Source organism: Rhinoderma darwinii, chromosome 11, assembly GCF_050947455.1.
Source record: "Rhinoderma darwinii isolate aRhiDar2 chromosome 11, aRhiDar2.hap1, whole genome shotgun sequence".
NCBI classification, from domain to species: domain Eukaryota; kingdom Metazoa; phylum Chordata; class Amphibia; order Anura; family Rhinodermatidae; genus Rhinoderma; species Rhinoderma darwinii.
In genome coordinates, this window is record NC_134697.1 from 19,114,662 (window position 1) to 19,252,931 (window position 138,270).

Consider the following 138,270-nt stretch of genomic DNA (forward strand, 5'->3'; position numbering starts at 1 on the left):
ATTCTTACACTTTCTGGATTATCACAATAAAGTGCAACGATGTAGGCACAATAAAAAACATTCCAAAATTACACAAACACAAGTCATTAAGATATCTGAGGTTTATTGGTTCCATTATAGCATTGCACAATAGGATCAAACTTTTCCTCATTGAACCACAGCCTCTAGAAATGAGCAGGAACCCCCCCCCCCCCCCCCCGTTCTTTATCGTTCTCTCGCTTCCATGAAAAAAAAAATACTAAACAGTATAAAAATACACAAAACGTATCATACATTTGTTCTAAACAGAAAACTGTATCAATAAAAAGAACTTGTATCTTCTAAAAAGGTGCCTATGTGAAAATGTGCAATGGCTACGTCTGTAAAAACACATATACAATGAGAAAAAAAATACATAATACAGCCCGGATATTACACTCCCTTCAGTAGTCAGATCTGAATGTTTATCTTATTACTTGCTACAAGTGTCTGGTCTGTGTGATACACATAGTATATAATGCTTCATTTCATAGGAAATTGTATATTCTACAAAGTCTCTTGCCTGATCCCTTCCAGAGTGAACGCGGAAAAGGACCAGTCAATCCATAAAAAAAACAAATGGAAGAGTCCGGAGCTTAGCGGAGCGCTGTGATCGAGATCCACATTGATCAGGTCTTGGTAGGCGAGGCCGTCCCTATAACCTCTAAGGCTGGGGCAAGACGATTACAATAACCGCAGGACTCTAGTTGGTAACCATCGTATAGCAACACAGGCCGTAGATTTAAATGTTGCTTAAAGGAATTGTTCAGGATTAGAAGAAAAAAAAAAAAAAAAGGTCCGCTTTTTTTTTGTCTGGAAACAGCACCACTCTTGTTTATGGCTATGTCTGGTATTGCAGCTCTGCCTCATTCACTTGAGTTGCAATACTGGACACAGCCATTGACAAGAGAGGCACTGTTTCTGGAAAAATCCCTCTTTTTATTTAAATCTCTTACAATCCCTTTATTGAAATCAACAAGAACCACCTTTGATGTCTCTTTAGTGTCAAGTTCTAGTTGACTACAGCATCCAAGTTGCAATCTACCTCAATTTTGGACCGTTTATTCCTATCGGCCATGTCTTTGCATAAAAATATTGCATAGGCAGCATCCATGCAGCACCCCCGGCTACATGCGACTGAAGTTATTGTCTATTTCCTGCCCATTAGGGCGTTCAGAAACATCATGGAGGTGTTAAGGGTGGTTCTCTATAGGAACTAGTGTTAAAAAATATAACCTCTCAAAAATCAAAAATTTCAAAAAATAGTAATACTGCTTTGCAAACTGCAATCAGCACCACAAGCTGGGAAGAATTCCACGAATATCTAGTAGATGTTCCCTGAAAAGTCATTTCTCTATGGAAAAAAATAAAGCAGAGATTTGCTTCCCTAAGAGAAAATGCATTCTTAAATATTTCCTTTTAAATAAAATTAAATCTTATTTTTATCAAGTGCCACAAAAGGAGAAACCTCGTTGATCTCCGACACCAGAGCGGGTGTGTCCTCACCACTCCGATCTACCAGCCAATCAGAGCACAGCAAACTTTCTTACTAGAAAAATAACGCAATCCCTTATCACAACAGTGCGTCTTGCTTTACTGCTTCCTTATGATATTCACTCTTCTAAACTAAGGAGTCCATTCACAGTGCCACGGCAAAAACGTGTGGCCTCCTGCAATGCAGTGGCCAATAAGAGATTTTAGTAACTTTAATTGGCACCCAAAAGTCTAGTTCTGAGGGCGTGATTTTTGGCTATCAATGTTTATTATGTACGGAAGTTCACAATTTGGGGGACCCCAGAGGCGTAACTTGGGCCCCAATACAAAACCTATAACCGAACCCCTACCTATCATGTGCCATCTATAATACTGGTGACTTCTTATGTGGCAGTGGGGTTATTGGGCCCTCTTAGGCACCAAGGCCCGGAAGCTACTGCTACCTCAACACCCCTTATTGTTACGCCCCTACAGATCCTAGCATGACCCTAACTTACGCCAGTATTTGTGCTAGTTCATATGGTGGATTGTCAATGGTTGCCCATGTTCTCTCCGTTAAACCGGGCAACTACCAATTAAGCGGTCCATAATTGATAATTCTACTCACTGTGTTGGTACAATGCACCAGCCAAGTGCCCAAACTATTGCCTTCAAACCACTTCCTCTTAGCATGGACGTACTAGTTGATTCCAAGTCCTATTATATAAAACCACATTCTCTGTAAAATAGTGTTCAAGTGATTTCAGCAGCCCAAAAATGTTTTAAGTAATTTCAGAAAAAGGCACAGAAACCGTCCTAATGGTTGGAGAAGAATTCCTGGTACTGGCCGCTGAGGAGATTCGATCTCACGTGTACTCTGTTTTACGGATGTAGTTGGATGGCACGTAGCCCTGCCTTCCTTCCACTTCAGCCAACCACCATTCACCGTTTCCATTTAGATCTCGGAATTCCAGGATCTTGAGTCTCTGATTTACTGTGACTGAGAGTTCATTTGGAGAGCGCGCCTTAAATGAGTAAACGGCATAATACACCTAGAACGTCAGAATATATAATAAGTGTCACAATACAAACATAAGTGAAACAGCAGTAAAAAGTTAATTTCCAGAAACTGCACCATTCTTGTCAACAGGCTGTGTCAGGTACTGCAGCTCAGCCCCACGTCAGAAAAGCCTTAGGTATGTTCACACGGAAAATCTAAAACCGCTGAAAATTACGGAGCTGTTTTCAAGGGAAAACCGCCTCGGATTTTCAGCTATATTTGTAGCCGAAAAGGATTATTATTTTTAGTCTTTTTTTGTAGCCGTTTTCCCATTGACAATGAAAAACAGCTCCAAAAAAGTCTCAAGAAGTGGCATGCTCCTTTTTACGTGTCGTATTTTAAAACGGCGGCATAAAATAATGCCCCGTATGAACTAAACCTAGCCTTTAGCTAGAGTTTCTCAAGGCGTATTTCGAGGAGTTTACGCCCCAAAATACGCCTGAAAACTCTATGTGAACATACCCTTAGTGATTTGGCCAATTACAAGTCAGAACAAATAAAGCAGGAAGTTAGTGTGTGATAAATGCAATCGGACAGCGTTTTTGTGTTGGTGCAGTCCAGTTCTACATGACGGACTCCACTACCAAGTGTCTGTAATAAGTGTGATGTCAAATGCCAGTGATATGGTAATGATCCTGATGTCAAGTGCCAGCGATATGATTATTAGAATGGTGTCAAGCGCCAGTGATATGGAAATGACCCTGGTGTCAACTGCCAGTGATAGGATTATCAGCATGGTGTAAGTGCCACCTAAAGGATAGTGATCTTGGTGTCAAGTGCCAGTGATGTGGTAATGACGCTGGTGTCGAGGTTCATTATTGCTGTGACATCCCTGGTGTTACTTATGCAGAATGGAATTTGAAGCTGTTAAAAGTTAGGGAGCTGCTAGCAGGGGGCCAGAGAGCGACGTTCTCCTGAGCCCCCGGTGGGGAAGCACAGCTCTATTAGTCATTGTTCACATCTACGTCAGAGGCTCCGCTAAGAGTCCCAGTTGCAGAGTTCGTCAACACTATTTTGTCTGGGACAACGATGGAAGCCATTAAAGTCAACGGGTTCTGCCGGCTGCCATGCGATAGATGCAGCACTGCCTGGTTTTTTTTTTTTCTTCTGTTTTTAGGAAATAACAGTAAAATGGAAAAACAAATGCAGATGTGAACAGCGTCTTAGATAGAAAAATTTGCCTATTTATCAAAACTATCTAACAGAAAAACTGGTCTTTTTCACAATGCAAAACTACATACATATGTATCATAGATATATATAAAATATAGTATCGTATAATATAATATAATACAAGTCAGTGGAAATTTTGGTCAGTGGAACCTATTATAGAGAGATGAGCGGCACTACATAGGCACAGCTTATCTCTTCCTGTAGTAGCAATCCGTCACAAATCACTTTGTAGGAAGTATCCTCTCCTGTGCCAACCACTAATAAACAAAATTATTTATTATAATGGACTGTATCTGGTAAATAGAAGATAATGCTATATAGGTCTCCGGGGTATAATTCTAAGAAATAGAACTAATCTCACCTGGTTCCCTTCTAAGTCACATCCTTCTGGCTCCAAGTCACTTCCCATAGGTGAAGGAGTTTTTCTTCTATACAGTTTGCGATTAGCAGCATTTAGCCCTTTGTCTTCATTGTTCTGTAAGGTTGAGATACTTCCATTCTCGGTTTGGCTCCCCCTTCGGTTAGGGTCGCACTGTTCGGCACAGTCTGTAGTGACCATATTCTCCTTTTCCATAATTCGTGGTAATGGAGCGGAGTCAGTTTCACTAGACTTTTTCAAGGACATCTCAGCAGCAAAACTAGCTGTGGAAGGAACGTTGGTGTTCAGGTGACCACTGCTTGGCACAGAGGACTCAGTTGTAGACTTTGTGGTGGAAGCCGTGGTGAAACTGACGGAGCCAATAGTTGGGTTGATGGTTAACGTGCTGTTGCTGCTCTGCCTCGAGAAATTGGGAGAGGAGCCACCATAGCCAGACTCATTGGAGGAATGACTGCCGATAGACGCGTCTGAATGGCTATGTCGGGTGTTGTACGGCTTCAAGAATGAGCTGTAAACAAAACCCTTTGTCACTGTGGAAAAAAAAACAGACAACACAATATGGAATTAGTAGGAATCTTCTGAAAACAAAGACATCATTATAGTCATAATCGAAGATTAATTTCATGAACTTTGATGTAAAATAGTTGGCCAACATGAAAGGATAGAATGGGGTCTTCAAAGGGACCAAGATGTAGAAAAATTGTCAAGGATATAGCTAGAGCGAAGTCACCAAACCAATGGTGAAGAGCTAGATCCAATTTTTGCTTAGTCAGGAAATGAAAATGACTGGTGACCACCAGTTCTACAGCGTGAGGAGTCTGAGGACCCTGCCAAAATAAGTTTACACTCTGCAGATTTCTAAACTGTTTGGAGGATTTTGATGGAATATTTAAGTTTAGTGCAACCTGAAGTGGTACAATGCTAATGAAGTTCCTTAAAGGGGTTGTCCATTTTCATATAACTTATTCGGGAATTCTGAGCTAATAGAGGGGGGTCCTCTGTTCAGGAACCTCATCACTTGGTCAGAGTGGAGAGCGGTTACAAAGAGTATCCCTTGCTCTAGAGGACCTGTGCTGTCCTGCATTACATAAACAATGTATTGATTTGAATGAACACGGTGTAATACTTAATTTCCCCTGTGGTGGTGCTGCAGAGAAATTGATCACTTACTTCCAGGTTTCCCCAGCTGATCAGCTTATTATCTAGGGATCCTTCTTACAAGCAGGGATCGTTCAAAGTGGATAACCCATTAAAGAATATGTCCAACTATATTTCACCTTGGGCATGTCATTCAGAAATATTAGAAGATCGTATCACTGGTATTCCCAAAAAATATCACTAGAACAGTGGCCCTGCTCTTCTTTCTCATGCAGTATTAGACATAAGTAACCATGCACAACTTACCTCCATTGTCTACCAGCCACCGATTCGGACTACCCATCGGATCCTGTTGTTTAATTACGCCAACCAGGTCCCCCTCCTGTACACAAACATCCAGATCCTGGGCAGCATTAAAGTTGCGATCAGCCTGGTAAAGTTTTTCAGGCGGGTACCTAGCAAGTAAGAGCGTCCGATGTTCATCCAGCTGTGGTATGTATTTGGCCTGTGAAGGTAATGCACTTAATTTAGGAAATGGGAATCCCTCAAATACATGAAGACACCACCACAAATTAATATTTTACTCCTGCCGCGGTCACACTTCACTCACTGGGCTTGGAACGGTCTTTCTAGCAGACTGGCGTTCAATCGTTTTTCTCTCAAAAGGCTTCTTGGCCGGGGGAGGGTTCTCGGGGAAGAAAGTGAAGACTTGGAGCTGTTCTAGAACCTTGCTGTGCTCTTCCTGGAATAATGCAATGAGGTTCCCCTCTCGCCCTCCAATCCCCAACAACTAGGAAGAAGCAAATATCAGTCAGACAAGAAATGTACATTTTACAATACATTAGCATAATACTATGTGAAATATTAGAGATGATGCATGAGATTAGACTAAAGGTCTGCCATCTTTCTAAAAAACAGCCCCACTTTTGTAAATGGGCTGTATCTGGTACTGCAGTTCAGCCCTATTCAAAATTATTTATGCATGACAAACAACAAGCGCTTATTCATACAGTATATATGAGCAACACTTTGATACGGTACTTCAAGAGAAAACCATCAAAGGTTGCAATCCAATACAAATGCAATCCAATAATCCTGTTCATTTGCTTAGTACTTTAACAAGAAACTGTATACTATCTGGTTGTATGCCATATGACACACGTCTGGCCTCAATTCACTCTACAATATCAGGGACGTGTCAGCACCTGGCAAAGTTGAGCAGATGCCAGAGCGGACCTGCCCTGACTACCGCCGGCTTGGTATGGGTGGAGGGTCTAGCACATAAAAAATACTGAGCGGAGAGTTACAGCACTAAACGTCAGCATCAGAGAGGCGTATAGATATAGGCAGTGCAGAGGTAGCAGTAAAATCTGGGCTCTGGTGCCGGAAGGGTTCAAAGGCCCCTCTGCCACATAAGAATACACCAGTATTAAGACTGGCACATGGTTGGTAAGGGCCTGGTGCAGATTTTGAATTGAGGCCCAGAAACCTATTTTGCTATTCCTCCCACGAGTTCTGAAAAATGGCGACAGCAACTGAAGGGGCACAGTGATTGGCAAAGTGCTTCTGCCTCTTTATTCTAGTGATCGACGGTGGTCTCAGAACTTTATAATGGTTTATATCAGCCGTGCACTGACATCTCTATAACATGTCAGAACTTTATTGAAATGGCAGTCAGCCTTTAAAACTGATCCAGTGGGGGAGGTGCAGTCATTATTTACCCTGCCCCCCCCCCCTTCCCAGGGGCTCAGCTTGAAACTATGCACAATATACCACCAGAAATTCTGAGTTTCATTTTGCAATATATCTTTACAGAGCTCCAAATCCCCTGCTTCCTTTCATACAGCAATGGATTAAAATGATAAAACTCTGGCTTCCTAAAGTCACCACTAGGGGGAGCCCACTGCACAATGGCTGTTTTCGTATCTACAGGGATAGCAGCCGTGTCAATGTATCATGAATTGGTAGCTATAGTCAAAAACTAGAACCAGATTTGTAATATTCACGGTGTTAAACTGGGCCAATGCCCCTTTTTTGCTTAATCTATTCTAGACCATTATTGTGCAAGTGATTTTAAGATTAAATTTTAGAAAATTTGGTGTGATTATATTATATATAATATAAGGCAACAGTTACTACTATTACCACTATCATAACATAGGGGAATTAATTGACCACATTCTATGGATAAGACACAGTCAAAGATCTTACACAGGTGATCAGACTTACTGATAAAAGGGGTTTAAGTTCCTCCAAGGCGAGCTTTACAAAGTCACAGTGGGCATTAGCGTAGCCACGTATGCAGCTCGCAAATAACTCCTTGGCGTAATTGTGAAACTTGGGCAACTCATCAAGGAGCTGAGCGTTCAGAGCTTCGTAGTTGTTTCTAGCCGACTGCAGCTCATCCAGAGTCTTCTTGTCCTTCAGTTTCTCGGCCCGCTCGGTGCAATTGTGATAGTCCAAGAGCTTGTCGAACCGTTTCTGCACCAGCTTGTGAGGTCCCGCAAACATTGTAAGAAGCTGATTCAAGGGGGAGATCACCAACTTCTCGGTTCTCTCTTTCTGCGAGGTGAAAAAAAGAAACAGATCAACATAACCCCTCACATACCAACTCAACTATCGTTTCTTAAAGGGGTTGTCTAGTTCTGGACCCTCATCTGCTACAGAGGGCGCCAGTCTCTCCGGAGGGTCCGTCACGTCTGTGTTTTACATGTACAGCTCATTTATTTCAATAGTCACTGTGTAATGCCTCATTTCTCCTGTGGTGGTGCTGCATGGAAATAGAATACTTCCTGCTGGGTTCCCTCAGATTACAGCTAATCTCTGGGAGTCCCAGTAAATTATCATCTCATTTTTGGCGGGACCCATTTTACAATCCCTTTTTGTTACAAGTGGAGAAACTCTTTAAAGGATTTCTCCATTTCTGTCTTAAAAAAAATAAAAAATAAATAAAAGCGCTAAATTATTGTAATATGCCTCTAAGAGGAGGAGCTTGCAGTTACTTTACCGGGGACCACCCACAACAGGTGACAACTTCCCATTCCACAGTATATTATATCATAAGTATTACTGTTTATAGTGACGCTGTTCTTATATAAGCCATTTTCTAGACCAGTAGTCCCCAACCTTATCGCTCTTCAGCTGTTGCAAAACTACAACTCTCAGCATGTCCTGCCATTCAAAGCTAAACTCAGACTTTTGCTGGTTTCCTATAAAAAGAGAGCAGTGCATTCTGGGCGTTCAGACGACAGTTGCAGCTAAGCCGTACGTCTAATGTGCCGGTAAACTGCTGTCTGTTTCCAAGGGCAACCAGTAGAATTTTGACAGCAGCTCTATATTTGCTTTAATGTTCTTTTCAGTACAGTAGGGTTTCGTCTCATTTTCATCTATACCCAGTACAGGATAATACCATAAGATAACGTGTCCATGATTGACAACTAATTGTATACATTTTACATCCATTTAATCACTACCTTGAGCACACCCAGATCATTCGTACAGGCTGGGACGTAAACAGGTATAATTACCAAACTGAAATCATCCACATTGACATCTCTATGTGCAGTATAAAGGTCAAAAGTTTTCTCAACGCACCGAATATATTAAAGTGGTTTTCTGGGAGTTTAATAATGATGCCCTTTTTTTTTTGGATAGGCCATAAATATTTGTCCGGTAGTGGTCCCACTCCAGCCACCTCGGCCAATCAGCTGCAATACCAGGCACAACCACAACCATATGTTTGGCACTGTGCCCTGAGTAAATACTGATGGGCCCCCTGATTTAGCTAATCACCAGGGATCGCCTAAGGATATGCTTATCAATATTACAGTCCCAGAAGCCCCTTTCCAAATAACAATTCTATGGATATGAAATAATAAACTTTTTACTATACTCCTCTTACAGATTCTCTGAGTCACCAGTTCCTCGTTGACAATGCTATATGATAATCCTCATGTATAATGACCACGTCACCTGACCGTGCAGGCCAATGGCTGTCCGCTGTAGTCAGGTGACATTTTGTCACTATGGACGACACGTCATCCCGTAGCATTGTTAACAAGGAGCTGATGGCACAGTAATGGTGGAGAATTGATAAGGGGCCTATAATAAAAAGTGAATTATTTTTGTATTATGCCCATAGAACTTTCTTTGTAAAAGTTGGAAAACCCCTTTAAATATATTTGTGACTCAGGTGTTCGGCTGTAACGAACCATACATAGGCAAAATTCTTAGGAAGGGAACTTCTATATAGCGGTGCGCTATGTTGGTGCTATATAAGTAACAGAAGTAAATAAATAATAAATACCGCAATATTGCCAGCTATATACAGTAAAATTCCTTTAAATGGGCATCCGATAAAGCAGATTCTGATAACCTGGCACTGGTAGGCAGCTAAGAATTACAGCATAATGTAGAATTTGACAAGACCAGAAGCAGAGGATGAAGAAGAGAGAACCAAAAGTCAAATTCCATTTATTAAAAAAAATTTTATTAGCACCCCCCTTGGCACCGTCCTGCCAGCACCCCCAACTGGCCCGGTTAGGAATCAAACATATACGTTTCTGAATACTGGGTCGGTCCATTACATGTACTATAACCAATAATTATTCAGACGGTTTCCATCAAGAGAGATTTCCATGAAAACCACTCACAAAGTCTGTGAACAGCTTCTCGCTGATGTGACGATGAGCCTTCTGAAACTTCTCCAGGTCACTGGTTCCTTTGTCCGCGTATAAATCCCACATACTCATGGCAGCCAGAACTTTCACACAGGCAGATTCCTAAAACACACAAGTAAAACCCGGCTTGGGAATGTCCCTTACAATAAAGAACAGGATACATGGGGAGATTTACGAAGCAAATTGCACCAGGAATCTGTTGCAAATTGTGCCAAATTTATTATTACTTTTAGGCACATTTTGCGCCCACTGGTCAGAAAATGGGAGAAGCCATGATATGCACCAAATGTATTAAAACCTTGCAAAATTGTTTGGTGCATATTATTGGCGTACATGTACACCAGCTATGAAGTGGCATAAGGAAGAAATATATTATGCCATGTGGGTCATTATAAAAGGCAATTTGCACCATTTTTGCTGGCTCCTAAATCCATGCATCCTAAAAAATCTCAGGACAAGAGAGGGATTTGCACTGCTGCTGATTTATTGAGCTCATATAACTTTTCGTTACACAATGAGCTTTATATACCGAAGGCTGGACAAACCCTTCAATGTGTACCCGCACAATAGAGTGCGGTGGGAGTAAGTATCGAGAGTCTGGGAGGGTCTATCCTAGGCAACCATAGCGACTATTCTAATTAATAAAGGGGGTAGGTCCCCTGAAAAGTCACAGCAGAGGTCCCGCGATATATCAGCGGCACAAATACGTGGACTAATTTCAGATTTATCTAAATAATGGCTGCCATGCCGCAGCCCATCGTTGGCGGTACACCATTAAACAGGTTGTTCACTTTGGACAGTCCCTTATTGTTAGAAGGGTCCAACCCCCAATCATTTGCAGTCTATGGGGAAAACAAGCAAGTGTTCAGTTTCCCTGCAGCGCCACCACAGGAGAATAGAAGCGTTACACAGCTCCTTTTGAAATGAGTGGATTGTCCATGTAATGCATTAACATGTCGGGTCCTCCGGAGTGATAGACACTCTTTGTAGTCGCAAAGGGTACTTGAACCAGACAACCAACATTTATATATATATTGATCGTCAGGTCAGGGGTAAATCTTTGTGTCTATGTTCAGCTTTCGAAAGTCCAGGAAAGTGAAATGCATTGATTTATGAATTCAGATGCTCCTGACTGCTTACAAGTTCAAAGTGTAACCCAAGAACTTTCCAAGGGAAGGGATAGAGAAAACATGTTCTGTTACTAATTAACCCTAAACGGGATGAATGGGGAGTCCTTCTATAGGACAACATATAATCAAGTCAAGATTTACCACACCGCTATCAAGGCCTTACCCTGATGTGCTGCAGATAGACAGAGAGGTCACGGATGAAGGACTTGATCAGCCGCTCCTGCATTCTGAAGTTCTTCTCCGTCTCCTCAAACACTTCGTCTTTGAGCTGATGACAGAATCGACATTTCCTTTAGGTTATTATGACCATCATCAATAACAAGATTTATACTGTACTATGTGTTTTTGAATGTAGCTAAGCTGCAATACCAGTCATCGCTTATAGACAAGAGTGGCGCTGTTTCTGGAAAATCCCTTCCAACTCTTTTTTACCATCAGCACATTTATCACGCTCAGTACAATGCAAATTCCATTACCTGGGGGGCGAGTCCTGTGAGATGCTTTAAGTGACTGCTCACCCGGTTGGATTTCTTGATGATGGAGTGGATATTAAGTTTATATATCTTATCTATTAAACTCTCTTCATCGCCTTTGCGGTACTTCACGACTGTAGAAAAGAAGAAAAAAAAAAACTTTAGTTGATTTTTACACACCAGATATAACTGATGAGAAATGCATTCCCCGCCCACACCAGTTAGTTGTCAGAGCCCCTCCCCTCCACACTTTTTTAATTTCAATGACAAGCAATGGTCTCACAACTTTCTAAGTCTCATACATGAGAAGTCTGCCGTATAAATGAATCCCACATTTCTCTACCCAGTTAGGCAGACTTGCCATTTAGGAAACATGGGGGACAACCCTAAGAGGTCTGTAATGGCAGCCATATTGGTTGTCACTAAGCCTTCCCTGAAATAGATATATAGATATAACTAAAAGAGCTGAACAGAATTTAAGAAATCAAGGACCTATTAGGGCATATTTACATCATAGAGGGGGGTCCTCCGCCCAGGACCCCCCTCTATGAGCCAGAGTAGAGAGCAACTATCAAGAATTGGCTCTCGCTCTGGCATACTCCGGCTGCCCATGTATTATATGGTCTGCCATTCATCTTATTGGTCATATAACATTATAGCAACTTCCCCCAGACATTTTGGGTACCGCGCCCACTACTCACCCAGATCTTTCCTTCGTTTGTATTCATTAATGTTGACATTAATACTCTTCACCGCTCGTACAGCGTCCTTAATGGGAGTCTTGTCCGGGTGAGATTCAGGTGTTGCCCCTTGAAGCTCCATGAGGAGTAAAGGGTAACGCATTATCCTCTGCACAGGCTTGATGAGAAATGAACCCAAGTTTATATAGTTGGTGCGGCCCCTGTGAGATAAAATATACATTTAATGTAAATACAAGCAATTGAAATATACGGTTAATGTCCCACTATATGTAGGTGATTGTTTACACAAAAGGGGCTGTCTGATTTAGTTAACCCATTTTAAAATACCCTATTAGGGTGTTCTGAGTTAAAAGATGGAGCGGGAATCCCTCATTTGGGACCCCCTACTAGGACAGAGAGTAGCTACAAAGATCTCACTCTGGAAGACCCAGCAGATCTGTACATTACACAGATAGACTATTCATTTGAATGTTCACCATGTAATGCTTAATTTTTCCTGTGGTGGCGCTGCAGGGGAATTGGACACTTGATGCCAGGTGTTTCCTGCAGATCGCAGCTGATTGCTGGGGGAATTTATCACTTCCTCATCACTGCATACTAGGGCTGGGCAATTATAACCTAAATCAAAATCACGATTAATTTAACATGTAACCTTCATTACAATTATTGAACGATTATTTAGACCACACCCCTTTTGTATGCCATGCCCCCTATTTGCATACTATGCCATTGATCCCCTGAGCCGGCTATATACTACTGTATATAATATAACCCCTGACACTGCCCCCACACAGTATATTGCTCCATAGCTGCCCCCACACATTATAATGCCCCTGTAACTTCCTCCACACCGTATAATGCCCCTATAGTTGCCTTCCATGCAGTATAATGCTCCCATAGCTGCCTCTACATAGTAGAATACTCTCATAATGGACTTTCACACAGTATAATGCCCCTATAGCTGCCCTCACACAGTATACTGCCCCATAGCTTCACTGCACACAGTCTAAAGTCCCCCGTAGCTGTCCCCACGCTGTATAATGCCCCCACAGCGGCCCCCAATAGTGCCTGATAAAAATAATATACATATCTAAACCCGTTCCAACCACGTGTGGATGAGATCCTACTGATCCTCTGGTCTGTGCTGCACGGCGCAGACAGGCGTGATGACGTCACTGCCTCGCGTCCAGCGATACATAGTGAATGGTAGAGCAGGGACCTTACGGCACCCTGCTCTACCATTGGGTTCAACTGTATCTGCGTCCTTGGAATGCAGATAAAGTTTAGACCAGGAGAAAATTTATAAAACGGAAATTTGCAAGATGATGTCGATTAATTGCGCTGAATTTCAATTAATTGCCCAGCCCTACTGAATACCTAGACAGCTTTGCCATTTAGAATTTTATTTTATTTTTTAAAGTTGAGTGACAACCCCTTTGGGTGCTGTAATGACCTCCATGGTTTTCACCCCGCTTCTCGAGGAACAGATATAATTGAGAAAAGGTGGAAATGTTATTTAAAACTCCACAATTCATCATCTGTACCAAAATACTCTCTGCAGTTGGTAATAAAGTCAACTATTCGAAGATAAATTATCCAACTCCCAAATTAAGACCGTATAATCACTTATTTTCACATCAAGGAGAAAAAAAAAGAACTACTCACCATTCTTGGTATAGGCTCCTGTGTCACCCAACAGCACAAAGAGGGAAAGAAACGGGGCGTGTAAAAAAAAAAAAAAAAAAAAAAAAGTTACAACCCACGCCCAATTTTTAGGAAAAGGCAAAGAAACTTTTTGTAAAGTTATCATACAATAAAGGACATGGTGTGTGGATAATGAATAGTGAGCTCCCGTGTTCAGCTGGATTCAGTTCTGGTATGTACCACTAAGAAAGGGACAATTTAGCATAAGGATCAAAAGGGATGAATGTAACATAAGACTATTTCTGAATAGACCGCTGAAACAAATAGCACTCTGTAACTTTGCACTGGAGCATTCGGGGTGAAACTAAATCTGCCCACCTGACAGTGGGACACATGCAATGCTGTTAATCACGGACCCCATAGTCAAGGGCGTGTGCAACATAGAGGCAGCTGAAATAGGGCTCATGACAAGAGGGAACCCAACCCATGCAGGCCTTATTACTTTATTCATCCGACAGAGATTGCTCCCGACTCCACCCCACACATATACGCTCAGCCGAGCTTGCATGTGTTTTTAATGGGAAGAGGGGAATAAGCCAGTATCGGACACCACTACCATGGAAAAAAAGGATCGGGCATGTTGAAATCCAAAATGCCCGATCCTTATTTCCCCTGACATCGAGGGGGAGTTGGGACACCTTCATACACATCAACCGCTCCAGCCGAAATTGGTGGGTATGGCTGGCATACATCTAATGTATGGGCACCTTTATTTAAGCTGGCCATACACTACATAAATGTCGTCAGACGCCACCAATATCAACAGGACCCTCAGCAGTCTAATGTCTAGCGAGCAGCCCTGCGGTCTTTCGATGTGTGCTGTGGGAGGGAAATAAGGATCGGGCATTTTGGATTTTTACACAATTGAGTCTTTATTTTTTCGGGAGATAAGCAGAGCCAACAATCTCTGACATCCCCTTATCTCTATTGCAATAAACATGCTTGCTAAACCACTGGATTTCTTCTAGCTCATAGTATATAGATCTGGGCTCAGGACAATTAGTATGGAGATCCAACGCTTAGCAATATATGAATATAGGTTCGTAAAAACTGCATAACCTGCACTTAAAAACTTTTCAAACTCTGATGTCTTGCTGCCGGGAGGGGGGGCCTGGAAGACCTAAAGGGAACTGGGATAGAAGGCCCAAAAATTCTGATGGCCCCTAGGAAATTGCCCTTTTTGCCTGCCCTATAATCTAACCCCGATGTTCTAAATGAGGAGGGAGAATCCTCCATTGGTTCATTGCACCCTTCTATCATACAAGGAATGGAGGGGGACGACGACAATCTATAGGTCCTTCTAGAATGAAATTTAGAGATATGATGGCCCCACTACAATAAAGGATTACGTTATGGTCTCCGTCTTACTTTACGATCTCTATACACTCCTGCAGGCTTCTCTGGAACTTCTCATTTTTCTCATAGGCTTCCAGCAGCGCAATGGTCTCCTCGTGATTCTGACAATACTCCTTGTACACAGACTCCAGCTCCACACGTTGCTCAAGGAATATCAAACCTGTATAACATGGAGTGACAATATATATGTTATGTGATGCGTTGCAGTTGGGGGTGACATTCTGGGGATCTGACATATGAGGGTTATTCTTGTACTGTAAACCGAGAGACGTGTCCTCGATCTCATTGCCAATTACACCCAGAAATGTTCAAAAGTATCTGATCATAATACCCTGTAGAAGCCATATATTAAACTCCATCCTCTATAAGCCCCATACTCACCGACCGAGTCACAGTTCTCCAGCGCTCCCAACAACATCTTCGTCACATTAATCACTGAATATATATTTCCAAACAGAACTTCATAATCCACATTTGTCATCTGATAAAGAAATGACATTTAAATGAAATGTTAAAACTATGATAAATCATCCAACACAAAGGCCAATAGCAGAATACACAAAAAATCATGCAAAAATATGTAACATTTTGGTATGCAACTTTGTAACCAGCTTCATAGGTTTGCAGTCCATGAATGGGAACAATTTTGTTTACACCCAAAGGATGAAACCCATATAGACCCAATACTCCTCACAGCTGAAAGTTTGCTACAATTGCATCCAATACATACAATTCTCTGTGAGCTATGGCCTCGTTCACATCTGCACTCGCCATTCCGTTGTTCGGCTCGGTCAGAGGAGCATAACAAGGGAATAACAAGAAGCGCCGGTTCTGTTGCACCACTGACACCACCACAACCCGACGGGACCCATTAACTTTAATGGGTTCTGTTGGGTGTACGTTGGGGTGTCCGTTGTTTTACCGGAAACAATGGTGCCGATTTGGGATTCTTGGCCAGATCTGCGACGAAGGCCCTCAACGGAGCCTCTAACGCAGATGTGAACGAGGCCTAAGTCTGGACTTCAGACGGATACATTTTAGATACACCGATACATTGTAGAAAACTATCAGAACTGGAGAAAGATTTCTACTGTTTCTGCCCACCGGATGCAGCTGTAGCGAACTCTCAGCTGTGAGAAGTATTAGATCTGTATAGGTTTCATCCTCTGGATGTAAACTGGAATATTCATATTCACTGACAAAAGCAGAGATCTTGAGAAAGTTGAAGAATTGAACTAGAATTCTGCAGGATTATCCAACGATTAAGCTTTATGAACTCATTTATGTTCCCCAATATGTAACACCTACGACCAGACTGAATTTGGCCGCAAAGTCTGAACGAGCCCTAAGATCTTACTTGGGTGGCCTGCAGGGGGAGCATGATGTGCTCCACGCACGTTTCCAGGTCCCTCAGGTAGTCGCGCTCCGTCTGTAACAGTTCCTCGATGACCTTGGACCTCTTCTCCAGCATCCTCATCTCAGAGTTCTCAGTGGTAGACGCAGCAGATGGACTCTCATCCAGCACTTCGGGTTGCGTGGACAACAGAGTCATGTCTAGAAGAGAAGGCATTGTTCTGTAAATGCTCCTCAAATCAGCCGACTGGAAGATACGATGCACTTCATGTCTAATCTTTTTATGCTCTTTAACTCCTCTATTTGCAGTAGACCACAACGTGCTTTATCGCCACCATACTGGCATCATCTCCACCACTTTCTTCAGTACCGCACATCAAACACAATATTTTATAATTAAGGTATGTAATTAGCAAACGCACAGAAATGGGCATAACTTGAAAAACAATCAATAACACCAGTTTAGATTTAATCTTCTAATAAGGTGCAGAGAATTACGCACTAATCTCTCCCACCGCCACCTGCTTTCAAAACTAATCTACTCATTTCTTGATGCATAAGACGGAAAACAATGAAAAAACAACGTGGATAAACACAGAACGGACGCCATCTCAGCTTATGCCACCGCTAGGATGCTTCTGCCGCCATATGTTGTATTGGCCAACATACTTACTGGGTGGGGAGAGCATACCATGGTAGCAGAGCGGAGCTCGTTAATTTGAGTGATCGACCATATTCCCCTTTAAACACACACACACACACAAGATATATATAGTTGATTGACATTATAAATACATTGTATTGAGTTACAACCTGCATTATACTCCAGAGCTGTATTCACAATTCTGCTGGCATCACAGCTGAAATCCTCCAGCATTTTTTTGCCGTATGTATAGCCCCATAGAAGTGCATTTATTTTACTGCAGTCGTGCGATGGCCATTAAAAAACAAAAAACAGCATCACATGGCCGATTATCCCATTGGTGTAAATAAGCCCTTAGGCTTGGCTTACACTAAGTTTTTAAATGTTTTTTTTTATTTTAACAAACCCCCATGTCTCTCAATTGACATTCAGCAACTAAAACAAAAAAACCGCATATAATAAACGCACAATGTGAACTCAGCCTTATACAAGAGGTAACACAGGACCAGCAATTTACAAAGTTACTCAAATATTATGTAAATTATAAAGTATCATATCAATATCACATTGTACAACCACTAGTAATGTATATGTGAACGTGTTACTTTTCTATAGGTTACTATGTACATTGGCAGCAGAGTGATATTCACAAATACACAGCATAGAATGTATGTTTGGTGAGTTTTTGTATACGTAGGTGTTTGGAGAGTCATGTTGGGGCAGGTCAGAACAGTCACGCACCCAAATACTTTCTTCTGATTTTCAAATAATATACGTTCCTAATGAAAGATGGCAGATGACCAGAGACGGGTTATACTATGGACAAAAGGGGAAATTGCCCCAAGACCTCCACCATTTAGGGTCTTCACATCCACCTTATCCCTGTGGGTAAGCTCTTGTTGTATACATTTACCAGATGCCTATGACGTCACCCATAGGCTCCCATGGTAAAAACGTGAACCACACAGTATACGTTGTTTTACGGGATCCCGTAGTCTCCTATTTTGTATTCTCTGTATGGAAAGTATTACGTAGGAGCCGTGTGGCCGGATCACGCAGGCACCGTGTGGCCGGATCCCGTAGGAATGTTACTGTTATTTTGCTCTGTATAGCAGTATAGTACTGTACAGCCTACTTCAGAGGGAGCTCCATAGACCTGGATTCGGCCCTACATATTTCCTTACAACCCACTCGTCATTATTTTATATTGGTGAAATGATAAAGAAAATTAAATCCCATTGTTTTAAATAGGAAGAAGGGCTGGAACATTCAGTCCCACAGGCTCAAAACCCAACAGTGGAGGTTCTGCCAACAAAGGGGATTCCTGTACAGAGAACAAGCTCTATGTAAACCACTGCCAGCTCCAGGGGCCCCCATATAGAGCAGAGGGTGCGCCCCTAGCAAAAAAATAAAAATAAAATATGGGGTGCCCCTGGTGTTGCTTGACCCCCAAAAGACTACTAATCCAATTTCTATTGCACACAGGGTATATGGAAAGAGCTGCAGACATTTTCTGAACTACATTTCCTTGGACAGTTACAGGAAGATGCACGACTTATAATCAGGGTGTATTACTTGTAACAGGTAGGGCACTCGAAACCTTTGACACTGATAAATGACGCCAGAAATCACCCGGCAACGCAAACAAACAGAAATAATTCCGTCCCACGTTGTATCACATCCTCCTCACTCACCAACAACAGGTGAAAGAGTTACACTTGTGAAAGCCTTTGTATAATTTCCACTCAATAAAACTATTCACCGCACATTATATAATCACCAATGGCGGCCCATAGGCCGGAGAATAGAAACGTACAGCGGACAGCTATCAGCCACAACCACGTCGAATGTGCACCTTAATTCAACAGAGCAGGGAGAGCAGAAGCTTCAGGACACATCTGGCGCCGCTTATCTCCTGAGAAAATAAAAAACGATCAGGCTGGAAAAATTCATCTTCTCTGACCATTGTTGCCCTGATGGCTGGCATCGGCTCCAGGCTCCATAGAGTTAGATACTAATGGTGATGGCCAAGGAAGCGGATTTATGAGGGGCTGTTTGTTCAGGTCCCCACATTGTATAGCTCCAATAATTAACCCTGTGCTACATCTGCCACCCCTTGTCAATGAATACTGAATAAATGAATAATATTCCACCATTGTCCTGCATTATGCATCCCCCCACATTTCCACAACTACAATTATAGCGCTCACCACTAACAAATGCGACAGAAACGATAAGCGTTCAGACCAATGTAGAAGATTATTATTAGTTCCGAAAAGTTTGTCATAAAATAATTTGGATAGATCTGTCCAAATAATAATTAAAAAAAGACTAACCTACAATTATGAGTTAAGAAATAACACCCCCCCCCCCCTCTACATACACAACATATAAGGCAGTAGTCTGCAGTCTGTGGCATTCCAGCTTTTTGGAAACTATGCACTCCACTACAGCAGCGTAAAATGGTATAAGTCCTGCTGGATATATACCATATCGGCTAAGCATGTAGAGGATTGTCGGCCGGTCCCTGACATGTTCCTGCGTGAGACGGACTAGAAACTGGAGCAGAAATTTCTACGGATAATTACGGTTTATTAACATAACTATCGGAGCGCAACTTCAGGGAAAAAACAACCACAAACCGCAGCACTACAAGACAGAGTCGTATGTTACGTTGCGGGGATTATTCAGTGATTCTACCCAACCGTTGCTTGTATTGTTTCATTATGGGAGTGCCAACAGTGGGCCAGAGATCACTGGAGCTTGGCTATAACTAAAAGTGCCCATATACACTAGACAAACTTTAACCGGACCCGCTGATTTCAGTTATGTGTATAGGGGTGTCCCAACTCTTCCCCCCAAAGGCAGATGTCGGGGAAAGAAGAATCGGGATTGTTGTATTTCGGTTGAGCCAAGCGTACATGTGTATGGAGGTGGGGTCAGGAGGAATAGATGTTCGCCGAACGATCATTCACGGACAGCTATATAAGGTGCATGGCCACACAGATTATGTACAGTTTTGAAAATATTTTTTTTCCCCAATAAATCAATGTTTTATGTGTTTTTAAACAACTTTTACAGTTGGTTTTTGCCAGAGACAGTGCAGGACCAGCTTTCAGCCGAGCCGTCAGTGATGCTGAACTGACTGAATCGGCTTTGCCGGAACGATACAGCTTCCATGTATATAAGACACATGGAAGCTGTATCTTAAAATGTAAAAAACATTTATAATTAAAAGTCAATTTAAAAGTGGTTTAAAAACATTGATTAATTAAAAAAAAAAAATTATCTTCAAAAAGTGTACATAGACTTTACCTATACAATCTAAGGGCACATACATACTGGCACGGGGCCTATACAGCACCTCATGTATGAAGCCGTACATGCTCTCGCGGACTCGTGTGTATGGCGATATTCTTCCCTAGACGTAATGCCGATAACACCTCTGCAGATATAAATGGAACAATTCACATCTTTATCTGCCAGATTCCATATATCCTCCGTATGAAGTTGGGGGCTTCACATAGCGTGATAGTAGGGGCCCCATATACCTCTATGGAAACCCTATTACTGCTCTGTGCAAAACGGAGCCATAATACCACCTTGTGCATGAGCTCGAAGACCTTGTTCACACAGGAATATTGCTGATTGAGTTGAGAACGGCATAAGGCTGTATTCACACGTCACTTTTTTTGCCGTGATTTGTGTGAAATTGGGGTAAAATACAGCAGTTTTGAAAAGAAAAAAAACGCAGCAGAACGCCGCTATTCCATGACCATCGCGGCAACAACACGATTACGATATACAGCAAAACTCATTTGGCATTTGATAATCCAGAAAGTCTAATAATCAGGCACTTGATTCTGGCACAGAACTGTAATAAAAATCTGGATTCTCACAACACTAATGATGTGATTAAAAACAAAACTATGGTAAAATTCCTTTAATCCGGCATTAATGGGATTTGATAGGTGCCGAATTATCTGATATTTTGATATTTGATACTATATTCGGTCATAAAAAAAAAAGGATATGAAACTACAGTACATTGTAAAGATAAAAGGACGTTACGGAATAATCCCAAAATAAAACGTTAATAAACACAAATCTACTATAATAACTTTATCTTTCAATCTAGAGAATTTCCTAAGTATCTCTGCCTAGTCTCCTCCTTCCGGTCTTGTAAAATTCCATAGCATTTTGTAGCCATACATAAACTTTACTGCTGGAAAAAAGTTCCAGATTATCAGATTTTCTGTATTATTGGATGCCGGATTAGATAAACTTCACTGTTATAGTAGCATATTTTTTGTTAGTAGGTTATTTGGGGCTTTCTTGCTGGAGGTTCCGAACCCCAAATAAAAATATTTGAATAAAATAATTTTTATATAGTTTTCTATGACCCTCCAATAATCCAGAATATATAATAATCCAGTCCTTAATAGTTAGTAATAGATTATAGAGAATATATTTTTATATGTGTATTTGTTAATACAACACCATTCCTTTCATCTGGGATTAATGTAATTAAAAATTCCATATTAGCAGACATTCTGGACTATTGGAAGATTCCATAAAATGTTCCCGTAAGGGTACAAAACCTCCAGGAAATTCAGTTTCAATGAGATCACATTATCTAGCAATTCTAGACTGGAAAATAATTCAAAATGTTACTATAAAAAGTGTTTTAGAACATAAAAACCAATACACAAACAACATAAAAGAAAATTACTTTTCCAATACAACGATGGCTTCTCCATTTACTAATTATATTTACAAAGACCAAAGTTTGAAACAATGGGCATAAAAGTTCCCGGATGAGCACGGCCGGGGGATGGGGGGGGGGCTGATAGTGTGGAGGAGGGGGTGACACAATTCCCATCCATTGTCTCCCCTGGATGGAGTCTTGAACTTGTGCAAATCTCTGAAACTCATTTCGTCCCCCATCCCCCATCATTTCACAGCCTAAGCAACCTGCTGCTGCTGAGCTCCCTCCCAGCCCCCGACCCAGGAGAATAAAACTATGATCTGCATAATGGATTCTGCGAACTTCTCTACATAGAATTCAAGGGCAACTCTTACTATGGGCCCATCCTGTCAATGATTGTACATGTGCTGGTGCCCTCGGGAGGCTGGGTCAGGGTAGAGTTAAAGTTCCTAATACAGAAACCCAATACCTGGTGAGCTGGTGCAGACCATGCGTTTCTAATGGACTCTCTGCCTCTGCATTTACCTCTGTGCTTCAGGTCCCTCAATGCCGGGGGTCCTGTATCCCTTTGGGACACAGCTAAACCCCTCATCTCAGAGTATTGTCATCTCAACAGCCGGGGATCTCTGCCGCAGGGACAATAGAGGAGGGAGAAAAGAAGGCCTGGAGACAAGGATTTAGGCTGGTGCCTGGGGGGGGGGGGGTAATACATGGCAGAGGGCTCTGGAGTTTATGGTACCCTGGTTATATCAGTGAGGTCTCGAATATAAGTATATTACTTTGGTTGGGCGTTTATCCAGTGCAGTTTTACATATACCGTTGATACATGGGGGGGGGGGGGGGGGACGTGAATTTCCATGGACACAGGGCGGTGATCTAAACCCCTGCGTCTGATATTTTTTATGAATTCGACCCAACAACCGTTTTAGCGTTGGGACAACGGCGCTCAATGCCCCTAAGGGCACATGGCAATATTCAGGAACTGTAAATGCACTACCCATGGGTCCATACTAGAATGGGGCCCGAATGCTCTAGTGAACCCAATGCAGATCATCATAGGGCTCTATGCCAATACAAGTTCAGTAGAACAGCGACGGGACGGCTTTGGGTCAAAGTGTTGTGGTCGTAATACAGACCCTAAACCGCAGCTACATTACGGTCACGTGAAACTGGTCATAGAGGGAAAATTCAATAAAAAATATCGTGCAACAAAATTTCACGGCTGAAACATGCGTGGCATATTTCACTATGGTCTCTGTATGGTAATGGGGTGGGCAAGATGGGCAAACCAAAAGGGTCTCGAAGTACAACCAGTGTCACCATTTTAACCTCTGTGATAAACCCAACAGAATCAAGACAGATGATTTCTTTAATCTGTCAATAAATGTGCCAGATTATCAGACATTCTGGATTATCAGATGATTACAGAATACATAATATTTCTGAATCTCCAGAAAAACAGACAAAATGCTAACAGTCTCCGCTGCGGGACATGAACTTGAGCACATGCCGTTTCTGTAACATTGCACCCATAAAAATCTACGGACCAATACTGCACCTCGGTATGCAGCTTATTTTATAGTGAGGCACAAAGATTCGTACGGTCTATTACATGCTGTATTTTAGAGGCATTCTCAGAGACAACAATACGGCAGCATGTGGATATGGAACCGTTATGTAGAACTTTATAAGCTCCATGCGTTGTACAGGGTCCATGCTGAACCCCTGGGGGCTGTAAGATTGGATGTACACATGCTCTGTATAGAAGCATTCCCTATGGCGGGCTCAAAGTACCCTAGATCAACACTGAACACGAGATCTGGGCGACAAACCCTGTGCAAGCTGCTGTATTGGTGGCCATATTAATTTTCACTATGGCCGCCATTTCCCATAAATAGATAAAATTAGAATATTCAACGACTTGACAGATAAGAACTCCAAGTCTTGTGATTCGTTCTTTCATTTTAGAAAAAAATATGTTGATACAATTGTGAATTTATACAGTTAACAAGAAAACAAAGTCGTCTGAAGGTTACAAAACCTCTGGATTTTTTGCAGCTGTGAGATTTCCCTTTACTATGAAAAAAGATTTTGCAGGAACGTTAAACGGTCGTCTTTTTTATGGTCACCGCAGCCTGTGTGACGCAGGACAATGTGCGTTACTTACTAGACAGGACTCCATCTCACAGACAACGCAGATCTACCATGGGTCTGGTTAATGAGGAACAAACACGCAAGACGGCCCGTATGCATCAAGAGTATGTGCCCTTATTTCCTCAATACTACGAATTATTATCCATGGGAATGTAGAAGAAAGTTTAACACACTGAGAAATCTTGTCAGATGGTAATGGCCCCTTGCCAAAAGGCACCTGCGTGCACCAACGGCGTACGTACTATAGAGAAAGCCCATGCGCCTGCTATAGGGCCCCTGTAGAGAATAGGGCCCAGTCTTGCTTGGTCCAATCATCTTTTATATTAGGCAATGAGAACCTGGGCAGTACTCCACTCCCCTGCAATAATGCAAACAAGAGGATTAGCCCATGGGTCATGGAAAGGGCATTTAGGGGTAAACAACCACAAGGCCCTTCCGTCCTGCGTTGGAAAACCCAGCACCATAATGGTTGGCCCATTTGGATCTGTGCGATCTTTGTGGTGCCAAGATGTGAACATATTTTAACCCACAATACCCGGTTAGACGGTCAGCGGAATAAGTGCCGCCATTTATATCAGCCTGTAGTTTGCCTTTGGTCATAAAACGTATTTTTTCAGTGGAGTAGGGAATGCTACCAATTCTAGCACCGGATTGCTTCCACTCGAAGGGTGAACCTCCAAAAACAGCAGTGTTTTAGTGATTTACCCTGTATGCAACCCTCTAATATACACATCATTTGCCTTTGGTTCAGCCGTGACTTAAGGTCATTAAGTGCTTGGTACAGTAGCAGGTTGAGGCCGCAGAACAATGTCATGCAAATCCAAGGCAGCGTGTAACATTATCCGAAAGTATCTTGAGTAAACATGGAAATCCGAACGAGAAAAACCACACGCTTTACATATACACCAGCAGCTGAAGTATATAATAATAATGCGAGACACAAAATCACAGACACTGTAATCTAAGAGGTCACTGCTTTGTAGCTGTGGTATATACAGTTGGCTGAATGATCTTCCTTGACTGCCACATAATCATGCCCAAAGAACGCACTCATGTTGTTCAAATGGGTGGAGGCGAGATAAGCGGCTAACACCACACCTTTGGCATCGCCAATCACCCAGGGAGACAGATTAAGTTAAAATCTGACCATCACCTCCAGTCATGGGACAGTCGGACTTGTACCTACAGACATAAGGTTGGTGGTGGATTCCCCCTGTAAAATATTGTGAATACAGCCCACTTGTACAGAAACTTTGCCTCTCAATGGGATAGCTTTTTAAGTATTTATATATTTACAGTAGTATGTTTTATCAGTATATGGAGTCGTTAGGGCATATGGACATCATGGAGCACAGAACGGCTAACAAAGAGCGGCTCTCGATCTGGCGGACCTGGTCCATCTATGTTGGCCATGTATTTGAATGTTTGGATTGTAATGCTACAATTCCCCTGTAGTGGCCACTGCAGGGAAAAGGTATGGCCAGCCACAGATTTTGAAGCCGAAACCACAGTGATCACCTGATCTCTAGGGCGTCCCCAATATAAAAAGGGGTTGTCAGGAGAAAAGTTGGGAGTTTGATAAAACCCCAAAGAAGGAACAGTCCCTTTGCAATTAAGCACTTTATAAACAATGGCTACTTAAACGGTAAATTGCTGGTTAGTATTTAGCACATTTACAAGGCCAGGTAGGTAGTAGTATAAATTGCATACTTAGTTGTATATAAACAGATAAACGGGGCATACAGAGAAGGGGCACCACAAAATAATCTAATTGTAACCCCCTTTTTGATGTTGGTCCCATGCCACTATAAACCTTTCATCCAATGACTGAGTATTCAGTGCTTGTATGACTTTCCCAACTCATGTAGGAGAGAACAGCAGCATAACCCTCAGGACCGTTCTCCCTTGTTTTCTAATGTTGCACAGGTTTGCTATAAAGAAGCCAACCTGACCTGTGCTATCCCCCCCCCCCCTTCCAGGGACTGCTACTATTGTACTTATGACCTCCATAAACACACAAACAATAAATCTATTGAGTCCGCTGGTGAACTATTTATTGCAGGAATGGTTGCAAAATATGCTCCGGCTCATGCACTTGGTCACGACGACCTTTCAACCAATAAATGTCATTCTGAGGCTTTAGCAATAAACTCTTGTTTTTCTGCTTCTCACTTAATGTTCACCTTTAAACACCATTTTACACATATATTTATATATTTTTTTCAACATAAAAAGTTGAAAAATCCCGTACTGATCCGGATTTACGGTCTGTATCATAGTCCAGAGCTGCCCTCATCATTTTGCTGGTTGTCACGTGAACCAGTCGACAAGAATGTCGTCAGACACACCCCTAAATCTTAGAGTTCTGAAAATACAGTGTTACAGTTTGCTTTTCTTAGGGTCTATTCACACTGCCCAATTCTTTGGGCTGGTATAGGTCAGTATACCTGCTGTTTAAATGTATGGAATAGTGTAGCCGACTACTCAATTCTATACAGAGCCATACCCATAGGCATGCGATGGGAAATCCTTCAATGTATACAGTGAACGCAGTGTGAATAGACCCTTACGTCAGACTACTATACTAGACTACTAGTATAAAGAGAACACTTCCCAGAATGCAAATCAATGGAGCAAGTCCTCCGCAGACATTGAGCTAACAAGAAGTACTGGAAGATTTCACCTCTGAAGCTTGCAGAATTGTGAATGCAGCTTTGGCGTATAATACAGGTTGTAACTCTGGATCAGAACAGTACGTAGTACTGTAGAATAAGTTACTATTTTCTGTTATAGTTTTATTTTAGAAAACGGCGTTCTAAAGGTGAACATATGCTTTAAGGTTTGCATATCAAATTAAATTAACAGCCCCCAAAAAGTAATGGAGCTGAAATCCCCCTTTAAACATACCACATCCTACTCCATGAATTCATAGCTATTTGTGGGCTATATAATCCATTATGCAAGTGAATTGTGTGAATTGTTATAATGAAGGTCATAAAATCTGAATTTCACAACCATTGTAAATGTTTACAGCTAGCAAGCATCTGTTAGATATTGTGATCTGCATATAGGAGCACAGTCATGATCTGTTCAGAAGGCCCAGCAGCAAAGATACGGATGTAAAGCAATGCTGCGTTCAGTCACCTGTTTCAGGAATCAAGAAAAATAAGACCATCACAATTGTAGGCTTCTAGGTTTAGACACCACAATTATACTCCTCACGCCACTAATACAGTGGAATAAAAAAAATCTGCTAGTTATTTGTCCACTTATAAACACATACATACATACATATATATATATATATGAAAAAAAGTCCATTTAAAAAGGGTTCTCTACCTTATGTATAGATAATTAAAGGAGTTTTCTGGTTAAAAAAATAATTCAGATACCGTATTATGGAATTCGGAGTTTATAGATATCCGATTCAGGGCCCTCATCTATTAGCCCGTGCGGTGAGCGACAAGTAAAGATTGTCCCTCTCTGGAGAACCCAAGACAAACTGCGATCAGTTTTTAAAGAGTCTCTGTCACCACATTATAAGTGCCCTATCTCCTACATAATGTGACCGGTGCTGTAATGTAGATAACAGTGGTTTTTATTTAGAAAAACAATCAATTTTGACAGAGTAATGACCTATTTTAGATTTATGCTAATGACTTTCTTAATAGACAACTCGGCGTGTTTTTACTTTTTGACCAAGTAGGCGTTGTGGAGAGAAGTGTATGATGCTGACCAATCAGTGACCAATCAGCGTCATACACTTCTCTCCATTCATGTAATCAGCACATAGTGATCCTGCGTTGTTCACTATGTGTAGCCACATACTCCGACATTAACGTTACTGAAGTGTTGAGAGTTAATAGACATCACCTCCGGGCAGGACGCGATGTCTATTCACAATCCCGACACTTCGGTAACATTTGTGTGGGACTTACAGCACAGCAAGCGTAATCTCATGAGATCACACTGTAAATAACAGCATCGATCATATTATGTAGAAGATAGGCCACTTATAATGTGGTGACAGAGCCTCTTTAAGGTCAGGGGACACTTAGGGTATGTGCACACACACTAATTACGTCCGTAATTGACGGACGTATTTCGGCCGCAAGTACCGGACCGAACACAGTGCAGGGAGCCGGGCTCCTAGCATCATAGTTATGTACGATGCTAGGAGTCCATGCCTCTCTGCAGGACAACTGTCCCGTACTGTAATCATGTTTTAAGTACGGGACAGCAGTTCCACGGAGAGGCAGGAACTCCTAGCATCGTACATAAGTATGATGCTAGGAGCCCGGCTCCCTGCACTGTGTGCGGTCCGGTACTTGCGGCCAAAATACGTCCGTCAATTACGGACGTAATTAGTGTGTGTGCACATACCCTAATAAGAAAGAAGCCAAATGTTTCAAATAAACAGATCTGATGAACACTCCTTTAGGTTTTACAGTTCAGTTGGATGTCACTCTTGCCTGGCATTTTTAGGATGCATACCTGCCAACAGTCCTTTTTTTCGAGGGACTCTTCCGTGAACAAGACTAAAAAAACTGGGGCATATGCAAGTCTGCGACAAAAGGGAGGTTTAGGGTTTTTTGTGACGATCCTGGAGGCAAGATCGACAGGAGCACTCACAAAGACGTTCAACAGATCACAAAAAAAAAAGCAAAAGAACATCAGATGACCGGCAATCTGATCTCTCATTTCTATGATCGGTGCACAACCAGAGCCCAGTGCAATTTAGTTTTTTTGTACTACACACAATTGCAAGACTGAGAATACAGGTAAGTGACCACTGGACACCAGGTACTGGGGCATCAACCACTGGTCACCAGAGGTTTAGGGTAATTAATACGGATATAAAGTAACCACTAATAAGAGAAATGTACAGATATCCAAACTGTGTAATGTAATGTATATATTCCACATAGTTACTCATAATAATCCTCTAACAAGTCCTGGGCACCATATCACACCATGCTGTCGTCTATGTTCCAGAGATTCTCAAGGTCCATTAATATTACATTTCAGCACAGCTGAAGAGTTACTGGTGGCTCCAGAGACACGAGATCACAGACAGGGGAGTAACCAGTGAACCTTTTGTACACTTTCCCTAAAGAAACTGATAGCATTACCTGAGAACTCAGAGCGGCTTTTGTTAGGAGTAATACCGAGCAAAGTAGAGCCCAGAGACTTACAATGGAAAGTTATTAGCTGGATCTCAGGAGACTTCATCTCTCTGCACTGGGCTATACGATACAATTACTGCAGATTAAAAATTCAAGGTTACATGGAAAACTTGCACCGACACTATACAACATGAAAGACTTTCCCAGTAGAGTATATAGAGGTCAAGCGACCCCAGAGCCAAGATAAAAATAAGGTCCCCGTCAGTTTCTGTTTGACACTACCACACTCATAATGACCCGGGCCAGGAGGTCCTGCTTCACCCACACCTGGTAGACAAATGACAATAGACTTTAGGAGGTCAGTTAGACTCTTCCATGGGCCAGTTAAATTTTTTAAGAAAGCCAGCCAGGCAATAAGGATGTCATAGACATCAAAAGAAAACAAAGTGCATTAGTTGCCTTGCTCATGGAATCTGTCAGACCTAAATGATAGCAGTGGTCCGATAAACCACACACAGACAGCACCTTCTGAAGCTGGGGCCGGGAAGGGTCAAGTCTTGCTTGCTTAACCCACTAGATCCTAGCAGGTTTGATAGATAAATAAGTTATCTAAAATGTCACCCTATGACAGAAACTGACAGGCAAAGTCTGGTGAAGACCGTTCCAAAAACATTCAGGGTCCTAGCAAATCCAATATGTTATGCAAGCTGTGAGGATACAAATGTGCCAATCTTGAATTTTGGTGGAATGACCCTGTCCATGAGATGTCCAATCCTCAAAGTCCATGAAGATATGTTGGTTTCCAATAAATAGAATACTAACATGGTTTTCTGTGGCTACTTAAGTATGTAAAAGCTGGACAAAAAAGTAGCAAGACAGACAAAAGCATGGATACTTTGTTATTTGGCGTTAGAGAAGACTTGAGAATACTGTGCATGGGCAAAAAAACAACAAAAAAACAACAAACAAAAACAATGAGTAAGATCCTTGGCCAAATCGAACTGAACAAAAAATCACTAGACTGAAGATTTCCCGTATTCTACTAATTATTTGAGGACTCCATAGAAGAGACAATTAGGATTGGAAGAGTTGGAGAAAAGACTGTGTTGCAATGTCGTGGTGAGTTTTGCCATGATTTTGCCAAAACTGTGATTCTGAAAAAAACAAACAAACGCAAAAACCAAGGGGATTATTTTTCCACCATTATCAGGTGAGGGTCCAGTCTAGGACAGATTGGCAAACACTAAATGTACATGTCATCAGTGGTGTAGAGGTTGCAGTAGCACCCAAGCTCCGAATCCCATTGGAAGCCAAGGTCCTTTGTATTGTAAGAGAACAATAATACTATAAATGTTTAGCGAGAGTTGGGGAGGCCTTGGTGAAGATTTTACATGGAGGCCTTGAAGATACAATTCACTCCTCCGACGGGTGTACATTGAGTTTCATAGTATCAAAGGATTAAAAACTGGACTCCGAATGCCAGTAACAAATATATTCGGGGAAATCTGGTATAACTCAGAACTCAGAAGAAAGTTTTTAAATCGGAACTGGTTTCACCTGCATCTTCCCTTATTCCAGGTCAATGAGACTTGCTAGAGGGCAGAAAGTATGTGACAATTACAGGTTAGGCTTAGTTCAAATCTGCGCTACGGCTCCGTTCCGAAGTTCCGTCTGAGCTTTCCGTCGGAAAGGATCCTTGACAGACACAACGGAAACCATAGCGTAGTCTACTACGCTGTTCATTCCGTCAAAACGACAGAACCCTTGCACAGCTGAGACAAACGGAAACCATTGGCACCGGATCCGTCACTATTGAAATCAATGGTGATGGAAACGGAAACATATGGTTTCCGTTTGTGTCTATCAGGGCTCAGTTCCGCCGGAAAGCTATGACGGAACGGAGCCATAGCGCAGATGTGAACGAAGCCTTACTCTGCCAAAGCAGGAATTCATTAATTCATATACATGAGCAGAACAGCCCTGTGTGTCACTGAAGACTGCCTGAAGGTAAAAAGTCTTGTCTTTCGAAGGTGAGGCCATTTATAAACTCAGCTACAGGTCATCATGTCATCTACAGTATGAATGAGTGAAAACAAATAAAGCTGCCCATATGCATTGGGTAGAATGTAGACGGCATATATAAGGGTCATAATCGTGTAAATGACCCCCCAAAACATTTCCAACACAATTATTTGCTACAGTTGAACAATGGGCCCTTAAAGGGGGAGTCCAGGATTAGAAAAACACAGCTGTTGTCTTTGAAAAACAGCACCACACCGGTCTATAGGTTGTGTGTGGTATTGCAGACCAGCTACATTCACTTCAATGAAGCTAAGTTGCAATACCACACACAACCCATGCACAGGTGTGGCGCTATTTTTTATTAAAGAAAGCAGCCATGTTTTTCTAATCTTTTTTTCTAGTCGTTAGCAGACAAGACAAGAGAAAAGACAAATGATCTCAAAAGTAATAAAAGTATAAAGTCTTTTCAACGGAAATTATCCGCCATATCGACGATCATCGCTCGTTTTTACCAATTTATCTTCAGGTGTAAAAAGGATAGAGATGAATCTACGTCCACACTTCTGCTGGCTGACAGGGCACATACTCCTTCATTACCATGATATGCACAGAAACTTTCAGCCCAGAAGATAAGTTGGCAGCAGAAGCACCCACTAATTTTTTTTTTTTATTAGGACATTTTAAAGGGTCTTTTCTGAGAAGCAAGGAGCATTCATTCAATAGTACGTAGTATTTTTTTTAGATCCCAGCAGGAAACATACCATGACATATAGGTCTAATGTGTGCCAGCTCAAGACACCGGCTGTAATGCGGACATGCCAACTAGCAGGCAGCTTTACAAGTACGCGGTGTCTGTCAAGTGGGGGAGGGGGGTTGTAACCATGCGCATAACTTGGAAGCGGTTTTAATGAACCATCCATAATCCCAGACAGATATATGTTTATATTCCCTTACACATCTTATTCATTCTTTATTTTCCATCATAATATTATTTTAACATTGCTTGGAAATAATCCAAATGTTACAATCTTCTAAAAACTAAACTCACGGACGAGATACAAAAACAACAACAACTATGTTACAACTACTTTAGTATTCTAAGGCTTCCTGCACACGGCCGTAGCAGTGTCTACGTTCTGTGATTTTGGGCCGCGGAATGTCATCTGCGGGCCGCCCGCAATCACGTACCGAGCACACATAACATGACATTGATTTCAATAAGCCCGGACCGCAAATGCGGACTGTATAAGGAAGTCCTATTTTTTTGCGGTCCGGGCAATGCATGGACCGTGGAAACCACGTTCGAGTGCATTGGACCATAGGAAAGCATGCATTGTATACTATACGCATCTGCGGATAGTATACGGCTGCAAAACTCCGGTCGTGCGCATGACACCTAAGGCCTCGTTCAGATAACACTACTGTCACACTCATGGGCGTATACAGAAGAGAGGGGGCCCATACCAAAGATTAAGATAAGCCTCCATTATAGTGTCCAGTTTTGCCACACAGGACAGAAGGGCCTGGTGTATTGTTCTCCCCCCCCCCCTTTAATGACCCTTGAACCAATACCTTGACCCCTTGCTTTCCAACAATGAAGTTTCTGTGGAGTGGGGAGTCCTGCACAAGTTCTCACCACCCAATAGCAAAAGGGATGGAACAAGGACTGGGACCTCTTTTATCAAGGACCCCACACAGCTTCTATGGTACACACGACCTTGGTGACAGACAAGAATATACTTTTAGGTGTGATAATGCGGGTGTTCCTTTTTTGTTTTCCTAAATAAATATTCCTACCGAAGACTACGTTCAGAATTGTATGCAAGAACGTCACCTATGGTTTTTACAAGCTGTTTTTGTTATTTTATGCACTTTGGATAGAATCTAAAAACAAATGTGGACAGAAAACACAACACAGTGGCATCTTTTCTGCAAAACAAACAAAAACACAACAAAGCTTAAAAATGCATAACAATTGAAACTCGATCAACTCAGCCCTCAAAACAACGTTTATGTTAATTAGCTTGCACCAATTTAATTCTTTAAAGGAACACTCTGGGCAAAACGTATTTACAGGGTTATGCCTAGTGCAGGGCCTGAGGGGGCGGTGCATGACAAGGATTCAAAAGCACCTAGGAGAGAATTCCTGTGTCATGCTCCGCCCCCTCAGGTCCCGCACTTTGTATAACAGTATCTGTTTTGCCTGGAGTGTTCCTTTAATACACAGTCATTATATGGAATGCTGCTATTACAAGCTGTAAATGGTCAATAGAAACTTTGGTTCTGCTGGTGTATTTCCTAAGGCTACATGCGGCAGAGAATCTGACTTTTTAGCAGCCCAAGAAGGATTTTATGGCCATATTAATAGAAGGCAAAATACAGACTAGGGCTTAGAAGACACAATAAGTAGGCGAGTGCCACATTTCTTTACATAATTCCGTAATTACAGCCTGAAATAGAGAGTCTTAAGTATTACATTCTTGTAAAAGGCGTCCATTTTTCCTCAATGACTAATTAACAAACATTTAGAACTTGCATGCTTGTCAAGGGTGAGGAGAAACCTGCCCGAATGACTCTTGAGAACATAGTATTTGAATATAACAACAATCTACTGGCGTGAAAACTTCCGGTCCAGAATCTGGTGTAAAGGGCTGAAGGTAAAGCGGATCTCGTTATTGCCATAAAACACTATGTGGATATAAAAGGTACTGCATTGAATTATCAAGCGTAAAAAAATGGGGAAAACACAAAGAAGGGATGAGGATCTATGTATTTCTACGAAGCCTGGGTGGCTCTGTGACTAAATGTTTGCTCCATAGATGCTAAAAATGGCTGCTACTTAGACTCCGCAAAGCATAAGAGCATAACTGGATAGGGATTATCAACTAGATTATTTCATACAGTAAAGGCCCTATTACATCGGCCGATAATTGGCCAATGCAGCGAGCGCCGATGAACGAGACATCGTTGATCGGCGCTCGTTTGCTCCTGTCACAAGGAGCCATGGATGTGGACGAGCGGACGATACTCCAATCGCTCGTTCCCATACGTTACTATCATGTCGGCAGCGCGTCTCCCTCTTTACACAGGGAGATGCGCTGCCGACAACAATAATCTTTTACTTCTTTAAAACGATTCGATCAGCAGATGATCGAGTGTTTGCGCGTTCATCTGCTGATCGCAGCCCTGTCTACACAGATCAATTATTGGCAACGAGTGTTCTATGATCCGATAATTACCCAGTGTAAAACCCCCCTTTACATGGCATATCCGTAGGGAAACTATATGTGGAAAAAAAAAAAGTCTGTAACTGAGAATAGTTACCATGGGGGCAGAGAGACCCTTCAATTATTCGGTTCCTGTCAACTAAAGTATAGAGGATCCAGCTAACAGTTTAACATGGTTTCCATGGTGGTGTTCTCCTGCAAATCAGCTGCTGTCCCTGTGTCGTGAATGTTCGGCCTTGGGACAGGAGGTCGCTGATGAGGATGTACATTTAGCACCCCTATGCTTATCCAAAAACATCCAGATAGGGAATTTAGATTGTGAGCTCCACTGGGGACAGTGAGTAAAGACAACCTCTGAACAACGCTGCGGAACATGTTCGAGCTACGCAAGCAACATAAATAAATGTAAAATAATTTGCCTATTTCTATTATTCCTACCAAAGTTGAACACACAAAACATGGAGCAGATGCTCAAATCATCGGATTGGATCAGATCGGTTACTATAGGTAATTTGTGCTACTTTTGTGACTGCTTGGAGTAGGACCCCACCAACCGCTTGAAGGAGGAGTTGTATTGAGCCGTCGCCCAGCATGTGTCCCCCATTATATACAAGACTTATACACAGAAAATCCACCAAGGTTGGGGGAAACTGACCGGTACATGTTACAAGGGCTGGTAGTGTTTTTAACATGTTTCAGCTATAAAATCTGCAGCCAAATAACGTGCCAATTCGTGGTAAAACGTGTGTTGGTATTGACCGTGGCACACAACTGGCCTATGTCAATACACCCTGCGAAATTAGATTGCACCCCCCACTGAAGTCAGGGACTGATATGAGCAATTACAACTTGTTCATGGAGACTATACGCAATATACACTAAATAACCTAAATTTGCTTTTCTTCATTTGTAGGATTCTTAGTTTCACGTTTCCTTATCTTCATGAAGCGATTATGCCGACAGACGTCAAGTTTGCTAACTTTACAACAGGACCCACACATACAAAGTTGTATGTTACAACGTTTTTTTTTGCTCCATTTTTCCCAGAGAGTTCACTTCGGACTGCGATGATCTGTTCTATGATCAGTCCATAGCTCCAGCCCTTTAGCAAACATTGCATGATGCAACCTGACATCTCCACGCAGCGATTACAAAGAAAGTTGGAGACGGAAAGGAGGAGTCAGTGAAAGTATGTCAGGCGAGGGGGAGGGAGGGGTGAGAGGTGAATTCGAGGGAAGATAATTAATTTTGGTGTGTGGGGGGGGGGGGGGTGGGCTACATAGATTTGCTTAAATCGGCACAAAGATTCTCTATGAAAAACAAGGCTACATTTGTGCATAAGATACAGAAGTGGACACTTTAAGAGGCTTATTATTTGATACCTTAAGTGTTAAACCCAAGTTGTAAGTACAAATCGAAACATATCCTGCATTTTTCGGACATACTGGGAATCGTAGATCCACATACAGAGGACCTCTTTTATTTGACAATAATATCCAGTAAAATAAAATTGAAAAAAAACACACGTAAAAAATATTCCTAGTTCTATCTATTTACTGGAAAAGCGAAGTATCACCCAACTTTTCCCAACTCCTGAATAGAATATGTGCATTGTTATACAAGCATACACTGTCCACCCCTACAGCGCCAATCGAAATAATGCCCTGTGTTAACAGGGCAACGATCAGCCGATGAACGAGCAAACACGGACAATAAAATGGTCGCTAGACGGCAGCACATCGCCCTATAAATCAGGAAGATGCGCTGCCGACATGACGGAAATGTATGGGGACAAACGATCATATTAAATGATCGCTCGTCCCCATACATAACCAATCATCGCGCCTTGTGAAAGGAGCAAACGTGCGCTGATAGGCGAGTCTGGTCGATCAGCGGTTGGTAACATGGCCCATATCGGACCTCAAGTCCTTTTTGAATCTGGTACAGCAACAAGGTTGGATTGGCCCACCTGAGTACCTGGTAGGCCCAGGATCTGACACAATGATGGGCCCCTAATACAACAGGGCTCTAAATGTTCCGCAGAAGACAACCCCATTTGGAGCCAATCACTTATCTCTGGTGTCTATTTCTTATGGGTTAATTCACATATAACCGGACATACTCAGGTTCTGTATAGATGGAGGTGAAGTGTAAGAATCCTTTCCTCTGGTTGACCCAAAAAAACCTAGTCTGACGCTAAACAGCAGAGCTGCAACCCCAGGGAGAGCTGTAAGGGCCACTGGTTGTCACCCAGCTTTCCCAAAAACAGATACAACTAAGAGCCTCTGTGTAAGCTAGAATAGTAACTATGTGGGTTGTGAATGATCCAGCTTTCTCAGAAACCGGCATAACAGACGAGTACAACTTGTGGAGAACCGAAACAGTCTAATCAATGAACGCTGCAGAAATATCTCCAATCATCACAACATGCACGCGGACTATAATAACTAAAATAAAATCTGCAAGTTGTGGATCATTGCTGCTAACTGCACAGCAACATTAACAGTATCTACCCACACCTGCCAAACTAAACCTGAAATACTACATGCCACCAGCTCAGCACATAACGTGACTTGGAGAAGTAACTGGTAACACAAACACTGGCCACTTCTAAAGGTTAATAAAAACGGGCAAATATCAGTCTTGTTCTTCTGACCCCGAGAACAACTTCAACGTCACAGACTAAAACACACAGCGCTGAGGAATTTGTTGGTGTTCTATACAGCGAGTCCTCTTTGAGACGACCACCCAAAAGTGCAGTAAAAATGGGAATTCTAGAATGGTGGACCACCGAAAGAAGGGGCTGATATGTATAAGAAAGAAGGGAATTGAAAATCCATCCAAGAAAAATCTTGTCTAGATCAGGCATGGTTTTCTAGAGAGGCAGCTTGTATGAGTGCCACTAAAATATAATTTAAGGGTTAAACAATTTTCCAAAATAAAAAAATACCTTGTTTTTTCCTCCTATTTTGCACAAATTCCGAATGCCGTAGAGTGCTGGGAGCCGTCCTTCTGTAAATGCTATTTCGTTTCATAGAATTTGTACTAGGTGCCAATTCATCTTTCCTTTGCGTTGGCTGGTCATTACTTTGAGGTCTCCCAGATGAACGGTCATCTCCAGGATTATAATCCTCATCCGTAGTAGACCCGTTTCTTGACCTCTGATTTTCAGGGCCATCAAATTCATGATTACGATCACTCCTGTCTAGTCCATAATAAGCACCATACGCTAAATCAATCGATCTCGGATCCTCCCAAGAGCTGCCATATTGGTCTCTCTTGTATTTTAGCGGTTTATCAGTATTTTTAAACCCATCGTAATCCCTATAAGGATCATCCATTGCATTTCTATCCATGTAGTCCTCCTGTAGATCATCACTGCTAAAATACAGGTCAATTCCTTCTGGAGGATTGTACTCAAAATCATAAGCCATGCGCTTACATGAGGTGGTGGGCTGAGCCTCAAAATCCAAAGACCGACTTCTGTCATATTTTTGGTCCTCGACAGATTGGCCTACAGGCCCTTGGTCTTGAACTACATTAATAGAATCACAATCCAAAGGTAAGAAGTCATAACGTCGTGTGGTTGTCTTCTTGGAATTGCCCGTTAGTCCAGGTTCTGTTTTATCCCTTTTGTAATCCAAGCAGTCCCTCTCGGGGGGTCTACCTCTGTTATTTGAAACTTCCGTAAACCTAGAAGAACTTATATCCTTGCCCCTAGTAGAATGGTCTTTCGTTTTTCTATAATCCCTTTGTTCATAATCCAATTTTTTCCGTTCCATATGATGGTCAGTCCTATAATCTCGTACATCTTGGTCAGAGTACCTCTTTTCCAAACTTTGATGTTCCCTTTCAGTTTCGTAGCATCGATCTACTTTTCTCTGGCGATCGTCCCGATAATAACGATCATTATTTACGAGGTCATCTGAATACGTGTCATATTTCCTCATATGTCGAACATCTAATTCTCTGGGGTCTTGGTATGAATACCTATAATCATTGTAGCCATCCTGGCGGGGACGCCTGTCTCCAGTTCGCTCATCATGCCTATATTTCACAGGACTAGTTCTAATGTTCTCCAAAGTATCATGATATCTGTCCCGGTTTGCCTTACCATCATAATAATCCTCAGATCTCCTGTCATCAGCCACTTTGTAGTCCTTGAGCACTTTGTCATTTGCTCGACTTTCATAATGGTATTTTTCTTTTCTCATGGGCAAAGTTCTGTGTTCTTCGGCATATCGCTGCTCCTGGTATAACCTTTCCTCGTCAAGGAGCCTACGTTTCCCTATGTTCTGGCAGTCTTCATACTCCCAGCTTGGCACATGTAGATCTCTCCCAGGAACTGTAGACTGGGTTTTTGATGTGCGGTACTGTTCATGCTGCAAGGCACACATCCTTGGAAATCTATTTCTTTTTCTCTTACCAGCCTTGGGCTGGCACCCAACTACCACAAGTCCATTGTGTGCACATTAGCCCAAGCAAGATCGCCTGAATGCACAATCCACATTGCAGGAAAGAAGTCTCCATTGAACAGTCTGCTCTCCGGTCACAAAAAGTTGTATCTCATGAGCTTTCGGCATACCTGCAGACACTCCCTTCTGTTCCTTCTCGCTGAAACTCAAACCCTCACTTTTTTTTCTTTACTCTCAAGCAGCCAATCCACAAACAAGGACTACCTCTCCCACCTGATTCCAGAATTAATTAGTAACTAGTGTCATATGACCAGAGGCTCTTGACGAGTCCTTCAGCTTCATTGGGCAGAACCTGCTCTCATTTACATAGAAGGGTTTGGTTATCCCCATGCAGCAAAACTGGATAAATTGCTTTGTTATGCTAAACATTCAAGGAGGCAGAGAAGAAGCTCTGGTATGTCAGACACGAGTCTACTCAGACTAGAAACCATGTAATAGTAGACAACAAAGCACAAAAACCGCATTAAAAAAATTATGAAAATAAAAATAGGGAGAGGGTAAAATTTGTTTTGCACTTAGAGTTTTAAACTCCATCTAGATTAGTCCTACAGAACTAAAATAACTATAAAAGAAAAACTATATAGTATATAAAAAGCACAGACAATAGCAAAGCCTGATAAATCAAAGTTATGATAAACACAAAAATAAGATATAAAAAAAAAAAATGTGTTCTCTATCCTGGTGCTAGGCAACGATATTACTCAAGAGATGAAAAATAAAAAATGCACAAGTTATGCTTTTTGTCCCCCATGAGATAATATTAAAATACCCTGAATGGCTAAAAAAAAAATACCTAAGCCTCAGTGGGGGAGGGAATGCATTACTGATTCAGTAGAAGTGCTATGTTGCCGTCGGAGCCTCCGCCACAGATTATCAGGCTGCATGCAGCGCTATATTTCCCGTTAAATCTACAGACACCTCGGCGGAACCTGACGGACCCCATTGTAAGACAACGGGGTCGGTCGGGCAATTGTGCTACCCAGCTTTGTGTAATGCTTTCCGTTATAAACAAAAACCACGATGCAAGTATGATCAGAGCCCAATAAAACACAGACTTTTCAGGACTAATATAAATAAGTCATGTGCACAGTAGAGTTTGCAAACTGCACTAAAAACTTCATGTCATTTTAAAAAGTAGTGAGGTCCTATACCCTAATGATTTTGGACATTTGCAGAACTCTACATAACCTGCCTTCTTATAAAGATTGGTTCAGCATGTAAAACTGTTGTCTTCACTGGGTATAAAAGGATCAATAGACACAATGATCCCCTGACCCGCAATGTCCACATAAGATTAAGCCGGCCATTCATGAAATAGCTGTCGGCCGAACGATTGGTCAACTTTGACAGAGGGCGCATGTTTATTTCACTGGGGAGAGGGGAATAATCTGCTGCCAGACATCAGACAAAAGCTTATATCCTGCAGGAACATAGGATCAGACATCTTGAAATCCAACAAGCCTGGTCCCTCTCTGCCCCAACATCTTCCATTGGGGAACAGTTGGCAGGCCCCCATAAGTTGGCAATACCCATTTGATAAAAGTTGCCTGAACGTGCGGATTTTAGTTGGATCAGCCTACAATCTTATGTATATGGGGACTCGGAGCCACCCAACTCTCGCCTCATGGGAGGTTTCGGGAGGGAGAAAGACTCTGCATGTTGGATTTCAACATGTCCGATCCTTAGTTGCTGCAGAAGATAAGCCGCTGGCAGGGGGGTCTGGAGGCATATACCCCTCTCCTCATTGAATTAAATGTGCTCAAAGCCAAACCAAGCATGCATGGTAAAGGTGGTGCCAGTGTCATATGTATGGCCAGTTTTAGATTTTTGCTGCTCCAACCAATTATCAAAAGTAACCACATCTTTCTCACAGATACAGCAGCTTCTGTGGGACCTGGGGTACATTAGTAGATGTAACCTACAAGACGGGTATGTAAACAAAACCTGCCATGTCCCACCCCCGCAGTCATGCCCCACCCCCGCAGTAATGATCCCCAAGATTAGTGTCTGATTTTTGGTAGTGGGTATTACAGCCATAAATAGGAAGATTTGCTGCCGGAACCAACCAGTATTGAGATATTTTTCAATAACCACAAATGAGAACAATCTTCCATGTGAAAGATCTTCAGCTCAGGAAGGAAAAGAATTGTCTTTATATATACAATGAGTATTTATTTCAATTCTGGATGGAGAAAGGGTTGATGGGTTAAGATCTTGGATAGCCTTGATTATCATACAACATACAATATCATCTCAACATTGATACCATTGTGCTCATCATAGGTACAATGATTATCTCTGATCCAATTGTTAATGACAACCGTTTTGATCATTAAAGTACAATGGACATATCAGTGCAATGGAAATGTAATTTCTTTCAATCATGGGAGGGATGCATCTACAGCTGGCCAAACACATAAGATATCTGCTTTCACACCGGCCAATTTTGGCAGAAACGAGCGCCTATCAACGAGACAACTCGTTAATTGGCACTCGTTTGCTCCTTGATCGATCGTCCCCATGCATTACCATCATGTCGGCATCACGTCTCGCTTTACAAAGGGAAATGTGCTGGCTACAACGATAATATTTTCTGCAGCATAAAAGTTACGATCAGCCGATCAACAAGTATAAGGGGAAGCAGCGCTCGCCAGAGATCCACAGGCCCTTCAAACAGCAGATTGGCGGGGGTGCCGAGAGACGGACCCCCACCAATCAGATATTGATGGCCTATTTTGAGGATAGGCTATCAATTTTATGTCACTCAACAACCCCTTTAACCATAGAAAATTGAATGTCATGTAGTATTTAGAAACGGTTTCCACAAGGCCAAGAGCAATGTTTGGCACTTTTATATAAGCTCATTAAGGGAGTGTTATTTGGATGTTGCATATTATTGTGGCACTGTATGGTGGCATTGTGTGGGAAAATTATGAGAAAAACGGTCTGAAAGTTGCAAGGGGGGGGGGGGGGGGCTACTTTGCATTTTGACCAGGGCCCCATTTTCTATAAAACTAGTCCTGCTTACAGTCTCCAACTACTGGATCTACACTGCACAAGATATAACCTGTCTCTAGATTCATGACCAGCAGACAGTGAAAGATTTGGACTAGCCTGAACCTGCGCTATCAGGAGCGTAGCTATGTCAATACATCCGCAAGCCTCGAATATCAGCCATGTTCCTGATGTGAACCAACAGCTTGATGATGTCACAAATCCGTGCAGCGATTCACAGGCAATGTGCTGTGCAATGTTATGTCATCCAGAAAAGCTATCCAAACAATGTTACATGCCGTTCCAGTGAAGGATCAGGAATTTACATTTTTATTATCACGTTCCGTATGATACACAAGAATAAGATGTATTGCAATGTGCAGATATGGAAACGGACATTTCCACTTATAGAGCATATATCAAAATACCTCCATCTATTGCCTTATGTACAGTTATAAGTGGAGTGTAAGGGGATCGACCTGCACCAAAATTAATCTTTCTAAGGAATGGGTGTGCTGCTAATAAGTGTCTACATGACTTCTGCAATAACCAGAATGATTTCCCATTAAAAAAAAAAATCTTTTTCCATGGTTGCCAATATCTATGTGTATTGTAAGAAAAGTTAAAAAGTGTAAAAGTACCATAAATGTACTAGACTATACTTGTTTTAAATGTCGGATGCAATTTAAGTCGGTCTAAGTGAATCGCTTTAGTATCTCATATAAATAGCTTATCATTAACGTTCATTGATTATGGTCAGATCGTTCACATCTATGGCTACTTTAAAGTGGTTTTCCGTTTTTATTCATTGTAATAGGATTAACGATGCAGATTTCTACTAGACTTTGTGTTTCAATGCCTTACCTTTTTTTTAATTTTATTTTTTTTATAAATATCTCTGCTTGCTGTCCAGAGGTAGAACAACCTTGAATGATGCCCCAGACCTGATGTAGACTTTTCCCTTTACCAGCAACCCCTAGTTTCCGAATTTATAAATTTTTGATTTGTCTCCTTTCCCTCCAGCCCCATCCTATCCACACAAGTCTAGTCCTGAATGCAGCGCTGGCCCACATTGCAGTAAATGAACCCCAGTACCTATTGCATAATTAGCCACTGACACATAGCAGGCAACTGTCTACTCTTTGTCCCGGACCAAAAATGTGTCTGCATTCAATGACCGCAATGCTGACATGGCATATATTGCCCCTAGGCTCCCATGTTAAATAATGTTTATAGTCAAGTAAACTTTTTTTGCGGGATGCCTCTGCTTTCTATACAGAAAAATAAAAAGTATACCAATGTATAACAGCCCGACAGGGTCTTCTGGCCTTAGTCAGGACCCTATGGACGTGTTAGGTGTATACGCCAGGAACTTTTCCAAGCATATATACCAAACGTAGGGCACAAGTGCAGTATGAATAGATCCTAAGCCTGGTACTGCAGCTCAGCTCCATTCACATGAATGGGGATAATCTGATACCAGACATAGCCCAAGGACAAGAGTGATGATGTTTATGGAAGAAGTCAACCATAGATCATACAATGCATTTAGAGAGTAACATTTTGCTTAAATAAAAAAAAATGAAGAAACGCACCCAGTTGGCTCCTGATGAAGTGACGAGATCTTGGAATATGAGTCTGTACCATCCAAATCCAGCGAAGGGAAGAAAATGCAGTATGTAGGCCAGGAAATTCTGGTCAAAAAGTTACACACGTATGAATAGAAAGCAGCAAGACAACTACAGAGAAATATAAAGATGGAAGAACAGGAAAGACACAGTCTGGATGAATAAGAGAAGACAACCCCCATGTATCGGGCGGAGAAATGTAGATATGAGATGTGAAAAGTTGTCCCGAGCCTCTAAAATTCACACCGTACTGAGTGGAAAATTCATTTAAAGGCGTGATACATTTTTATAATCCCCACTGACTGGGCATGTCTTATGTAAAAAAAAAAAAAAAAAAAAAAAAAAAAAAAAAGAATAAAAATCTAAAAAAATTAAGAAAAAAAAATTGTACTTTGTTTCTGAATAGAAATGTATTGCCATGTGTTAAAAAACGACCTAAATTTGCAGTAATTTACCATGAAAAGTAAAAGCATTCACACACCACTAGCAAAATACAAGGTCATAAAAAGAATTAAAAAAGAGGCATTTATAAAACGCACGTCAGTCAGATAAAAACTATTTCTGGATCTTGTTGTGCGCATTTTGTGTGGACGAAATCTTCTGCCAGATGGTAGTAACAGGACTAGACCGCCTGTGCTCATACACTTCACAAAGACCAGGTAGTTTGTGATCAACCACTCGGTCTACCTTCCTAATCTTCTCAGTTTTCACTTCTCCTTCATTGGTATAGAAGGAAAACAAACAGTGATCCTATAAGTCAGGACGGTTCCAAAAGCACTTTGGGAAAATATGCACGGTTAATGAGAAGTTCCTTTAATTTGGAATCCAATTATCCAGAACGTCTGATACTCCGGCACAGAACTGCAAAATAAAGTGGCATTTTACAAGACTAGAATAATTATAGCAGCATATTTTGCATGGTAGAGGTGGAGCGCCACGACCCCTTTGCTTTTTCTGTACAGATACAGCGCCACGCTCATCCAAGCACCGTAACTGGCACTGCAGCTCCGCTCCACTCGCTTTGTCCTCAGAGCGAAGCCGCCGAGGGCTGAAGCGTGTGGGGCGTAAAAATTTCTTATCCTCTGTTGTATCCCTCACTACAGAGATCCACACGACCTCTGTGAGGGACATCAGCACAAAAACTGTGCGCCCGGGAGCTCCAGGAAATGAGTTTCCATAATCGCTGCACACAAGCCTAAGTCCACCATATGCAATGCCAAGCAGCGGCTGGAGTAGTGTAAAGCACGTCGCCACTGGACTCTGGAGTGATGCAGAACAGTTCACTATCTGAGAGTCTGATGGAGGAATCTGGGTTTGGGGGATGCCAGGAGAACGTCACCTACCAGAGTACGTAGTGCCTACTGTAACACTTGGCGGAAAAGGGATAATGGTCTGGTGCAGTTTTTCAGGATTTGGCCCTTTATTTCCAGTGAAGGTTAATGTTCTTGCTTCAGCATACAAATAAATTTTAAACAAATGTACGATTCCAACTTTGTGGGAACAGTTTTGGGGTTCAGCTCTTTCCTGTTCCAGCATGACTGCGCCCCAGTGCACAACGCAAGTTCCATAAAGACATGGGGGGGGTGAGTTTGGGATGGCGGAACTTGAATGGAGCACAGAGTCCTGACCTCAACCCCATCCAACACCTTTGGGATAAATTGGAACAGTGATTGTGAACCAGAGCAACATCAGTGTCTGACCTCACAAATGGTCTTCTGGATAAATGGGCACAAATTCCCACAGGCACCCCAAAATCTTGTGGAAAGCCTTCCCAGTAGAGTGGAGGAGGTTTTAAGCTGCAAAAGGGGCGCAACTCCATATAAACGGAAAAGGTTTTGAAATGGGATGTCCAACAACTCATAGATGTGATGGTCAGGTGTCCATATACTTTTGGTCACCTAGTGCATATACTAAATACTAATACTAAAATAGGCAGCAATTCCAATAATTGATCATGGACATAAAACAGGCCGGCCCCTCTGACAACCTTAAAGGAAAGGTGTCACGAAAAAAAATATTTTGATATCAGTTTGCATTTAGTGTTTTATTATAAAATCTTTTATTTATGTGTGTGTTTGTTTTTTACTTTTTCTAACTTTTACTTCTCTAGGGGGGCTGCCATTTTGTTTTTCATCTCTGTATGTGTCGATTAACGACACATACAGAGATGGAATACGGCAGCTACAGTGCATAGGAGTCAATGAACGGGAGCCGTTCCATTGACTTTGCTCTATGGCTCTGTCCTGCGCAGACGCAGGTCAGAGTCACACAGAGCAGAGCAGCTGTTTGCAGGGAGAGAGCAGACACCATCTTGAAGACCAGCTGCACTGCAGGTAAGATGTGTGTCTCTGCATGTCCCACTCTCTACCTCACAGACCCCCGCTCTCGTGACCCCCGACGGGCCCCCCCACCCGACGCGCCCCCCCCCCGAAACGGCCCCTCCCCCAAAACGGCCCCCCCTCCCCCGAAACGCCCCCCCGTCCCCACCTCCCTCCCTTGTGTGAAGGACACACGATGAAACTGTACTGGGAAAGCCCTTAACGGTGAATCTCTCTAGTTGTGCCGAGACTGTTTGGGGATGTGACTAATGAACCTCTCAGTCTCAGCACAATTAGAGAGATTTATCGTTCAGGGGTCTGGGAAAGCTGGGTGACCACCATTACCCCTTCTACTGGAGTGTGAGAGGTTCATTAGTCACATCCCTAAACACTCCAGTAGGAGGGGTAATGGTGGTCACCCAGCTTTCCCAGACGCAGATATAACCAGGAAAGGGCTGGATGGACGGGCTGAGGGTGCACAGGGTTTTTGGTGACCCCCTCTGTCATGTGATCGGACCTAGGTTACCGGTTCATCAGACGGGGTTCATGTGACTATAACTCTGTCCATAACAAGAGACAGTGCACTCAGGACAAGCCCTGCCCTCATGCCGTAGTTGTGGTTCTGTCTGCGGTGATGGCGGTGGGTGGCTCTGACACCCGCCTCCCCCGTCGGGTCATCTCAGGACAGAAGGGGTGTCCGGATTGGAGACACAGCGCCGCACCTGTCCTCAGGTTTTGTCTGGTATTGCAGTTCACCTCCATTGAAGTGAATAGGACAGAGCTGTAATACCACACACGACCTGAGGACAAGTGCGGCGCCATGTTTTCCTGGACGACCCCTTTAAGACTTTTCCCGTGTGTGTGTGTGTGTGGCAGAGCGGAGTGTGCACGGGCGCCGCTGATACTTCATAGCCGCTTATCAGCTGTTTTGAAGAATCAGCGGCGAGCACCCCCCCACACACACACAAATCCCCCAAACACGTAAAATCAAGTGTAATGAAGTGTTTTTTTGTGTGTTTTTTTTGCACGTAAAATGTGCAAAAAAAACAACATGTCAAATACACGGCGTGTGAACCGGTCAACTGAAAAGTCATTCACTTCACTTTCATCATTCTAAGGCTGGGTTCACACGACCTATTTTCAGGCGTAAACGAGGCATTTTACGCCTCGATTTACGCCTGAAAAGACGGCTCCAATACGTCGGCAAACATCTGCCCATTCATTTGAATGGATTTGCCGACATACTGTGGCGACGACCTGTAATTTTACGCGTCGCTGTCAAAAGACGGCGCGTAAAATAACAGCCTCGGCAAAGAAGTGCAGGACACATATACATTACATGCAGGACACTTCTTGGGACGTAATTTGAGCCGTTTTTCATTGAATTCAATGAAGAACAGCTCCAAATTACGGCCGTAATTGACGCCTCGCAAAACGCGAGTACGAGCAATTACGTCTGAAATGACGGAGCTGTTTTCTCCTGAAAACAGGTCCGTCATTTCAGACGTAAATGCAGTTATCGTGTGCACATACCCTAAAGGTATGTTCACACACAATGTTTTCAGCTGAAAAATCGGAAGCAGAACGCCTACAAGCATCTGCCCATTGGTTTCAATGGGAAATACGGCGTTCTGTTCCGACAGAGCGTTTTTTACGTGGTAGTTTTCCAAAAACGGCACGTAAAAAGACGCCCGACCAAAATGAAGTGCACATCACTTCTTGGGATGTTTTTGGAGCCGTTTTTCATTGACTTTATAGAAAAACAGCTCCAAAAACGGCCGTTAAAAAACGCGAGTTTGATTAAAAAATGGCTGAAAATCAGGATCGGTTTTCCCTTTGTTTAGTAAGCGTGTGAACATACACTTAGCCTTTTGGTGTGTCCTAGAACTTCTTCCAGCTGCAGAATCACACCCAATATGGCTGCCGGACACTGCTTAGCAATTTGAAGACACCTTTACCTGGCTTGTGAGAGGGGGGGGGGTGAGGTTCCCTCCCACATTTACAGCAGCTGTGAGTCAGGTTGCCTTATTCACCTTGCTGTAATTCTGGGAAGTGCTCCCTCTGGTGGCCAACATTGGAAAACATGTCAAATTATTATTTAATTTTTAATACTTTCCACCATTCGGAAAAAAAAAAAAATACAGCAAAAAACTTAAAAAATATAATAGAAATAAGTAACGACACTTAAAAAAAAAGGTTTAATTTGCGACACATTCCCTTTAATGTTACTGCTTCTGTCCAGGTCACAAAAGAGGGCAAAGATCGGTCTGCGCATTGTCGGCGATATTTTGGTGTGACGTATGAAGAGGACATTCCAACCATTAGGCTACGTTCACACAGGGCGGATATGCTGCGTAAAGGCACACGGCGTATCCACCCTGGCAGCCACAGAGAATTCCTGCCGAAAAACTGCACCAAATTGTAGTGCAGTTTTTCGGCCGGAATGTCAGCTGCGGAAATCGTGCATGTAAAAAAAAAAAAAAAAACATAATACATAGTTACGTAGCAATGGCGGCACGTCCCTCTGCCATCCTGCAGCCTGGCCTCCTGGGATGAAATTTGGCTGCAGCAATCACATAGGATGAAATGTCATGCCAGGAGTCTGGCCTAGACAAAGAAGCACAGAATTCTGGGTAAGATTTTTATTTCTTGGAATCACAGCTTTTCCACCGCATAAATTGGAACATCTGCGATTTATTGCAGGTCTTACCGCCCATTCAATTCAATGGGGGAAAACCCGCAACAAAAGAGCAGCGATTCTGCAAATGCAATTAAGATACTGCAGATTAAAAAAACGCAGCGCAGGTCAATTTGAGCGTTTTTCCCGCTTCAAATCTCATCCACTTTGCTGGTTCTCTATGATGCTGCAGATTTTCTGCAATTAAACCGGTTGCAGAAAACCCACATTATTTACACAACGTCTGAACTAACTTACCCTTAAAGACTAACTAAACGTTTGACAAACTTCTGACATGTCATAGTGACATGTCAGAAGTTTTGATTGGTGGGTGTCGGAGCACTGAGACCCCCACCAATCACTAAAACGAAGCGGCAGAAGCACTCAGCCACTTCGTTTCTGATCGGCTTTTCCCGGAAAGCCGATGTATCGGAGTACGGGCCCATAGACTTTCTATTGAGTCCGTACTCTGATAATTAGATTTTCGGAAAAGCCGAACAGACACGAAGCGGCTGAGCGCTCACACGAGCACTTCTGCCACTTCATTTTAGCGATTGGTGAGGTTCCGAGCACGGAGACCCCCACCAATCAAAACTTCTGACATATCAGAAGTTTGTCAAACGTTTAGTTAGCCTTTAATGCTGTTCAGTTCAAGCGCCAATTGACTATAATGGAGAATGAACATATGCGCATCCCCCTACAATGCAAACAGGGTAGCAGAATATTTGCTAGGTTGACTATCGTTGGCCTCTAGTCTACTGACGGACCTGCAAGGAAGAAGCGGAGCAGTAAGGAATCGGACATAACCCTCAGTTTTACCACTGATTCAGTGTATCAAAGATGTTATAAACATACATGATGTAGAATGGTTACAATATAAAGGGAAACAATGTAAACATACTAGAAACAATAAGCCGGCTACATGACATTGTGTTCTTATGTGTAACATGGAACGGCCTGTAATACAAGGACTGTGGAGACACATGCTCTGGTGACAGGCTACAGGGCAGAACCTCATGACGTGAAGAGTCTGAGATCTGTGACCTGGGAACATCGGCTGTAGACATGAATACCAGTCATACAAGCACATAACAATCCGGTGTCTCATAGGACGTCCACTCCAGGAACAGGTGTGTTCCTGCCGGCACTGCACATGACACCGTCCACACCGAGCTCTTACATAATATCAAACACGACTCCACCTTAGTACAGTCTCCAGATTAAAAATGCTTCCTTGGCATAGAAAATGGAGAAACTGTGCTCACATCTCCCTCTTCTCCAGTCACCCATCAGTCTAAGCCGAGGGGACCATGTCTGAATATAGTTTTGCGGCGTACGATCTAATATATATGCATCATCAGTCACTATTGAAGTGGACACAACTGGCCCCGATGGCCTGGGCTCCCGGAGTTGCATCCTGGATCCCACACTTGGTGCCCGGAATTATGGAAAGGCGGCTATATTCCATAGTTTATTGATTGGGTGGAGTTATTTGGGCACTGTATGTATTATTTGGGCACTATGGGGAGGAAACATCAATAGATCTACAAATCGAAGGCTGGTCCAGACCTCAAACCCAGCTGTCACTATTATTAGTAATTTGTGACCACGGAGTATTAACAGGGAGGAACAATGTGCCCCTAAAAGACATAAAAAATAAATAAAAAACCAAAAACGTTCTAAAGTGATATTAACATACATATAACTTTCTATTAAAAAAACGTATATAAAATTATGCAAGGAAAATAATCTTCAATTCTAACAGCGCCCACTATGAACTAAAAAACCTTCAAATCTAAAAAAAAACAAAACCCCCACAATTTCTGTTGCTTCCCATCTTCCATATGGAAGCGGATAATGACCCTCTTACCTGTCTGTATAATCTTTATATGCCAAAACCCCATTTTCAATTCTCTTATAAAAAGACCTATAATTAAGATAAGTTTAAGTAAAAAGTAGGGGGAGAGAGTGAAATGGACTAGAAACTTGGCTACTGACTTTGTGAATTTAGTTTCCTGTACACAGCACACATCGGAGAGAAAAACAGGAGGTTGGTGCCCTTTAAGGCAACATGACCACTAGAGACATTGACCACTAATAATATTTTACTTGCAGTTTATATCATTGTACTAAAGATCCGACACTAGACCATGCCTAAGCGAACAAGGCAACTGAATCGCAATGCTAAACGTTGCAGAACACCGCACTTACGCCAGACTACGACTTCAGTTGGGTGATTTCTATCAGAAGAAGCTCTGTTTTTTTTAATCCTGAACAACCTGCTTTCTTCAAGAAACAGCACCACACCTTTCCACAGGCTGTATGTGATATTGCAGCTCAGCACCATTCACTTCAATAGCTGAGCTGCAATACCAGACACATCCCACGGACAGGTGTGGCGCTATTACTAGAAGAAAGAAGCCATGGTATGTTAATACTGGACAACCTTAAGTCTTACACCAATAGAAGTTAATGGGAAAAGTTCTTCAACTGCCTTAGCAAAAATCGAAAGTTGTATTGGAATAAGACTGTAATCACACATACAGTTTGTGGTGCAGTTTTTGAGTCAGAGCCAGAAGTGGATCTAACAGGGAGGAAAAGTAGAAGTCATTCCTTTATACTGCCCATTCCTTTAACAACTACTCCTGGCTTTGGTTTAAAAACTGCACCAAAAATTGTAAATGTAATTCCAGCCTAAAAACAGGTCACAAATCGTGCATCAAAATAGCCATGGAGTCACTTGTAAGGGCTCATTCAGGCGAACGTGAATAACGTCCGTGTGCTGCACATGGAGTTTTCAATGCAGCGAGGGTCCGTTGTGTGAAACTCACTGCATGTCCTATATTGGTGCGTTATCACGTAGCTACGCGCCCATTCAAGTCAATGGGTGCGTGAAAATCACACACCGCACACGGACCAGATTCACGCACGTTTTTCACGCGCCTGAATTGGATACGCTCGTGTGAATGTAGCCTAAGGGGAAATGACTAATACGATCCTAAACTTGGCATCTAGCCGATGCCGAAGGCTGGGTTCACACAGTTTTTTTTATAGGCAGAAAATCTGCCTCAAAATTGTCGCTGCATTTTTCGCCCGCGGCCATTGATCGCCGCAAAATACGTTTTCTCTGCCTTCCATTGAGGTCAATAGGAGGTCAGAGACGTGAACGCCCGAAGATAGGGCATGTTCCTTCTTTTTCCCACGTGCCGTTTTTTTACACTCGCAGGAAAAAACAGCCTTCGCCTCCCATTGAAATCAATGGGAGGCATTTTCGGTCGTTTTTCGACGCGGTTTCCGTGTCAAAAAACTCTGTGTGAACTGACCCTTAGAATGAAATATTTTTAAGCAACCTGATAATCTCCAGGCATAGTCGCAACAAGCAAACTGAAGTAGTAACAATATGTAACAAAAAGTACCAAAGATAATAAACCAACAACAATACAAAATATATTACAAACCCCAATGACGTAAGGCGAAGTTCACACCATCGTTAGTATACATCTACCTCTCTTCCATCAAAGGAAGAGAGGATCGAAAGATTAAACGGAAAGCAACGGTTCCATTAGAATTACCATTGATTTCAATGGTAACTCTTGTTTCATTTGCTTTTTGTTTGCCTCCGTTCGCTAGGTTTGTGGTTTTGTTTTTTACGGAAACAATCGTTCTGCAGACTGCCCTTTTGTTTTGTAACGAACGCAGTTAATAATTCTCATAAATTTGTTTCTGGCTGCAATAAAGCTCCCAAAGAGCGGGTCACCCAACTTTTTTAGATTACTGACTGGCTGCCTGTTATGCTGCGATACCCTTGACTCTCGTAACACTGTGTGATTAGGCTGGTTTGCCATTCAGGAATTTGGAAAATCTGAGTGACAACCGCCATGATGTGAATGGAGCATTGTTCATAGGCTAGCCTGAGTGACATGTTGTGGTTTCTATAGACACACGCTATAATCTCTCCGCAGCTGTGGGGTGAAGTCGTCAGGAGGGAAAGCCTGGGTCACATTCTACAGTGAGTCAAGTACAGTAACAATAGCAACGTAGGGCGTAACCAGATATTTAAAGGGAAGCCAAAAAAGTGGGCTGGGCGCCGGGAATAGGGACCTGGCGCAGAAAACGAGCATTTGTGATGAAAGTTTAATAGTTGAGCTCTGTCAACACCTTCTTGCGGGTAGCGCTTGAGGTTTATCTAAAAAGGTACAGGGATGTAGAACTATAGCTGGCTTCACAATAGGATGCTTGAAGGGCCTCTCTTTTCCATATGCTTTACTAGAGCCCCCAATTTGGACCCCCCACTGTTAGCCAGATAGAAAGCTGCTGAAAAGAGTAACTCTTGCGGACCACTGTTGTCAGTGCAATGATTTCGAGAGGTGCGGTGGGTCATATCATAATTGAGATGCAGGCAGTTCATTTGAGGGATTTTTACTGAATATGGGAATTTTCTATTTGAACTCATGTTAATAAATGAATGGTAATGCATTAAGCTCACAGTAAGGCCCCATGCACACGACCGTAAAAAACCTCAGTTTTTGCGGACCGCAAAAACGGAGCCATTCACTTTCATTGAATACTGACACCTTTCCGTAGCACTACGGAAGGGTGTCCGTGCCGTGGAAATGTTCCAGGAATTATGGAACATGTCCGTTCTTTTGCATTTTGCGGGCCGTGCTCCCATACTTTGTATGGGAGCACGGCCCGAAAATGCGGCTGTCAGTCAGCGGCCGGCCGTGCCTGCTATCGCGGGCCGTGATTGCGGGCACGGTCGTGTGCATGGGGCCTAAACAGTATAGAAGCAAAAACATCAAATGGAATACAACTAGGGATAACAACAAAAAAAGAAACTTCTGTATAATGGTTAGCAGTAAACTAAACAACAGCACTCAATGCCAAGCAGCAGCTTCAAAAGGAAAATCTAATTTTAAGGTATATAAAATGAGAAAAAAAAAAACCCTGATTAAAATATAAATATAGATCGAAAGGCTACCAATTGATAATCCAATTTTAGTGGTTTATTCTTATTTATATTCTGCGCCTTTAGTGACATATTGAACAGATCTCAACCATAGAACAACATGATGCATTTGCGCTCATTGTTCCTATTAACAGAAGCGGTTAGCATATAAAAAGAGACACAAAAATAAAACGAGGAGATATAAGATTAAAGTAAGATAATGGGCAATACAACCACAATGCCAGTGGTGGGCAAAAACAACCAATACCTGCTAATCAATATCTAAGGAAAAGTGATCAAATGATGAACTAAATGAAAACGTGGTCAATGGCTGCAACGATCAGTGCGTGAGGTGACCACAAAATGGATCTCCTTTCTAGAACAGCCTTTTAAGTCAACATTCGTAGTACTGTACATGGCATCATTCAGACCATATATCCCGAAGGTGCTGTAAGTTTGGTTAAGGAAAAGGGATCGGTTATATACTGGTACAATACGCTTGTCTGAATGAGACTACTGCAGTACAAGACAAACTATCACAAGAAATTATTATTTATGCGTTCTTGGTGGAGACATCATATTCCATAACCCAACACCATTGTGTCTTCTATGCATTTGTCAGACATTGTTTGAAGAATGAATGAGATGAAAACCTCACCTTTCAGCTGCTGTAGCTCCAGGTTCAAGCTCTCAATGTTTGAGTCACAAAACTCCAAATTCTCAATGGTCTCTGATCTGGTCATCTCATCCTGGTCTTCATCCTCAAGCATCTGACAAAGCTCTTCACGAGTGTTTCTGTAGACTTCCAGTTCCCGCTCGACATCTTCTATCTTTAAGAGCAAAAATGGACACGGGGAGACTTGCTCTTCCGGTGTTAATTCGTCAGGGGCATCCATTACATCTGAGATATCTGATAGCAAAAAGTTATCATTGGGTATGGTGTCCTGTCTAGGAAGTGGTTTTGGTGATGGGGTATTTCTTTGACTATTGGATGGGGGCAGAGGGGCAGGTCTGGATGGTCGGAGAGCAAGGGTTGGTGGAGTACTTTCGACATATTCATTTTTATATGGGTTCTGATTTGGAGATAAAAAGGAAGAGGAACTGGATTTAGGCAATAACTTATATCGAGAAGAAGAATTCAACTTGGAAGAAGAATTAGGTCTAGGACGTGGTGGTGGTGGTCTTAAAACTTTTAGTTTTTCTTGAGATTTCTGATGCTTCGATAACTGTGGTGATCCTCGGATAATATCTGTTTCAGAGTTGTACTCCAGTATTGAAAAATGGCGAGACACTTTATTATTACCATTCTTCTGAGGGTTTGAGAGACTCTCTTCAAATTGCGACAGCTGCTCAGTAAGCTTGGAGTCCAAGTCAATTAAATCAGGTCCCGTATTGTCATTTGCTGGGCTTTCCCGCCCTGTTCTTGACCAAGAACATGGATGGTCATATTTTTCCTTGGATTTGTTCTTTGGTTTTCTTCTATGGTCCTCCACCCAATGCACAACATCTTGAAGTGGAAGGCTATTTTTTCTGTTATTTTTGTTTTTTGACCTTTCATTGACTCGGTCTTCAGCTGGATAAATGTCATCAGTTGTCATTAAAGACGATGACTTCTTCGAAGACCATTCTTCTTGTGCTCCATTGGATAAACAGGTTCTACCTCTTCTGTCTTCAACCAGTGTTGTAAACGTATTGTTAGGCATCAGGTTTTGAGATGCCGGAGGACTGTATATTTTATTCTCTGGTCGAGGAGGTAGTTGGGGTTTTGCAGAGGAGCTATTGATTGTTTCATAGTGACTTTGTCTTACTACTTTGTTACTATTTACATATGTTTCTGGAATTTGCATGGTCTCTCGAGTTGTGAATGATGATGGTGGATTGTCTATGTGGACATCCCAATAATGTGGATCTGTTCCGCTGAGTTCATGAGTAGAGGACATGTCAAGATAATTCAGAGGAGGATTCAAAAGATCTGAATCTACTGGTTGCTCGTCATGAGAATGTCTTTCTTTAGTCTCTATTTTTACAAATCTATAGGGGAAAATTCCCCTATTTCCGTACAATTCGCCTTCCAGCCACCCATCTTCCAACGTTCTGATGACTCGAATTCTGTCTCCAACATCAAAGTCAAGTTCTCTCTTCTCCATAGCTTGGAATCTGTAGAGGGCGACTGCAAATGTCCCTTCTCGGTCCTCATCTTCTATAATTTTATCATTGACCCTTTCATGGATTATTTCAGGTGATCTATCGTGAACAAAGTCTTCTTCTCTCTCTTCATCTGAGAGGAGGGAATTATCAGGAACTCTTAAAGGATTCAACAGCTCCACAAATCCTTCAGGGAAAATTCCTCTTCTTCCGTTTAGTTCCCCCTCAAACCAACCAGGTTCGGGAACCCCAGTTATTATAATGATGTCTCCTTCTCGAAAGTCTAACTCTTCATCAAGCTGTGCAGAAAGGCCCATTATTGCTTGTGCCTGGCCAATGGCATAACTGGGCAGTTCTACAGTCACATTTTGGCAAAGCTGACGGCTCCTAGATGACAGGAAGAATTCCTGCACGCAAGATAGTGGGAAAAACCCTCTTGCGCCCCAACAATTTCTACCCTGCAGCCAACTAGAAGCCAAGGATCCCTCCAGCACCACCAGGTCCCCTGGATAAGAAAAAAAATATATAAATACAACACAAATTAGCATAAAATAAAGTGTATATATTTGAGTCTATATGAATCAGAGATAATATTTGGATATTAATGAAACTCAATGTCATTTTCCAGGGCAAATAAATAACTTGGAGAAAATGTCAGCTAAGAGTGCCCTCTACTGGTTATCGTAATAAATGTATATCCTCCTAATCTCCTCATAGAATTTACTCCATTAGGAAAAATTGTTCAGTTGTAATCTATACAAGGTGGGCAAATAAAATCATTTTACTTTAGCGAAAGATCTGAAATATGGTTTTAATTTTCTGGACATTTTAATAATCTGACATCGAACTGAGTAATAGGGTGGGACCCCCAGCAATCATAAATTGATGACCTATTCTGAGAAAAGGCCATCAATGTAAAATTCCAGAAAACCCACTTAAGGCTTTGTTCACACTATCGCCATAGTCAGGTATGATGAATCCAATAAAAAAAAACACAACAACCTGGTGTTCTGGTGTTTTCGACAGCAAGAATAGCACTGCAGACTACACTATTCTTAGCGTAAAAAAAGAAAAAAAAAAGGGAAAATTCCTACAGAACACCGCGGCAGTGTGAACAGAGCCTTATTGGTAATAGTACCAGCCAAAAAGAATAAATAAAAAAATGACAATTTAAAAAGACAAATTGCCACCCAAGAAACAAGTTACAGTCTGAACATATTGGTAGGTCATTACCTCTTTGGAATGAGAGCGCTCCCGGCTCATGAGAGGTAAAGTCACTAATGCAGACATACATTTTCTCTCCATGTTTCATAGTCGGGATTGTCAGCGCTTCCACAAAACTTACAGGAAACTGCCCTACAAACATGGAAGTTACACATTAAATAAACAAACAATTCTGACAGCTATGCAAACAATAATCAACGTTAACCCCTTAATACCGAAGGTAATTTAAACCTTAATGACTGAGCAATTGTGCAGGGGCGTAGCTAGGGGGGGGGGGCAGGCGGGGCACGTGCCCCGGGCGCAGTTCAGAGGGGGGCGCCAGCGCCCCCACCTCCTGCACTATAATTGTACCTGTGTCGCAAGGACACAGGTACAATTAGAAGCAATGAATGACCGGGCACGTTCCGTGCCCGGCCATTCAGCGCCTCTCCACGAATGAAGCGACTGGTACCTTTTGTACCAGTCACGCTTCCGTCGATGAAAGGCGCTGACTGACTGGCAGGGAAAGTCATCCTGCCCAGCCAATCAGCGCCTTTCATAGACGCTGTGTTCAACCCCCTGGAGACCTGCGCAGAAGAGAGCAGGTCTCCATGGCTGCCGGACGGCGTGGGAGCGGGAATAAGGTGAGTTTGAATATTTTTTTTATTTTTTTTAAATGTAATAGAAGTGTGCGGCTGTATCTGCGGGGGGAGGGGGGACTTTGTCTACACGGGGGGGACTTTGTCTACTGGGGGTGTCTATCTACAGGGGGGCTATATCTACAGAGGGGGAATATATCTACAGGGGGGCTATATCTACAGAGGGGAATATATCTACAGGGGGGCTATATCTACACAGGGGGGCTATATCTACACAGGGGGGCTATATCTACACAGGGGGCTATATCTACACAGGGGGCTATATCTACACAGGGGGGGGGGCTATATACAGGGGTGGGCTATATACAGGGGAACTATATCTAAAGAGGGGAATATATCTACAGGGGGGCTATATCAACAGAGGGGGAATATATCTACACAGGGGGGCTATATCTACAGAGGGGGGGGGGCTATATACAGGGGTGGGCTATATACAGGGGTGGGCTATCTACAGGGGTGGGCTATATCTACAGGGCTGGGCTATATCTACAGGGCTGGGCTATATCTACAGGGCTGGGCTATATCTACAGGGCTGGGCTATATCTACAGGGCTGGGCTATATCTACAGGGCTGGGCTATATCTACAGGGCTGGGCTATATCTACAGGGCTGGGCTATATACTGGGCGACTATATCTACAGGGGGGGCTATATACTGGAGTGGGCTGTCTATAGAGCACCATATACAGGGGTGGGCTATAGCTACAGGGGGGGCTATATAGTATATAGCCCCCTGTACATATAGCCCACCCCTGTATATGGTGCTCCATAGATAGCCCATCCCAGTTTATAGCCCCCCCTGTAGATAGTCGCCCAGTATAAAGCCCACCCCAGTTTATAGCCCCCCCTGTAGATATAGTCGCCCAGTATATAGCCCCCCTGTAGATATAGCCCACCCCAGTTTATAGCCCCCCTTGTAGATATAGTCACCCTGTATATAGCCCACCCCAGTTTATAGCCCCCCCTGTAGATAGTCGCCCAGTATAAAGCCCACCCCAGTTTATAGCCCCCCCTGTAGATATAGTCGCCCAGTATATAGCCCCCCTGTAGATATAGCCCACCCCAGTTTATAGCCCCCCTTGTAGACATAGTCACCCTGTATATAGCCCAGCCCTGTAGATATAGCCCCCCTGTAGATATATTCCCCCTGTATATAGCCCCCCTCTGTAGATATAGCCCCCCTGTGTATAGCCCCCCTGTGTAGACTTAGCCCCCCTGTGTATAGCCCAGCCCTGTAGATATGGTCCCCCTGTAGATATAGCCCACTGCTGTATATAGTCCCCCTGTAGATATAGCCCACCCCTGTATATAGTATCCCACAAATAGCTCCCCCTATAGTGCTCCACAGAAAGCCCACCCCTGTATATAGCCCCCTTGTACATATAGTCCACCCCTGTATATAGTGCTCCACAGATAGCCCACCCCTGTATATACTATATACAAGGGTGGGCTATCTGTGGAGCACTTTATACAGGGGTGGACTATCTAGTGGAGCACTATATACAGGGGTGGACTATATGTGGAGCACTATATACAGGGGTGGGCTATATCTACAGGGGGGATACATACATGGTTGGGCTATCTGTAGAGCTCTATATACAGGGGTGGGCTATATCTACAGGGGGCTATATACAGGGGTGGGCTATCTGTAGAGCACTATAGGGGGAGTTATTTGTGGGACACTATACAGGGGTGGTCTGTATGGGGGCACTATATACAGGGGCTCTATGGCAGGCACTATCTACAGGGGCTCTATGGCAGGCACTATCTACAGGGGGCACAGTGTGTGTGTGTGTGTGACACTGTGTATGGTGCTATTATAATTAGAGGTGCAGTGTATGGCGCTATTATATTTAGGGGCGTAGTGTGTGGTATAATGATAACTTTATATTTATTTATAAGTGTAGAAATGTTGGAAAAGTGAGAAGCTGAAGACATCTGAGCGGCAAACTGCAGAAATGGTCTGTGACCGGGAGAAGCCGCCATAGAGGTCTGGACTGGATGGAGAAAAAGAACTAGAATCTGAGACGTCACCGGTGAGTCACTTAATGTAAATGTTTATTCTGCCTCTAATCAGCACTGCAGTCACTGTATGATCTGCAGCGAGATGATTATGATAGGATTTATTTTTTGTGAAACGGCATCTCCCAGCATATCCTTATCATTGTTCTGGCCATGCTGGGAGCTGTAGTTTTACGCCGTACACACCTATACGGCAGGGGTTGCACTAAATTGAGCTGTATTTGTGCTGGCGTTGTATTTATGTACTGAGCTTGGTTCCGGGGCTGTATATATGTACTGAGCTTGGTTCTGGGGCTGTATTTATGTACCGAGCTTGGTTCTGGTGTTGTGTATAGAACCATATTGCTTGTGAAATGTACAAATATTTTTATGCTCGCGTTACATAAAAAGAAATGACACGTCGACTGGTAGAGAAAACAAACACGGCGAGGGGGAAGGAGATGTCGGGAAAGAGGTTGGGGGGGGGGGCGCCAAACTGAATCTTTGCCCCGGATGCTGGAGAACCTAGCTACGCCTCTGAATTGTGTACGTTTTTCCATCGTCTCATTCAAAGATCTAGAACTTTTTTATTTTTGTGTCGGCTGTATAAGAACTTTTTTTTGGCGGGACAAGTTGTATTTTATAATAGCACCATTTTGGGGTACATATAATTTATTGATTAACTTTTTACTAACTTTTTTTATTGGGGTACAGGAAAACAAAATTTTTTTTGCGTCTTAATTTTACTCAGTTTACCGTGTGGTATAAATAACATAACTTTATTCAGCGGGTCGTTACGATTGCGGCGATACCAAATTTATATGGATTTCTTTTATGTTTTCCTACTTTTACACAGTAAAAACAAATTGTTTTCAAAATAATTTGCTTTTGTGTCGCCATATTATAAGAGCCAGAACTTTTATTTTTTGACTGATGCAGCTGTATGAGGGCCTTTTTTTTGCGGGACGACTTGTAGTTTTTATTGGTACCATTTTGGAGTACATGCGACGGTGTGATCACTTTTTATCAAATTCTTTTGAAGGCGGGATGAACAGCAAACAGCAATTCTGGCGTTGTTTTTATTATATTTTTTAGGGCGTTCATCGTGCGGGTTAAATAATGTAATAGTTTTATAGTTGGGTTTGTTACGGACGCGGCGATACCAAATAAGAGTAACTTTTTACTTTTTTTCATAATAAAGTATTTTGTAAGGGGAGAAAGTGGGGGGCTTTATTTATTTTTTTACTTGGGACATTTATTTATTTCAAACTTTATTTAACTTTTTTTTTAACTTTATTTTTAGTCCCACTGGGGGACTTTACTGTGCAAACTTTTGATCGCTATTAGGCTGGATTCACACGAGCACATTACGTTGCTAGGAGTCCCTGCCGGACAACTGTCCCGTACTGTAATCATGTTTTCAGTACGGGACAATAGTTCCACGGAGAGGCAGGGACTGCTAGCATCGTACAGAACTATGATGCTAGGAGCCCGGCTCCCTGCAGTGTGTTCAGTCCGGGACTTGCGGCCGAAATACGTCCGTCCATTACGGACCGAACATGCTCGTGTGAATCCAGCCTTATAATACACTGCAATACTTCTGTATTGCATTGTATTATTGCCGGTCAGTGTAAAACTGACAGGCACCTGTTCGGCTATGCTAGAGGCATGACCGAACAGGCAATCATTAAAGGCAGAACTGGGGACCTTTGTTAGGCCCCAAGCTGCCATAGAACCCATCGGTACCACGCGAAGCACGCGGGGATGCCAGTGGGGTGGGAGAGGGAGTTTCCTCCTCTAAAATCACTCAGATGCGGCGCTTGCTATTGAGCGCCGTATCTGACGGGTTGAATATGATCGGAGAACGCTGCTAGTGGTCTCCGATCGTTGCTCTGAAGCCCGAGGCGGTTAGCAACAGGAGATCCCCGCACGATGTGGGGAAAGTTCTTCTGAAGTTCCGACGTGAAAAGGCGGCGCTTCAGAAGAACTACTCTGAACGGCCGACGAAAAAAAAACCAATATACGCCAAGGGCTTAAAGGGGTCGTCCTGGTTTTATATAAATAAAGCTTAACGCGTACCTAACCTTTTAGGAGACTTTTCAGAAGAAGTTGTCATATGTGTGTACCTAATAAAAAAAAACACTATTTCTGGCCATTATATGACTTGTATTCTGCATTTTTTTTTTTTTTTAGCAGTTTCCCCATCTGTCTGCAGGCTCTCTCTCAAATTCTCAGTTTTATCGGATATAGTTTTAAGTGCTATCATGTCTTCTATACACCACACACACTGCAGCAGCACAAGGGGGATTATATGGCAGTAATGAGTAGTGTAGCTAAGAATCCAGCAGTGCAGCGAGATGTAACACTTACTAGAAGATGCGACAGCATCTCTGTATGTCTCTCTGACTCTCTCTAACACTGCTCCTGCTCTCTCCTCCCCTCTCCGTAGACGTCTATGGGCAGCAGTAACCGGATCCCTCAGTGAGCCGAGAGTCCACCTTGTCCGAAGACCCTTTTACATGGGCCAATAATTCGGCAAACGAGCATTCATACAATTGCTAATTCCAAATCATTGCCCTTTATACGCAGGGCAACGATCAGCCAATGAACGAGCAAACATTCATCGGCTAATCTGATATTTTAAGCGGCAAAAAAAAGGAGAGAGTCGCTATTCGGCGGCATATCTCCCTGCGTAAACTATAAATTATATGTACCGCAAAATGGTGCCTACAAAAAACAACAACTCACAGCGCAAAAAACAAGCTCTTATACAGCTACGTCAATGAAGAAATAAGAAAGTACGGTCTCTCAGAATGCAGCAACACAAAAGGACTTTTTTCCATAAAACATGCTTTTAAAGGAAAAAAAAATAAAAAAATTACCCACAGTTAATAAAAGTTCTCAAATACTGGAGATGTAACCTAATAAAAAGGAGAAATGGTCTTTAAAAAAACACAACAACATTATACAGCTACGTCGATGGGAAAAAAAAAAAAAGTTGTGGCTCTTGGAATGTGGCATATATTAGAAAGTTACAGAACTTTTCATTATATGATGACTAAGCTTTGTTTCCATAAAAAAAGGAAACTTTTTAACAGGTCCCATTAGTCTGTGCAGTTCACATTTTGTTATTCCATTCTCAAAATTTAAATACTATCTGCACACAATTTCATCAATAGCACAAAAAAAAAACCTAAACTGCATTTAGTAATTAAGCCTGACAAAAAATTTCTAGTGATTGACTTCATGACATAAAAAAAACTAGTGAAACGGGAACGAGGAAATAAAAAGAAGAGTTTAAAATGGAAGTCTCTGTGCAGCTCCTGGTGGTCATCAGTGGTACTGCATGTATTTATTTCCCTCAATTTTGCAACAATTTTGGAACTCTGGGTTTCTGTGCTACATGAAAACGAGCAAAATAATCATTATGAAATATAACCACATTTATATACAAAAGCAAAAATAAACTATTGTGCAAGTGTGAAAGTCTGCTGTGTAGACACCCGCCTGACATTATACTCAGAAATGATTGTTGTATTAGAAGATCAATAATTATATAAAAGATTTAGGGATAAAACAAAGCAAAATTAAAAAGGGACTGTACCTGTGATTCCTTCTTTATTCCCCAGCAGCCAAAATTCATCTATTACATTGAGAACTTCAATGACATCTCCAGCAAAGAGTGTCAGCTCCTCCGACACACTGGGGCTAAAATCAAACATTGCACGTACCACCGAACCTGCCTCCATCCCTGCAGAGAAAAATAATTTATAATTTTATCATCCATAAAATAGCTTTTTGCTACATGAAAGAATTCTGCCTGTGATATAATACATATTTCACTGTAACTCTATGGAGAGTATTGAGAGAAGACCTGTAATGGATAGAGGAAAAAAAAAAGAAAAAAAGAAGAATAGCTGACTATAGCAACCGTACTGCAAAAAAATATGTTTGGTTTAATTTTTAATGAATGTGACCTGTATTAAATAACATTCGGACTACCTACAGTCGCCACTAGAGGGAGTTTACGGCATACTGTGTTATTATTGAGTTTTAATGTATAAATAGTATGCAGTAAGCTTCCCCTAGTGGTAGCTGCAGGTAGTCAATTTTTTAACGGTGTCTAGGGATTTGGATCTCTATCATAAAGACGAAGCCCCGACCACTATAAAGATATATTAAATAGTTAACCAGCGAAAAATGTTGAATCTAAAAATTACCTGCTGTTAAATGGTGGAGATTTACTGCATTTATGGAAATAAATGGCTCTGTTAGTCAGAGAATAGATTCTGAAACTTTCTACTATGCTTTGCATTTCAATTTCTCACTATTTTCAAGATCTCTGCTAGCGGTCAGTGAAAAGTGTATAGGGTGAAATCCTGAATAGACCCAATTATGAAGGTTTGCTGCCATTGTATGCAGGATAGACAATCCCCCTGAGTTAAAAGGGGTTAACCTATCACAGACAACATCCGTTTGGTGGGGGGTCTGAAGGGGCAGGACAGCGCTGTGCCACATTTTTGTCAGGTGTCTAATTGAAAAGTTGCTTTTATTCAAGATGTTAAAATAAATCTATCAAAATATCAGCGCCGCAGTTATTAGTATTGATAGAAGCAGTCGGTTATAGAGTGCAGGTTTACAGTCAGAGACGCAGAATTAACATCGTCTGTACAAAATCTCTGTGTCTAGTGGGACAAAATGGTCTCATATTGGATGAACTTCAAAAGATTTTAGTGGCTAGACATGATCGAAGCACGGATATAAAACCAGTCATGGATTCCCCTCAGGATTGAATGTAATTATTCAATTATACTTATTACAATGCAATAAAAAATAAAATAAAAAATATGACATATACCGTATTCTGTATAACAAATTTTCCAGAGGACTAGAAATATTTGTCTATGGACAGTTATTCACTTTAGAAAACCCATTTTCATACACCCTATTGGGGAATTTTGAGTTAATAGAGGGGGTCCCCTGTTCAGGATCCATATCTAGAGTGGCAAGAAGTTACAAAGACCGTCTCTCGCTATGAGGGACATATCCAGTCCTGCATTACACATTGATATGATTGGGAACAGTAATACTTGAACCGGTTGTCCCATCTCCCCGTTCACCTACGTATCTTGGCTGCCGCTTGGCTCCACTGCCTGGTTTGCTGCTGTTTATGCTGGGTGATACTTTGAAAGTTTAGGCCAACGGCGATGTGATGATGACATTGCACCGCTGGCATGAACATGCGCGCTCCTGATGCGGCTATATACAACCTCCATAGCAGCATCGGCAGTATCAGGCTACGTAAGGTCGGCAGTGCTACTGCGCATGCTCTGGAGTCATCCATACACCGCTATGGAGCTGGAAAGAGGTGGCCGGACCAGGCGCTAATGCGCAGGCATCAAAAGGAGAGCTCTCGAGAACCCGGCCATCCTCCACAACAGAGGATTCCAAGAAAACGGCACAAGGCCGGCAACCGCTGCAGGGCAGCAGCAGAAACCCTAGAGAATGGGCACCGAGCAAAGAGAGGAACCCAGAGTGTCGCAGGACAATATATCTAAAGATTCGAATTTATAAAAAGGAAGGTATTTAGTTAAGTTCATAAATGTAGGTTTGCTGCCGTTTGAGATAGGATTGGGATAACCACTTTAATTGCCCCCATGGTGGCGCTGCAGGGAAATTGAACCCTTACTGCCAGACTTCTCCACAGATTACAGCTGATCACTGGGGGTCTCGGCAGGGGGGACGCTTTATGATCAGCTTATTGTAAAGGGAACCTTCTAACAAGTCGGGATTGTCCAAAGGGGAGAACCCCTATTGGTCAAGGTCATGGGTAGCGAACCTGTTACAAATGGATGTGACAGGCACGGTCATGGGCGTCCAATGAAGGAGCTTTGTTATGGCCGGGTTTCATGACAGCCATCGTTGGGGGGGACCCGTAGCAAGCAGTGTTAATACCCTGCAGACGGCAATTTTAATAGGGGACCCCACAAAAGGCAACGTCATCCTGGTTCAGCATATTGTCATTAAGGTGAAGCCGTTTTTAACCATTACAACAGAATTATTTTAGGTTCATGTCTACGTATAAGACGCCAAGAGTTTACACTTCATTATATTCATGTATACAGCTTATCTGTTCTTATACAGAGCAGGTAGTTGGGGATAAATAACATGTAGTAAGCCAGAGTTCGGATATCAGCTGATTTTCAGGAAGGAAATAGATGTGCGCGAGGGGGGGGGGGGGCTGTCAGAGGAGGTATTTTCCTCTCTGGCTTTATCAGCCAACATGAGACAGGGTAGAGGAGTCTGTAAAATTATTATATCATAATACAGAATGAAGCAAACCCTTTGGCCAATTCCCTGCACCCCTACTTGCTCATAATGCAGTTCCGATACAGCATTTCGATAGCAATGTTTATGGGATCAGCTAGAATATCTGGGACTCCTTATTCCAAGGGTTAATATACTGTAAGCCGACATCCTACACAGCACGTAACTGGAACCCTATAGAAGCCTTATCTGAATGCAAATCCAACATTGAGGCCTCATCCACATGACGGATTTTCGTACAAATGTCGGCGCCTATACCGCTGTAAAATCTACCAACAATCCGTGTCGCATTCATTTCAAATGGAAATCTGCACAGAATTTTATACGGTGTGGATTTTTCCATTTTGGATTTAGAATCTGTCGCTGAAAAAAAGTGACATTTTGGAAAACCACGCCCGGCAGCCACATGCAGGATTCTGTTGTGAATTCTTGGGCAAATCCTTCCAAAAGAGAAATCAGTGCTTTGAACATACCCTTAGCATCCACCCCCTCGGGATGATGTGTGTGAGTGGCTGCTCATCAGTATTTGTACCTGCTCCATATAACATTTGCCTGGTCTATATCCTGCAGGGGACTGGAGCTCTAACCAGCCTTCCTTAGGCCTTATTCACACAAGCAAGTCTGATTTGTGTTGGCAAAAAAAAATATTTTTCATCCATATAAATGTCCATGTTGTATCCGTGCGTCGTCCGTTTTCCTCTTCTCATAGTTGTTAAAAAACAGACAGAACACAGAAGTGAATTAAGCCTTATCCACCACATTCGACATAAAAATTGGTGCTGGGTTGAGCGGTGTGTTTAGAAATGATAACAATAGAACAGCAGGGAGATGCTGCTCTCTGGAGAACCATCAGCGCCAGATACCATGGAAGAAATCATGGTTCCAGCCTAAACACTGAGCGGCTAATGGGAATCCAGGTAGATGAAGTGGATTAGACCTTATTGATGATCTGTCACGTGTGTACGACGATGACGAAAATTAAGATGAAATAATAGTGGACATGTTCTGTAAAGATAAAGGGTGGGCCCAAGAAATTGCAGTCAGACATTGAACCCAATGGACAACCAGATTATTTCTTATTCCAAACTATTGGATAGTTGGGTAGCCTGACGGGTCCTAATAATAAACACGAGAGACAATAAAAATGTATTTCATTATTTATCGAGTCCCCTATTAAAAGACCCCGGATGGACGCAGTTGTGCAGCGCTCCGGATCAACTGCTGGAATATCAGGTAAGTGTTAAAATAATCCAGCATGGCACTTTTTCATTCTGAACTGCATTATTGGGCTATCTGGACCATTGGGCACTTTTTTTCCTGTAATTCATGGTCTTTGAGTCCTCCAGAGCGGAGCTTTTCTTTGCAACGTTTCTCAGAGCTGGCTAATATTTGGTGGGTTTCAAGCAGGGGATCTTCCCAACTTGTTCTGACGTCCCGGTGTACAGATTTTATTCTTAGATCTCTATACAAATTGAAGAACTGTAATTTAAGTGGTGAAATAAACAGGACAGATCCATTTGCATTATAGCATATTGATGCTGAACAAGGAGGGTGCAATGGTGACCACTGAATGACCGCCCAACGTGCCATTAAGTAGGCTGGTAAAATGCTGCTTACATATGCCCCTTTTCTCCGTAGGTCAATTAGCGGAGAAGGGTCACATGACGCGCGGGGAAACAAGATCCCCCTACAACAACTGCACATTTGACCTCGTCATGTGATGCAATTCAAACAATAGTTCTTAGTCCCATAAGAAGCATAGAATTTATTACCGGGACCAACGTTACAATAATTTGAAATTCAAGAGTATTATGAAACTTCTTCTTATAGCACTTTGGTTAGTGAAGAATAGGAAATTCCCACATCTCTGCCAACAATACCAGATGCTACACACTGGACCAATCCACAAAAATATTAAGTGTGTTCACTGCTAGAATAAATTACTACAACATGACGCATTTTGAATCTTTTTCCCCGACTCATCATTTTCCGGACAGTTGCAGAACACAATGGGTTAAGATAATAAACGGCTCTACAAGCCGTGCACGTATCTAACGAAACATCATATGATCTGGATCTGTTCCTGTAAACATCCAGTTGTGTCTTACCTTGCGTTTTAATTGAAGATGTGATACGGTGGGGATAGGAGAATGTATACAGTGCTAGATTTTGGCTGCAGAATGGCCCATTGTTGTCAGAGGGGAGTGGGTAATCATGGGAATTTTAGCCCTTAAAGAGAACCTCTCCTGACATGTCAATTTTAGTAAAGATTTGTATTCCCCATGAAACAACAAATCTAGAACATATTTTCGTAGAACTCTGCGTTGTGCCGTTCCTCTGTTATTCTTCCTAAAAATTTATGAATAAACTGACAACTAGGTGTTACTATTTCCCTTGTCATAGGGGCGTGTCCCTTCACAGTCTCATTCTGTCAGTACTGATTGGACAGTGTCAGTCTTTGTAGAGACACGCCCCCAACTAATAACACCCAGTTGTAAATTTATTCATAAATTTGTAGGAAGGGTCCATGGGGAATACAACTATTTACTAAAACAGACATGTCCGGAGAGGTGACAGGTTCTTTTTAGAAGGTGTTTTCTTGGTCATAAAAAGTGATGGCATAATTGATAGGATTTGGTGGTGGTCCAAACTCTGGGACTCTCACCGAAAACCTGAACGGACCAGAGACCGTTACCCTGCACAACGGCTATGCTATACATCCTGCTGTTCATGGAATAACCATACATTCAATTAAATGAGACGCCACAGAAATGAATGGTGCGGTGGCCAATAATGCGCACTACTGCTCCATTCCTTTGGGGCTCCCAGGAACGGCAAGGCAAGCCTGTTCTCGTGATCGGTGGGTGTCCCAGTGGTCGGACCCCTTAGAATATATATCCCCTATCCTGTGGATAGGTAAGAAATATGGATTATGGCAAAATCCCTTCAAAGCTGCACTCTGAATGTCTGCTATCTTTCTCATCAGTTTTGATAAAGGAGGCCCAATATTTCCCCAATAGTGGTTAAATACCACCACCATACAGTTTCAACCAACAGTGCCCATATATTACCATAGTGTGAACACAACAGTGACATTATAACATTGCCATAGTGATATTACGGTCTGTTTGCCCAGAGGCCTCCACAGACATCGGGCCTTGCTCCAGGATATCACTGACATATTAATTCTGTCATGACGAAGTCTAGCTGTATATCAAGTTTCCAGCTGTTAACAGGTTAATGCTTCAAAAAAGTCCAGAAATCGAGCTTCCATCTGTGCTCCATGAAATATTTACACACAACTGACCTCAACATCCCAGATAAGTAACACAAGGATGGGAAACACCAGCTGAGAAGCGGCATCTGAACGAGGTCTGTATTTACAGCAGAAGACTTATAAAAACAGAGCCTTCCGTACTAGAAGTTTCATTTTATCTAAATACAACTACAAAGGATCAGACGACCAGACCGATGTTTATTCAGTTTTGCTTCTAATATTCCGCTGGGCATTTTTCAAAAATATTCTGTAACATTCAGAACTATTTTTTTCCATGAAAAAGTAAAATTGTAGCAAACATTTCTAAAAATACTGAGACATAGTTGGCTCGGCCTCTAAATGGGAACCTATATCATTACAATACTGAAAAGATGCCCCTTTTCTCCTACAAGGGATGGGTGGGAGTGAACGAGCGCTGGACCCTGCTGTCAGGGAGTGGGGGGCTTGTGGTGGAATAAGCCCCACATTCAGTTGTTTCTTTCGAAAAAAATAAAAATAAATACCTATATACACAACCAGAGGAGACTGTATTTCAGGGCAACACAATTAGGAACATATGGCCCATAGTAATGAATTCAGAAGATGATGCCGGAGGGGCTGCACAGACCAAAAATTTTAGTCTCCAGGGGTAAAAACCACATTTATTAACAGTTACATGCACATTATTAAGCAGAGCTTGTTTATCTGCTGCCAGGACTCACAGAGAAAGCCTGTGAGTCCTGCTTCCCCAGCTCATCTGTCTTTAGTGAGCTCCCCCTTGTGGTGGTTGCAGAAATTTCGTAATTTTAGCATTTGGAGATTTGGCTCAGCGGTTAGCACGGAGGGTCCTAGTTTTGACTTCTATGAATATACAGTAAAAACGCTTCAATCCAGAAAGTCTAGTTCCATGTGTTAGTGACATAAATTATCATGCAGGCAACAGCATATACACAAAAGTTTGAGAATGAGGCACGCTTTCAAAAATATATTAGGTAATTGCATATATACCAACTGTTAATTTGATATTAGGGATTTCCAGGATTTTACACTGGCGGCTTATCCGCAGGCACAAAGGGGCAGCACTGTGGCCCCTTTACTGATAAACCTGTCACAGCGTGTGTGCAATGTGAACAGTACCAGACACAGCGGTGCAAACATGCTTTGCTGTGTTGATACTGCAATGAGGGGTTTGGGGCACTCCAGAAAATTCAGCTGCTCCTTCGTTCTGCTGACTGATGGGGGTTTTGAGGGTGTGACCCCCACTGATCACACATGGATGTCCTATCCTAAAGAAAAAAAACAACATTAAATGTAAAATCCCAGAATACCCTTTTTAATTTCCTCTCTTTCGCTGCAGGGGCATTCTGATAATCGCATGCAATGAATTTGAAATGCCACGTGGATGCCCTCCAGGGCAAGCACAGAGAATGTAACATTCCCCCGCCAGGCCAGTCCTGTATGCGGATATGAAGACTAATGCATTTAAAGAAACTCCAAAAATAAAAAACAGTAAAAATAATAGAGAATTCCTATTTTTGCTATTAGGGCATGTGCACACGTAGTGACCAAAAACGTCTGAAAATCCAGAGCTGTTTTCAAGGGAAAACAGACCCTGCTTTTCAGAATTTTTTTGACCAACTCGCATTTTTCACGCCGTTTTCGCTGCGTTTTTTACGTTCGTTTTTGGAGCTGTTTTCATTGGAGTCTATGAGAAAACAGCTCCAAAAACGTCCAAAGAAGTGTCCTGCACTTCTTTTAACGAGGCTGTATTTTTACAAGTCGTTGTTTGACAGCTGTCAAACGACGACGCGTAAATAACAAGTCGTCTGCACAGTACGTCGGCAAACCCATTCAAATGAATGGGCAGATGTTTGCCGACGTATTGTAGCCCTATTTTCAGACGTAAAACGAGGCATAATACGCCTCGTTTACGTCTGAAAATAGGTCGTGTGAACCCAGCCTTACCTAATACAGTGTGGCTTCACTTGTTTATAAAAAATACACTTTAAAACCCCAGTTATAAGTCTAACCCGTCTATACAGGAAAGCACAGCACATTGCTGGATCCATCGTATGACGAATATCCCAAGTGCCCGACAGACCCTATTGACTTATAACGGGGTCGGTTGGATTTCGTTGCGGGGTCTGTCGTTTTTTCTGGAAAAATAACACTCCATGCAGCACTATTCTTCTGCTGTCAAATCTGACAGAAGTGTAAACAGAGCCTTAAACATTATGAACTATGGCGCACATTTACTAACGATGGCGTATGGTTTTCCAGTCAAAGCGGAAAGGGAAGTTGGTGAGATTTGTGCCAAATTTATTAAAAAGCGCACCCCTCTTACTAAATTTGAGAATTTTTTTACAGTTCTAATAGTCTGACATATTGAATAATTCGGCACCTCAGTGGTGTCTGTATAAAACAGCAAGGTAAAGTATCTTTACAATTAACAAAAGTTCTCAATATACTAAAGAACCGGGGGGCATGGCACAGCACCAGACTCTCTTCATACCCAATTAAATACATTCAAGAGCGTTTTATAGGCACAAGTCGTGTCAGTTCTCATCTAAGAAGCTCATTCTTCTGACCACAAGCACATACCAGCGAGATAAACCGCACAGCAGCACGTACAACTGTGTCATGGGGGATATTACTACAAGGTGTCACTCAGATGGACAGAATAAGGCCACATTTTAGCATCTGCATTGCGACCACAAGACACGGAGTCCCCATAATTGAAGTCAACCAAACTAGAGTTCTATGGTGACCTAGGTTCGGTTTACATGAACCCCAGGAAGTACGGGTTTCGTGGCCGCCATAAGATACTAATATGCGCCCGTATTATGGCCATCTGAATGCAATGTAATTGCAGATCTTCTGATAATGTATGTATACTAATGTTTTCTACTTCAACAGTATACGAAAGGTTTGAGGAACACCGGCCTCAGGACTCCTCTCGATTTGTGGTGTGTAGAGCAGTGGTCTCCAATGTGTGGCTCTCCAACTGTTGTGAAATTACAACTCCCTGCATACTCGGTCAGAGGTTGTAGTTACAAAATGGGTTGAGAGCCACAGGTTGGAGACCAATGCCGTAATGTGCTATTTAGGACAGTCCCATAGAGAATGAATGGAGCGATAATGAGCACGCTTGTCAATCGCTCCATTCAAAAGGGGACCCTCGTTCTCACGGTCGCTGAATATAATTCCTCCTAAGTCATGGGTAGACCGAAGCCAAAGAATTATACAACAGTATCGCAGGTAAACATTCTGTGTCGCTCTAAGAGCTCATATACACAGCAATACCACATGAACAGACTTTGTACGTTGGCTCACAGAGACCCATGCAAACCTATAGGCATTCTGTGGGCCACAATGTGGTGCCTCCAGACAGAATATCTCTGTAATAGGGCATGTGGTACAACATGCCAGGTTTTTGTTTTTTTTACAGATTCTCATGGAAGCTATGAAAAGACACTCTGTGCATCACTAGGATATTGGAAACACACAGAGGTATAGTATGAGCCTATAGCATGCTGTATCATAGATCCATACAGCACGGCTCTGTAATATGGCCATGCCAATGAGCCTTCACTTCACAATTACGTCTCAAATAGTGTCTCCAAAGCGTCGGCAAACATCTGCCCATTCATTAGAATGGGTCTTACGATGTTCTGTGCAGACGGGCTTTTTTTTTACGCCCCGCTGTCAAAAGGCGGGGCATAAAAAAGATGCCCGCGTCAAAGAAGTGCCTGTCACTTCTTCAGACGTAAATGGAGCCGTTTTCCATGGACTCCATGGAAAAACAGCTCCATTTAACGTCCGTAATGGACGCAGCAAAAATCGCCTGCACATGCCATTACGGCTGAAATTACAGTGCTGTTTTCTCCTGAAAACAGCACCGTAATTTCAGCCGTTACGGATGCTGCTGTGTGAACATACCCTAAGCAACACTTACGCTCCATCATTGAGGTTCGGGGTGCCATTCATTTAAAGGGCAACTAAACTTTCAAAAAACTTGTGACAGGTCATAGTAACATGTCAGAAACCTTGATCAGTGGCGGTCCGAACACTAAGACCCCCACGGATCTCTAAAACAAAGCAGCAAAAGCGCTCGGGTGAGGACTGTGCCAGTATTTATTTTTTTTATTTTTTTAATACTTTTTTTAATCTTAATTTTAGCAAAAACAAAAAACAGAATTACAAATGTGTGTCCAACTTGTATCCCCCCCATAATTAATACCACCCAATAAATAAAATAAAAAAAGACCCATAAGTCTCACTTTGATCCACAAATCTTCTCCCACCTTCCAGTGTGCTCATTTTTACTAAACTTGAGTCAAATAAAGGCATTTGAGAAGATCATTAGCTTTCTCCACTCCTGGACTGTGGGGGGTAGGGTGGCTCCCCACTTCCTAGCTATAGGCACTCTAGCTAAATGTAGCAATCTAGTTGTAAGGATAGTTTGTCTCCCGCTATAGTTGCTTTCCTTCAACTCTGATGTGCAATTAAGAATAGCGAGAATCGGGGATTTAGGGATATTTCTACCAACATGGTTTCCAATTTCCTAAAAGATATTATTCCAATTTTTTTTTATAGCAGAGCATGTCCATATTACGTGGAGAAAATCAGCCATCGGGTGTTGGCACCTATGGCAGTTAGATCCGTTTTTGTTATCGAATTTGGATAATAGGGCAGGCGGATAATACAGTCTATGTAGAATATTAATTTGTATAAATTTATGATTCATAGAGACCGATACATTCTTGACATTGCTATAGCAGTTTAACTACTGATCCTGCTCAATTGGTCCCAAGTCTCTGACCCATTTTTCTAGACTCGGAGGTGATATAATTCTAGATAGTGCACCGTTGATAATTTTATATAGTGATGAGGCAGTCTTTGTACCTAAAGTGTTATGAATAAGCCCTGCCACTGTATTCGATCAGTTTTCCTCTGAAAGCCAAGCGTGCTGTGTAAGGAATCCTAGACTTTCATTTTAGCAATAAGTGGTGGTATCAGTGATCGGTCCCCCACCGATCAAAACTTCTGACATGTCACACATTTTTTTTAAAGTTTAGTTACCCTTTAATAAATGTTCTTTCTTAAAGAGGCTCTGTCACCAGATTTTGCAACCCCTATCTGCTATTGCAGCAGATCGGCGCTGCAATGTAGATTACTGTAACGTTTTTATTTTTAAAAAACGAGCATTTTTGGCCAAGTTATGACCATTTTTGTATTTATGCAAATGAGGCTTGCAAAAGTCCAAGTGGGCGTGTATTATGTGCGTACATTGGGGCGTTTTTACTACTTTTACTAGCTGGGCGTTCTGACGAGAAGTATCATCCACTTCTCTTCAGAACGCCCAGCTTCTGGCAGTGCAGACAGCGTGTTCTCGAGAGATCACGCTGTGACGTCACTCACAGGTCCTGCATCGTGTCGGACGAGCGAGGACACATCGGCACCAGAGGCTACAGTTGATTCTGCAGCAGCATCAGCGTTTGCAGGTAAGTAGCTACATCGACTTACCTGCAAACGCCGATGCTGCTGCAGAATCAACTGTAGCCTCTGGTGCCGATGTGTCCTCGCTCGTCTGACACGATGCAGGACCTGGGGAAGTGACGTCACAGCGTGATCTGCCAGAAGCTGGGCGTTGTGAAGAGAAGTGGATGACACTTCTCGTCAGAACGCCCAGCTAGTAAAAGTAGTAAAAACGCCCCGATGTACGCACACAATACACGCCCACTTGGACTTTTACTTTTAAACACGCCCACTTGGACTTTTGCAAGCCTCATTTGCATAAATACAAAAATGGTCATAACTTGACCAAAAATGCTCGTTTTTAAAAAATAAAAACATTACTCTTATCTACATTGCAGCGCCTATCTGCTGCAATAGCAGATAGGGGTTGCAAAATCTGGTGACAGAGCCTCTTTAAAGGGGTCTGCCATATCTCTTTAAGGAAATGCTGCACGTGCTTGAGAATATTCAGAAACCTGACACAGGTCCAGATCGCAGTTTGCTGTACTTATCATCCACAATGAACAGAGAGCCAATCAATTATTTACAGGTCACGAAAGGATAATGTTAGAGGTGATAAGTCCTCAGCCTGCTGCTTAACAACTGCAAACTAGATGCTCAAGCCTAAACACACACAGTGACCTCTCCAGGTAATAAAAAATGCAAATAATAACAGCAAGGGGTCAATGGATGGAAACGCTAAACTAGAGAGAGACGGAGATGTTGGACTCCAGCACTCAATGTATTACATGGGCAGCCATTCATCCACAGGGTGAATGTCTGGTAGCCGTTCGCCACCACAGTCCCAATCTGAAAGGAGTTGCCTATGATGAGACCACACCTTTACAACAAAATAACAACTTTTGATCGTTTTATTAAACTATTATTGTTTATGCTTATATTAGCGGGTCAAACTTCTGAAACCCCTCACCGATCAGTTCTAATTCCAAGGGAAGTTGTTGGTATGTCCACAAAAATATTACACAGAAAACATTTACTAAGACTATGTAGTACATGGTTACCGCGAGTGTTTCATAAAGAAAGCTGATCTTTGTTAACCAGTTTCCTTACTGTCCTGTGTCTTGCTGTGAGACAACTGACTGCAGCAGGAGCCTCTCACTCTATCCTGTCTGCAGTAGGATACAAATATTGTTAAACTCCATCCCCCTGGATTATCCTCACCCCCTAAGCTTTTCAATGAGAGTGAGCTGGAAATTAACCTCAGTGTCATTTGCCAGATTTCTACAAAACTGCTACAGAAACAGTATTTACGAAGAAGTTCATGGTAGAGTGTTGGGACCCAGACTGGTCTTCCTTGACTTCCTTTAAATTTGGACAGTGTTCTTGGAGGTGTAACCGCAAACATCCAGGTCCTGATGCTAAATCTGTAATGATCACACAAATATCAAATGTTATTAAAGCTCTGTTTATATCTGCGTCAGGGTTTTTTCGCTGGTCTTCCCTGTCATAGGAGCAGGACAGTGAAAAACTGGAGCCACACAATCAGTCACATGATGGACAGCAACGGCGCTCAATGGAAGCCATTGACTTTAACAGGTTCTGTCGGGTTTCCGTCACGGTGACCGACGTTTTGCCAGGAAAAATAGTGCAACATACTGCACTAATTTATATGGGGGAAAAAAAACAAACAAAAAACAACGGAATCTGCAACAGAGGCTCTTATGTGAACAGAGCCTTATGGTACAACTGCACTCGGGTGGTAGAGTGGTTGGGCCCAAGTGAGGCTGAAACTTCCGCACCCCCTATAGGTATGTCCCTGTTTTGAGCTCCAATGGGGACAGGTAGGAGGTCAAATTCTGCGTGTAAAAAAATAAAATGTAAAAAAAAAAAATTAGAATTTTGTAAGGCAAATTAAGAAAAAGTGTAAACTCCCTGTACTCTTAAAAATCAGCATGAATAGTAAACACAGCCTGAGCCTGCAAAGTCTCCCTGGAATCCCTCAATAAAATACGGCCCTCCTTTTTTACATTTGGAAGTGACATCTGGGAAAAGGAAATATATTGGGCGTTAGCTGCTCAGCCCTGGAAAAAATATCCAACCTACAAGTCTATTTGTGCAGTTGGCTCGTGTGAAGGACTCGTCTTTTGCAGCTCAGGACATGCTCAGGAATTCCTCTTGGGATTCCACGAGAGCTTCAAGGCCTAAACAAGTCTGCAAATCTAGTGCCGTCATGTCATACAATACGGCTTCAGGCTAATAATAATAGAAGGTGACCGTAGACATAAAGGGCAGAGTTACCAATACTGGTGTAAAGGAAAAGTGGAGCAGTTGCCCATAGAAACCAATCAGGTGTCAGTTCTTATTTTTCTAAGGCCCTTTAGACTAATGAAAGAAAAAAAACTTGATTGGTTGCTATGGGCAACTACTCTACTTTTGCCTCCGTTTTTATAAATCTACCCCAACGATATTATCAGACGAACGTTCCGATATTGATTCATTATTATAAAGTTCATGGTCTGGTTTAGAAAGCCCATTTTCAAATAGTCTATTAGGGCATGACCACACGTGGCGGATTTCCTCCGCAACTGTCCGCATCAATGCCGCACAGAATCTGCGTTGCAGATTCTGCTGCGGATCTGCACAAAATGTGCAGTAAATTGATGCGGACTAGCTGCTGCGGACTGCGGGAAAAGTGCTTCCCTTCTCCCTATCAGTGCAGGATAGAGAGAAGGGACAGCACTTTCCCTGGTGAAAGTAAACGAATTTCATACTTACCGGCCGTTGTCTTGGTGACGCGTCCCTCTTTCGGCATCCAGCCCTACCTCCCTGGATGACGCGCCAGTCCATGTGACCGCTGCAGCCTGTGATTGGCTGCAGCAGTCACTTAGACTGAAACGTCATCCTGGGAGGCCGGACTGGCGACAGAAGCAGGGAGTTCTCGGTAAGTATGAACTTATATTTTTTTACAGGTTGCTGTATATTGGGATCGGTAGTCACTGTCCAGGGTGCAGAAACAGTTACTGCCGATCGCTTAACTCTTTCAGCACCCTGGACAGTGACTATTTACAGACGTCTCCTAGCAACGATCCCGTCATTACGGGAGCCCCATTGACTTCCTCAGTCTGGCTGTAGACCTAGAAATACATAGGTCCAGCCAGAATGAAGAAATGTCATGACAAAAAAGCAAGACGCATCCGCAGCACACATAACATGTGCATGACAGCTGCGGACTTCATTGCGGAACTTAGAATCTCCATTGAAGTCAATGGAGAAATTCCGCCATGAGTCCGCCACTGCTCCGCAACAGACAGAGCATGCTGCGGACACCAAATTCCGCTCCGCAGCCTATGCTCCGCAGCGGAATGTTACGCATCGTCTAAACGAACACTTCTAAATAGAAGTGGAAGTCAATGCAGAAACGGCTCCGCTGCGGATTAACGCTGCGGAGTGTCCGCAGCGGAATTTAAGTGAAATTCCGCCACGTGTGAACCCAGCCTTAGGCCTCCTTCACGCACTATTTTTTCCAGCATTGTTTTTTACAAGCTTTTTGGTGGCATTTTTTATTTTGTCATTTTTAGTTTGCCCTTTTTAGAGACCTACAGAGAAGCCTATGAAAACGCCAAAACAAAAAACGCCATACAGAGCATGCTGCGCTTGGAATAAACCACCACTTACTAAAATGACACCAACAAAATGCTTTGTATGTAGACGTTTCAATAATTTACTATAGATTTTAAAGCAATGTTTTTGACCTTAAAAAAAACAAACAACACAACGAAAAATGCAGCAAGACGCAGTGTGTGACTCCAGCCTTTGGGAGTGTTTAGATAATGGGGTGGGGGGGAATCTCCATTCAGGACTAAAAAGAGCAATTCTCACTCTGAAGGACCCAGCACATCCGTGCATCATAGACAGTCCATTGATTTCCATGGAAACTGTGTAATGCTTCATTTCTCCTGTGGTGGCGCTGTAGGAAAATTAACACTTGCAGCTTGCTTTTCCCACAGATTACAGGTGATCGCTGCAGGTTCCAGCAGCGGGGACACCTGTGATCAACTTATCAGGCGACCCTTCTAACAAAAAGATTGCAACAAAAATCAGTACGGTTACATTTTTGTATTGCTGGATATACTAGACTGATAGGATCTGTCATGGGGCACACCGAATTTATTAATGAATGTGGCCGCTCCCGTGTTTCAGGAACTCCTCTCCATACATATGGATCAAAAAGGTTATCCATGTTTTTAAAATGGATAGCCTAGATAGGCCATCAATATTTGATTGGTTGTGGTCCCACTCACGGCACCCCGCTAATTAGCTGTATGAAGGGGCAGCGTTGCAGCCTCTTAATTGTTTGCATGGTTTACTTTCGTAGCGGCTGTGCAAGGCATTGCACCACTGTCCCAATCAAACCCCAGATAACCCTTTTAAAGAGGATCTGTCAGTAGTTTATTAATTCCCTATTTCCTAACTAATCTAATAGGTGCTATGATGCTGATAACGACAGTGTAATTTTCAAAACGGTTATTTGCAAAGTTATGGAGCTTTAGTCTAAATATGCTGATTTGGCTATACATACCAAATAGGAGGAGACTTTCTTTTCACTCTGGGTGGTGTAATGTTTTTCTGTATGAAGCTGTCCAATCGGAGTGATACAGTTCTCCGCTTCCCAGCCCAGCAACACAGTCTGATCCTATAGTAACAGAATCACTGTTCTAGGTGGTCCACAGCCGGAGATATGGCTGTTTGAAGTGATCCCCCTTCCCTCCAGCCTCCGTCTCTCACACTGTGTGAAGCAGCTTCATGCTGATAGGACAGCGTCAGAGGCTGTGCGGTAGCTCCACCTCAGTATAATCACTGGTCTTGATGCCCATTTGTCAAGCATTGCCTCATTTGCATATTTAGAAAAAAGCTCATAACTTTTAAAATAAACTTTTTGGGGCTCAATTTTCACTAGCATCAATGTGACAGCGCCTATTAGATTAACTAGGAGATTGGGCATTACTAAACTAATGACAAAGCCTTTTTTTAGGTAAATAAAGCCTAATCGTGGATTTATTTAATATCTCTGCTTGTTGTCACTGAAATATTTTTGTTTACAATTAGGCCGGGTTCACACGTAGCGTAAATACTGTGGATTTTCCGCAACGGATTTTGTAGCAGCAGAGATGAGATTTGAACAAATCTCATCCACATGTATTTGCGTAATCGCTGCATTTTTGTCGCAGGTTTTCCCCATTGAATTTGAAAACTAACAGCAGATGCTGTGATTTTTGCAGTGGAAAAGCTGTGATTCTGCTGCAAAAACATAAAATCTTATACTTACCCAGAATTCTATACTTCTTCATCCAGGCCGGGCTCCTTGGATGACGCTTCAACCCATGTGACCGCTGTAGCCAATCACACGTCATCCCAAGAGGGTCAGGCTGTAGGACGGCAAGGGGACTCGTTGCCATGGCTACAGGTAAGTATAATTTTTTTTTTTTTTTTTTTTACGTGCAGTTTTTCACAGCGGACATTCAGGCTGAAAAACTGCACCACAATTTGGCACGGTTCTTCGGCCGGAATTCTGTGCGGTGACCAGGGCGGATACGGTGTGCTTTTACGCAGCGTACCTGCCCTGTGTGAACATACCCTTAAAGGCTGAAAGCCTGTCTAGACTTTATACCTACCACAGCTAATGATTTACTATTATTGAGTATGTAGATTTATATCCAGTCTAGGCAATCCTCTGCATACCAAATTCATCTACAGGCCAAATATATTCTCTGCCCGGATTTGTGTTGCTATAATGTATCAGATTGTAATCCATGTGCCATGACTAAGGACAGGCGATCGGTCAGCAAAAAGCCTACGCGTTTCAGAGGCAGCAACCAACCATACGTATTGGATTTTATTATGATCTGAAATAAAGTTGGAATACCATTTCCTTTTAAACATACCAGCGCTGGATTGCATCCTTTCTATTTAGCTCACAGAGAATTGTCTAGATTGGATACAATTGCAGCAAACTCTCAGCTGTAAAAAGTATTGGGGCAGATTTACTAATACAGTCTTAAACGTAGACATCTTAAAATTAGACTAGATGCGACAAATTTATCAAAGCGGCTCATGCTGGACGATAAATTTGCCGCATCTTAAGACACTTCTGTCTTTATACCACTTCTTGTTTGAGCCTCCTTGTCGAGTGAGTCCTGAAAAGTGTGTGAAACAACTTTTGTGCTCCAGAATTCTGGCGCGTTTTGATTAGTAATTCTGCCAGTGGGTTTCAGCCTCTAAATGTAAGCATGAATGTTTACACTCACTGATAGCAAGCAGAGATCTTTACAATGGTGAGGAATTGAAACAAAGTATATTAGAAACTCGCAGAACTTTTCATTAGACAAAGGTTATCCGGGAGCAGGGCAGGAGATGGTGTAAAATAATAAACTGGCAGATACTCACCCACAGAAGTACCCCCCGGGCCCACCCCCCCCCCCCCCCCGCTCCAGCGCAGAGGCCTCTGGCCCCAATTGCTGGGCTCAACGATCACATGCTGTTTATGGCAGCATCAGGCCAGCGATTGGCTGCAGCGAGATGTGACCGGTGAATGCAACATGACCGCTACATGACTGGAGCCGTGGAGAATGGGGCTTCGCAACTGGTGCGGGGGGCACTTCAGGGGGCGAGTAGCTGTCAGTTTATTATTTTACACCATCCCTCCCACCCTGCTGCGGATTTTATAAAGTCTTGGATAACCCCTTTTAAGCTTTATTTATATGAAATCGGAAACATTTACAATTGTTTGCGAGGAAGGCTTTGTAAATCCAAACCAGCCGAAGGAAACGTAAAAGGATTTACTACACTAGCCATAAAAACAGAATTCATTCTGTAACAGTCAGGGCTGCGTCGTGTCTGGTCTGCCCACACATGTCTATGTCCAGCGTGGCAGCCTACTTGTACACAGCTGTAATGCTGCGCAGCTTTGTATTACGTGGAGCGTAAGTGTAACAATAGGTCAGCATGTCCTCACAGCTGGTCATGGGACCATTATTGTTCAGGAATGCCAGGGAAGCTAAAAGGTTTGTCTCTGCCATGTGATGACTGTAAACAAAGCGCAGGAGTGGTTGGCGCGGCCAGTCCGATACTATTGCAGCTCTTACTGCTGATGCTGGTAGATCCATTCTCATTAGAACCATCTCGTGGGAACAATGCACAAGGTTTGTGCTTGGCCCAGGAACGCTGGCAGGGCTATCAGGTCCTTTTTATTGGCACATGTGATGCAAAATTACTATCAGATCTGTAACATAGAGAGGGCCTGGCCTACCCCACACCGCATGACTAGGAAACAGTGGCATACTGTTACCCTTCCAAAACTACTGCCGAACAAGTATGAAAGAAGGGTATAATTTTTCCTTGGCGCAGTCAGACCCTCACATCATTTATCTTCAGGTAATCAGAGAACAATTTCAGTTCTCGCTGCTTCTCCCTCAACTAATGACAATCATTATATAATTCCAACATAACCGTCAGGGTTGTACAGAGGTTATATCACTGCATACAACAGAACATTGTAAAGCTGGGTTACCAGGGGCGTAGCTATAGGGGGTGCAGAGGTAGCAGTCACACATGGGCCCTGGTGCCCCAGGGAGTCCAAAAGCCTCTCTGCCACATAAGAAAAAACCAGTATTGGGCCCGGTTACAGATTTTGCATTAGGGCCCAAGAGCATCAAGTTCCACCTTTGCTCTGCCCAAACACAGAGAGCCCCCGAAATCACAGCCTCAGAATTCTCTCTATCCCTTCATGATCTGGTCTCGGATATTAATGCAGGTATGTAACAGGAAGCTGAACATGATTAGCCTGGGACAGTAATAGACACCAGGTATGATTAACCTCTTCACCACACTAGACCACCAGGGATGCGGACTACAATCCCTTACTGCCCTAGGCCACCAGAGATGCTCACTACAACCCCTTACTGCCCTAGGCCACCAGGGATGCGGACATCAACCCCTTACTGCCCTAGGCCACCGGGGATGCGGACATCAACCCCTTACTGCCCTAGGCCACCAGGGATGCGGACATCAACCCCTTACTGCCCTAGGCCACCAGGGATGCGGACATCAACCCCTTACTGCCCTAGGCCACCAGGGATGCGGACATCAACCCCTTACTGCCCTAGACCACCAGGGATGCTGACATCAACCCCTTACTGCCCTAGACCACCAGGGATGCTGACATCAACCCCTTACTGCCCTAGACCACCAGGGATGCTGACATCAACCCCTTACTGCCCTAAACCACCAGGGATGCTGACATCAACCCCTTACGGCCATAGACCACCAGGGATGCTGACAACAACCCCTTAATGCCCTAAGATAACCAGAGATGCTGGCAACAATACTTTATGGACCTGCATCACGAAGGATGCTGACAATAAACCCTTACTGCTTACGGGTCCCATTAATTAGAATTAGACACATGCGCAGTGCTCTCTGGTCATCGTACAGTACAAATGTACCACCCAGAATGCAGGAGCGTTTCTCAAGACCCGATGTCAGTTCAGGCAGGAGGGTAGAACTGGAGCTACACTTTAAAACCTTACTGTCCTAGGCCACCAGGGATGCTGACATTAAAGGGTTTTCCGGGACTTTGATATTGAGGACCTATCCATATAGGCCGCCAATATCAGATCAGTGGGGATCTGACTTCCTGTCAGCGCCGCGTTCCCTTCTTTCTTTACTAGGCACAGCGCCATGCATTTTATAGTGGCTGTGGCTATAACTGCAGCTCAGTCCCATTCAAGTTAATTGAACTTAACTGCAATACCAGGCACATTACCAAATGTATGGCGCTATACCTGGTTAACAGATGTGTCACAGCACTTGTTAAAGCATAGCGGCCCCTTTCGCCAACTGATCGGTAGGGATACGGAGAATCAGTCCCCCACGATCAGATATTGAGGACCTATCCTAAGGATAGGCCGTTAATAACAATGTCCCGGAAAACCCCTTTAATAATTTCCTGGGAGCAGACAACTAGGTATGCTTGCATTAACCTCTTCAGCACACTAGACCACTGTTGGAACTAACCGTCCTACTACAGAGACCCCAGGAATATTTGGTAATAAAGGTAGTGTTTGCGCGAATCTACACCCCCATTTTATCTGGTGGGTATTTTTGGGTGGAACAGTTTTTGACCAGCTTAAAAGGAAAGACCATATTTAATGAATGGTTTCTTTCCGCCACTTTTTTCTAAGCCACAGCTTAAATGGATTGACAAAACCCTGGATCTTCGAGCTTTTTGACTAGAAGTGCTGGCACCACATATTTCTACTTTCCACCATCAATTCCATTTCCCGGCCTTCATCTGTAAAAAGTCTGTGATAGTGGTACAGGGCATATTATATTTATATGTTGAATAATGACATGTCGCCCCTTGCCATTTCACACAGTAGGGAAAAAATCTTCAGCAATGTACGCCAGGCCTGACCTTTTATTAGCTGTCCGACAGCAGAAAAATGCCAAACAGGGTATAAGTGTGTGCCACTATAAAGGGGTTCTCTGAGACTTTAACTTTGATCAGTGGGGGTTTAACCGCGGAACCCCTGTCAATCAGCAAAATAAAGAGGCTGAAGTGCACAGCGGTTTCTCTGTACGAGCAGCTGTGCCTGTTTCTTTGCAGTTAGTCCCAATCCAATGAAGGGGCCGAGCTGCAGTACTAGTACTTGCAGATGTTGTACCAACGTAAGAAATAGGCAGGAGCGCCACGGCCGCTTCATTTTGCTGATCGGTAATGGTCTTGGAGGTAGAACCCCCACTATCCATGTGAAAGTCCGGGAGAACCCCTTTAACTCCACGTATGTTGAAATCTCTGAGAATAAGGGTAGATTTTGAGGGCTGCAGACGGGGCCAGTAATGTATCTGGAAGAAGTACATACTGTACAATAAGCTCTAGGTAAACCCCCCACCGCATGTGACCACATATCTAGGAGAACAATTGTTTGGACATGTTACTGCTGAGTGAGAACTTTCATTATTATACAACTAGGAAAGTAAAAGAAGAAGTATAGACACATTCTCAGTGTCTATTTTAAGTAAAACTCCAGTCCCTGATCTTATTGAGGCTCATTTTCCATTGTATATGTATGTGGGACAGTTACCCAATACTCTTTTCTTAATTGCTCGTCGTTTATCATTATTCTGTCCTCTGTTATAACATTTCCTGCAACTAACTTTAAACTTTCGGACAACCTACCTTAGAGCAGGACTAGGTATGTACAGGTTTGCAGTCTGGTCTCATTCACGAACAGCAAACTAATATCTATAATGCATGGAAAGGTTGTAGTGGGATGGGTTAACAGGCACCAGGCCCTCCTCACCCACAATAGGGTGTAATTAAGCCAGAAAATAGAAGGGGTGTGATTGTAGTATTTGCCCGCTCTTCTTTTTTTTTTTTTTATCACCTTTTACTTCAATGAAGAATTATTTGCATATTTTTGTGAATAAAACAACATGCAAGCAATTTTCAGATTACGGAACCTGTGCAGATTTTTTGGAATATATTTTTTGTACTCATTTATTAGAAAACGACCTGTAAACAGTCCCTTGAAGAGCATTATTTAGAGGAGGTGGTTGCAGAACTTTTGCAATATCTTACAGAAGGAAATAACCAAAATTTATGAAAAACAAAAGTGAAGGTGTTGGCCACAGCGCACAATCCGCTCGCCACTTTTACGGTCTAACCGGTGGAGGGATAATGCAGGCAGGAATCTATGGGGTTGGGAGGTGCTGCTCCTTCTATTTTTCCTCTTGCTACAATGTATGATATGTGGTGTGACCTCAATTCATAATAATGAAAAAGTGTCAATAACATAAAAACAAACAAACAAAGAAAAAATAGATATAGAATGTTTTATTTTGTTGTTGAATGCTGGGATTTTCTACACACTGATGATGATCCGCTCTGTCAGATCATAAAGTCAGACTTTCTCAGAAAGACTAGCTGATAAGGGAAGAACAGTAGCTAGCAGTTATGTAGATAACAAGATTACCGTCATTGTAAGGCTTCGTTCACATCTGCGCTAGGGCTCAGTTACGACAGCTTTCCGTCGGAACGGGACCCCGACAGACACAAATGGAAACCACAGATTTCCGTTTCCATCACCATTGATTTCAATGGTGACTGATCCGGTGCCAATGTTTTCTGTTTGTCTCCGTTGTGTAAGGGTTCAGTAGTTTTGACGGAATCAATAGTGTAGTCGACTACGCTATGGATTCCGTCAAAACGACGGAAAACTTGCACAACGGAGACAAACGGAAAACATTGGCACCGGATCCGTTACTATTGAAATCAATGGTGATGGAAACCTTTGGTTTCCGTTTGTGTCAGTCAGGGTCCCGTTCCGACGGAAAGCTCCGTCGGAACGGGACCCTGGCGCAGATTTGAACGAAGTCTTACAGGCAGTAATATAACAAAGATGACTTCACAAAAAAACACAAATATAAAAGATTTGACTTCTTCAGGTGTTTTTAGGGGGTTTTACACAGGACGATTATAGGACAGACAAGTGTTCATATAACGCTCGTTGCTGATAATTGCCCTGTGTAAACAGGGGAACGATCAGCAGATGAACGAGCAAATGCTCGATCATCTGCTGGTCGTATAGTTTTAAAAAAGTGAATTATCGTCGTCGGCAGCACATCTGTCTGTGTAAACAGGGAGACGTGCTGCAGATGTGATAATAATGTATGGGGAAGAGTGATCGTAGTAACGACCGCTCGTCCCCATCCATAGCTCCGTGTGACAGGAGCAAACGAGCGCCGATCAATGATGTCTCGTTGATCGGCGCTCGCTGCACCGGCCGCTTATCGGCCGGTGTACAAAGGACAGCTTTCAGACAAATGGTCGACGTCTTCAATAATTATCAGGATTGACTCGGCCAAAAACACATGTTCTTTCAATAGAGCAGGGAAGATAGGGGGCTGCCAGATACAGCTGGCACCTATTATCTCCAAGGGGGAACAATACGTTTATATACAAGATACATGCTATGCCCTATCCCTGTGAAGAGTCTCAGACAACGTCTTCCAGGACCTTATAGATATTTGATTGTCAACGGATTTAGCTGGAAGTCCTTCCAGCATTTTAGGATGAAGTGATGAACAAATTTAATTTAAGTGTAAATAAATAAATTTTGGGTTTTTTCAACGCAACACCCATCATGCCCGACCTGCGCTCCATTGAACGCCTTATATCAGCGGGCTTGTGGCTGGGGGATGGGGGGCGGGGGGGCATGGGACCTTCGTTCTGCCAATCGGTGGGGGTACCATCGGTGGGACGCTCTCTGATCTAACAGTTATAACTTATCCAGTGGATAGGCGATAATTTGTTGTGACCGGAATATTACATTTTACAAAAAATACAGCACAACGAGACAGAACGCTGAAGTCGGCATCTATGTCACTACATTATGCTGCCCGCAGGGAAGATAGCAAAAAAGGTTGACAGATGCTCTATAAGGAACACACATTTCAACCATGTGAAAAAGTAATTGCCCCCTTATACAATAACCATAGTCCTGCAATAAACCGCTTCCCATCTATCTTACATTACTTGTATGAAATGTCAGGAACTTCATCCTAGTCAATGAAAACAAGAATAGGCTTATAGTAAAACCCACAGATCTTCATAGTAATGAATAGTACGATTAGCCTTGTCACAAAAGCAGATTTATGACCACGCCAATTACAAGAACTAGTGGGAAGTGCATCGCACAACGGACCTCAGCCCTACGTGAATGTTACAAGAATAAAACGCAATGTTAATGCCCCACAACCACCTCTTCAGACTGGAATATCCTTACTGCGATGATGACGTGGAGCCACAGATACAAAGAACACACGAGATGTGTCACAGCAGTACCATACCAATCCTACGCTAAAATATTTTTTTCCATCTGTGACTCTTCATCTTTTAAGAAACTACGAGTTCCAGAAATTCATGCCAGACAAAAGCCGCCAGTAAAGCTTACGAGGTGAGGGGCAGCCACGGTAGAGTAGATACCCAACTGACCCCCCTGGATCAAGGTTTGCCCTTTTAAAATTCCCTATGCAATGCGGTTGGGATCTTATAAACCTCCGTCATTGGTACACGAGTAATAATTGCCAACATTACTTTTAACATGAATGGGGCTGAACTGCAATACCAAACACAGCCCACAGATGTGTGGCGCGGTTTCTGGAAAAAAATAAAATAAATTACCCACAACCCCTCTAAGCGTTTTGACGGCTACTTTGTCAACCTAGCGCTCACACGGATAAGTTCTTTGAGAGCAATTAGCAAAATAATAAATGTATATAATGACTTAATGCAATATGGAAAGTCCCTTGTATTTCCATAACTCACATTTACTGCAATGGAGAATGACCGTGCATGAGTCGCCATTTCTCCATTGACGGGTTGGCAGGCACTGGTCCGTTTTACACTGCAGTGCCAGTCAGGTCCTCTTTTAAGCCAAGAAAACTTTCACCTCTCCTGAGATGTCCGTTTTAGTAAATACCTGCATTTCTCCTAAAATAACAATTCCGGAACATATTTTCTTAGTGTTGCGATGGTCCTCTGTTATTCCTCTTGAAAATGTATGCATAAATTAACAACTGGGCGTTACCATTCCCATTGTCAAAAGGGTGTGTCCTTACACATTCTGACACTGTCCAATCGAGGCTGACAGGGTCAGGCCTTATTCACACAAACGTTGAATACGTCCAAGTGATGGCCCGTAAAAAAACGGCCGTCACACGGACCTATGCAATTCAATGGGGTCATTCAGACACGCAGTGTTTTTCACGTAGCGTGTTACCATTGCGTGAAACTCACTGCATGTCCTATTTTTCAGCGTTTTTTGCGCCTCACACACCCATTGAAGTCACATCCGTGTGCGGTTCATGATTTACAAACAAGTTCATAAAGGAATTGAGAAAAAAAAAAAAAAGTAAAAATAAAGAAATGTGTACATAAACAGACATCAACAACTGATGCCACACGGAACACACACGAATGTCACAGAGAAATGCAACGCATGACAAATGTGTCTTTTTTGCAGGCGCAAAATGGACACATTCACGTGAATCAGGCCTTAGACTGTAGGGACACACCCTATGCGCAAGGGGAATGGTGACATTCAGTAGTCAATGTATTCATACATTTCCAGGAGGAATAACAGAGGAACGGCACAATACAGAGTTTTAAGAAAAGATGCTCAAGAATAGTGTTTTCAGGGGAATACAAGTATTTTCTAAAACAGACATGTCAGGCGAGGTGACAGGTCTTCAATAAGAAACTTCTGCACTGGTAACATCCACACTGCACATCTAAAGGGATGTTGCATAATAATTTACAGGAAATACATAACAGGTTTATTCACAGGGATAATTAGAATTGTGGGAGATAATATATAATAATTGCTAATTACACATATTTGCATATTAACCAAAGACTAAGGCGAGACTCTAAAGGCGCTTTTACGCCGGCCGATAAGTGACCGATGCAGCGAGCACCGATCAACGAGACACGGAGCTACGGATGGAGACGAGCGATCGGAGTAACGTCCGCTCGTCCCCATCCATTACCATCATGTCGGCGGCGCGTCTCCTTGTTTACAACGGGAGATGTGCTGCTGACAACGATAATATTTTACTTTTTTAAAACGATACGACCAGCAGACGATCGATCATCTGCTGATTGTTCCCGTTTACATAGGGTCTACGAATGCTCGTGGACCCTTTATGTTACAGTCATTGCAGCTGCCCTCACGAGGGTTCTTTCTTTAGTATGACGACTTCCGGTGGCACTCTCACAGTAAGGCTGGGTTCACACGACCACATTAACGTCCGTAATGGACGGACGTATTTCGGCCGGAAGTCCCGGACCGAACACAGTGCAGGGAGCCGGGCTCCTAGCATCATAGTTATGTACGATGCTAGGAGTCCCTGCCTCTCTGCAGGACAACTGTCCCGTACTGTAATCATGTTTTCAGTACGGGACAGTAGTTCCACGGAGAGGCAGGGACTCCTAGCGTCGTACATAACTATGATGCTAGGAGCCCGGCTCCCTGCACTGAGTTCGGTCCGGGACTTCCGGCCGAAATACGTCCGTCCATTACGGACGTTAATGTGGTCGTGTGAACCCAGCCTAACAGATCAAGAGATTTCTGAAATGCATCCTAGGTAGGTCTATGTAGATGCATAGGAAGAGAAGGAGGACTACTGTGGGTGCACATCCGGAAACCGTAATACTGAAGAACCTAATGGTTGTAGAAAAACGTAAGTCACAATTATCATTCATGAATTGCCAGATGTGTTGCGACTAAGGGCCCATTCACACCAGCGCGAGCCTCGTTCGTGTGCTGCTCATGGAAACCACGCACAACACACAGACCCATTGATTTCAATGGGGCCGTTCACACATGCGTGAGTTTTCAGGCAGCGAGAGTCCGCCGCGTGAAACTCACTGCATGTCCTATATTGGTGTGTTTTCACATTTGCGCATCAATTCCATAAAAAAAAAAGAGAAAAAGAAGTGCTTTGCGAGTGCGTGAAAAATGCATGCCACGCACAAAGCACACCGATGCATAACGCAACACACACGGACTAGATTTGCACGTGTTTTTCACGCGCGTGAATCTTGACACGCTCGTATAAATGTAGCCCTAGAATCAAAAGGGGTATTTCCCCAAACTATTATTCTGGTTACACAGAAGCACTGATCATTAGGGTATGTTCACACGCAAAAGCCAAATACGTCTGAAATTACGGAGCAGTTTTGGCCTGAAAACAGCTCCTGAATTTCAGACGTTTTTGCATGTACTCGCGTTTTTTGCGGTGTCTTTTACGGACGTAATTGGAGCTGTTCTTCGTTGGAGTTAATAAAAAACGGCTCCAAAAACGTCCCAAGAATTGTCCTGCACTTCTTTGACGCGGGGGTAATTTTTACGCGCCGTCTTTTGACAGCGACGCGTAAAATTACACCTCATCTGCACAGAACATCGTAAAACCCATTGCAGGCAATGGGCAGAGGTTTGCCGATGTATTGGAGCCATCTTTTCAGGCGTAATTCGAGGCGTAAAACGCCTCTATTACTTCTGAAAATAGGTTGTGTGCACATATGATGCGACATTTCCCTAAATGGCCTTTTAAATTAAAAAAAAAACAAAAATACCATAATCTACCTACCATTAAAATTCATTCTTTTCCAGCCCCCATCACTGTTCACTGTGTATTTACTAGGTCTCATTACAGGTTTATGGCCTTAAAGGGGTTGTCTCATGAAGATAATCTTATTCCGTATTCCCTATTAGGAATATAGACATCATCTGAACAAGGTACCCCCCACCCTCCGTCAGCCAGAGAGGGCTAGTATCTATGGTTGAAAGATCCCCTCGAAGTTGGACCTACCAAAAACGAAATGTCTATAGGAACTATCCGGAGGTCTCAGACGTCTTCTAAAATAAAAGAACATGTACGTTTTGCTGAAAATGGATGTCTATAAGTTAATTCCGCTAATGGCCAATACTTAGGGCTACACAGCGACAAGTAAAATCGCCACGTCACTGGTGACATCGCAGCTAACGATTGCATTGCGACATGTGTCGCAGCGGTTACAAAAAATCCAAATTGGCTGTATTTTGAGTCGCTATACTTGGCTTTCCCTAGACAGCAATGTAAATCGCATGCGACTGACTCGCATGCAGCTTGTATTTTTTGTCATGACCTTATAAAGACCTAAAGTCGGAAACAACTCGTACCCCAAAAAACGTTGCGTGACATTGTGGGGAGATCAAATTGCATACTTTTTTTGTCATGCGAGTTGATGATGCTCGACACATGTTGCTGTGTAGCCCTAGCTTAAAATTACCAGTGACCTACCACCCATTCGCTATTATGATCACATCTCGAAATTGTCCAAACTAGCTGTATGCCCTGCAGGGATCTCCTAGTGATTTCTTGCCTATTCTATATGATAGACGGTTTGTATTAAAAGGGACAGTTAAATCTCATGTTTGGGAGATTTATCAAAACCAGTGAAAAAACAAAAATGGAGTTGTTGCTCATGGCAACCAATCAGGTCGCTGCTTTCTTTTTACAAAGGACCTTTGAAAAATGAGAGGTAGAATTTGATTGGTTGCTATGCGCAACGACTACTCTTCTTGATAAACCTTCTATATGCCTAGGACATGGTTGAAGTGTAACTGGGCCCCAAACCAAAATCTGTAACACGGCCTGCCCAAATATAATGTTCTGCTTATAATACTGGTGTCTTCTTTGGGCCCCCCTCTGGTACCAGGGTGTGATGACCCCCTGGTGCATGACCTGAGTGGACATGACACCGGTATCTCGCTCTGTATTCTTTGAATCCATGTGTCAGGCCTACCCCCGCTGCCCTAGGAATAACAGCGGCCCACGTGTATAAATCAAGACGTCTTTAGGTTATTGTTTTTTTTTGTTTTTTTTTTTTTATTTGTGTCAAGTTTTTGGGGTATGTTGTGTGACAAATTTATCTAATATTGCATGCCATTTGTTTTATATATTGGAGGTTTGGCAATTTTGGTTTAAAGTTACTAGCTTAGGCCTCATGCACACGACCATAATTTTTATTTATTACGGATCCGTAGTATCGGATAAAAATATGGATAAAAATACTGATTCAGTCATTTCTATGGGCCACGGACACCTTCCCGTAAATTCATGGGCAAGTGTCCGGGCCGTAGAAATGATCCGCAACAAATAGGACAGGTCCTATTTTTTGCATTTACGGACCATGCTCCCATACTTTATAATGTGAGCACGGCCCGCAAATGTGGTTGACAGTCCGCGGCCCGTCGGTGGTTCATCCGTGCAATATTTACTGACCATAAATACTGCACGGACTTGTGCATGAAGCCTTACATTTAAGGCCTTATTCACACGAATATATTTCCCTTCCACCTGCTGTCCGGACAGCACACAGACCCATACAAATCAATAGGGCTATCCACACATCTGTGTGTCCATTGCAAGAAACTCACAGCATGGCCTATTCTGGTTCTATTAACGTCTATGGGTTAATGAAAAAATAAAAACAACAGCACATCTGTAGTAAATCTGGCTAAAACAGAGGTTCATCCGTAACCGTGCCCCCAAAACACGCAACTCAAATAGTTATTATTTTTGGCGCAAATGCAAAATAAAATATGCTGCAGCCTAAACAGAACAGTTTTAAACAAAACGCGGCCCATGTCTGTTAAGACATGAGGCCCAGAGTGCTTCCTTACATTAAAAATAAAACGTAGTCAATCATTCCACAATTGCGCACACGTAGTTTACAACACAGGACTAGGAGTTATTCTATGGCTAGAGGCGGTCGGGAACGAGGCAGATTATCTTGCAGATAGGATCAGACACGTGGCGGTCTATTTTAATATACAAATTGTAGCCAATGGACGAGCTGCAAACGCTGAGGTACCAAGACGGCTTAATACCTTCTCGAGGGAGGAGTGGATGTAACCTGTACAATTATCCGATTATGGAAAATATATGTCACTCTCGATCATCATTACAGTTCCTAGAGCCACATCACAAGGACGGAAACTCACGGCACAGAAAATCCCTGTTATCATAATCCGGCCTCATTAACACGCTAGTAAATCCTCCCATCTCTTCTAGTAAAACAAGACACGGAGGCCGGATTCACACGAGCGTGTGCGTTTTGCGCACGCAAAAAACGCGACGTTTTGAGTGCGCAAAAGGCACTTAACAGCTCCGTGTGTCAGCCCCGTATGATGTGCGGCTGTGAGATTTTCGCGCAGGTGCCATCATTATGACACTCCGTTTGGATGTTTGTAAACAGAAAAGCACGTGGTGCTTTTCTGTTTTCATTCATCCTTTTCACTGCTGTTGTGCGACTCACGCGCGTCCCACGGAAGTGCTTCCGTGTGGTGCGTGTGATTTTCACGCACCCATTGACTTCAATGGGTGCGTGATGCGCAAAATACGCACAAAGAACGGACATGTCGTGAGTTTTACGCAACGGACTCACGCTGCGTAAAAATCACGGACTGTCTGCACGGCCCCATAGACTAATATAGGTCCGTGCGAGGCGCGCGAAAATCACGTGCGTTGCGCGGACGTATATCACGTTCGTCTGAATAAGCTCTTAGGGTATGTTCCCACTGCTTATTTTCCAGCTGTTTTTTCGGGCCGTAAACGCCCCGAAAAACAGCTAAAATTACAGAGGCTGAAGGCGTCCAAGCATTTGCCCATTAATGAAAAAAACGGCTTTTCGTTCCCACGGGGCATTTTTTACGCGTCCGTTTGTAAAAACAGCATGTAAAAAACACCCCGTAAAAAATAAGTGCATGCCACTTCTTGAGCCGTTTTTCATTGGGTCAATAGAAAAACAGCTCCAAAAACAAACGTAAATAATGCAGCAAAAAATGCCTGAAAATCCCTTGAAAACAGCTCCGTATTTTACAGCTGTTTTTCGTTTTCCATGTGAACATACCCTAACGGAAATACAAGCATGTGCCATTTCTTATAAATGTTTCAGGATAGCGGATCAACAATCAATGTGGCTACCATTTCATCTATCTCATTGGCTGTGTTTTTGGACTAGTAATGCAACGTTATGGGACCGGGTGCATAACTAGGCAGATTTGTCATTCAAGTTCAAAGCTAGGTGGCAACCTCTTTGGTTTTTGACACCGAGCTTTCCCGGAACCAGAGAAGTAAAAAAATGACTAAAAACTATTTTTAATGACAGCTCTAAGGCTATGTTCAAACAGGACGGATACGCTGCGTAAAAGCACACAGAGTAACCGCCCTGGGCGTCGCATGGAACTCCGGCCGGAAAAAAGTGCACCAAATTGCGGTGCAGTTTTTTCGGCCGCCATGTCCGCTGCAGAAAACCGCACTTAAAAAAAATATAAAATAAAATAAAATGAAAAAGGTCCACACTTACATAGCCATGTCGATGCGTCCCTCTGATGTCCTGCAGGCCGCCCTCCTGGGATGACGTTTCATCCCATGTGACCTATGCAAACTTTGATTGGCTACAGCGGTCACATAGGATGAAATGTCATCCCAGGAGGCTGACTTGGACAAAGAAGCAGAGAATTCTGGGTAAGTATAAGATTTATTTTTTCCAGAGTTCCCATTTTTGCAGCGGTATCGCAGCTTTTCCGCCACAAAAATAGCAATATCTGTTATTTGTGGCGAGTCTTAACACCCCATCGAATACAATGGGGAAAACCAGCAACAAAAAGGCTGGATTACTCAAATGACATGCTGCGGATTATAAAAACGCACCGCAGGTCAATTTCTGCGAATTATTTCCACTTATTTATGCAGCATGTGGATAAGATTTGTTCAAATCTCATCCACGCTGCTGCTACTGTTGCGGAAACACGCTACATGTGAACTTACCCTAACACTTTTATTTACGGATAATGGTTTCATTTTAGGTGCTCTTGAACTAAGAAATGCTGAAAAAAAATCACTCAAAACCTGAAAATTCATACAGTAAGCCCAATATCCCACATGCAGGAAGCTGAGAAGTCTCGGTAATTGCAGGTGATTTTTTTTTTCCCCTTCTAAGGTCGGATTCACACGAGCGTGTGCGTTTTGCGCGCACAAAAGGCACTTAACAGCTCTGTGTGTCATCACCCTCCTGTACTGAATATCATTTAAAGGTTCACCATACAGGGGGGTGCCAGCAAAAGGTGCTGCACAGTGCACCATCCAACTGATATGTTTTCAGTTTAGTAAGGGCTTATTCAGACTATCGTAAAATACGTCCGTGCAACGCGCGTGATTTTCACGCGCCTCGCACGGACCTATGTTAGTCTACGGGGCCGAGCAGGTTGTCAGTGATTTTTGCGCAGCGTGAGTCCGCTGCGTAAAACTCACGACCTGTCCTATATTTGCGTTTTTCGCGCATCACGCACCCATTGAAGTCAATGGGTGCGTGAAAATCACGCGCACCACACGGAAGCCCTTCCATGGGACGTGCGTGATTCGCGCAACAGCAGTAAAAAGTATAATTGAAAACAGAAAAGCACCACGTGCTTTTCTGTTTACAAACAGTGTCATAATGATGGCGGCTGCGCGAAAATCACGCAGCTGCGCATCATATGCTGCTGACACATGGAGCTGTTAAGTGCCTTTTGCGACAGCGAAACGCTGCGTTTTTTGCGCGCGCAAAACGCACACGCTCATGTAAATCCTCCCTAAGTCACATGAGGTCACTTGATACAATTTAAATTGCACATCTTTCTCTCCCTGTGTCACGTAGATAAACATAGGGGCAGATGCGCCAAAAAAGTAATAGAGTCGAAAATGCACCAAATGTATCTGGCGTGTGCCATTTTGCCACAAAATATTGGTGTTAAAGAGGCTCTGTCACTAGATTATAAATGCTGTATCTCCTACATAATGTGATCGGCGATTTAATGTAGATAACAAAACTGTTTTTTATTGTGAAAAAGATCATTTTTGAGCAAGTTATGAGCAATTTTAGATTTATGCTAATTAGTTTCTTAATAGACAACTGGGCATGTTTTACCTTTTGACCAAGTGGGCATTGTAAAGAGAAGTGTATGACGCTGACCAATCAGTGACCAATCAGCGTCATACACTTCTCTCCATTCATGTTCTCAGCACAGTGTGATCTCGCGAGATCACGCTGTGCTGTCACATACACCCACATTAACTTTACTGAAGTGTCTTGAGAGAGAATAGACATCACCTCCAGCCAGGACGTGATGTCTATTCACAATCCCGACACTTCGGTAAAGTTGGTATGGGACTTAATCACAGCACAGCGAGATCACGCTGTGCTGTGTGAGTAGGTCCCACAAAAACTTTACCGAAGTGTCAGGATTGTGAATAGACATCGCGTCCTGGCTGGAGGTGATGTCTATTCACACTGCATTTAAATTACATTGCATCGCTTGGTGAAGCTTGAATGCAGAGGCATAACAAAGCTAATAGACCCCAATGCAATAAGGGTATGTTCAAACGCGGCAGATTCTTTGCAAACATTTCTGCAACTGAAAAGTATGTTAGATTCCTGGGAATGGGTTTTTTTTTGCTGCATGTGTGTGTAAATATTTTCAGTTGCGGAAATTGCAATCTTTAACATACCATGCTTCATTTTCAATGCTGGTGTCTTCTTAGGCTTTCGATCACATATGCGTCAGGGTCCCATTCCGACGTTGTATCAAAGTTCTCCGTCAGAGCAGGACCTTGACTGACACAAACGGAAACCATAGTAGACTACGCTGTTGATTCTGTCAAAACGATGGAAACCTTGCACAACGGAGTCAAACGGAAACCATTGGCATCGGATCCGTCACCATTGAAATCAACGAAAACTTATGGTTTCAGTCAGAAAGCTCAGGCGGAACGGAGCCCTGACGCAGATGAGAACGAAGCCTTAGTAGTAAAGGAGCCATTAGGCCCCCGTAGGTACCAGGGCCTGAACGCAATGGCTATCTCTGCACCCCCTATAGCTACGCACTTGTTTGTGATCCCGTACATTAAAATGTGTCTGAAGTCACTGTAAAGCCGGAGCCTACTGATTACAAGAAAAATATAATAAGGCTACGTTCACACAGGCCGGATACGCTGCATAAAGGTACATAGCGTATCCGCCCTGGTGGGCACAGGGCGTTCCAGCCGAAAAACCGCACCAAATTGTGATGCAGTTTCTCGTCCGGAATGTCCATTGCGAAAAAATTTACATAAAAAACAAACCATATACTTACCCTCTGACGTCCTGCAGACCGGTCTCCTGGAATGATGTTTTATCCCATGTGACAGCTGCAGCTTGTGATTGGCTGCAGCGGTCACATGGGATGAAACGTCATCCCAGGAGGCCGGCCTGGACGAAGATACACAGAATTCTGGTTAAAAAATTTTTTTTCTCAGTTGCGAGTCCTCCGCAAAAAAACGGAACATCTGATATTTGTTGCGGGTTTTACCTCCCTATTGAATTAAACGGGGAAATCCCGCAACAAATAAGCAGCGATTACGCAAATACAATGGACATGCTGATTAAAAAAAAAATAAAAAAAAAATAAAAATGCACCGCAGGTCAATTTCTGAGCGCTTTTTCCCGCTCAGCATTTACGCAGCGTGTGGATGAGATTTGTTCAAATCTCACCCACGCTGCTGCTGCTACTTTATTATGCTGCAGAATTTCTGCAACAAAATACGTTACTAAAAATCCACAGTATTTACCATACGTGTGAACTGACACTAATTATAATAAAGCATAAAAAAATGAAAACATTTACTATATAATAAAAAATTATAATAAATAAAAACGATAGTAGTAATAATATTAATAAAGGATAGTAGTAATAATAAACAATGATGGCAGTAACAATATAATAACATAGAATAACTTGTAGCAATGTTGTCACAGATGCTGTACAATGAAGATGTAATACACTATGCATCTACTATACACAGGAAGACTCAGCAGTCACTGCCATCTCTAGAATACTAATGTAGCAGAGCCGAGTTAGTTCATTTGACAACTCCTAGTGCTACCAGTCTGTGTGTGATTTGTTGTTTTACATGGGACTGAAGGTATTCCTACAACATTATGGATGCAGAAACTACGCAGCCCCAAGAGTTAAATTCAGCTCTGCTACATCTGCAGCTCCCCGCACACTCGTGTCTTCTCCCCCTGGCAGACATTACCGGGTCTTCCACCTCCCTGCTGAACCCCTCTCCCTATACCCAGCTCCCTCCCCGGTACTCTCCCTACCTGCTCCCCGGTGTCAGCACGTCCTCCCCGGGCAGCCTGTCACTTACTGGAGGCTCCAACAAGTCAATCCGGCCAGAGTGAGCCCCGCCCGGGGAGAGTCATGAGACTGCCCCCCTCCCACACTGCTCCCTCCCTGCCTGATATCATCCGCCCCCTGCCTGCCTGCTACACTGCACCGTACTCCCTGCAGACATGGTGCTGGCTGGGGGTGGGGGTGCTCATCTGTATATTATAATCTATCTCCTGTTGAGTATTACAAGTTAACAAAAGTTTTGCGTCCATATAAAAGTCGAGAATACACATTAGATACATTCATAGAGCTCAGAGGTAACATTCTAATTTACAGTTGAGGGTGTATTATAATTCACGCCACAGCTGCTGCAGAACCTCTTTTTAAAGGATCGATTTATATCCGCCAATAAGGTGTGTATTTTAGCTTTTGCAGCAGAGGATATACACACTCCGGCTGCTGCAGAACCTCTTTTTTAAGGAGAGCTTTAGGAGATGGGTTTCATGCAGAACATGTTTGAGGAGACGAGGGGAAACTTCATGTCAATCAATCAATGGCAGAGAGTAAGCTACCCATTCCTCTTTAAAAAAAAATGCTCTGCAGCAGCTGGGGTCTGTATTTAGGGCTTGTTCACATCAGCGTTCGCGTTCCGATGATCGGTATCATTCACCCTTTCCGACAGAGGAAAGGATGAACGGAAACTATCACTTCCGTTCGCATTACCATTACCAGTTTGTTTTTTTCAGTACTGTCGACTATACTATTATTTCCGTGAAAAATCTGAAACTTTTACGAAACGGAAGCGTTACCATTGAAATCAATGATAATGCAAACGGAAGAGATAGTTTCCTTCGGGTTCTGTTCATCGGTTCCTCTGACGGAAAGCGTGAACGGTACTGATGAATGGAACCCGAACACTGATGTGAACAGGCCCTAAGCAGTAAACTGCCCGATCTTCTGCAGAACATCTTGTTATAAGAGGAAGTGGTCACTTCATGTTTATGGATGGGCCGGAGAGGAATAAGTAGGTGATGTGCGTAGGTAGTGATGGCTAGCACGTCTGGTCCCATCCCACAGAAGAGATACTGTAGCACAAATTGCTGAAAATATTACTGCAGGCTATAAAAGAAAGGTGTCAGAACACGCAGAGCATCGCAGCCGTGTAGCCACAAACTAGTCAGAGTGCCCCATACTGACCCCTGTTCACTGCCGAAAGCGTCTTCAATCAGCACGTGAGCATCAGAACTGCACCAGGGAGCATTGGAAGAAGGCGCTTGGTCTGATGAATCACATTTTACATCATGTGGACGGCCGGGTGCGTCACTTACCTGGAGAAGAGATTGCACCGGGATGAACTATGGGTAGAAGACAGGCTGGCGGGGGCAGTGCGATGCTCTGGGAAATGTTTTGCTGGGAAACCTTGGGTCCTGACATTCATGTGGATGTGACACGTACCACCTACCAAGACATTGCTGCAGAAAAGTGCCCGCTTCATGGTAATGATATTCCCTAATGGCAGTGCCCTCTTTCAGCAGGATAATGCCCCCGCCACACTGCAAACATTGTTCAGGAATGGTTTGAGGAACATGACAATGAGTTTTAGGCTGGGTTCACACAACCTATTTTCAGGCGTAAACGAGGCATTTTACACCTCGAATTACGCCTGAAAAGACGGCTCCAATACGTCGGCAAACATCTGCCCATTGCTTTCAATGGGTTTGCCGATGTTCTGTGCCGATGACCTGTCATTTTACGCGTCGCTGTCAAAAGGCAACGTGTAAAATGACAGCCTCGTCAAAAGAAGTGCAGGACACTTCTTGGGACGTTTTTGGAGCCGTTTTCTCATAGACTATTGAAAACAGCTCCAAAAACGGCCGAAAAAACGCTGCTAAAACGGCGCGAAAAACGCGAGTTGCTCAAAAAACGTCTGAAAATCAGGTGCTGTTTTGCCTTGAAAACAGCTCCGTATTTTCAGACGTTTTTGGCTCAGCGTGTAAACATACCCTAAGGTGTTGAATTGGCGTCCAAATTCCATAGATCTCAATCCCATTAAGGCTGGGTTCACAGACACTATTTACAGACGTAATTCGGGCGTTTTAGCCCCGAATTATGTCCGAAAATGCGTCCAAAAAGCGTCGGCAAACATCTGCCCATTCATTTGAATGGGTCTTACGGTGTTCTGTGCCGGCGGTCATTTTTTTTACGCGCCGCTGTCAGAAGGCGGCGTGTAAAAAAGACGCCTGTCACTTCTTCAGACGTAAATGGAGCCGTTTTCCCTTGACTCCATGGAAAAACAGCTCCAATTACGTCTGCACATGCCATTACGGTTGAAATTACGGTGCTGTTTTCTCCTGAAAACAGCACCGTAATTTCAGCCGTAACGGACACTACCGTGTGAACATACCCTCAGGGCTTCACCTCACAATTTACAGGGCCTAGCCCGGGTCCACACAGCGTAAACGCTGCAGAATTTCTACAACAGAATTGTGTGCGGAAATTCCACAGCATTTGCAGTAGCAGCAAAGTAGGTGAGATTTAGGAAAATCTCCTGCCCACGCTGCGGAAAGAAACGCAGCGTAAATGTTAATAAATTGACCTGCGGTGCGGTATTTAATTCCACAGAATGTCAATTTATGCTGCGTTGTTGACGATTTTCTGTTGCGGGTTTTCCCCATTGAAATCAATAGGGATGCAAATCCCGCAACAAAGCCAAGTGTTGCGACTTTTGTGGCACAATCGCAGCGATTACCCTGCAAAAAAATCGTAACCTCAGACAACAAAAGAAAATCATACATACCCAGAACGCCCTCCTTCCTGCAGTCCGGCCTCCTGGGATGACATTTCATCCCATGTGACCGCTGCAGCCAATCACAGGCTACAGTGTCACATGGCCTGCAACGTCATCATAGGAGGCCGGAGCGGACATCAAAAGAGGGAGGGGGTTGCACTTTTTTACACAGCGGCAATTCCGTCTGAAAAACCGCACCACATTGGTGCGATTTTCCGGACGGAAGGGGGCAGGGTGTGTGTGTGTTTTTCGGGCAAAAACGTCAAAGAGTTGTACATTTTCCCAGACTTAATAGGACTCTAAGACTTATATGGGGCTGTTTTGCACATTATAGTCCTATAACTTCCTATGGTAAATCTTTCAACAATAGCTCAGAGATCTTTGTGCTGAAACCTAAACAAATACAAATTTGGGGTCCTCAAGCTAGCGATCAGTGGAAGTCCTAGCTCATGCTATTGCCAAGAGAAGCTCCGTCTAATGATACAATTCTCCTGCATTGGCCACTGCAGGGGAAATGTAATCCCCGGGTCGGACTGGCCCACAAAAGGATTCTCCGGTGGGCCCAGGCTCCAACACAATAATGGGCCACAAAGGTCCAGCGAGTCAAAAAATAACCTATTAGACCTTACTGATGCTGGGTCCTGTGTGTACAGTTGAAAGTTGACACGCGTGACTAAGGGTATTGCCGAGTCACTCCGAATACTCACTAAAGTTTACCCATTTTTATTGACACCAAGAAGAAGAGGACAAACACAATAAAACATTGTATACAAATATTCAAACAGTGTTCCATAATAAGATACACCGTAGGAGCCGCAAACAGACCTGCCATGGATGGCCGTAATAAGGATCCCACTCAGGGGCGTAGCTAAAGGCTCATGGGCCCCGATGCAAAAGTTCTTATTGGGCCCGCCCCCACGCAAACTTCTCATGGCCGACGGTCCGCAGCTTTCAGCTGCATCGCTGGGTCTCCTAATTGACCCAACAATGCAGCACTAGCAGCCAGGGGCGTCACTAAGGCTGGGTTCACACACCCTATTTACGGACGTAATTCGGGCGTTTTAGCATTAAATTACGTCCGAAAATGCGGCTCAAAAGCGTTGGCAAACATCTGCCCATTCATTTGAATGGGTCTTACGATGTTCTGTGCCGACGGTCATTTTTTTTACGCGCCGCTGTCAAAAGGCAGCGCGTAAAAAAGACGCCCGCGTCAAAGAAGTGCCTGTCACTTCTTCAGACGTAAATGGAGCAGTTTTCCATGGACTCCATGGAAAAACAGCTCCAATTACGTCCGTAATGGACGCAGCGAAAGACGCCTGCACATGCCTTTACGGCTGAAATTACGGTGCTGTTTTCTCCTGAAAACAGCTCCGTAATTTCAGCCGTAATGGACGCTGCCGAGTGAACATACCCTCAGGGCTTAAAATGTCAGGGGAAATAGCCCCAATACATATGTGTCCGCCCCCAAAAAAATGTGTGTATATGAGACAGCATAGCATATCTATAGCACTACGACCCTATAAACTATGGATAGGATTAGATACATTGGCTCAGCAGACAGTATCACACATGATAGGATTATATACAGTGGCTCAGCAGACAGTATCACACATGATAGGATTAGATATAGGGCCCAGCAGACAGTATCACACATGATGGGATTAGATACAGTAGTTCAGCAGACAGTATCACACATGATAGGATTAGATACAGTGGCTCAGCAGACAGTATCACACATGATAGGATTAGATATAGGGCCCAGCAGACAGTATCACACATGATCGGATTAGATACACAGCTCAGCAGACAGTATCACACATGATAGGATTAGATACAGTGGCTCAGCAGACAGTATCACACATGATAGGATTAGAGATAGGGCCCAGCAGACAGTATCACACATGATAGGATTAGATACAGTTGCTCAGCAGACAGTATCACACATGATTGGATTAGATACAGTGGCTCAGCAGACAGTATCACACATGACCGGATTAGATACAGGACTCAGCAGACAGTATCACACATGATCGGATTAGATACAGGACTCAGCTCGCTGACATTGCGGCTCCAGCGCTGGACCCAGGAAAGGTAAGAATAATAATTTTGCTTCTTTATGTGTTACTAATTATTTTTGTGTGTTTGTGTTTTTTTACAGGTTCGGTTGTTGGACTTCGGATTCGAGGACTTCAATGACGGCGTTTTTTTATTCTCAATCAAATGGTTAATGAGGGTTGTTTTTTTATTTCAATAAAATATTTTTTCTATGTGCTTGTATCTTTTTAAACTTTATTATCACCGCCTTAGCAATGGCCGCTGGCTGATTGACAACCTCCATTACTAAGGCGGGGCTTAATGTTAGCAGGTGCAGAGGCCAGCACTAACCCCCATTATTACCCCGGTACCCAACGCCACCAGGGGTACTGGGAAGAGCCAGGTACGAACCAGTACCCGACCATCTGTAGTGACGGGCAGGCACCGGGGTGGCCGCAGGCTGGTAGCATTAGGCTGCTGTGTGTTGTATCTGGCTGGTTATGAAAATTGGGGGGGACACGACATCGTTCTCTCCAATTATTATTAATTTTTTTTTAAATGACGTGGGGTCCCCCCTATTTTTCATAACCAGCCAGATACAATAAAGCAGCAGCAGCCTAGCATTACCAGGGTGGGAAGGGCCACTGTATCTGGCCTTTCCCCTTCTGATACTACCAGCCTGCGGCCGCCCCAGTGGCCGACCATCACTACAGATGGTCAAGTACTGGATGGTACCCGGCTCTTCCCAGCACCCCTGGTGGCAGTGGGTACCGGGTAATAAAGGGGGTTAGTGTTCGCCTCTGCATCGGCTAACACTAAGCCCCGCCTTAGCAATGGATACTGTCAATCAGCCGGCGGCCATTACTAAGGCGGTAGTAATATAGTTTAAAAAAAAACAAAGACAAAGAAAAAATATTTTATTGAAATAAAAAAAAAAACACACAACCCTCATTAACCATTTTATTGATAATAAAAAAAAAGCCGTCATCGAAGTAGTCCTGGAATCCACCGTAGTCCAACGACCGAACCTGTAAGAAAACACACAAAAAAAACGATTAGTAACACATGTGTTAGGCTTAGATACAGGGTCCAGCAGACAGTAATCTTATACAGTATAAGATTACTGTGTGCTGGGTCCCTGTATCTAAACCTACAGTGTAGTAGGCTTATATACATCAGACAGTATCACACATGGGCCATGTATCTAAGCCTACCATGTGATTGGCTTAGATACAGGGCCCAGCAGACAGGATCACACATGGGCCATGTATCTAAGCCTACCATGTGATTGGCTTAGATACAGGGCCCAGCAGACAGGATCACACATGGGCCATGTATCTAAGCCTACCATGTGATTGGCTTAGATACAGGGCCCAGCAGACAGGATCACGCATGGGCCATGTATCTAAGCCTACCATGTGATTGGCTTATATACAGGCCCCATCAGACAGGATCAAACATGGACAATGTATCTAAGCCTACCATGTGATTGGCTTAGATACAGGGCCCAGCAGACAGGATCACGCATGGGCCATGTATCTAAGCCTACCATGTGATTGGCTTATATACAGGCCCCATCAGACAGGATCAAACATGGGCCATGTATCTAAGCCTACCATGTGATTGGCTTAGATACAGGGCCCAGCAGACAGGATCACGCATGGGCCATGTATCTAAGCCTACCATGTGATTGGCTTATATACAGGCCCCATCAGACAGGATCAAACATGGACAATGTATCTAAGCCTACCATGTGATTGGCTTAGATACAGGGCCCAGCAGACAGGATCACGCATGGGCCATGTATCTAAGCCTACCATGTGATTGGCTTATATACAGGCCCCATCAGACAGGATCAAACATGGGCCATGTATCTAAGCCTACCATGTGATTGGCTTAGATACAGGGCCCAGCAGACAGGATCACACACTCTGGTATCCTGTCTCATGGGCCCCCTAAGCCTGCTACATCGTAGGCTTAAGGGTTGTGCAGTCCCTAAACATTGATGGCCTATCCACAGGATAGGCCATCAATAGCTGATGTGTCGGGGTCCGTCTCCCGGGACCCGCAAATCAGCTGTTTTAAAGGGGCCGCAGCACTCGTACGAGAGCTGCTTCCTCTTCATTTCACTACTCGCTCACACTGTGAATCGCCGACACCGATTCACAGTGTGACCGGAATGAAGGGGAGCAGCTCTCGTACGAGTGCTGCGGCCCCATCAAAACAGCTGATTGGCGGGTCCCGGGAGTCGGACCCCGCCAGTCAGGGCTAATCTTACCTTCCTCTTCAGCCGCGGCGGTAGTTCTGTCCTCTCGATGCTGTGCGCGGCGCATAGCGCTGTGACGTCACGCGCTGCGCACAGCGCTTGACGTCAGGACCTCCGCTGCGATCCGGAACCAGGAAGGTAAGTACAGTCTGTTACTATAGTAACAGGGGCCCGCGGCCCGAGTTACTATAGTAACTTTTTATTGATGTGGTGCGGGGGGCTGTGGGCCCCCTGGCTTTGGGGCCTGGTCGCAATTGCAACCGCTGCGACCCCTATAGCTACGCCAGTGATCCCACTTCAATACATGTGGTAATTCCTAAAATAGGAGAAGATCATGAATAAATGTGACATACAATGCAAAAAGACACATACCTAAAACATAAGAATAAAACAATAGATACAGGCCCGGCAGAGGGGCGCACACTTAAAAAACAAAGACCAGCCCCATGCGTATCGCCAGGAGAAACCTAGCTTCCTAAGGCGTATCAAATCCCAGTGGGGAGGACCACCATTCCGCTACAATCCCCAATCCACCAGCAGGGGTGCCATACCTTAGATGGCCCCCTTTCCAACAAACGCCTCTTTGAAAGTGCCCTGCAATACCTCCCTACTGCGGCAGTCGAGACAGGACTATAGAGAGAACCCTCACCCGGACACCAAAATCTCAAACACCAGGGCGGACGGGCTGTTGCGGGTCTGGCAGGAATCGTCTGTTTCTTCATTCTCCTGCTTATAAACGTAACAAACAAAAACAGGGGGAGATGGGGGCCAGTTTCAATCACATCTTCCAGCCCTTTCTAGATTGCCCTCCACCTTGACCTGACCTTGCCCTGAACTTCCCTGACCTAAAATGGACCTGACTTGGGCCTACATTGCCTGCTAACCCAGTCATGTCGGGCCAACACTGATGCTGCGCTTGATCCGTGCCCTCTCCCATGTTCTGTATACTAAGAGGGTGGGCCCTCAGAATCATATTCACTGGTGGGCCCAAGGAACCCCAGTCCAATACTAACGGACATTCATTTGACCATCTATTGCATGGAAGGGCCGAGTCTACCAGAGCAGGAACAGTTCACACAGTGCAGATTTGCAGCAAATTTTTCATGTATTTTTGAAGCCAAAAATAGAATTGGATCCAGGAGAGGAAACCTGTTAGGCCTTCCTTTATATATGTATTTTGTTTAGATTCCGTTCATGGTTTTGGCTTTAAAAATACATGCAAAATCTGCAGCAAATCTGCACTGTGTGAACAAGGCCTTAGAGAGACAACCTCTTCAATGCCGTGGTGGACAACTGTTGGCCTATGGTCTGCATTCAGCTCTGAATTGCTCACCCTGCGGCCATACCTTTGTGTACGCTCTGTGTTCCATGTACATACACATGTATATACACAGGACAGGGCAGCGCACAGAGATGTCTACTGACTGGGTAGTAAATCCTATCCTGATCAGACCCCAGATGCACTCAAGGAAAAAAAGTTGCAAAAAAACTTCCATCAACAACCATCGTAAAATCTCTCACACCCTCAGATTTTTAGAGACAGTTGAAAAGTCCTTTGCAACTCCCCCCCCATTGCATTAGGGCATGATCATGACTTTTACCACAACCTCTGGGCATCACCGTGAAGCCCTCATCTAAGGGTCCATTCACATGTTGTGGTTGAGGTGCAGTTGAAACCGCATCAAAAACTCTGGTTGCATTTTTTTATTGGACCCTAAGGGTATGTTCACACAGGGCGGATACGCTGCGTAAAAGCACACGGTTTATCCGCCCTGGGCACCCCGGGTATATCTATCTGAAAAACCGCACCAAATTGTGGTGCAGTTTTTCTGCTGGAATGTCCACTGCGGAAAACTGCACGTAGAAATAAAACATACTTGCCCTCTGACGTCCTGCAGCCCGAACTCCTGGGATGACTTTTAATCCCATGTGACCAATGCAGCCTGTGATTGGATGAAGAAACGGCGATATTGATTCATTCAAAAAAACGGAACCCTTTCACAACGGTGACAAACGGAAATCATTAGCAAAGTATCCGTCTCCACTGAGATCAATGGTGATGCAAATGGAAGCGAAGGTTTCTGTTTGCCTTTCCGTTGAGAGGTTCCCCCGACAGAAAGCTCCGACTGGACCCCTCAACGGAAAGACAACGCTGATGTGAACAGGCCCTTAATGGCGGAAAAATCTAATGACTTATATAGCAGCAGGAAATATCATTTGAAATCTTCTGATGTGTGATAATAATAATAATATTTATGGAATTGCTCAAAATACAATTCTCCGATGCAATAAAGTGACTCTAACATAGCTTTGTTTGTTTTTTTAATTGTAAAAAAGTCTATTCAGCATTTTTTTTTTTTTTTTTTTATACCTGCTTCTGGGAAAGTTCGGTGACCACCAATATGGGTGAAAAACCAAGCATAGGACCCAAAATAAAAAAGGGATGCACATAATGGTATGATCGGTTACAGTCCAGTATGAACATATTTTGAGGCAGATTTTGAACTGCCTGCGCTTTTTTTTCCGCATTTTTCGCCCGCGGCCATTGAAGCTAATGCAAGGACCGCCGTTTTTTTTCTGCCTCCCATCGATTCAATGGTAGGTCACAGGCGGAATCCACGGCAAGAAAGGATATGCTGCTTTTTTGGCGCTGATTCCGACTTTGTTTCCGCGTCAAAATCAGTGCCAAAAAACTCAGTGTGAACTGACACTTAATATAACAAGCTGGTTAATTGCAAGGAAACAACAGAACTCTGGCACATACTGTAAGGAGTGGATCCCTGAGAGGACCCCAAAAATAAACCATGTATTCAGGAGGAAAGTCGAAAAATAGAAACATTTATATTTTTGGTATTGGGTTTTACCTGATTTACAGGAATTTGAAAATCAACATTCCACGAAAGGTGAAACATTCTTCATACAGCTCAGTCTTAAGATAACGTACATTCCTTACTCCACCAACATGGAGGATATTCCATCTCCTCCTGGCCATTCTTTAGTAAAGTTACAGCGTTCCTCCTTCTTGGCTCAGATCCGTATTACTGCCGTGCTGTCTTGTCCCAAGAGAGGGGCCTGTTTCCAGTTTATAACCCTTTCCCTGCCAATTGTACTCATTCTGTGTGCACTCCCACACATACAATGGGCTTTATGGTCAAGAACAGGTTAATGCTTTTGGCAAACTTATCCTGCACCGCAATCTGTTTTTAATTTATATGCACACAAGGGTTTGCAAGATATCGGATATATTGTGTTCAGATCAGAATTTCTTAAACTCAGTTTAGCAAAGTCCGAGAGGTAAAATCATGGCTGGTGCCTATAGAAATATATAGTAATTTAAAGGGCAGACGTGTCAACAAAATCTCACTGCGTAGAAAAAGCACAGCGGCCCACCAAAGAGCGTTCAGTGCAAACAAGCAGTGGTGGTGGTTTAATAGTTAATATGACAAAAGTGAGTCATATACTTGAGGTTTGGGTTTTTGGCCTCATGAAAGGGTTATATGTCAGCTGGAAGATAAGATGCCATAAAATAAATTCAAGGTCCACAGCTCATTATGTGTATCAAGGCTCTCTTTTTGTAATGGCACCCATGTCAGTACATCAGGACAGGTGCTCAACCTCTGGATGTAAACAAGAATGTTTATGTTCACTGACATCAAGCAGAGATCTTAAAAATGGTGCGGAATTGAAATAGTGGGTGGCTGTAATTTATAGTGCAAAATAAGCTAAGTTTTGTTTTTGAAGTCTTGGGTGAGGTAGAAGGGGGCACTATTTCACTTGAATGGAGCTGTGTTGCAGTTCCCTGCACAGCGGGTGGCCCAGAATGCTGCTTTGCAGGGAAAAACAGTGAATTAGCCTTTAATCTCAGGATCAGTGGGGGTCCCGTCAGTCAGTCCCTATCCTATATTAGGAATATGCCATTTCTTTGTGTGATCGGAAAACCCCTAATATACTCATAATCCAGAGAACGACTGTCCCATAGTGTGGTCCCTGATGTGCTGCAGCAGGAGGTGGGACCACGGAGGGTGTGCTGCAGCAGGAGGTGGGAGCAGGAGGATGTGCTACAGTAGGAGGTGGGAGCAGGGGGGATGTGCTGCAGCAGGAGGATGTGCTGCAGCAGGAGGTGGGAGCAGGGAGGATGTGCTGCAGCAGGAGGTGGGAGCAGGGAGGATGTGCTGCAGCAGGAGGTGGGAGCAGGGAGGATGTGCTGCAGCAGGAGGTGGGAGCAGGGAGGATGTGCTGCAGCAGGAGGTGGGAGCAGGGAGGATGTGCTGCAGCAGGAGGATGTGCTGCAGCAGGAGGTGGGAGCAGGGAGGATGTGCTGCAGCAGGAGGTGTGAGCAGTGAGGATGTGCTGCAGCAGGAGGATGTGCTGCAGCAGGAGGTGGGAGCAGGAGGATGTGCTGCAGCAGGAGGTGGGAGCAGGAGGATGTGCTGCAGCAGGAGGTGGGAGCAGGAGGATGTGCTGCAGTAGGAGGTGGGAGCAGGGGGGATGTGCTGCAGCAGGAGATGGGAGCAGGAGGATGTGCTGCAGTAGGAGGTGGGAGCAGGAGGATGTGCTGCAGTAGGAGGTGGGAGCAGGGGGGATGTGCTGCAGCAGGAGGTGGGAGCAGGAGGATGTGCTGCAGCAGGAGGATGTGCTGCAGCAGGAGGTGGGAGCAGGGGGGATGTGCTGCAGCAGGAGGTGGGAGCAGGAGGATGTGCTGCAGCAGGAGGTGGGACCACGGAGGGTGTGCTGCAGCAGGAGGTGGGAGCAGGGAGGATGTGCTGCAGCAGGAGGTGGGAGCAGGAGGATGTGCTGCAGCAGGAGGTGGGAGCAGGGAGGATGTGCTGCAGCAGGAGGTGGGAGCAGGAGGATGTGCTGCAGCAGGAGGTGGGAGCAGGGAGGATGTGCTGCAGCAGGAGGTGGGAGCAGGGAGGATGTGCTGCAGCAGGAGGTGGGAGCAGGAGGATGTGCTGCAGCAGGAGATGGGAGCAGGAGGATGTGCTGCAGTAGGAGGTGGGAGCAGGGGGGATGTGCTGCAGCAGGAGGATGTGCTGCAGCAGGAGGTGGGAGCAGGGAGGATGTGCTGCAGCAGGAGGTGGGAGCAGGGAGGATGTGCTGCAGCAGGAGGTGGGAGCAGGGAGGATGTGCTGCAGCAGGAGGATGTGCTGCAGCAGGAGGTGGGAGCAGGAAGATGTACTGCAGTAGGAGGTGGGAGCAGGGAAGATGAGCTGCAGCAGGAGGTGGGAGCAGGGAGGATGTGCTGCAGCAGGAGGATGTGCTGCAGCAGGAGGTGGGAGCAGGGAGGATGTGCTGCAGCAGGAGGTGGGAGCAGGGAGGATGTGCTGCAGCAGGAGGTGGGAGCAGGGAGGATGTGCTGCAGCAGGAGGTGGGAGCAGGGAGGATGTGCTGCAGCAGGAGGTGGGAGCAGGGAGGATGTGCTGCAGAAGGAGGTAGGAGCAGGGAGGATGTGCTGCAGCAGGAGGTGGGAGCAGGGAGGATGTGCTGCAGCAGGAGGTGGGAGCAGGGAGGATGTGCTGCAGCAGGAGGTGGGAGCAGGGAGGATGTGCTGCAGCAGGAGGTGGGAGCAGGGAGGATGTGCTGCTACAGGAGGTGGGAGTGGGGGGTTCTGCAGCAGGAAGGTGGGAGTGGGGGGTTTTGCAGCAGGAGATGGCAGTGGGTGTGTTGCAGGGGGTGGAGAAAAAGAAGAATACGATTCTGGCAGGACAGAGAGAGAATGTGCTGCTGGGAGAGAACAGTTAATGTAGGGGCAGAATATGTGCTTCTGTTGGGAGGGGATGAATATGCTGGACATGCTGCTGACAGTGCTGAGGGTTAGGGGCTAATGTGATGCTGTGTCACAGGAGGTGACATCATTGGGATGATTACATCATAATATGTCTGTGTCCCCTTTAAGGCCCCAGAATGGGTAGTGATGTCACAATAAATTGAGTTAAGATAATAGCTGTATACATTCATATGCACTAAGCTCCCCCTAGTGGTGGCTGCAGGCAAGGTAGTGTTTTATCATATAAACACATGAAGGGACGCAGGGTATTTACAGCTGTATGGGGTAAATTTATCAATGTATTTATGCCAACTGTCTGGTGTAAATACATTGAAAAATATGGTGTTCTGACTAAGCATATTTATGTGCGGAGTGCGACTTGTTTATTAAAAAAAGTCTTCCACTTTTGTTGGAAAATGTTTGACCTGGCTATTTTAAGCCTAAGCCAAATTCATGAGTTGGGCAGGCAACCTGTTCATAAATCTGTTACACGCTGCACAGGGAAGAGATACGGGCACGCAGCTTACACGGTGCATCAGTATTAATAGAACTCTTACTTAAAGATCTGTTAGAAAATTAATAAAATTACTGTAAACATTAACATAATAACAGATTTGTAATTTTGTTGGAATTCTCAGTGGGGACCTTCATGGCATGTGTTTCCATGGCTGAGCAGCTGCATGCCTTACATGCAACTGGAGGAGGGATAATGCTTTGGTTTGTTTTTTTCAGGGGTCGGCCTAGGCCCCTTAGTTCCAGTGAAGGGAAATCTTAATTCTTCAGCATACCAAGACATTTTGGACAATTGTAGCTTCCAACTTTGTGGGATTGGTTTGGGGTTTGGACCTTTTCTGTTCCAGGATGACTGTGCCCCTGTGCACAAAGTCCATAAAGACATGGTTGGTTGGGGGAGTTTGGTGTGGAGGAACTCGAGTGGCCCCACAGAGCCCTGACCTCAACCCCATCCAACATCTTTGGGATAACCTAAAACTAAGGTTGCGAGCCAGATCCCCTCGTCCAACATCAGTGTCTAGCCTCACAAATGTTCTTCTGGATGAATGGGTAAAAATTTCCACAGACACCCTCCAAAATCTTGTAGAAATCCTTCCCAGAAGAGTGGAGGCTGATTTAGCCATGGCGGAGGCATTATGTATTCAATTAAGGCTCTATATTGGGTAAAGATGTCACGGTGTGACATCACAGGGCCGATGTCACTACATTGGTGACATCACCGCTGTCAGGGACATGGGCTGATGAGATCCGTGTAGGGCACCAGTCCATGTGATAAAGTCAGATGTGTACTGATGATTTCATAATGGGCAACATCAGTGACATTGCCTCACGTGTCCCCACGCCCCCACCCCCCTTCATTCCTCAGAACAGATGGTGATGTCAGAGGTGAGGATGTCACAGGTGGGGGCATGGTGTTTGATGACTTCACAAGGGATGCCAGTTCTACCATTTGTGCCCTTTCAACCCCCAGTTGTCAGACAACTGGTGGCTGTTGGAGTGGAAGCTCTTATATTTGCAAAAGGGAACCCAACACCATATAAACGTTGGTGGCTTTGGAATGAGATGTCCAACAAGATCATATCCTGTAGGTGTGATGATCAGGAGTCCACATACTTTTGAACAGATAGTATATGTTTGTGTTTGTTTTACAATACTCCTTCCGATGAGCAGCACAACCAGTATAAAAGCAAAGATGAGCGTATTAGATAAAATTCAATCTGCCAGAATTTCGCCAATATGCAAATTATTGAGTCATATTTCTCTTCTATAAGACAATAGAGGCTGAAAAAGGATCTGTATTAAAGTATTTCAGTCTCCAAAATGTTATATAAAAGGAAATTTGCTTGTCAGCAAAACACTTGGCGAAAAAAATGTACAACATTTTGCTCACCTCTAATCGAGTTTAGGGCGGTTCGCTTATTTTCAGAAAATTCCCTTTTCCTATAAGGCAGCAACCTTTATTTTGTACTGCCATCTTGTGGTGTCCTAAGGCAATCTACTAAATTGTTTTTTACGGAGGTTGTCGCTTAGGCCTTATTCACACGGCAAATGTCTCAAATGGAAAAATCCAATTTAGATTTGGCTGAAATTCCGCTGTAAAAATCTGAGGCTGACCCTGGGATTTCTTCAATGGATTTGCAGTTTTATCTGCCGCTAATCTGCGTGTCCCTACCCGACGTTAATTACGCACGTAAACCGCATCGAGAAGTGACATGTCAGCCCATGTTAATACAGCAGATTTTTACACGTATTTTAGCACTGAAACCGTGCGTATTCCCCACCAAAATATGCGTGAAAACCACTTACAAGCAGCATCCCATTAATTTTAATCGGAAACCACCCAGTGTTCATACGGAGCCTATTTTTCTGTGCCCGAAATGTAAAAACATGGCGCAAAAAAAAAAAGTGACATGTCAGTTCTTGGCGCAGTTTCTGCACGTATTCCACGCGAAAACCAGAAAGGGTAGCCACACACAGATTAGCCCTGTATGTAGATAAAACGGCAAATCCGTATCAGAAATCCACAGGTCAGCCACAGATTTCTGGCATGAATATCTGGCCACATCCATATTTAATTATTCCACCGTGTAAAAATTGTCTTTTTTTTTGTTGTTTGTTTTCAATGATGTATGAACAACGAAAGGTTCCCCTTTAAAATCAATGGCCACGCCAGTGCTATGGTGAGAGGGGGCCGGGCATTGAGCTGCTCCCACTTTTTCCCTTCACATTCTCATAGAGTTAAACTGGTCGCCTCACCAACAAAACCCCCCTCTAAAAAGAAATAAGATGATGGCCGCAGGTCTGGATCCTGGTTTCTGGGAGATCTGCCCTTTTTCCGGGAGTCTCCCATACATTTCAGGAGAGTTGGCATGTGTCACAGCTATGGGGTATGTGGACCCAGTAGGCCGCTCCGCCGTAGCAGAGTAGCAGCTGGCCAAACAAAAGTCAATAACAGTCTCTAGGACAAGAGTACCTGGATAGATGATTTGGCAAACACTCAGCATGGCAGACACTAGGCGTAGCAGACACGTGGCGTAGTAGACACTTGACACAGATGACACTTGGCACAGATGACACTTGACTCCAACACTAGACTTCTCACAGGAAGAAACACAATTACTGGAAATGGGACACAGGATAGAGGATTAGGGAACACAGAATACAGGATACAACTAAGGGACCATTTGCAATAATGAATATGGGCAGACACAATAACGCTCAGGCAAGAAGGAAAGGGCAGAGCCCTTTTTATAATTCAGGGTGTAGTTGGTAATAGGTAGGAACTATTTCTTCCTCCCCAGAAACGCTAGCACACGCGGCCACACTGCCCTGTAGTATTTTCTAAGGCGCGTGCTCGTTCCTGGCCTTAAAAGGCCAGCGCGCGCCTTAGGAAACATTACAGGGCAGTGTGGCAGCGTGTGCTGGCGTCTCCGGGGAGGGAGATCCCGGCAGGAGTTCAGAGGTCTGCGGTCGCGGCCGCTGGAAGGTAAGAGAAGTCGGCGGTCCATGACCGCGGGCATTGCAGCATGATTTATACTCGGAGGCCGGTGCAGCTCTGAGACTAAAGATTTGAGGTCAGAGAAGTACTGAGTTACAGTCATTGTTTGTCTGAGGCTCCTCGGGTGCCGGGTGCCAGGGGGGACAACAACACACTGCTTTGGCCAAGGTATTTAGATTCAAGGGTAGGGAAGCAAAATTTATGAAATTCTATCTTTAAGGGCATGGCCCCACGTGGCGGTTTTCCTCTGCAGCTGTCCGCATCAATGCCGCACAGAATCTGCGTTGCAGATTCTGCGGCGGATCTGCCCAAAATGTGCAGTAAATTGATGCGGACTAGCTGCTGCGGACTGCGGTAACAGTGCTTCCCTTCTCTCTATCAGTGCAGGATAGAGAGAAGGGACAGCACTTTCCCTAGTGAAAGTAAAATAATTCATACTTACCGGCCGTTGTCTTGGTGACGCGTCCCTCTTTCGGCATCCAGCCCGACCTCCCTGGATGACGCGGCAGTCCATGTGACCGCTGCAGCCTGTGATTGGCTGCAGCCGTCACTTAGACTGAAACGTCATCCTGGGAAGCCGGACTGGAGACAGAAGCAGGGAGTTCTCGGTAAGTATGAACTTCTATTTTTTTTACAGGTTGCTGTATATTGTGATCGGTAGTCACTGTCCAGGGGGCAGAAACAGTTACTGCCGATCGCTTAACTCTTTCAGCACCCTGGACAGTGACTATTTACTGACGTCTCCTAGCAACGCTCCCGTAATTACGGGAGCCCCATTGACTTCCTCAGTCTGGCTGTAGACCTAGAAATACATAGGTCCAGCCAGAATGAAGAAATGTCATGTCAAAAAAGCAAGACGCATCCGCAGCACACATAACATGTACATGACATCTGCGGACTTCATTGCGGAATTTAGAATCTCCATTGAAGTCAATGGAGAACTTCCGCAATGAGTCCGCAACCAGTCCGCCACTGGTCCGCAACATCCATTGTATGCTGCGGACACCAAATTCCGCACCGCAGCCTATGCTCCGCAGTGGAATTTTCAGCCACGTCTAAACGAAGCCTACTAAAAAGAAGTGGAAGTCAATGGAGAAACGGCTCCACTGCGGATTAACGCTGCGGAGTGTCCGCAGCGGAATTCCAGAGCAATTCCGCCACGTGGGGCTTTGCCCTAACTCTGACCTGGCCGGTATTTTTTTTGCGGAAAAGGTGGCAACACCAACTCTTAGACCCCCCCTGAATTTGGGAATTCAATTGTAATATATCTTTAGACTGTGGTTATGACAATTGAACCCACTGAACAGCGCCCCAAACGCCCCGTTCAAAAGCACGCTATATGCATTAGCTTTTGAATGGCACCTGAACTACAATAGCACCTGCTGAGCACAATACTATGAGCATCTTATAGATGTCTCTATTGTGGGGTGACAGTCACTTTAAAGGGGTTATGCGGGGAGCGAAAAGTATTAGTGTAGTCACTGCAGTATGTGACTATACTCAGTAATATACATTCCGGTCCCCCGTCGCGGTGATTCTGAGATTTTTATAGTGCCGGCGGGGGACCGGAAGTCTAGTACTATGTAATCGATGTGCTACTGCTCCTTCTTGTACATAGAGTACAGCGGAGCTGGTTACATGAAGAAGAGTTGTGTGGTCATGAAGGAAGACTGTGCAACTAGAGCTCCAGTCCCCCAGCAGCGCTATAAAAATTGATGAAAATCTCAAAATAAGTGCGACGGGGGACCGGAATGTACATTAGCGAGTGTACTCACATACTGCAGGGACTACACTGATAATAATTTTCAGTCCCCACATAACCCCTTTAAAGCGAGGAAATGTTACTACTGCAAAACATACATTGGCCACCAGAGGGCACTATGTGAACAGTTATTTAACTTGCTCTGCACTTGTATGAAATGACTCACAGGCGGTACCAGGGTGATCACAGCTATTTTTAATGGTGTAATTAAGTCACATCTTGGTTTTCTAGCTTCATTTCCATATAATTACAGACAGAGGAGATCACTGTATCCGTGAAGAAGAGGAGTATTTACTACACAATGTAATTCCAATGAACACCTGGCATGTAGTGTACAGACCACATCACATGGGGAATATATGTGTATATAACAGAAAATGAGGGAATCAGCGTATAGAAACCAGAACAGACGTCATTGTAAAGACCGGCGATTATTATCACATTATATATTTATGACATTGGTCAAAATGGAGAACAGAAAATCTTGATCATTCCCATGCCCTAAAGGATTAAACCCATAGAAAAAGAGGGAATACAGAACAGAAAGCAACTTTTCATGTGGTGCTTGCTGTCAGTGAATGGAAACATTGTTTACTTTTAAAGCCTGAAAACCCCGTACTGACAATGTGCTGCTCTTATCATCCATGTGAAATCTATCTGAGCTCTCTCTCTTCTAAGGCCATGTTCAGACGTGGCGGAATTCTGCAGACACTGTCCGCATCAATGCCGCACGTAATCCGCGTTGCAGATTCTGTTGCGCCTTTGCCTAAAATGTGAAGTAAAATGCTGCGGATTAGTCGTTGCGGATTCAGGTGAAGAGTACTTCCTGCTGTCTTTTAAACTATTCCATCACAAACTGGCAATAGACCTTGAAACACATAGGTCCAGCCAGAATAATGAAATATCCTGTTCGTGAAAGCAATCCGCAACGCAACACACATAACATCTGCGGATTTCATTGCGTAATTTTGCAACTCCATTGAAGTCAATGGAGAAATTCCACCACAAGTACGCATCAAGTCCGCAACAGCCAGTGTATGCTGCGGACACCAAATTCCGCACCGCAGCCTATGGTCGGCAGCGGAGTTGTCCGCAACGTCTGCACGAAGATAACTAAAGAGGTGTGGAAACCAATGGACAGATTGTCTGCTGCGGATTTCCACAGCAATTCCGCCACGTGTGAACGTGCCCTAATAGGCGCTACAGCTGTGTGAGCGCCACTAAAACGCGAGTGGTTTCCAGCCTCTAAATATCAACAGTGAATGATTCCATTTGCTGAAAGCAAGCAAACATTTTCCAAACGGAAAAAACTGGAATACAGAATATATAAATATTTATTACACAATAATTACTATTTTATTTTTCACATAAAGGGAAAGGTTATTGAGTCATTGTACTTGTGGCATTTCCAGACATGGATGACTGGAATCTGGATTGGTACCCCATCCCTAGATTTTGTATTGTACATATCTGAAATACAGCACCCTTTGCCTGTTATGGGTGCGCATTGTACCACCATGTGCCTCCGATTTTTATACTTCGATTCATGCAGGTAAGTATTTGTAAGAAAAATGTTGGAATGCACCATCGCATGTCTTAATTTAGAGATATGGTGTCTGTAGAGAATATGACACCTCTGTAGAGTGCCTACACATCTGTTACCCCATGCACGTAGCTTTGACTATGCATGAGGCCTAATGCTACTGTCTAATCACAGAGAACGGAGCAGCAGTTCTCCACTCTCTTTCCCCCACCCTTTTCTCTGTGATTTAAAGAGTCTCTGTCACCACATTATAAGTGGCCTATCTTGTACATGATGTGATCGGCGCTGTAATGTAGATTACAGCAGTGTTTTTTATTTAGAAAAACGATCATTTTTGACGGAGTTATGACCTATTTTAGCTTTATGCTAATGAGTTTCTTAATTAACAACTGGGCATGTTTTACTATATGGCCAAGTGGGCGTTGTGGAGAGAGGTGTATGACGCTGACCAATCAGTGACCAATCAGCGTCATACACTTCTCCCCATTCATTTACTCTGCAGATAGCGATATAGTTATATCACTATGTACAGCCACATAAACACACTATAACATTACTGCAGTGTCCTGACAATGAATATACATTACCTCCAGCCAGGACGGGATGTGTATTCAGAATCCTGATACTTCTGTAGCGTCTGTGTGATATTTAGAGCAAGGCAAGCGTAATCTCGTGAGATTACGATGTAACCTGTCGTTTAAAACAAGTTTATGCTTGCCTTGCTGTAAATATCATACAGACGCTACAGAAGTGTCAGGATTCTGAATAGACATCACTTCCTGGCTGGAGGTAATGTATATTCACTGTCTGGACACTGCAGTAACGTTAGTGTTTGTGTATGAGGCTGCACATAGTGATATAGCTATATCGCTATATGCTGTGTAAATGAATGGGGAGAAGTGTATGACGCTGATTGGTCACTGATTGGTCAGCGTCATACACTCCTCTCCACAACGCCCACTTGGTCAAAAAGTAAAACACGCCCAGTTGTCCATTAAGAAACTCATTACCATAAAGCTAATATAGGTCATAACTCCGTCAAAAATGAACGTTTTTCTAAATAAAAAACACTGCTGTAATCTACATTACAGCGCCGATCACATCATGTGCAAGATAGGCCACTTATCATGTGGTGACAGAGCCTCTTTAAGTTCCTGTCCTGGGCATCTTAATCAGAAAGTGTTCTATGTGCAGAGAACACATTATATAACATACTTGCTTACTCTTCCGAATTGTCCAGGAGTCTCACAAAATAGGGCCAATATTTTCTCCCACAAATACTGCTGGCAGCCGCCACTAGGGGGAGCTTGCTGCATTTTTTATATTGCTCTTATTGTCTACAATGGGAGCTGTATAAATATGTAATTTAGACCAAAAAAAAGCCAAAGTAAGTCCCATACGTATAAATTATGGCAAGAGAAATATCATCATACATCATATACACAAAATACAAGTCCAGAAATAATGAATACAATATCATTTTTATTTCATCCAAAAAGATAGTGGTCAGATATCCTAAAATACCCAGCAATATAGATGTTAATATAAATGTCCAAATATCAAACACTAGTATGGCAATATCAAACATTACAAGCATAAATTGTGAAAATATTTAAGGTTTAAAACCCAATAGTGGAGTATGGAGGTCCAAGGCAATTATAATCCACCCAATGTGACTAGCATACAGACTCGCGTTTCGCCGTCACATTTCTCAAGGGGTACAAATATGTATGCAGGTCCCGCGGACCTGACTGGTTCAGTGTCAGCAGTTCATAACTTAGATGTGATAGTTTACATGTGGATCCTGCATGTAAGAGAATGCAGGACTCGCTGCCACTGAACCTGTCAGGTCCGCCGGACTGATGGATTCAGTGAATAGCAATAGATACATCTGCTCTGTATAGAGAATACAGAGCAGCTGTATCTAAAAAAGTAAAAATATTTTTTTATAAAAAGTATTTGTAAAGTTGCACCAAACACACTAATACACCTATTCATTTAAAAAAAAAAAAAACAATTGGCGCATTTTGCAAATTTGCGCAAAAAGTTGTACATAGTGTAATGTCGGGGTAGGGAGACAGACAGGGGAGCCCTAATCTACCCGCCACTCAGTCCCTGCCTACTTGCATGGCCCGTCCTAGGCTACGGCGTACAACTGGGCGACGGTCCCTACGCTCAATAAGTGAACGACAGACAATGAAACAAATTGTACCCCTCTGTCAGAAACAATATTGACAGGAACCCCATGGAGACGCAGGATGTGTTTGACAAACAAGGTAGCGAACGTCTTGGCATTGGGTAGTTTCTTGAGGGGCACAAAGTGGCACATCTTACTGAAGCGGTCTACTACAACCCACACCACCGACTTGCCTTGAGATGGAGGCAGATCGGTGATAAAATCCATGGAGATATGGGTCCAAGGTCTCTGGGGAATGGGCAAAGAACATAGTAAGCCCGCTGGTCGGGACCTGAGAGTCTTGGACCTAGCACAAATTTCACAAGCAGCGACGTAGGCCTTATCGTCTTTAGGCAACCCTGGCCACCAATAGTTTCTGGCAATGAGGTGCTTGGTACGCAGGATGCCTGGGTGGCCAGATAGTGCAGAGTCATGATTTTCCCTGAGTACCCTTAGCCGGAATTGCAGGGAAACAAACAGCTTGTTCTCAGGAAGGTTCCCGGGAGCTGAACCTTGATCAAATTCGGAGACTAAGTCAGAATCAACAGAGGATATGATTATACCTGGAGCAAAACACAAGCAGGATCTTCCTCCGAAGGAGGGCTGGCCATGAAGAAACGCGACAGTGCATCAGCTTTAATATTTTTAGACCAAGCCCTATAGGTGACCACAAAGTTGAATCTAGTAAAAAACAACGCCCATCGAGCTTGTCTCGGGTTTAGCCTCCGGTCAGATTCTAGGAAAACAAGATTCTTGTGGTCAGTAAGGACAGTTACCTGGTGCCTAGCCCCCTCCAAGAAGTGGCGGCACTCTTCAAATGCCCATTTAATGGCTAAGAGTTCGCGGTTGCCCACGTCATAGTTACTCTCAGTGGGCGAGAACTTCCTGGAGAAGTAGGCACAGGGACGGAGATGGGTGAGGGACCTGGTACCCTGGGACAAGACAGCACCCACTCCCACCTCGGAGGCGTCAACCTCCACGATGAATGGCTACATTTGGTTAGGCTGAATCAGCACTGGGGCAGAGATAAAGCACTTCTTAAGGATCTCAAAAACCTGGACCGCCTCCGGAGGCCAGTGGAGTAGATCAGCACCTTTGCGAATAAGATCCGTAAGAGGCTTAGCGATGACCGAGAAGTTAGCAATAAATCTCCTGTAATAATTAGCAAACCCCAGGAAGCACTGTAACACCTTCAGGGAGGCAGGTTGGACCCATTCAGCCACAGCCTGAACCTTGGCAGGGTCCATGCGGAATTCATTAGGAGTGAGGATTTGACCCAAAAATGGTATCTCCCGCACCCCAAACACACATTTTTCGGATTTAGCAAAGAGTTTGTTTTCCCGAAGGGCCTGGAGCACCTTCCTGACATGCTCAATGTGGGAGGACCAGTCCTTGGAAAACACAAGTATGTCTTCAAGGTACACTACAAGAAATACCCCCAGGTAGTCTCTTAAAATCTCATTTATGAAATTCTGGAAGACCGCGGGAGCATTACACAACCCAAAGGGCATGACGAGGTATTCGAAATGACCTTCGGGCGTGTTAAACACAGTCTTCCACTCATCCCCTTCTCTGATTCGGATAAGGTTATAAGCCCCCCGAAGATCAAACTTAGAGAACCATTGGGCCCCCTGAACCTGATTGAAGAGATCAGGAATCAAAGGAAGGGGATTCTGGTTCCTTACAGTGGCCTTATTCAAGTTTCGGTAATCGATGCACGGCCTAAGACCACCATCCTTCTTCCCTACGAAGAAGAAGCCAGCACCTACCGGAGACGTAGAGGGGCGAATGTAACCCTTGGCCAGGCTTTCCTGGATACAGTATATTCTCTCATGGTCTCACGTTCGGGACAGGAGAGATTAAAAATCCTACCCTTAGGGAACTTAGCTCCTGGTACCAAATCGATTGCGCAATCGTATTCTCTATGAGGATGTAACACTTCGGAGGCCTTTTTAGAAAAAACATCAGCGAAGTCCTGAATAAACTCAGGTAGAGTATTTACCTCCTCAGGGAGAGAAATAAAACTAACAGAAAAACAGGACGTCATGCATTCATTACCCCATTTGGTAAGATCCCCAGTATTCCAGTTAAACGTGGGATTATGCATCTGCAACCAGGGAAGGCCTAAAACCAAATTGGACGATAATCCCTGCATCACCAGTACAGAGCACTGCTCCAAATGAATGGAGCCAACAAAGAGTTCAAAAACAGGGGTATGCTGTGTAAAAAATAACCATTAGCAAGTGGAGTGGAGTCGATACCCACTACCGAGACAGGTTTAGGCAAATCAATCAATGGCATAGCTAGAGACATGGCAAATTCCACAGACATAATATTAGCAGAAGACCCTGAATCCACGAAGGCATTGCCGGTGGCAGACCTACCCTCAAAAGAGACCATTCTTCCTGCGTAGCTCTCTACGTTGTTGGGGAGACACGGAGGCCCCGAGTTGCATTGGTTCATCCGAGATTCCCATGGAAGAACGAAACCTCGGGAGCCATCATGGGGGAGCCAGAGGAGAAGGCACAAAAACGTACAAGTCATCGTTCCCTGAGACGTCGGTCAAGACGTACAGCTAAAGCCATAACCTGATCTAGAGAGTCAGAAGAGGGATAGCTAACTAATAGGTCTTTCAGGGCGTTCGACAGACCCAATCTAAACTGGCACCTCAAGGCAGGGTCATTCCACCGAGAAGCTACGCACCACTTCCTAAAGTCAGAACAGTACTCCTCAACGGGTCCCTTACCCTGATGTAAGGTCACCGGCTGACTCTCGGCAAAGGCAGTCTTGTCAGTCTCGTCATAGATGAGCCCGAGAGCAGAAAAAAAAGGTCAACAGAGGAAAGTTCAGGGGCGTCAGGAGCCAAGGAGAAGGGCCATCCTGGAGCCGGGACATAATTATACCCACTCGCTGGCTCTCAGAACCTGAGGAGTGGGTCTTAATCGGAAATAGAGCCTACAACTCTCCCGAAAGGAGAAAAAAGTCTTCCGGTCCCCTGAGAACCGGTCAGGCAACTTGAGGTGGGGTTCAAGAGGTGAGGTGGAGGGCACTACTGGTTAGCATCACGCTGGTTGCACCTCTGAGCCAGGGCTTGGACCTGTAGGGAGAGACCCTGCATTTGCTGAGCCAGGGTCTCAAGGGGGTCCATAGTTGTGTAGGAACCAGGGTAGAAAAGGTATATGGGCCTATGATTATGTAATGTCGGGGTAGGGAGACAGACAGGGCAGCCCTAATCTACCCGCCACTCAGTCCCTGCCTACTTGCACGGCTCGTCCTAGGCGACGGCATACAACTGGGCGACGGTCCCTACGCTCAATAAGTGAACGACAGACAAACAGACAAGGGTACACAGAAGCTAAGGGAAAAGGGGCAGTTGCCCACGGCAACACCGTGAGCAATAAGAATAGTGAACGAGCCGAGTCAAACCAGGAGTGTACGAGGTACCAAACGCAGAGCAGGAGAGTAGTCAGTAAAGCCAGGGTCAATTTGAAGCAGAGGTCAATAGTACTAGCAGGAACAGCAGAGCCAGGAAACCAGACAGAATCACAGGCAAAGGAAGAGCAGGAAATGGAGGTATAAATAGACCGAGGGCGGGAGCTAGCTCCGTCTGGCCAGGCTGTGATAGGTTCTCCCACTCCTCAGCCTACCAGCAGATACAGACTGATTAACTACGGGCGTCGACACAGAAGCTGTGTCTGGCAGATCCTTTACACATAGCCTTTAAGTCCTGGTGCTGATACAGATGGCACAAACTTGATGTCACTTATTTTTTTGCATATAACGAATTGCTAATATAGTGACAATTAGTGCCAAAAATGTGCATATTATTCTGCGTCAAGCATTTATACAGTGCCATCATACATCTTCTAATACCACTACTGTTACTACTGTTACTACTACGCAACTACTACTACTTCTACTGCAATTACTTCTACTACTACTACTACTACTACTACTACTACTACTATTACTTCTTCTATTACTATTACTTCTACCAGTACTACTTCTAATACTACTATTACTTCTACCACTACTACTTCTAATACTACTACGTTTACTACTACTTTTAATACTACAACTACTACTATTACTTCTACTACTACTATTACTTCTTCTTCTTCTACTACCACTACTACTATACTACTACTACTACTACTTCAAATACTACTACTACTTCTTCTTCTACTACTACTTCAAATACTACTACTACTACTTCTACTGCTACTACTACTACTACTACTACTTCTAATACTACTACCACTTCTAATACTACTACTCCTACTTCTACTTCTAATACTACTACTTTTTCTACTACTACTTCAAATACTTCTAATACTATTATTACTACTACTACTAGTAGTGCTATTATACTGTTCTATAACATATGAAAAATATATCAATCATTATAAACATAATTCTTGATATCTAATCGTATTACCCAAAGTGTATTTTATAATAGGGAGTTTGTGATATTTACTAATGCAGCAGAGCTGAGTTTGTCACTTAAACACCATGCGTCATATCTTGACATATTATCTGTGGTTTTACATAAGACTGCAGTTTAAATCTATTATCATTACCAAAATGACCAAAAGGAACAGATCAGTGGCAAACTCAGCTATGTCTACCATAATTCTTCATGATTTTGGCCCTATATAGTATTCATGAAGTATACATGTTCTGTCCACTCAACCTTCACCATGTCAAAGGCCAGTACTAGTAGAGGTTGGACATGACAAACATTTGTTTTAGATAAGAGATGGAAACACTGCATAGATGAGTCAATGTTGGCTTATGTAATACTGGAAAACATCCTCAGAAATCAGCTGTTTTTGGAAGCAGTACAATTTGAGTTATTACTGGAAAATCAGGAGAATTTCTTCCTTTTTAAAAAAAATCTGAGATATGTTTTATGATACTGCTTTATGTAGAAGACCAAAGAAAAGTTTACTTGATCCCATAGACTTGCATAAATAATAATCAAACCAGTTACTTTATATGTGGGCAATGCAAGAATCTCTTTGTGTATGCATTGGCTGTGACCAGTCATTGACCCATGTGGGTGCCTGTACACAAATCTTTTTAGGTGTACATGTCATATAAGCTGACAATAGCGATAAGAGCCACATACAATGTGACTGAGATGTCCACTTTTAAACATCATCTCATTTGTAGGTCCAACATTCTGTGCTGATTCATTTCTTAAAATATCTTTAGAATGGTTGTCTCTCCATCTTTCTGATACAGAGCTCCAAATCCCCTGAATGAATAAAATTATTATAGTTTAATCCACTGTAACAGCCACTAGGTGGTGCTGATGAGCTTTCTATATACAGTGTTATTATTGAAATCAATAGGTAAGCTCCTAAGCTCCCTCTAGTGGTGGCTGCAGGCAGACAGAATTTTATTATTGAATTGTATGGCTATGCAGGAGATTTGGAGCTCTAACTCCTATAAAGATATATGAAAGGGTTGTTACCTTTTTTTCACAAAGAGCTGCATATTTCCCAAAATAAAAAAAGAATCAGTACTCCCCTATTTTTCCCCCCCGGCGATCCAGCACTGACGCGCCATAGGTACTCCCAGTGTTTGTTAAATGCGGCCAGGATGTGGCTACTGCAGCCAAATAGGGGCCTCAGCGGTCATGTGTTGTATTCCTTGCATGTACGCACAGCGATTTGAGCCATGATGTCTGATTGTAGACACACACACCGGGAGGACCACCGGATCATCCACGCTGGGGAATAGAATAGTTAATAATTGATCTTTTTTTTAAAATTTAGGATAGTTGCAGCTGTTTGAAAAATATTTTAACAACTCGGATAAACCTTTAGGAATTAATAATACAATTTTATGTCTCTTCCTATTTGTAATGCTTACGTGTTATCTTTTTTCTTCAGTCTTTGTTGCATTTTATCTCTGCTCCATTAGGGAAGATCTATGATCAGTGACTCCAGCTTAGCTGCATTATTTCATCATAGTGTCAGGTAGTCTGAAATCCACTTCCTTGTCTCATCAGAGGCTTAGATTTTTTTGTTCATCCCTTATGCTTTAGGGCATGACCAGACGTGGTGGAATTGCTCTGGAATTCCGCTGCGGACAGTCCGCTGCGGAAATCCGCAGCGTACACGTTTCTCCATTGCTTTCCACAGCTTTTTAGTGAGGTTCGTTTACACTTTGCGGAAAACTCCGCTGCGGACCAGAGGCTGCGGTGCGGAATTTGGTGTCCACAGCATACTCTGGTTGATGCGGACGTGTAGCGGACTTGTTGTGGACTCATTGCGGAATTTCTCCATTGACTTCAATGGAGAGTCAAAATTCCGCAATGAAGTCCGCAGATGTTATGTAGATGTTATGTGTGCTGCGTAGCGTATTTGTTTTATGAACATGACATTTCTTCATTCTGGCTGGACCTATGTATTTCTAGGTCTACAGACAGACTGAGGCCCCATGCACACTAACGTAAAAATGCCCGTAATCACGGGCCGTTATTATGGCACGGGCAGGCCCATAGAAGTCAATGGGGCTCCCGTAATTATGGATGACTACGTGTGTGCACCCGTAATTACGGGAGCGTTGCTCGGCGACGTCAGTAAATAGTCACTGTCCAGGGTGCTGAAAGAGTTAAGCGATCGGCAGTAACTGTTTCAGCACCCTGGACAGTGAATTCCGATCACAATATACATCAACCTGTAAAAAAAATAGAAGTTCCTACTTACCGAGAACTCCCTGCTTCTGTCTCCAGTCCGGCCTCCCGGGATGACGTTTCAGTCCAAGTGACGGCTGCAGCCAATCACAGGCCGATCACAGGCTGCAGCCAATCACAGGCTGCAGCCAATCACAGGCCGATCACAGGCTGCAGCGGTCACATGGACTGCCGCGTCATCCAGGGAGGTCGGGCTGGATGTCAAGAGAGGGACGCGTCACCAAGACCACGGCCGGGTAAGTATGAATTCCTTTTACTTTTACTAGGGAAAGTGCTGTCCCTTCTCTCTATCCTGCACTGATAGAGAGAAGGGAAGTACTTTCACGTCAATACGCAACGGATAGTCCGCATCAACTTAATGCCCATTTTAGGCAGAGCCGCAACAGAATCTGCAACGCAGATTATGTGCGGCATTGATGCGGACAGTGGCGGAAGAAATACGCCACGTCTGGTCATGTCCTTACACTGCAGCTCTGCTTGTTTAGATCGGCTGCTTTGTATAAGTGCAAGCTCACCAGGAGGTCAGTGCACGGGTGGCTAAATTCCATTACAGCAAGTAAAGAATGATTTTAAACTATAAGCAATGCAACTAATTATTTAATAATTTCCTATATTTACTGAGGAAAATTATCTTCAATGAGGGAGGGGAAGCAGCAATTCTACCTTAATAATAATGATCATTAGACTATTGCACATAGTGATTATTGTGGTGATCGATCATCATGAAATTTTTATGTATAGATAAAGAATAATACTGCTGTGTGGATGGCATACTACAGAGTGAGAATATTGAACACATTCCTATAGTTTTGCTATTCACTTGTAAATAGTTTTTGCGACAACTAATATCTGATAAATTAATGTGCTACCCCTTTAAAAATTAAAGGGACATTCCACACAATTCCATCAGGTCTTAGAAGTGACCATAAGATGTGATGTGTCTTCTTGGAGCAGTGTGAACTGTAATTGATAGAAACTAGTTACAATCTATCTAATTACATTGTTGTAAGGGCCGGGCTGTAATTATGAAGTTTAAGTGCGTATTCCCATGATCCTCTCTTGTAACAAAAATAAGATCAAGACCCACAGACTGATGCAGATATAATTACATAGGAAAACTTCAAAGGACACTTTTTACTGTAACCTTATAGGAAGCAACGAAGACCAATGAACATTTTCCTCTAAGCTGAATGTGACTAAAGTTTTCTATTATTTACATTTCCTCTACAATTATGTTGTCCATGAGTTCTCTAAAAATATGTGCCTTCCCTTCAGATTTATGGAGCAGATTTTTAATTGCGGAGATTCTGCAACAAATCTGCCAAGTGTGAACATATCCTAATTGAATGGCATTTCCTGCAGGCTTTTATACATGGCGGCTTGTATTTTGGCTGATGGATTTACAGACGGTCGTAACATAGCGAAAAAGATGCTTCGGTACGTTCCTAAAATATATATATATGTTGGCGCTAGATGGTAGGTCCATTCATCCAATATAGTTTTCTTTGTAGCCAACAAAATTACATGAAGGGAATCTCTAACTTTTTTCTTATTTCCTTTTTTGATATCCTCGACATGTAAAAACATGGCTTCTTTATGGTTTAATTCCCCAACACCTTATTGATCAGTTTGTGTACCTCATCCCAAAACTCTTCCAATGATGGGCAAGACCAGAGACTATGTATTAAAGAGGCTCTGTCACCAGATTATAAGTGCCCTATCTCCTACATAATCTGATCGGTGCTGTAATGTAGATAACAGTGGTTTTTATTTTGAAAAACGATCATTTTTGAGCAAGTTATGAGCTAGTTTAGATTTATGCTAATGAGTTTCTCAATGGACAACTGGACGTGTTTTTACTTTTTACCAACTGGGCGTTGTGGAGAGAAGTGTATGAGGCTGACCAATCAGTGATCAATCAGCGACCAATCAGTGTCCTACACTTCTCATTGTTCCAGCCCAGCATGATCCACAGCACAGTGTGATTGTGCAGTGAAAGAAAATGGCTGGAACAATGAGAAGTGTAGACTGATTGGTCACTGATTGGTCACTGATTGGTCAGCCTCATACACTTCTCTCCACAACGCCCAGTTGGTAAAAAGTAAAAACACGTCCAGTTGTCCATTGAGAAACTCATTAGCATAAATCTAAACTAGCTCATAACTTGCTCAAAAATTATCGTTTTTCAAAATAAAAACCACTGCCGTTATCTACATTACAGCGCCGATCAGATTATGTAGGAGATAGGGAACTTATAATCTGGTGACAGAGACTCTTTAAGTCCGATTTGTTCTTGCTGCACTTAGGGCCGCTGGCAATGTACCCAGGTATATAGCTTATCAAATGCATACAGTATATAGCCTGATGCATAATTTTCTAGTATAGCTCTCTCCAGTTTTCTGATGTGGTTATTGTTTTTATTGTATTATAGGCTTTTCTTAGATAATCTCTGGGTTTTCCTCTAGGTTCAAAGAGGTTTTCCATTTTTTGCCAATATCATACTCCATTTTTTCATAGCCCATATTTAACATCAGGCATTTATATATACCGTATATGTCGGCGTATAAGACGACTGGGCGTATAAGACGACCCCCAACTTTTACCCTTAAAATATAGAATTTAAGATATACTCACCATTTCGTGCAGGAGCGCTTCACTATGGCCATCGGCGGCAGGACCCAGGACTCTGTCTCTTTGAACTCGCGCATGCGCAGATAGGCTGCTTCATCGCGCGAGATCTGAGAGGCAGGGAATGAGAGGAAAGGGCGGGCCCTTTTTACAGCGTACACATCATAAATGATGCAAAAACATTGTTGTCCGCGCCATTACTGAATGTGTGTATTTTATGTATTGAGACTTATTTTAATGTTTATTGTAAAAAAGGTGAAGGTGTATTTTTTTTTACAATTTAACAATACTTTGTTTTTACTTTATTTTTAAACTTTAATGTACTGACATATATCAGATATGTGCCAGTACATTAACCTGTGGACGGATAATACACAGGCTGTTGTTAGGACATACTTGGGTATGTCCTAACAACATGAAATATGGTAAGACAGCCCTGGGGTCCGTCAATAGACCCTGGGCTGTCTGCCCATATATGGTATGGCCCTCGGTCGCGTCACAGGAATTCCCTGTGACGCGATCCAGGGGCATCCCCCCTTCTCACTTTCCCCTGAATGCTGCAGTCAGCTGTGATCGCAGCATTCAGGGGAAGAACGGCGGAGATGAGCGGTTTCTCTGATCTCCGCCGTTATAGAGCGGGGCTGCGGCTGTGTAATACAGCCATTGCCCCGCTCCTGACAGGAAGTGCGCGCGCGGTCAGCATGAGGTGATGCGGCCGGCGCTGCACTAATGAGCGGCAGTTCAGGCACTGAAGACAGAACATGGGGGTGTTTTGTAGCGCGCCCGCCATGTTCTGTCTCCAGTGCCGCCGCTCATTAGTGCAGCGCTGGCCGCATTGCATCATCCTGACCCCGCGAACTTATGACTCAGGAGCGGGGCTGTGGCTGAATTACACAGCCGCGCTCCCATACATTCATGTGTATTATACTGAGCTGTGCGGCTGCAATGTGCATCCCTAATTTAGACAATATCCGGCATATAAGACGACCCCACACTTTTGAAATTTTTTTAAGGGTGTAAAAAGTCGTCTTGTACGCCGATATATACGGTAGTTGATATTTTTCCCCATTATTAGTAATACTTATCAAAATGTTGTATTGGATGTTTATCACATCCAAAGGTTCCCTTGTGGACTGAAAAAGTTCATTGAGTTCATGTGTAATTCTGATATAGTTAAAAAAATATTTAACTGGTACATCATAAATTTTTCAGATAATATTAAAATATATTAATTTCCCTTGCGTATCAATAATATTAAACCCTTTCCCTCCATATCAGACCACATCTGTCTACTTATAGATAATAAGGCCAGACAGGGGTAGTTCTTCAATAGCAACTCATGGTCCTGATACAATGGGAGATTATATCTGATAGAATGGGAGACAGAGAGGCCATCTTTGTACTCCTATTAAACCCTGCCTCCGGCAGGACTTGGTAGGTGCGTGTCAGAAACACATATTATATAGTATATCAGTATAAAGTGCTAGCGATCCAATGATCGCTGGTTCAAGTATCCTAGGGGGACTAGTTAAAAAAAAAAGTAAAATCAGTTACATTTTTATGTACAAAAAATATATAAAAATTAAAAAAAAGCCCATTTCCCATTACCCCCCTAAAGTATTGTAAAAAAAAAAAAAAAAAAAAAAGAATAAACATAATTGGTATAGCCACGTCCGTTCAAGCCTTAACTAATACAATAGTTAGTACATTATATGTTAGAACAAATGGAGCCATGAAAAATTACAACTCGTCCCGCAAAAACCAAGCCCTCATAGGACTATATTGATGGAAAAATAAAAAAGTTACGGCTTTTGTAAGGTGGGGAGGAAAAGACTTTCACAGTGCGTCACGTGACAGAACGACGGGCATATTTTAGAAATGAAGCGCCCGGATAGTTTAGAAATTAAGCGCTCGGTAAGGGGATGACCCGCCCTATCTTTAACCAAGTGTACTTTCCAAACGGGTGCCACGATAAAAGAATTCTCCAGAGTGTCCCTTTAAATATGATGAGATTTATTTTTCCTCCACTGCCCTGCTTTACTTTTGGATCACTCCTGCATAAAGTAGAAAAGTCCTATGTATGCAATTCCATAGTGTGAATTCACCTAAGGGCTACCAAAGCATGGGACATGAATAGAAGTGTAGCTAGAAGCTAGCAGAGGTAGCAGTCACACCCGGGCCCTGGCACCTGAGGGGCCCAAAAGCCCTTTTTCCACATAAGAAGGCACTAGTATTATAAATGGCACTTGATAGGTGGGAGCCCTGTCACAGATTTTGCACTGGACCCAAAAGCTTCAAGTTAGACTTCTGGATGTGAATGCGACCAATTCTGGGGTGAAAAATGTGTGATTTTCCCATAGGAGGTTTTACTAATGATAGGCTTAGATATATATACACTACCGTTCAAAAGTTTGGGGTCACCCAGACAATTTAGTGTTTTCCATGAAAACTCACACTTATATTTATCAAATGAGTTGCAAAATGACTAGAAAATATAGTCAAGACATTGACCATGTTAGAAATAATGATTTTTATTTGAAATAATAATTTTCTCCTTCAAACTTTGCTTTCGTCAAAGAATGCTCCATTTGCAGTAATTCCAGCATTGCAGACCTTTGGCATTCTCGCTGTTAATTTGCTGAGGTAAATCGGGAGAAATTTCACCTCATGCTTCCAGAAGGCCCTCCCACAAGTTGGATTGGCTTGATGGGCACTTCTTGCGTACCATACGGTCAAGCTGCTCCCACAACAGCTCTATGGGGTTGAGATCTGGTGACTGCGCTGGCCACTCCATTACAGATAGAATACCAGTTGCCTGCTTCTTTCCTAAATAGTTCTTGCATAATTTGGAGGTGTGCTTTGGGTCATTGTCCTGTTGTAGGATCAAATTGGCTCCAATCAAGCGCTATCCACAGGGTATGGCATGGCGTTGCAAAATGGAGTGATAGCCTTCCTTATTCAAAATCCCTTTTACCTTGTACAAATCTCCCACTTTACCAGCACCAAAGCAACCCCAGACCATCACATTACCTCCACCATGCTTGACAGATGGCGTCAGGCACTCTTCCAGCATCTTTTCAGTTGTTTTGCGTCTCACAAATGTTCTTCTGTGTGATCCAAACACCTCAAACTTGAGAGTTTGAGAGTTTAATCGAACCCACAAATGTAATGCTCCAGATTCTCAACTAGCTCAAAGGAAGGTCATTTTTATAGCTCCTCTAAACAACAAAACTGTTTACAGCGGTGCACAAGGGTTTTCAAGTGTTTTCTAATCATCCATTAGCCTTCTAACACAGTTAGCAAACACAATGTACCATTAGAACACTGGAGTGATGGTTGCTGGAAATGGGCCTCTATACACCTATGTAGATATTGCATTAAAAACCAGACGTTTGCAGCTAGAATAGTCATTTACCACATTAACAATGTACAGAGTGTATTTCTGATTAATTTAATGTTATCTTCATTGAAAAAAAACTGTGCTTTTCTTGCAAAAATAAGGAAATTTCTAAGTGACCCTAAACTTTTGAACGGTAGTGTGTATATATATATATATATATATATATATATATATATATAGTTGAGAATCTGGAGCATTACATTTGTGGGTTCGATTAAACTCTCAAAATGGCTAGAAAAAGAGAGCTTTCATGTGAAACTCGACAGTCTATTCTTGTTCTTAGAAATGAAGGCTATTCCATGCGAGAAATTGCCAAGAAACTGAAGATTTCCTACAATGGTGTGTAATACTCCCTTCAGAGGACAGCACACACAGGCTCTAACCAGAGTAGAAAGAGAAGTGGGAGGCCCCGCTGCACAACTGAGCAACAAGACAAGTACATTAGAGTCTCTAGTTTGAGAAATAGACGCCTCACAGGTCCTCAACTGGCAGCTTCATTAAATAGTACCCGCAAAACGCCAGTGTCAACGTCTACAGTGAAGAGGCGACTCCGGGATGCTGGCCTTCAGGGCAGAGTGGCAAAGAAAAAGCCATATCTGAGACTGGCTAATAAAAGGAAAAGATTAATATGGGCAAAAGCACGCAGACATTGGACAGAGGAAGATTGGAAAAAAGTGTTATGGACAGACGAATCGAAGTTTGAGGTGTTTGGATCACACAGAAGAACATTTGTGAGACGCAGAACAACTGAAAAGATGCTGGAAGAGTGCCTGACGCCATCTGTCAAGCATGATGGAGGTCATGTGATGGTCTGGGGTTGCTTTGGTGCTGGTAAAGTGGGAGATTTGTACAAGGTAAAAGGGATTTTGAATAAGGAAGGCTATCACTCCATTTTGCAATAGAAGTGCCCATCAAGCCAATCCAACTTGTGGGAGGGGCTTCTGGAAGCATGGGGTGAAATTTCTCCCGATTACCTCAGCAAATTAACAGCTAGAATGCCAAAGGTCTGCAATGCTGGAATTGCTGCAAATGGAGCATTCTTTGACGAAAGCAAAGTTTGAAGAAGAAAATTATTATTTCAAATAAAAATCATTATTTCTAACCTTGTCAATGTCTTGACTATATTTTCTAGTCATTTTGCAACTCATTTGATAAATATAAGGCTGGGTTCACACGACCTATTTTCAGACGTAAATGAGGCGCATTATGCCTCGTTTTACGTCTGAAAATACGGCTACAATACGTCGACAAACATCTGCCCATTCATATGAATGGGTTTGCCGAAGTACTGTGCCGACGACCTGTCATTTACCCGTCGTCGTTTGACAGCTGTCAAACGACGACGCGTAAAATGACTGCCTCGTCAAAGAAGTGCAGGACACTTCTTTGGACGTAATTAGAGACGTTTTTCATTGAATTCAATGATAAACAGCTCAAGATTACGGGCGTCAATGACGCCTCGCAAAATGCGAGGAGGAGCATTTACGTCTGAAACGACGGAGCTGTTTTCTCATGAAAACAGTCTGTAATTTCAGACATAAAAGCCAGTTAGCGTGTGAACATACCATAAGTGTGAGTTTTCTAGTCATTTTGCAACTCATTTGATAAATATAAGTGTGAGTTTTCATGGAAAACACAAAATTGTCTGGGTGACCCCAAACTTTGGAACGGTAGTGTACATAGAATCATGTCTCTACAGTATTGGGCCTTGTTTACAAGAATTTTTTGATGAGTTTTTTGGCGCGGAAATGGCTCCGCAAAATTCGTCAAAAAACGGCCGAAAACGCCTCCCATGGATTTCAATGGGAGGCGGAGGCGTTTTTTACCGAGAGCGGAAAAATCGCCTCGCGGTAAAAAGAAGCGACATGAAATATCTTGAGGCGGTTTCCGCCGCCAAAACCCTATTTCAAAAAGTGGGAGACGGAAAAAAACGCCTCGACGAGTGTTTTGACACGTTTTTGTCAAACCACTGTGCAAAAAACGCCAGGAGCAGATTTTGCAGGAGGAATTTTCCTCCTGCAACAAACTTCGTGTGAACTAGCCCTTAGATATATAAACATGTTATCTCTCTTCATAGGCTTAGATACATATAAGGATGTATCTCTCTTTACAGGCTTAGCTACATATAAACTTGTATCTCTCTTTACAGGCTTAGATACATTAGTTTCGCAGTGAAGCTTGTAAGAAATTTGTTCCATATTGTATTTCATGTGCGTGATTTTGAGCATCTTAAGCAAGACGTCACATAATTACAGAGACTCAACATTGACTAACCACAAAATCACATAACGCCTCTTAGTGTGGTTACTACTTGACTGAGGAACCAGTGATAAATTGTACCTTCCTATATAAAACACACTTAAAATACACACTGAAGACAAAGGCCTCATCTTCACAGTGCAGAACACAACCGCAACTCCAGTCCATTTTTATCTTAAAGTAAGTAAATAAGATATTCAAAGAGACGATAGACAATTAGTCTCCGACCTGTGGCTCTCCATCCATTGTGAAACTACAACTCTCAGCCTGTGGCTAACAGCTGGAGAGCCCAGAGGCGTAGCTAGGTTCTCCAGGACTTGGGGCAAAGATTCAGTTTGGCGCCCCCCCCCGAACCTCTTTCCCGACATCTCCTTCCCCCTCGCCATGATTGTTTTCTCTACCAATCAGAGGTGTCATTTTTTTTCCACATTTTTTTTTTGTGTAACTCGAACATAAAACCATTTGTACATTTAACAAGCAATATAGTTCTATATACAACACCAGAACATAGCTCATTACATATATACAGCACCAGAACAAAACACAGTACATATAAACAGCACCAGAAACAAGCTCAGTACATATATACAGCTCCAGAGCCAAGCTCAATATATACAGCACTAGAACAAGGCTCAATATATATATATATATATATATATATATATATATATATACACACATACAAAAAAAATCTTGCAGCGCTCCGATGAGGTAGATGAAAAAAGTGTGATTTATTCAAGCCAACATATCAAGGTGCAACATTCCAGTCCAACATTAGGACCTTTTTCTGCTGATGTATATATATAATAGTACCAGTGCAAAGCTAAGTAAATAATTACAGAACAAGAACCAAGCTCAATATATATATATATATATATATATATATATATATATATATATATCCCAAAGAAATAAATCTTGCAGCACTCCGATGGAATAGATGAAAAACTGTGTTTTTTTTATTCAAGCCAACATAGAAAATGTGCGACGTTTCAGTCCAACATTAGGACTTCTTTCAAGCATGCTAATGTTGGACTGAAACGTCGCACTTTTTCTATGTTGGCTTGAATAAAAAAACACAATTTTTCATCTATTCTATCGGAGTGCTGCAAGATTTATTTATTTGGGATATCAATATAGTCTCTGGATCTGGACTACTTGCTGGCACCCGTTTGCATATCAATTTGACTGTGTTGGAGTGCTGCTGTCTTTTCTGCTGGTATATATATATATATATATATATATATATACATACAACTCCAGAACTAAGCTCAGTACATAAATACAACACCAGAACAAATACAGCTCAATTTAGTGCAACCCCTGCCGTATAGGTTGGCACTAAAATGTATACAGCTCCCAGCATGGCCCAAACAATGGTAAGGATATGCTGGGAGATGCTGTTTAAAAAAAATTGTAATCATACCACCCATCATCTCGCTGCAGATCATACAGTGACTAGAGTACAGATTAGAGGCAGAATAAACATTTACATTAAGTGACTCACAGGTGACATTAGATTCTAGTTGTTCTTTTTCTCTTTTCTACTCCATCCGGTCCAGACCTCTATGACGACTTCTCCCGGCCACAGCCCATTTCTGCAGTTTGTCGCTCAGATGTCTTCAGCTTCTCACTTTTCAAATATTTCTGCACTTATAAACACAGATAAAGTTCTCATGGTGCCAGACACTGTGGCCCTAAATATTATAGCACCATACACTGTGTCCCCTGTAGATAGTGCCCTACATAGATCACCTGTAGATAGTGACCCCCATAGAGCCCCCGTAGATAGTGCCCCACATACAGCCCCCTGTAGAATATGCCCCACATATAGTGCCAACATATAGCCCCCCCCCTGTAGATAGTGCCCTACATATAGCCCCCTGTATATAGTGCCCCACATATAGCCCCCTCTAAAAATAGTGACCCACATATAGCCCCTCTGTAGATAGTGCCCTACATGTAGCCCACCCCCGTAGATAGTGCCCCACATATAGCCCGCTGTATATAGTGTCCCAAATGTAGCTCCCCTGTATATGGTGCCCCACATATAGCTATAGCCCACCCCTGTAGATAGTGCTCCACATATAGCCCACCCCTGTATATAGTGTCCAACATATAGCCCACCCCTGTAGATAGTGCTTCACATATAGCTCCCCCTATAGATAGTGCTCCACATATAGCCCACCCCTGTATATAGTGTCCAACATATAGTGCACCCCGGTATATAGTGCCCATCTCCCCCTATAAATAGTACTCCACATATAGCCCACCCCTGTATATATCCCCCTGTAGATAAAGCCCACCCCTGTATATAGTGTCCAACATATAGCCCACCCCTGTATATAGCCCCCTGTAGATAGAGCTGTCCTGTAGATAATGCCACTCACATTTTTATTAGGATAAATTAGTTTTTTTTAACATACTCACCTTAATCCCATTCCCGCACCGTCCGGTGGCAATGCAGACCTGCTCTCTTCTGAGCAGGTCTGCTGGGGTCGAACGACGCAGGCGGCACGATGACGTAATCGCGCCACTTGCATCGTTGAAAGGCGCTGATTGACAGGGCAAGTCATTCTGCCCTGCCAATCAGAGCCTTTCATAAACCCAAGCGTCACGATGACGTCATTGTGCCGCGTGCAGGTACAATTAAAGAGCAGGAGCATGTGGCGGCGGCTGGTTTCAGTGGCGCCGCCGACCCCTCAGAGTGGCAGCAGGCCGTCGTCATGGATGGTGCGGCCCATGCGCCCCCACCTTCCCACTTAGTTTCGCCCGGGGCACATGCCCCACCTGCCCTCCCTGGCTACCCCCCTGGAGAGCCAGAGGTTGGAGACCCCCGGTCTATTATCTCTTTGAATAGTGGTAACAAGATAAAAATCTAGGGGCTGAGTCTTTTATCAGGAGAGGTGGGATATGCGGCTGCAAAGGAAGACTTTGGGCATATAGGGGATATGGAATACCCCTGTAATAAGAGATGTCCTGCTGATCAATCAGCTGGGGATCAAAAGCTGTTAGAGGAGGTGAAAGGTTTACCCACTCCATTGA

The 138,270-nt window shown here is 43.4% G+C and overlaps 1 protein-coding gene across 3 annotated transcripts; it reads right to left on the reverse strand.

Moving 5' to 3' along the window:
* Positions 1–214: 214 nt before the first annotated feature.
* DNMBP (dynamin binding protein) lies at positions 215–98,438 on the reverse strand. 3 transcript variants are annotated; one of them, XM_075843093.1, is made up of 17 exons: positions 98,376–98,438; positions 63,128–63,274; positions 56,896–57,018; positions 54,176–56,167; positions 16,602–16,798; positions 15,626–15,725; positions 15,257–15,404; positions 13,850–13,867; positions 12,185–12,384; positions 11,487–11,617; positions 11,174–11,278; positions 9,854–9,982; positions 7,431–7,763; positions 5,812–5,991; positions 5,508–5,706; positions 4,086–4,633; positions 215–2,543 (listed from the first exon to the last, which is right to left on the reverse strand). In XM_075843093.1, exons 2-17 carry the CDS (start codon positions 63,270–63,272, stop codon positions 2,358–2,360), a joined length of 4,734 nt encoding a protein of 1,577 aa, XP_075699208.1. In that variant the 5' UTR covers positions 63,273–63,274; positions 98,376–98,438; the 3' UTR covers positions 215–2,357. The 3 variants fall into 3 exon arrangements, with proteins under 3 accessions (XP_075699208.1, XP_075699210.1, XP_075699211.1); XM_075843095.1 differs by lacking the exon at positions 9,854–9,982; XM_075843096.1 differs by lacking the exons at positions 54,176–56,167; positions 56,896–57,018; positions 63,128–63,274; positions 98,376–98,438 and adding an exon at positions 37,428–39,044.
* Positions 98,439–138,270: the final 39,832 nt, after the last annotated feature.

What these genes read in the sequence shown, in the direction of transcription:
- DNMBP (XM_075843093.1), bottom strand. Translation starts at nt 63,272, where the DNA reads ATGGAGGCAGGTTCGGTGGTACGTGCAATGTTTGATTTTAGCCCCAGT. An exon ending in AGCGCTCTCATTCCAAAGAG is followed by an intron (nt 56,168 to 56,895) that starts GTAATGACCTAC and finishes TTTCTTATCCAG; the next exon opens with GGGACCTGGTGGTGCTGGAG. An exon ending in AACTTAAACCCCTTTTATCA is followed by an intron (nt 5,992 to 7,430) that starts GTAAGTCTGATC and finishes GCTTCTTCCTAG; the next exon opens with TTGTTGGGGATTGGAGGGCG.